Genomic DNA, 112944 nt, shown 5'->3' with positions numbered 1-112944 from the left:
ATATTAAAAGGACAATCAACCTAATTTATATATAGAATATATTCCTCATATTTTAAAGGAATACTTAATTAAAGGTTTAATTGTAAATACAAGTCAAAAAAATAATCGAACTCATTACTAATTAATCATCATATTGCAAAATAGTAAATACATATATTGCTAAATTTGAGACTAGTTACACAAAAGAGCAGAAACCTATGAGAAATTAATGGGATGAATAAATGATAAAAAAAAAGAAAAAAAGTTTATTAACCTTGCATGTTTTTCAACACAATTTTGATGTATTTCACAATTTTTTCATCCTAAAATCCTCAATACCACTACTTAAAATTTAAGGAATTATAATGATCTAAATTTGAAACATTAGGAGCCAAAAGTGTAAAGTCAAAATTGTTGACTAACAGCAATTTGATTTCAATCGCTAGTCATTGTTGAATTTTTGTCAATTGTCCTAAATATGCATAAAATCTAAAAATTGAGGACCAAATTTGTTTTAGTTGAAACATCAGGAGCCAGTTTTATACACAAGCCAAACATTGAGGAAAAAATACAAATTTTCCAAAAAAATAACAAACTATGGATTTAAGACAAAACAACTACATTTAGTCAATTATTTAATTTCTAAACAAACAGAGAAACTTTTTTTTTTTTATTGTTTAACAGGAGATGAATGAGATTTTACAAGCGGGGAGGAGGTAAGGGGGGTACAATTCAGGACCTCTAAATCCTAGAGCCACCAATAGAGCAACTTGTTCATTGCTTAGTAAAATGATTAACCTAATCCAGAAGGTGAACAACTTCTTTTAGAAAACCCCAAAGCATTTCTCATGTCCATTCGCCAACAAAAAGTGCTTCCGGCACCACAAAATTCATAACTATTCTCTCTTACCATTAGAAAATTACTGTGGCCACCTAACTAATATACTAGTTTTGTTGGTCATGTTCTTGTAAACTGACTCGTCCGTACGAACATAAAAATTAATCATTTGCAGATTATCAATATGGTTCGTATTTGCAGATTATTAGATGTGTAACTCATCATATTGTTTGTTAGATCCTCAAAAAATTAATTAGGTTACTTTGTCTAAAGCTGCTTTTAATTGGTTCGTATTCTTGAAGAGTTGTTAGTTATATGATCGTAGTGCCTTCTTACGGGAAAAAGTAAAGAACAAAAACTTTTACCCCAAAAAAGATAGTAAACTAAGGCAAATGGACAAAATATCCGTGAATTAGTATCACAAACAAAGAGAAAGGTGATTTACATCCACCTGGTGAGTTCATAAAAAGTCTTCCCTTGCAGCCCTGGAAAGAGATCAGAATGGACCATAGATTGATGATTTCGAATTGAATTCTTTCCAATCTCTCAGAAGTTTTTGGAAGGACAAAAGAAGTATAACAATTATTGAAAGCTGTCTCCATATGAATGCGAATGATTTGGACAGTTCTTACTGATCAAATGGAGGAGGGTCCATCCTCCAGCGCAATGGTCCAGAATCTTGATTTTTTTTTTCCTCTTCCACACTCACCATGGAAAATAACCTCGCTGTTGTCTTACCTTTCCTAGCTAGCTACATGAGATGAATCGTCTCTGGCCACTCTCACATGGGCCTTTCTTCAAATTGTCTCCACTGTACGAATCATCAGCCGGACAATAGGCTAAGATAGAGCTATCATAAGCCTTGCGACTGGCTGACATTGACTATCTACTGGTCCATGCACCATGCACGTCTCAAAGGATATCTTCAATTCATTTTCATTTTCTGTTTATTCTTTGCAGCTCTCATGCAAGAATCTGATGAAATTTGAGCTATGGCCCAATTTTTATCAAAAACAATGGGGGTGTTTGATTAGGAAAATATTTGAAAAAAAAATTATTTAGAATAACCCTGTATTGTTTTTTGAAATATGATATCTGCATAATAAAATGGTATTAAAAATATAAAAGCTTGACTAAAGGATGTATTTATAATGCAAGAAAAATAGTGTTTGAAAAAAAAATTCATATCCAAACATATCGGTTCTTATCTTTCTTTTTTTTTTTTATGGTAAGATATTGGGACTAAATGGTAGTTGCAGTCTTGTAGATGAGAATTGGACTAGGTGAAACTTCATTTTCCTCTATCCTTATGGCATCAAAAGCTTGTACTTTCTAACCGATTTAAAGCCTTTCTTATAGGCGATATGTCTCTCTATTTAGATGCAATGATTGAGTTGGGATGGTACTTGCTAAAACTATGTGTTTCTCTATGGTAAATTTGTTAAATTCTTGTGTGTTATTCTGGGCAGAGAGATTATCAGTTTACTGCATTAGTACATGTTTTTGCCTTTCTACCAACATCCCTCTATTTATTGAGAAGTAAAATTAACTGTACTCCCATATGGAAGACAGCTCAATGCATTTGTATTTGATCAATCATGCTGGTCCATATTCCTCAACCCAAAAATAGGGAGAAATAGAAATGAAAAAAAAAGGGTCGCTGGTCCAATGTCCTAGAGTTTTCTGCTTAAATTATTTTTGAATTTTGCAATGTCAAAGTTTAGCATTTTGTTTCGTATTTTGCCAATGACGTCTCAATTTAGTTGTTAAAGTTGAGATTCCAAAAGTCTCAAGTCCTGATTTTAAATCTCTTGTGTGTACATACATACATACATATAACAAGAAGAAAAAATAAATAAATTATTCACGTTTTAGCGGCCCAATGACTAGCAAAAATCTGGTTCTCATCTTAGATACAGTAAGTTAAAGTTCATACAAAGAGGGTGTTTGGATACCTTAGTGTTTGTACATAAAGAATAAATGCATGTGGCTCACCTGGTGTTTTTAAGCTAAAAAGTGGTTAGACACTTAGGTTGAGACGAAAATTTACTAACTTGAATATGTAAAGGACGTAAAATTAGCGTTTTAAAAGTGAAGGATGAAAAAATTTATTTGGAAAAATGCGAGAAGTGTTTTGAATGATTTTTCCTAAAATAATATAGTAGAATGTGAGGAGAAATGACTAAATGAGAAGGTAAATAATAATAATAATAATAATGATGATGATGATGATCATAAATCATGAGGTATCCAAACTTTTTTTTTTTTGGTTGGAAGGAGGCATCCGCCTAACTAAATAGAAGTCCATACTTAATGGAAAAAAAAAAAAAAAAGAAACGTGAAAAATGAGCTTTGGCCCGTACAAGGATCATAGTTCTTCCAAAACTTAAAACAGTGACCACGATTTGGATTTGTAGGAGCCCATGTGGGATTGGGCCGGATAAGGATCACAGATCCTCCACACATGCACATCTTGAGAATGAGCTTTGGTCGTACAAGTCCAGCTCATTGATTGAACTTGCAAAGAAAAGACTTTCTGTTTGGGACTTGTTTTTACGATTAAGCCACTCTTTTCCTCGGCGTTATGCTGTGCTTTCATCCTATTAGGCGATAGCTGCTTGTGTTTTGGTTGGATTCTCATAGTAGCTTAATGCCTGTTCTTTCTCTAGTGATTCTTGAGTCAAATAAGTTCAGTTGAACTGTAGATCACCAAAAGATTAGCATTTTAATTAGGATTGAAAGATGAATCAAAATATTCATCACTTCAATCGAGTTCAAATTGATAAGAGTTTGTTCGAGTTTGGTTCACCAACGAATCAAGTTTGTTCGAGTTTGATTTACCAACGAGTCAAGTCAAATTTGAACAGTATTTTATGATCGATAACTTTCAAATTCGATAAAAAAAAAACTTGTTCAATCTTGATTTAACAAATAAACAAACCAAACTCGTACAAAATCTCAAATTCGTTAAAGTAATGAAATAAATTTGAGCACTAGAATGTTCGTATTAATTAGATTCATTTAAATCTCTAATTTTGACGCAAAAGTGAATTATACGTACCCGTGATATACATATGATAACTTTGTATATTTTTAACTCGTCCAAACACAAGTGCCTTATCAAATGAAGATTTTTTTTTTATTCAAATTAGGATGTTTAACTTAATTAAAAACAAGCAAATTGTTAAGCTATATATGTTGTCCAGGCTTCTAACTTAACCATCAAGAGGGCTCAGCAGTTAGAGCCCACAAAATTGTACGTGGTGCTGTTACAAAGAATAGCTAGTGGCACTTATCTCAGTGGTCCAGCAGAAGCCGCAAATGTATGGTGGTCTGCGACTCTCTCTTTAAGACGTCCTCTGCAGGGCCGCTTTCTGTCTTGTGTTGACAATAAAAAGGAAAAACACGATCAATTTTTGTACGGAAAACGTGTTAAGGTACGTGGCGACTTCAACATCAACAAAAAGCTGCAGGACGAGGGCTGTGACCTTTGTATCACACTGCAAAGCTAGCCATCTGGCTCGTCATGGCTCATCCCCGGCCCCTAATGATGGGGAATTGCGTACTTAGTAGGACATGAGCCAGAGTGACTACCAATTAAGATTGAGATATAAGCAAGGGGTAATAAAACCAAGTGGAACCCTCTTGTATTCCAGCTGTTGAACCAATGCCCTAGTCTTGTCCAATGGTTTGTTCTAGGGGCATGCACCCCATGGGCTGCCACGACTAGTGTGTGCGGGCAAAGCATCCCAAACGATAGAAGCTTCAAAATCACCAGTTTTGGGTTGGTGCCCACCACCAATGAATTAAGACTTGGTGGGGTGGCTGGTAAGGATTCAAACTTTGTCACCATCAATTTAGCACAATTAAATGTGATCTTATTTAAAAAATTCACGCACCCATCTGGTTCGGTGGTGGTTCAGTTTTCTTCGGATTACTCCAAAATCTCTTCAGGCTCTCCCCTCCTCATAGTGTAGGAAGCTATCGTATCGACAAAAAAAAAAAAAAAAATTAGAAGCTTCAAATTTGTAACTCTAATATTATTAATATGTATAGAGCTCACATGAATGGACAATAACAGGATATTTTGTCATTACACTGAGTTCAATAATTAATAACTGTCATACTGTTCAAGATCAGCTGCGTTGTTGTCCCTTATTAATGGATGTTAGCCACTTATATATATATATATGGTTGTTTCGAAAGACTTCTTTGATGTGGTTTATGAAAGGTTAATCAAAGAGATGGCAATTCTAATTAGTAGTAATATGATAAAACAAGTAGCTAATTATTAGTCAAATCAGTAGATGTGTAAATTAATTTTTACACATAGTAACACAGGTATACGGTTTGTATAACTTGGCAACTTCCAGGTGCAGTAGAAAGGTACGGATTCAAAAAGGAAAGGAAAAAAGAGATGCCCTTTTTGCTATTGAAAAGATAAATCACCATGAGTTTCATTTCAAATATATTTATCATAGCCAATCTTTTAGGTCTCTTGACAAAAAGTGTTTTAGCACTTTAATAAGCAGGACAAAGGGAAAAAAAGATTATCATCACATCTCAACATCTTGAATTCATTAAACAAAAGATTGATCTTCCTTCTTTTGCTCATAGGATGCAAGATTCATTTGCAATTTGACACTGATAGGCTGGAAATCTCAATTATAAGGTTGGTGTTAAATTGACTTTGTACATTATCCAGCTTCCATTTCATCTTCATCTTACCTATGCCCTAGTGTCCCCTATAAGCAGATTACTTTGTATATCCTTCTTTTTGCTTATAATAAGCCTAATTGCCATTGTTTTTTGTTTCCTTTGATTTTGAAAAAAAAAAAAAAAAAAATTGGCTTAGTGGAAAGGGACATGTCTGTTTCACAATCCTCCAAATTTTATTAATAGATAATGGAGGTTGTCAAATTTGTCTTTGTGTTAAGAGAAGTTTTCCGTTTTAGCCTGCCAAAGCTAAACAAATATCCACCGTCCGGGGAAGAAATGATTGATTATAGCCATTCTCTACTACTAATTTGTCTTTCATAACAAAAATGGAAAAGTTTAACGCAGGAATAAAAATAATAGCTAGGATAAGGGAACCATTTATCCAAAAGAGAAGCCTATACAGAAAATCATCATTGCAGCCCGTAGAAGAGGAAAGATGAAAAGTTAGAATGCTCAAGCAAAGAAATTAAACTAGGAGTTAATTTGATTTGGAGCTAATGGATTTTAGCACGCCATTCATTATTTAGGACTAGTGGTGCATATAGCAGATCCTAGTTGATTGTGTTTTTAGGGGATGCAAATTTCAAACGATCTGTCTTGAGAAGGAATAGACTAGCTCTAGGTGCCTCTGGATTACTCCGACATGATGGTGTGCTTTTATCTGTAAACATCAAGCTGACCTTTTTTTTTTTTAAAAAAAAAAAAAAAAAAAAGTATGTCCAAATTACTGATTTGAGGATGCATCTCCATTATTGCTAGTAGATTTGTATGGTTACATCAATTATGAGTCCAGAATATGTCACAAATTTAAACTGATTGGACTGATTTTTCTTTCTGAGAAAATATGTAATCCGGGTTCGAATTGTTAAAAGAGTTTCCACACAATATAGCCATACAATCAGGGTTCAAAATAATTGGCCTCTTAAGGCGGTCTCAATCCCTGCTCGAATTGTCATTTTTCACCAAATTTTTTTTATATTTTTTGAGAACACATTTTATAATCACTTTTTTATTTCGTATGTATCAAATTGTTCAGTACATTTTTTTTTTTACAAAAAACTTTAGAAAACAGTAATCCAAACAAGCTAAATTATAATGGCTTTCCAGTATCGTGTATTGAACTTATTAATTGACCTTGATGTTAAAAAGGATGACATTAGAACCATTTGGCTCGCTCTCGTTCTCAAATTTCCTAGTGTCACTAGCACAATCATCAGAAGTAAGCATTATGCAATTATGTAGAGAACATTCTCCAATAAGACACTATAATCTAGATGCAAACATCTAAAGGAAAAATCGGAAAGAAGTTTCTAAAAAAAAAAAAAAAAGCCAACTGCTAACATATATTGCCACCATTAGGGTTGCATAATGGCGAAGCATAAAAGAATCAAAAGGAGTAACCCTACTCATTTCTTAATTCAACAATACACGTAAGCTTCTTTTTGTACTCGTTCCTCTTGCTGCATTTCTTTTCACAGTAAACCAACTGCAAGGACCTGATGTAGCACGATAATTCCATGCAACCAAGGGCCTCGTTTGACAAACGAGTTTTTTTGGGTATTTGTCTAAAATTTTACGGTAACTTACTGTAAAAATTATAGAAATTTTTTTGAAGTATGTAAATTTTTGGATAATTTGAAGTGTATAATTTAAAATTTTTGAGAAGTTTTTTTAAATTACTGTAGTTAAAGTTGTTAAAAAACCTGTAGTAGACAAACTTTGTCAAAAACTTATTTGCCAAACAGACCCGATTTTCTTATAATCTCCAAAATGCACAAAAAAATTTCCATTGAAACTAGTTTGTTACTTAAAATTAGAAATGTTATACTTCATGGTTTCTTCATGTAGGGGAGCACTATTTGAAGTCAGGTGATTATTTGCCCAAATATATTTGCTTGCACCACCATTACAATTTCTAATACACCTTTTTATCTCACATACATTATATCACAAAAAGTGCTACAGTAAAAATATCTCAAATAATTTACAATTCTAACACACTCGCATCATGTCCACTGTGGACCCAAAGATAAGCACTTCAGATTAATTAACCAATTTATTTGTAGGTGCTCATTAGTTTAATTCTTTAACTACAACTTGATGAATTGTTAATTATAATTTGACGTGTACAGTTTCTATTATTGGAAGCTGGAGCTTTGTCTCTGCTATATAAACTTGTCTCCAGATTCTTATGCTGGAATATAAGGTTAAACAAAGGCAATGATGTTCCAACATGATTAATCCTTAATGACTGTTGCTCAACCTAGATCATTCCCCAACATTAATTATAATTGAGGATCTTGGTGACAGTTACATGTAATCGTACAAAAATGGCAGTAGTTTTTATATTAAATAATCAAGGCTACGCTTTCGGATACGCGTCACTTTGTACACCATTCCTTATTTGTACAGTCCGCTAGAGAAACACAAAGCCCTTGACCTAATACTAGTTTAAAGACCTTTATATCCTAGCTAGAAATATACATGTTGGAGGACTTTTAAACCAATTTTATTTGCACATTAAGGTCCCGTTTGAATTGCTATTTTTATGAATTTTTATTAAAAAAAAGGGAAAATGACCTATTTCATCCCTCACATTTCACAAAAATATTCTTTTTGTCCCTTACTTTTAAAATGAAGCAATTTCGTCCCTGACATTTAAAAATTAAAGCTATTACATCCTTGAATCCAATTTTCAATCTGAATCAAACCACCTATCAACCCGATTACAAATTTTGAAGGTATAATTGGTAGATCACTTGGTTAACTCAACTTGAATATAACTCAACTTGAATTCCTACATTGTCATTGTATACATTGATGGTTTTATGTACTTACTATATCATTTCAATTTAAATTTAAACACCAAATTTTGTATTTATGATACACATCTAGACTCGCAAGCGAATATACTAACGATGCATGAAAAGATTTACCCAAAAGAAAAACCCGACTATTCCAAGACAAATAATGGCCTTTATGTTATAATGTTTATTTTTTTGGTTTGATAAATGTCATGTGAATATGATGAAATTGACCGAGTGACCTATCAATTTTATCTCCGAAATTTATTACTGGGTTATTGGATGGTTTGATTCAAATTGAAAATTAGGTTCAGGGATGTAATAGCTTTAATTTTTAAATGTCAGGGATGAAATTGCTTCATTTTAAAAGTGAGGGACGAAAAGAATATTTTTGTGAAATGTGAGGGATGAAACAGGTCATTTTCCCTAAAAAAAATGTATTGTAACGATCAGATATATGTTAGGTAAAAAGATAATTGAGAAATGCTTTCAAGAAAAATCTAAAAAATTTCTTTGGAAAGCTGCAATTCAAACGGGACTTAAGTCAACTATTTTTTTTTTTCACTTTAAACTTGCATTTGCGGTATTCAGTTACATACTATTGTTATTTATTCTACTAAACCAATGACAGGTTCATGCATATATTCTTTAAGAGCAATGGTACTATAATTTAGTACAAAGAACTAGTCAATTGTTAGTCTTAAAAACAAAGCATAGTCACCATATTTATCTTTTGTGAGAACCCGGGAGTGATTAAAATGAGTTATGGTTGAAGTTGGGAGTACTAGAAAATTAGAACAATGCTAATTTTTCAATTATGAATACACTAAATAGGGTACTACTTGCATGGGTGAAAGTATAAGAATAATCTAATTGATCATCTTATTCATTGTTCTGTAATTATGCTTCTTTCTTCTAAAAAACATGCAGATTATCAGAGCAAAAGAAAAAATGTATTTTTTTTTGCAGAAGGGTGATTACGAATGTGCTTATTCAATAATTAGCTCAAAGTTTTGCTGTCTGTATGAATTAGCAATTAATTAAACCGATTGTGAACTTTTAACCAATTTCTTTAAAAGCAAATAGTTCCCTCGCTAAATAACTACTGTCTTAGAAAGATTTTTTCTATTGAAACAATAGCCGTTGAATTACACATGCCTTGCAGAAACCATCTGTCTCAAGATTAGCTCTTGAGTAATAATAAAATTCATCACAAACCTTACAGAAAAGATCTGTCATTACAAGCAAAAATTGAGGATAAATTGATAAAAAAAACCATAGTAAAATTGTTCGAAAAGTGCTAATAACCTGAAAAACACTTCTTGCAAACATGAGAGCTAAGCGTACTTTAGTTTTATTACAAAATCTTTGAATTCAAGGTTGAAATTTTTTAGAGCAGAATGCCAGGTGCCTACACTTACAAATTTTTTGAAACTTGTGACACTTTTTGGGTATAAAAAGTCTTCTCCGACACAATGTTAATCTACTAGAACAAATTAGAAAATGAGGGTTGGATCGATGTATGCTGGAATTGCAATCCCTTTCATGAATTCTTAGATGAATCTTGTTGTGGTACCAAAAACTGCAGACACTTTTTTATTTGCTTTGCTTTTCAAAAGAAAGAGGAAAAACTGCCGACCTCAGTGCTGCAAAGTGAAATTACATGTCGGAGCGGTACCGAAAAACAGAAGCATGAATAAATCTTAAGAAGCCGCAAAAATTGAAAAGGACTGTCCTTTTAATACTACTGTGTCATCATCCTATGTGCACGATGGTGACAAATTTTTTCAACAATGTGGATATTGTTATCTACAGTGCGGTTATACTGATACTACATTGTATAACAATGTACTTTTATTGGGTGATTTTTTGTGGGGGAGGGGGGCGGAGGGGAAGGATGATTCAAATGTTCCTTGCCAACTAAATTCATCTGTAGTACCGACTTCTAGATTAGTGAGACAAGTGTCGAAAAGTAGCAGGCCATTTTACATCTTATAGTTTTAGTTATATTTAACTTGGAAAGTGACAATTGCTTTCAGATCTTGTGATGGATGTTAATTTGCAAGATGAAGCTCACGAATTGTTGTCTAGTTCAGGTGGCAGGATTATCGATCAATCTAGCAAAATAGACCAAGGGTCAATGTCTAAATCAATTTCCTCATAGTCCGCTCCACCTGTAATCTACAGTTTAATCTATATATTCAAATCAAATAAGAGTTATTCAGAGTTTGAACAAGAAATGAATGTCTCCAATCACCAATTGAAAATGTTTAATCTATATTTTCAAATCTTTGTTATGATGCTAAACTTTATTCTAAGTCATGTTTGAGCAATTTGTTAAAACTAGACCTGAACCGTGTAAAACTGCCTTGTTTGGATTGTAGTTTTCTTAAAATTGTCAATCATTTTTTTATTTCACATAAATTAAATTATTATAATATATATATATTTCTTTGACAAAAACTCTGATAAATAGCAATCCAAACGTGCTCGAAAATTGATTGCCAAAGTTGTTTGTTTTATTGCGATGAAAAAAAAAAAAATCTTCCACCCTCATTGCGAGGAATTAATTGTGTGATTGAGGCTTAAGTAGCCCTAAGTTTTACGTAGAGACAGAACCGAAATATCCATAAAAACAAAAATGCCCTCATACAACTAATATTCTTGTTTATCTTTCTACTATTAAAAGTCTGATTTCATTTTTCTTTTGACAAAAAAATATTTGATTTGTTGTATTAACGTATATTACTACTAGTATCTTTATATCATTTCAATGTCCTCTGGTCGGGACTACTTCAAATGGACACGTTGCAAGAAGTTAGAGTGCCGACAGTCGCTATCACATCATTATCTCATTAATACAACCTTATACTTTTAGTCGTTGAAATAAAATGAGTATACAATTCTGCTTTCTTGGAGTATTCTTTCAAAATTTTTCTTCTCCTTTTGCACTCTTTCCGACACCCGTTATTTTCTACGTTCTAAAAGGAGGAGAGGGACAAATTGACAGCGATGTATTATCTGCCATTATACCACATTGCTGCACCTTTCGCTGTTCATTAACATGTACTAGTCAAATTGATACTTGGACCATGTATAATTGCTATTTGTTCTTTCCAAAGGTGTAAACATCTGTTGCAATCTTGGTTTTATAGCCATTGAAGGGTTTCAAACTTTAGGGTTATCTTGTCACGAGTCAATATCCTAACCAAATTTTAGGGTTGTCTTGCAGGGAAAACTTTTTTAAAAGGGTTAATCATAATTAATCCCTTAAAGTGTACCTTATTTTTCACTTTATCCCGTAACCATTTTTTTGTCTCACTTTATCACCTATTGGACAAAATTATCCCTCTATTATTCTAAACTCTTATTTTTCTCTTTTTTTTTTCCCTTTACCCTTGTGTGCTCTTTTATTTTTTTTGCCTCTTTCTTCTTTCTTTAATTTTTCCTCTTTCCCACAAAAATCTTCATCTTAATGATTGAAATAAAAAAAGAGGAATTGCAGAGATCTATCTTCTCCTTAAATGATTAAAAAAAAATTCAAATGACTTTCCTAAAATACAATTTTTTTAGCCTTTTAATTCTTTTAATTTTGATTTTTCATCTTTCCTTTCTAGTTTCTCATTTTATTCTAAAAAATATATCATAAGATGAAATTGTGACCGAATTAATAATCATCAATTGAAATTTGTGACACGTGACATCATACAAAAAATCAAAATTAGTTTTTTATACCTTTCAAACCTTCACCTAAAATTGCAATTACAACTCAAAATAAAAATTTCTGTTGAGATAGAGTTTTCTATTGGGAAGGATGAAAGAGAGAAGAAAGAGAAAAAGAAATGAAGGAGAGGAAAAAAGGTAAATGAAAAGTTAAAATCATGGAAGGGTAATTTTGTCCTATAGGGCGTTAAATGAGCAAAATTAAAGGTTAGGGGGTAAAGTAAAAAATGAGATATATCTGAAGGGGATTAATTGTAATTAACTTGTACGACCTATTTACAAGAGGCATTTTTGACTCGGATGGTAGTTTTTCAAAGAAAATTATTTACAATTTCTTATTTTTTAATTATTTTTTTATTTCATGTACATAAAATCGTAACAATATATTTTTCTATGAAAACTCTTAAAAATAGTAATCCAAAGGAGGCCATAATACATATATGTTCCATGGGTAATGTATGTATATAAAACAGGAGTGTCTTAAATAGGTATGAGAAAATTATGTCACAATGCATCAATACATATATGTTCCATGGGTAATGTATGTATATAAAAGAGGAGTGTCATAAAAAAGTATGAGAAAATTAGGTACACACTGCATCAAGTGCTAGAGCGTAAACTTACCGACGAAAGTGTGAGACAAAAAAATTTTTTTTTTTTTTTTGACAAATTCATCAGTAACATGAATGTCTAAATCCTAACTATTCCTAGTTTTTCAATCTAGGATCTTTAATCAGGTCGGTCAACGATTTGTGCACTAAGAATCATATATTCTTTTGGAAAAGTGGTTTGACTTTCAAAAAGCGAAGCCACCCTTTGCAAGTGACATATCAGAGAAATTTAGGGTAGGCCAAGGATGCATCCTGTGAATCATTTTCTTATATGACCAGCAATTATAGAAGTCATACAACATAAGAAGCAAGAATACTTATTCTCATGGGATAAATATGAATAGATATTCATTTGCATTGACGGAACTCTATAGTCTATGCATCATGGTGCCAATTCACATAGGGTTTAATTTGTGGTTTGGATCTCATCTTCTCATTCTCTAGGGATACTTAAGAAAATAGATGGTTAAATGTTTGAATATCTTCAAAACGTAGATGATGGAGTTCTACCTTGAAGAACATTTGGAAATGATCTTTATTGATTTGGAAATATTTGTTATAGATCCAATCTACATGGATTGTATGTTACAAGAAAGTGAGGTTTAATTAATATGTAAACTTCGTTATAAGACCTGTAATTTATGTGAGATAGTTCGTTTCCATAGCATAACATCCCAACTGTGAATTCTTGCACCAAAATTCAACAAAGGAGGGGGGAAAAAAATCCCAACACAAGGTATGAAGCAACAATAAATTCGCTCTGCATAGGCTTCCAAGAAAAAGTTGATTGTAGAGTATAAGAACTCGGGCTTGAGTTCAAATTTTAAATTTCCAAATTAACACTAATTAGTTTACAAAGAATTTAGCAATTGCATCAATTAAGCCAGACGTATGAATTTGATTGGTTTCAGCTCCGATCTTTAATCATATGTTGTCCATAAATAATTGGTTTTGCTGAATTTTAGTCTCCTTTATCAACAAGGCAAATATTTGAGCTCTATTCATTTACTTTATATTTATATATATATAAGCCTACATCTAAATCCTTGAAGAGGCAGAAAGTTTAAATATCATTGATCAAATCAGGCTAATCTTGAATCTTGGCCTATGGAATTGTTGCTTTAACCAGCTGTTTCGTGTCCCTTATTCTTCTAAATCCATAAGAAAAATACAAAAAAAATCCAACATGATTTGGGCAACTGCCCATCACCCTAATCAACATCAAGACTCTGGTCGACTGATCTATGAGTCAAAGAAATCGAGTGTCCTGTGTACGCCTTCAAAGAAACATGTACATGTGTATCCAAAAAAAAGTACAGTTATCTGTTGCTACGTGATTCATTTTCAACCATGGATGTTATTAGGGGGGGAAAAAAGAAAAGAAGAAAGAATTTATACCATCAAATCCGTTAGGCTGGTAATTTGTCTGTGTCAAATCATGTAATAACTCCTCTAAATGATTTTACGTTCCTCCTTTCTTCGGTTTTTAGTCATCTTTTTTTTAAAAAAAAAAAAATGCTCTCCTGTGAAATATGATTATAAATTTATGAAACTGATATTAATGGGAAATAAAAACAGTAGGCATTAGGCGATGACTTCTCGACCTGAGTGGTGGGCAAGGCGGTGAGGAAAAGGCCTAAATCAAAAGGACCTGGAATTGTCCCATCACTCCAAACATGCATTATCCTGGATAGCCTTTGATAAATGGCAGTAGCCAGTCCCATAGCCTGATTTATTATGCAAAATTTATTCTTCTTCAATTTAAATTAGTTTATTTGTGCTACTACCGCAAATAAAACTATATATGACCCATCATTTTCATGTCAATTTTTTGGTTCATAGAAAATGTCCAAACAACCCCTATACAGGTTGCAGTGCATTAAAAGATGTTGGCTAGATTGAAATTGTTCTGTGTTCTGTACCTTTTGGGCTTACAATGTGCCCTCAAATCATATGATATATCTGGGCACTAAATATACGTTTAATTTTTTCTATATTAATACTGTATATACTCGTGGATCTGGATGCATGTCATATTACTGCAGTATACATCGTTAGCGTAGAAAAAATTAATCCTATGTTTCAAAAGCGTGTTTTTTTACTCCAATTGCATATGAGATTCTTTTAATGTCTTGATAAACAATAACAATCCACCATGAATAAGATAGAAGGAAATCATGTTTACAAACACCACCATGAATAAGATACCCAAGTTACATGTGAGGATTGCACTGTTACATGTTTGGTCTGTAAGCTCTACATGGTCGTTAAAGTAGTTGATCAAGTATGATTTGTTAAGATTCCATTATTATTCTCTTGCTTGGGAATCATTATATATGTTTCTTATATGATTCCCAAGCAAGAGAATTATATATTACTTGGGAACCATATATTGTGTCGTTTGATTTTGTAAATGTAAAGGAATCACTAGTTGATCAAATTAATGGCGAATTATTTGTGAAGATCCTATAGGTCATCAGGAAACAACCAATATGTCTTGTTAACCTTATCATGTCTTTCTTCATGCGGAAAAGAACCTGAAACTTTAGCTTGACATTGTCTCTTGTTTTCAGATATGAACCAGAAGGCACAAAATAACTTTTTTACGATAAGACTTATAAAACTACTAAGAAATTGTTTGATAATTCAATTCAGCACTTAAAATTAATAAATTCAGATAATAACATATTCAGACTGTTTGATAACCAAAAATTAAACATTTGAATTAATTAAGTGGCACTGAATTTTTTAGGCAAAACTTGCTTCCAAAATTAAGTGATAAACTATTCACTTATCACTGACTATGCTATGCACTCAAATGTATTAGATTTAGTGCTTAACAATTCAATAATTTAATGAATTCAAACTTCAGATTTCAGATTTCAATTTTATCAAACGCACCCTAAGTTCAATTTTACTAAACATGTTAAAGTTTATTATTATTGTTTTCCACAATAGTTAACAATATATATCTTATAAATAAAAAAAAGGTATTTAAATCTCAAAACTAACTTTGTCTACCTCCACTTTTCCAAATTCCAAGACTTCTTTTCTTGGTGTGATAAATCTTGAGAATTGTAGCTAGTTCTTAATACATTTACAATACCACCCAACCCTCTCAGAAACTAGGATGAGGAGACGATGGTCCGATGATTACCATCACCATTTGGTTATCTGAATACAGAAAAGAAAGAAAGTAAGAGCAACAATGCAACTCTTGTCTTATATATTACTTCAGCAAAGAAGTTGATGAAAGGCCTAAAACTCAGAAGGAAAAAATGCCATATTGACAATATATATGAGAAAATAGCACACGCCAAAATAATAAAAAAATGAATGAGATTATTTAGTTATTTTATTCGTCATTGCTTTTTATTTTTTAACTTCTACTTGACAAGTTGCACCTATATGACGCAACATTCACAAGCAGCAAATTTTATTAAAGATGCGTGCATGTGCATGTGCTTTGATTGATTAGCAATTAATAGTTCTTAATTATCCAAGTTGGGATAATTATGTTCTAATTAATTAATAAATTAAATAATTAACATAATTAATTATGCGTAAAATAATTGGTCGTGCTGCAGCGTATTTTTTTATATATATATATACAGACGTGAATGACAATAGATTTGCTTGACATGTTTCATGTTTTGGTGGATGAAAGTCATTAACAGGTTAAGAAATCGCTATCCTTAAAAATATTGTTGTTGCAAAAGAATGATTAGTTGATTGATTTGACCGAAAGGTGAAGTTTATGAATAGATTGAGGGTGCAATATCCGCTAAGTTATTCATGAACCCTAACTAAACATGTTTGTCTATGATTAACAGTATTAGTCACGTGGTTATTGTTATTCTTTTGCTAATAACAAGGTCGAACAAACATTATTGGTAAACATAACTGTTTTACGTACAAACATATTAATCAACCAACTCTGTTAGGGGAAAATAAAGTCAATAAATTAAATTTTATTTATTAAGGATATATAAAAGGGGTTCATAAAAGAGTCAGAACATTTAATGGTTAGGGTAAATAATAATTATTCAAAAGTACTGAAAATATGAGTTTAAATTATATGTGTCAAATTGTAATAAAATAAAATAAGTAGGTTTTTACCTTTTCATGGTCTACACCTTGGGAGTAAATACAAGGAGTTGGGTATCAAAATTGAATAAAATGTTCCAAATTTCATGAGTCTTTTCTTAGGAAACCAAAAGTTAGCTTTTTATGTTAACAATTTATGGAAATTGAAATTAATATACCATGTGTATGGATGATATAAAATCTATTGAACCAAATTAGATCCATCTTGTCTCTGAAAATTACCCTAACAAGCGATAAGAGTACTAAGAAATTAGCGTCCAATCTACAACTACCAAATTGAAGAAGAAGATATTGTACATATTCATCAAGATAAATGGGACAACACGATCAAGAAGGTTTGTTTGGTAGGATCGTAGTTTTCCAGATTGGTAGCTAAAATACAAAGAGGAAAAAAAATTTTAAAACATGGTTCCTCAGCAACATGGGTCCTTGAAAAACTAGTGGTTCCAAGAATTGGCTAGAGTTTTCGTCTTCACAGCTAAGTATGGGGTCCGGGTGATTTGATTTCTCGTACGAAAAATCTCTTGCGATTGAGAAACCATACTCTCTTTTAAGAGAGATGGGATGTGTCGCTTGGGGATTCAAGATTTTGGTGTCTTATGTGAGTGGAATGCATATATGAAACAAGGAGATCCATTGAAAAGCTGCCCTTTATCTTTGCTCAATTATTTGGGTTCCCAAAAGTTGAATTATGTGAGTGAAAATATATACAAAGGATGCTACAAGTGGAGGTGGCCTGGCGTTGAGAAAGAATATGGGTATGTGGAAAGCGCCAGCCGCCGTGACTACAGAAGTTCCTAGGCCTCGAATGGTAGACTTCTTGATATCATCCTTCTGAGATAAACATGCTATGCTTTTAGACAAAACAAAATAGAAAAATTCTGAAAAGGACTAAAGTTTGATATGCATTATGCGAAAACACTGTTAATTGTACTGAGACTTGGATGTCAAGGACAATTAAAGGTCTCTAGATAACTGTTACTTGTGCTACTTACTCAACAAACTCTATATTATTGTGAGGGACAAACTTTGAGAAGGTTAATTTTGACTTTTCGACCTTTATTTCTAATTTTGTGAGGATCTATTTGCAACTCTTACAAATATCATTGATTATTGATTTAAAAAATATTCTTCTACTCCATACCCTCAGAGCATAGCATAGGACATTAACTTTTGTTCACACAAATTTATCTGGGTGGATGATAATGGTTAAATTTTATTGGGAGCCCATCTTTTCAATGTTGTGCGCTTATCATGTACCCTTAAAGCACTGAATATATAGGAAAAGCCTTTTAAAAAGTAGGATTAATTTTTTATACACTGCGGGTCTAGAAGCACAACACATATATAAAATTTGATGTTTAAATTCAAATTCAGATGCTGTGATATTCATCCAATTCCGTTAATATATACACTGACAGTGTAGGAGAGATTAATCCTTTAAAAAATATATAGTTTTAGTGGAGACAGTTGCAATTTTTGCAATTGTGGGCAGGCTATTGCCTCCCAACCACCTTAGATCCTGCCCTTGTAACTTTCTGATTTTTCTTAAGTTTGTGACCGTGAATAACAGTTTAGCATATCATGGAAGATTTCGTGCTAACCAATCCCACACTTGATCATCCTCAGAATGCACAGTTTACATAAAACTAAAAATTGTACGTGTGTTGTTTGTTTGCCAAGTAAATCACGAAAATTCATTCACAGAGTTTTTCATATAAAATTTATGGAGCATTTACATCCCACAGCATAACCAGAAGTGAGACAACGGATCAGTTGATTAGTGTTTTGATTGGACTCGATGAGGTTAGCCATTTTTCCTTGTCGACTACAAGGTTTGCCTGAAAGAGAAACCAAAACGTACGTGGGCTAAAGTCATCGAGTGAAAAAGATTGCTGTTTGTCTTCAGTTCAGATCTAAAAATGTGCCAAGTAGTCTAGCTAAGGTTGCTTTAGTCATGCTACGGGTTCCATAATGAACCAATTGATTAGTCAAGATATTGGATACCCTTTCCTCCAACCATGATCATGACTTAGCTGCCGACCTCAAAATTCATTCTTTAATTCAAATTGCATTGAAAAAGTAGAGGACAAATCAATTCTTGAAGCCTCGTGAATAGATTAGAGAAAGTTCAAATTGCAGTTTTGGATTTTTAAATTCGTCTACTTGACAAATAAAATATCTCGTACATGTATTTCTATGTATAATTGCATTTTATGACTGATTAAGCATATGAAATAGAGCAGAAGATCGATCGTATCTAAGAATTCATGAATGTACTACGGACACGACTCATTTTTATTGGAATATTCAAACGTAGGAAATCATGTAAAACTGTATTGGATAACTTACGATTTGCATTAATAAACTTAAATGTCAAGAACCCAAATCAATTTTGCGACAAAAAAAAAGCTTAATTTTGATTCTTGATTCCCCTTTCCTTTCTATTTTCTTTTTCTTTCTTTTCTTGGAAAGTGCATTGAACGTTCAGTCCTGCATAGAGAAGAATCTACTCAAATTTTGTGTGGTTCTGACTTCATGGGTTGGGATGTGGTGCCTTTGATATTGTGACACATGTCTAGATGTTTTTTTTTTTAATTTATTTAGCCTTTGTCTTTTTATTGTAGCTTTGCTGCGAAGCCCTTTATGGAACAAAGCCCCAGAGGGACACAACCTATTGTTATGACCCCTCCACAACAAATTGATTTTGTATTGCTGACTTTTCCAATTAAAGAAATGGCAGGAAAAGTCATACACATCAAGATAATATATCAAACTCAATAAGTAGAAAAAGCAATAATAACATAATGTACTTGATACCTAAAAAATATTCTTACACGCATTTTCTGCAAAATATTAACTTTATAACAAAAGATTCTCACATTCATTTACTGTAAAATATTAAATTGAAGATATTAATTAGCTCAAGAACACCTTTTCTCTTGCCGTTTTACTCTATAGATACCTTCCATATTTACAAGTAACTGTTTAAAGATATATGATTTAAAGCTAAAATTGACAAGATTAAATTAGATCTATTTTATACCCGGAAACAGAAGGCTAAATTCAACTCATCTAACTAAAACAGGCAGAGAAAATGAAAAAGAAAAAACTAAAACAGGAAGAGAGTAATTGCATTTACAAAATTATTTTTCCAAGGTGCTAACAAAAGGTTGAGTCAGTCATGTTATATATGTGCTTACATAGGTGTTACTTCATAATAAACGGGAGTTTTTATTAATTCTTGATTTCAGAAGTGGAATACAAAATTAAGTTGAGTCTTTGACCAAATTACCACAAACTCATGGAAGACAATTTTTTTTTGGTAATATATTAGAATTGAATCCCTTTTAGAAGAATGTCAATTCAATTCCTCTTGGGTAGTGTAATTTGAGGTACTAGAGCCAAATATAGGTTTTTTTTTTTTTTTGGAGCCAAATAGAGCTTAAATGATTCTTTATAGCTGAACAAGAAGCCAGTAATTCAATATCTTGCTTTTTTGTTTTTCGTCTTCCTCCTTCTCCTATTAAAACATGTTTAAAGTTTTTGAATAACTGCCTTGAGTTATTGTTTTTCCAACAAACGTCATATTTCTTTATCTTTCACTCCACCTAGTCACCAAATATTATCCATAAAATGACTTTCTACTATTCTTGTGAAAAAATTATAAAATTTGAACACAAAATGTGGAGCGGGAATGAAGAGTATAAAATTCATCTTTTGGGTACTTTAAAGAAATGTCAATCAAGGGAAAAAAAAAAAGAGAAATGTCAATGCATAATGATTTGAAACTATATATAATGATGATCAAAGCTTTTGGGTCAACGTCCAGTATTGTAATAGAAATGAATACAAAAAAAAAAAAACAAACTTAACAATATCTATAATTGACTTATAAAAATGTAAAATTGTCGATTGATTTCACTTGATTTGATATGCGATTTTAATGTGGGTTAATCCAACTAAAATTAATTTTAGGAATGGATATGCCAATAGAGGGGCACATTATTAATCCTTCATTTTGTTACTTGTTAGTACTCGAGTATTACCTTGCAATTTACAAGATTAGCACGTAGCAATGGGTTTTATGGCTCTCGGCGATGTTTGATCATGAGCTCCACTTTCTGAAGTTATGTGTCCTGATTTTCCAAGTCAAACTCAAAACCGGGAATTATTTTAATTTTCACTTTGTCAACCCCAAAGAAGGAATTCAGATGTACATGGGCACGCCACTTCCTTAGACTTCCTATTAGATTTTTACGTTTACTTGGAAATTGATTTAATTTATAAAAGCGTGACTTTTTTTGGAAAGAGAATACCGGAGAACGAAGACTAACTACTCTCTCCGTCCCACTTTGATAGTCCTGGTTCATTTTTCACACAGTTTAATAAAAAGTAGTTAACTTTGTTGGAACAATCAATTTAGGTAACTATTTTCCTAAAATATCCTCACATTAATTAGAGTACAACTTTATGGGAACTTGAATTGATGTTAAAAAAAGAATCAACTCTCATTAAATGGAGTAGGTTTATAGTAACAACAACTTACATTGAATAAGGGTATTTTAAGAAAATTAAAATACAACTACATTCTTCAATTGGAAAGTGGACTACAATTTAGAACAGACGAAAAAGGAAAACATGACTATCAAAGTGGGACGGAGGGAGTATTATATTTCAGTCAAACACCTTACTGTTCATTTGTTTTGGCTAAAAGGTGCCTAATGGGCATTCACTAAAAAGGATATCAAGTGCTAGTTTTTCAAAAAAATATATAAAAAAGTGTAGTTAATTGGGAAAGGTGTTTAAATTTAGAGGTATAACAATTGTGATTTTGTGTATTTATGTTTGGATAGGAGATTATTTGGAATAATTACGTACTATACTTTTTCTAATGTGATGTAGCATGTGCGATAAAAAAAGGTGTTTAGAAAGATGAGCAAATGATTAAAAAAACGTATTTATGATACAAACAAATAATATTGAGAAAAAATTTCTATCCAAACATATACATTTGTATGCAGTATCTCAAGAAAACTCGATACTAGAAGAATGACTGAATTAGGCAATAATACGAAGAAAATTATAAATAAAAAGTTCTAGTTTCAAAACCTTCTACTTACACAGATACAAAATAAAATAAAATAAATACCACTGTATATCATTACCAAATATGGAATGCGGAGGTGACTTGGGAAAGCACTATTCTTAACTAATTTAAGAAAAACACTATAGGGAGAGCGGCATCAAATTCAGTTCACACTTGATAATCCAAACCTATGTAGGAGTGTTAAAGTCTCATTAATGTTGGCTCAAGAAAGTAAACTCGACAGCCCTACAAGGCGAAGCTGTACCCTATGCTATAGCTGTCAATTACTATCTTTCTTATCCTAAGCCTATCTTGGACTGAATTCCAGCCTGCAGCATTCAAAGTACGTATTTCCTCGGATCCTCCATTCATAATATCAGCACTCCAATCAATCATCTTCCAATTAGTGTATGCAAATGCAAGAACACCATAATTGCAATCTCTAGCCAACCATTTAAACCCCTTGTCTCGGACGGCATCTTGAAAGGATTCATCAAGTGAGGTAAAAGCCTCGAGGCGTTGTGGGTGCATATGCCTCGCAAGTTTATAAAATGTGAGTAAAAAAAAAAAAAAAGAAAGAAAAAGATTGATAATATTAAAAGTATATCTTTATAATATGCTATATAATTTAACTATATATCAAGTAAATTATTGTGTTAAATTAACGGTTATCTTGACGAGAAATATGAAATTAGTTGAAGAAATTATAGAAGTTTTATATAATTTAGGGCTCAATTATAGTTTTACAAAAGGTGAAATGACAATAAGCTATAACAAAATAGGGACAATTAAGTTTAGAAATTGAAAAGTTTGAGGGTGTATAGCCAAAATATGTTACACCCAACCCAATCTCTATCTTGTTGCCCTTCTTGCCACATTTGTCCCTTTCAAATTTTTATTTTTTTCTTCATCTTTTTTTTTTATCTCACATCAGAATGTGTAATTATCAAAGGCAATAATCGCTCATTGTGAGCCCTAAGTGTTTGGATAGCACAAATATCTCAAATAATATTTCGCTTACATCATAAACACATTTTCCAACTCACCTTTTCATATTCCCAATTATCTTTTTATCTCACATACATCACATCACAAAAAGTGCTATAGTAATTATTCCAAATAATATTTCAAATAATACTCTATCCAAACAATATTACATAATATTACGTATGTGTGCCTTGGGGGCTCTCCCCAATTTAGCATTTTAAAACATTAGTCTCAAAGCATGCACTACCTAGAAAATTATAAAAAAATTTTAGCTGAGGCTGTTTGTATAATATTCGAATGGGGTGAAAAGAATCATAAGTTATGGGTGTATAATGTTTAATCCTAAGAATTCATATGCTAATGCAGTATTTTAACAAGACGAAATGGTGGTAAAGAACTTGAAAAATCAGAGCCTAATGAGGAATTGGAATTTTTTGCCAATCGAACATTAATTTACACATAATTACTTTTTTAAAACACTTTAGAATGATATATTATAATTATATACAGTTAGAATTTGAGGAGCACAATTGGATTTGGAAGGCTAGCTTGCCTATCTAAAACAAAAGGCCAAAAGTAAATTTGAGCCCACCTGGGGAACTAGAAACAGGTATAGGTACACTTAAAAAAGATTTCTGAATTCATCAGTTATTTTAATCTCTTTAAATAAGCTCAAGAAGTACTCCTCTCCACGTAGGAATTGATTCACGAAGTGCACAAAAATTCAAAATCCGGTTTTAGAATATGTTGGGAGAAGAAACCATCAGATCTGATTCGAGCATTCCTCGAGAGTCAAGACAGATATTCTGTACAAACATACACATAAAGGCAAAGGTGAGACAAGAGAATTTGACCTTCAAGAGTGTACCTTGGCTGCTCTTTTTTCAATCCTTTTTTTTTTTTTTTTTCAATTTGCAATTATTGTACGTGATGGGTAAAATTTCTAACTCCTTTTTCTTGCGAGTAACTTTTTGATACACTATCAGTAAATAATTTTTTTACAATACAAATTTAGATCATGTTACGTACCATGATTCAAAATTGAAATTTAAATCATGCACATATGACATATATCCATAATGCATCCATAACTGCTAGCATTGAAAAAATTATTAGCATATGTTCATAACTGCTAGCGTTAAAAATGTTACTATACTGTCAATGTATAAAAAGTTAATCCTTTGCTTGCTTTATTGAGGGAAATATAATTACGTGCCTAAATCATCACCAATTTATACTAATCCAATCTAAATAAGTGGGCTGTCGACAATATTAGTCAGAAATCTTCCTTTTTCCTTCGAGGGGAGGGGATGTATTAATTAACATTACGAATAAAGGCAAACTGTTTCAATTAAAAAAAAAAAAAAAGCTCAAATGGCATATCCTCCTAAAAAAATCTTTTGGCAAAAAATCAAATCATTAACAGGGTTTGCAAATTCTGGGAACTATAAAGTGTTGAGGTTTTTGTGACATATTCCTCCTATTCGGAAACCGAAATGGTTTCAAAATATCCCTTAATGTATTGAAACTTTAAAATTCTAAGTATTCATCTTTGCCTCTGTCACACAATCAAACCGAACTTGAACTTCTTGTCATTTGTCTATTAATTCTGTTTTTCTCAGTTTATGTGAAAAGGAAGAAGGCTCGCCTTGGAGAAATTCATTTTTCATATATATACCAGGAATGAGGAAGAAAAGCATCGGAAATTGAGAAAACAACGGTCAAAATGACCTTTTTTTTTGGCCCATACTTTTGTACAAAAACAAATACGGAACATGTGGTGGCAGAAAAATGATGGTCCTATAGTCCTTGCTGGCTGCTGTTTTTATTTCAGCAGGTCATAAATGTTTTCTCTTTAAAAGAGAAATTATCCATAGCTTCTCCAAGCATAGGTTGAATAGTGAACAAGAAAATCCATGAACATGCAACTGTTACCATAAGTAGAAAAAGAGAATCAATATCACACAGTTCCATAATTGAACACGTTGCTATCTGCCAGATAGCAAATTGCTCAAGCTGAATAAAGAAACTAGGGTTTTGAGATGTTAAAAAAACCTATGCAAAAAATCGAAACTAGGAATGGCAAGGAGGAAAAACAAAGGTCAGTGGGGGATCCCTTCATAATCAGCTTCTTTTAGGATAATTTTCTAAAAGGCTTACTGAGTAAAGTTCCTCTTTCTGCTTTTTCATGATTGTGTTACTGTGCAATGTCTTGATGCTAGGACCAAGGGCCTCTATAATTGTAGCTCTAATTGTATCCTGCCATGAAATGTACATCTCAAAAGAAGTCTTAGCCAAATTTGGAGGGCAAAATCCCTAAACATAAATTAGAGATCACTTGGACTTTACCAAAAATGAGTCTGCATCCAGCACCTGCAAATTCTTTAGCGAAAGCAATCATCTCATCTACCCTCAGTTCCCCAGTCCCTTTGTCCCAAAAGAAAAAAAAGGCAAAAAAAAAAAAAAACGAAAGAAAGAGAGAAAGAGGGAGGTGTTAATGTGTGTGCAACAACCATTCAAAGGAATTTATGACATTTTCTCTTTGGCTTCTAACACTGTACAGTTAGATTCATTGAAGAGGTTACAGAAGCAAGCAGACAAGGACAGAGAGAGAGAGAGAGAGAGAGAGAGAGAGAGGGAGGGAGACAGAGAGATTATTTTCAGCCCTCCAAGAAAAAGTAGGAGGAGCTAAAATTCATCACACATGTACAAACAACACCAGCACACAACATAAATTAATCAACAAGAAGCCCACCCACATATGAAAAATTCACCAATATCCCATCCCATCCCATCACTAACTATCTAACTAATAATAATTCCACAACAAAGACTCAAAGCTGCTGGAAAATCCACCTTGATCATCTTGATCATCATGACCATTCCTGCTCATCATCCACAGCTGCTGATCAGGAGGAGGATACAGCCATCCATCTACCGAATCAGAATATGCAAAATCATCATTCCTCAGCTCCATTGATGTCTCGTTAAAACTCATCGTCCCTAGACTTGGCAACTCCACAATTTCGCTCAATTCCTCTGAGGTGGTTGACAAGTCTATAGCCGAGACTAGTGATGATAATGACGACGACGACGACGACGACAAGGTCAATGACGTGGCCGTTCTTCCATTCGACGACGATGGTGACGTGGACGACGAGGATGACGATGAAGATGATAGAGAATCAAACTTTTCCATGGCTGCAGCTTTCGCTGCTGCCGCCTGGACATCTCGTGGGCTGAGCGATGCTGGCCGCGGGAGCGACCCCGCCAGTTCTGGAAAATTCAATATTGCAGACGTGCCTTTAATGCTTAAGGCCGCCACGTCGTGTGCCCGGGCAGCCATTTCTGGCGAAGGAAAAGTCCCCAGCCAAATGCGGGATTTTTTCCGGGGCTCGCGAATTTCGGATACCCATTTGCCCCAGTTTCTCATTCTCACCCCGCGGTAGACTGGATGCTTGCTGCTATCTCTGATTCTCTTGATTTTCTTGGACTCTGCATCCTGATTGTTGTTGTTGTTTGATTGGTTTTGTGATGTTTTTAAGGCTGTGTTTGGCGATAATGGGGAGGTTGGGGATGATGAGAATGAAAATATTGAGTTAGAACTGCTCTCAGGCTCTAAACTCTGAAGTTGATCAGTAGTCATAGTCAAACAAATCATCAAAGTTTTTTATGCTTTTCTATAATTCTGTATAGCCAGAAGACAGTAGCAAGTGCATGTAAATATGCAAAATTAGGAAAGGGAGAGTGGAAGTAGTTGTAGTAGTAGTACTAAAGACAAAGAAAAATTGAGGAAATGATCAAGATGGATGTTTTCAGGATTGCGTGAAGACTTGTAGGAGAGAAAAGGGAAGGAACATATATAGAAATGCAATGAGGTAATGAAGACCTTTTTTTTCCATCATTTCCCAATGACTCATACCACACTTATAAGGGGAAAGAGATGGGGGTCAGAGAGTGAATAGAGGTTGGAGGAGAGAAAGGAGCATCTGGTGTTGGGTAGAGGGATAGGTGATGACGGGGACGGCAGCCGGGGGGGGGGGGGGGGGGGGGGTTGGGGTATGGGGTCCCAATGAAGAAATGGGTTACCTTGCTAGACCCTATGAAGTATGATGCACTGGGGTCCCTTCTCTGGTACCACGCTACCCTTACTGATTTTATCATCTATTTGATATCTTTCTGGTTTCACCTATATTTCACTGTACATTTATCCCCTTATGTATCATTTTCAAAACTGTAGTCATATGTGTAAGTGTCCTTATTTATAGTCCTCTCCTAGCATGTCCATCTGTACCCTTGTGTGTGAGTATGTGTATGGACGATTGATCAGTTGATGTTGCCTTTCTTCACATGTATGATTGCATGGATTTGGTTAGGAAGATAGGTTAGTTAAAAAAAATTACACAATCATGTTAGCTAGTATAATTAACTGTTAACAAGGAATGTTGTGCTACTAGGCAGGAAAAAAAAAAAGCTACAATTCTCAATCTAGGGAGTGTAAAAAATTGGAAGGGTAAAAAATCTCAACGGCCACTAAACTATTGATCAGATAATATTTTGACAATCAAATTATTTTTCGTCAATAATTGGCTACTAAACAACATGATCAGTAAACATGTGACCATTTGATCGATAATTGCTCTTAATTTATGAAATTAACAGTTAATTTATGAAATAGGATCGCGTAGTTGCTGGACAAAATTGCTCCCGCACTTTGCCATGTGTATTTCTAATTTCACATATTAAGAGCAATTATCGACTAAATGGTCACAGGTTTACTGATTAAATTGTTTAGTGGCCAATTACTGATGAAAATAGTTTGATAGCCAAAACATAATTCGACCAATAGTTTAATGGCCGCTGAGATTTTTGGCCCAAATTAGAATCACTACTGCAACACTAGTACAATGGAACATGGTTGGTTGAATTGAATGTCTTTTTCTTTGCTATATAATTGTAGTATAATAAAGAGATATATCTTGATACCCAAGATTTTGCTATCCCTTGTTATTAATATCTCTTTTGGATCTTTGTATAGGTCGACCGAGTAATAATCTATTTTACTTATCACAGCAGTACTGTCATCATGCTTACAACACTACCAATCCTCCATTATAATAGTATTGGAGCGCCTTAGGCTATTAGGTTCAATTGTTGGGGAAAATGCATGGAGAAAGTTACCCCAAGAGTTTAAACAATGGGAATATTTTTTTAATAACTTGTGGACAATGTTGAGTTGATCCCATTTGTAATCAAGAAGCAAAAGAAACAACTTGAAGATTTCAGCAAGGGGTCCATTCAAGAATTGTATATATATTTGTATGGGTCATTATGTTTTGGTACATATATCTTCATATTTGCAGGTGCCTCTTACACTATTTCTTTAATGAGTGCATACAAATATGTGACAAGATATCTTGTCATATTCACACCACAAAAGGAAAAACGGAAAAATATAAAAGTGTGATTTTTTTTTATTAAAGTGCATACAAATAGTTTTGTTTGGATAGATGATTATTTGCCAAAATTTATTTGTTTACATCATCATTACAATTTCCAACACACCTTTTTATCTTCCCAATTACCTTTTTATCTCACATACATCACATCATAAAAAGTGCTACAGTAAAAATATCTCAAATAATTTACAATCCAAACTGACGTGCCCAACACCCAAACAGGAAAAAACTTCAAAACCCCAAAAAAGAAAGCCAAAAAGGAAAATCTTAATTATGAGCTGCTGAAAATAACTACACAATATAAAGGGAAAATCGTCCAAAACATCCCTCACATTTTGTAAAATAACTTTTTTCGTCCCTCACTTTTAAAAGTGTAATTTTATATCCCTTACATATTCACATCGGACAAATTTAGTCCCTAACTAGGTTTCCGATCATTTTTTGGCCGGAATCCATCACGTGCAAGGCACGTGATCATTTTTGAAGGGTAAATTTGTCAAATTATATTTTACATAATCTGATTTATAGTCCTCCACATTTTATAAAATAAATTTTTTCGTCCCTCACATTTTATAATGATTTTTTTCATCCCTCACATTTCACAAAATGAATTTCTTCATCCCTCACATTTCAAAAAATGAATTTTTCATTTCTCACTAATTATGTGTGTGAATACATTTTTTAAAACACATGTATATGTCTATTTGATTTTGCTTAATAATAATAGCATAAACACATATATGTAATTGGATCCAACTTGTGGGCTATCTTCTCTTTTTGTATAATTATGACTAATATTTACCAATAGAACCTTAATTTGCATATTCTTATTGTATTTTGACCAAAAATAGCTTTATTGGGCAACTTGACAATGAATGCAAGATTATTTACTAGCTAATACCAGATGAAATCAAAAGATCACGTATAATATATGGTATTCGTATTGTTAAGTGAAATCAAATAGACACATACATATATTTATGCTATTCGTATTATTAAACAAAATTAAATAGACATATACATGTGTTTAAACAAAATGTATTCACACACATTTTTTTTTTAGGGTTTCCCTCACATACATAATTAGTGAGGGATGGAAATATTCATTTTTTGAAATGTGAGGGATGGAGAAATTCATTTTGTGAAATGTGAGAGATGAAAAAATCATTTTATAAAATGTGAGGGACGAAAAAATTTGTTTTATAAAATGTGGAGGACTATAGATCAGATTATGTAAAATATAATTTGACAAATTTACCCTTCAAAAATGATCACGTGCCTTGCACGTGATGGATTCCGGCCAAAAAATGATCAGAAACCTAGTTAGGGACTAAATTTGACCGATGTGAATATGTGAGGGACATAAAATTACACTTTTAAAAGTGAGGGACGAAAAAAGTCATTTTATAAAATGTGAGGGACGTTTTAGACGATTTTCCCCAATATAAACTACCATATACTATATATCTCCAGCTGTTGGGGCCTGATCAAGCATGAAATTATTGGTTTACGGTTCCCTCTGCCCTATTTCTGCCGCTTAATGCTGATTAACAAAACATGAACTAGAAAAAAAATATTAACTTGTCAATTTGGCTTCCCTCTAACCTTATTGTACATTTACTATTACCAATTACTTTTATTTCTGAACCAGTGAGCTCTAGCTCAGTGGCCACCGCCTCTCCTGGTGGGGTGGGAGGTCAGGGGTTCAACCCTTGCCTCCCACCAAATTGTCTGCCCCTCATAGGCAACTCGGTTGGTCTCAACAAGCTTCCTTAAGAGTTGGTGTCCAGTGCCACGCAAGGGTCCCGTGGATCAAGTTACTTGAGCAGTAAATTCACCCAGGTCAGGCAAACAAATGAGCTAAAATCATGCAAAAAAGAAAAATGAATGGTAGAGATTGACCTTAATAATTGGGAATGCCAATTATTTAGGGAGGGAAAACATTGTCCTGCTAGTATTTTATCTGTTGATTCGTACAATCTCAGAAATCAATCATTGTAGTCGTACGATTTCAAAGGGTTCATTAGAGATTTAAAGTCTTTCTTATTGAATCCCATAACAACTCCGTTTCCGAAAGCATCAATTCCCCTTGTCGTCATCGATTACACAGCATTTTCCACACAGTTAATGCTTCAGTCCAAAATATTAAGAAATTAACTTCATCACAGCAAGACATGCAAACACAAGAAATTAACAACAATTTGTTCTCTGATTAAGAGTGAAAAAAGAAAATAACCGGGTCCCAATTTGTGTGTTTTCAGAACTTGGGATTGTTCTTGGTTTGGTAGTAGTTTGCATTTATCCGTTGCCTCTTTAAGTTTTGAGTCCCCATGCAATAGTCACATCCAAGAAGGGGTCCCTAAATAACTTAAGTTTTTGTGTGGCTCAAATCCTCAACCCCTTGACCAATTCACTCTTGCCTTCTCCAAAAAGATATATGGTCACATATCACAAATCAGAAATTAATTTCTATAGTATGGTTTAATTGAAGTTCAGTTAATGTACTTACCCGCCGTTTCTTCTTTATCCATATTCATCATTCTGTGTAGTTTATCAGAGCAGTGTTGACGGACATATCAATGATGAAATTGAATGAAATTACTATAATGTCCTGAACTCCCGGGCTAGCCCAACAACCATTGAGCGAAATCATGGGTTTAAAATGGTTAATTCAAACTTTTAGTAGTCCATGTATGATCATATATAATTTCATTCCACCCCAAACTTTCCAAGTGTGGGACAATTGTGGGTGTTACAATTAATACATTACTGGCTCCTGTGAGGATGGATTGAATCTTATAGAGAAGAATTTAATGGTACTGCATAAATTTTCTAATGCATCCTTTTCCTGCATATGAATGTTCATTGCCCAAATGAGGATTAACTAGATTTATAGCATTCCATCTTCTTTTTGCTGCATAATCTGTTGATTTATGAGTTATGAAATTTTAGTTTTAAAAAGTAAATATGACCAGAAAATATTTCAGAATAAATAATGAAAGGGTAAATAAAACATTGGAAGAAGGGATGGCAAAGGAAAAGGAGTTCTTGAATGGGACAGATGTTAAGAGAGAATAAAAGCAAAATATCTTTTACACAGTATAGGGCACTTAACAGGGTAAAATGCTCTTTGTCCCTTTGAAGTTTAAGGTCTCTTAACTTCTTTAATTACATAAATGATATAAAATTTGTTTGAGTTATTCAACAGTATTGCACTCAAAGTCAAGGTAAAACCACCTGCCTATACCAAAATTAAGGTAAAATTCACTGAAACATTTGAAATCTGTTGGCACAATTTTGTTTCACTTGAGGGATTTGTGCCTGTATTTGCTTATACCCTTTGGCTGCAGTACTGTACAGATTGCTTGTTCACTTTATCTTGATTTTATGCTTAAAGCATGCTAGGAGATGTTGTGTGTTCCATAGTTGTTGAATCATTGGAGTACCTATTTTATTAATGTCTTTCTTATGGAGACAAGTCATCAAGTTTTTAAGTCTCCTATGCAGCGGATATCCAAATCCTTAAAAGATAAATTGTGTAAACTTGCTTTAGCAGTCACTAAGTGTGATGTTGGCAATTAAGGTTCTCTGTTAAAAGAGAAGAGAAAAAATGTAAGAAGGATCGAATTGGAGTTGAGCATTGGCTGAGAATTGAGTCTAGAGACTTACAATCTGCAGGATTTGGTATATCCAAGCATTAGTCTTTTTCCTTGTGTAGCCTGTTATTTTGAGGTTGTCGCATTATTCGTATTGAGTACTTTGGCCTCTTCAACTCATCTTCTTGCTCCATTGACACGAGACTTCAGAAAGTACGACATAGATGCTTAAAGTTTTAAACAATTTATCAAAAAAAAAAAAAAAAAGAAGAATAAGTAGGCATTATATGTGTTATCGTGTAGCATATGAAATATGTCAAAGTAACGTGTTACCCTCAAGGGACAAACTTGCATTCGAGTCTCGAGACTCTTAATATAGCTGCGCAATCCCAAGGGCAAAAGCAGGTGATGGTCAGACACAGATCATTCTATGGTCACTCAAACCCTTGCTCCGGCCTGGTCAATGCTATCTGCTGTAGATGCATTTAAGTTGTCTCTAATTTTACAGGTCCAAATCAGAAGTTAAGTTGTACCTCCTGTACCCAGATACCTTTTGAAAGGAAAAGGAATATCAGTAAGATCAGGTAATGGACACAGAATCCAGAAACGAATTTACAAAATCTGCACAGCACTTTGTAGTCTTGAAGCAAATTATTCACAGAACTGAGTCACATTGACTAGTTATTCCTGCGCGATCAGTAGATAAGTTGGCACTTCTGCTACATAAAAGAAAGGAAAAAAACATGACAGAAGGGAGTTGGCCTTATGTATAATACACTATTATTGATGGTTTTATTAATGAGAGTGAATTTTATTAATTGTATTTTCACCCTAACACGTCCAACCACTCTTAGGCTTCGCTAGAGTGCAGATTTTCCTGGGTTGTGTTCGATCGCAAAGAGTCAAACCAGCTGCAGAAAGTGAAATACTTGATCTGTTTTAACCAAATTTTATCGTAAGTTTATGCTTTTAGCAATGGTACACTAGTAACTTTGTCATTAAAATATACTACAAGCAAGAGCTTGGCCTTTGCACCTGTTTTCGTACTTCCACTGCATAATCGTACAAGAACAATATGAGTTGTTGATTGACACTAATTTGTACTTGTAAAGAGAACATCAATGGATCACTGTGCTCAAGCATGGAAGACACATTCACATCCATGTCCATAACAACATATATACTCCTACACATCATTACTAGCAGCGTACACTATTCGTGGTGAAATGAAATGATTTTCTGACCTTGATGTCTTGATAACTTAGAAGGTTGATCCTATTTATTAGTGGTAATTAATATCTTAAAACTTCTCATTTGAATAGCTGTTTTCCGGAGTTTTTGTAGAAAGATGTACTGTAACGATTTGATATATATAATGTAAAAGATGATTAGAAAATGTGTTTACGGAAAACGTAGAATTTTTTAGGAGAAAATGGCTTTCGAGACAAAAGTTTTGGATACAAGAATTATAATTGACATTCTGCAACATCTGCGGTCATGTTCATACCACTGTTGTAGATTTGTAATAGGATCCTTGTCTATGCTTAATATATTTAATCTGTCTGGCGGATGTAGAGGGAGGGCCGGCCCAGATTTTAGAAATTCTTCCATACATCCTTGAAAAAAATTGAAAGTCTTATATTTATATTCTCATAGAAATTCAGCTTGGCATTCCCAAAATTTTAGAAATCATTTTTCATCCCCTTAAAATGTTAAAACGGATTTGCTTGTATCCTTATTAATATTAGAACTTGCTTTCCATAAAATTATAAGAGTGCCCCTTTACATATATTTCTTTCTTAGTTTTGACCTGCCCTCGTTCCCCTCCCTCCTCTCTCTCCCAAAGAAAATCTTAACCTCTGGTTCTATCAGTATCTATAATTTTAATCCGGGGTTAACAATTTCTTCCATTGGGACCCGAAATGATTAAATGTTAAAGGAATAAGGAAAACTATATATATATATATGTATGTATGTATATATGTGTGTACTGTTCAAACACTGTGACTACTATTTTGGGGGGTTTTTAAGACATCTATTACACAATTCAAATATCTTAAATCTTAATCACCTTCAATATGGAATCAAGCTTCCCTAGCTTGTATAAAGTCAACACAAAGATGCCAAATTAATGTTTTTTTTTTTCCTTTATCATTTTCGTGCAACGGCAGTTTTATCACTAGGAAATTGTTTTAGCCAATTATGTCACCTTCATTTAAATTTTTGTTCCAGCTTTTATGTTGGGTAGGGCAGACCTGTCATAATCGAGTCATTTCTACAATAATTCGAGGTTTCATATGCAACCCGCCATCTCTATAGTTTCCTCATCTTCCTTGGTAGGATTTGCTGATTTTCATCACCTTAAGGCTTAAAGGGGCAAAGCAAGACAAAAACAGATAACGTTTGGAAGCAAAGAGACCGTCAGGCTATAACTTAGGGGAAAGTTCTGTAATTAATCCAATATAAGTTGAGTTATGCCCCAACAACATAATTTGGTGTATGACTTGAATTGGATTAGGGTCTCATAGTCCAGTTTAAATCGATTTGTGTAATTCTTGTTACTTTTAGTGTAAACACGTAGAGTTTTAATATAATTCCGAATTTTACATTCATTTAATTGTACGAATTGACAAATTTAAATTTACATTCAAATTGTACGAACTTACATCAAAAGTCGTAAAAATTACATTAATCAATATGAACAAGACAAAACTTGTGACGGCCTATTTCCTACTTGAAGCACTCCAGTTTCCCTTTATCAATAAAAAAAAAATCCCAAGTGTGTCCTCTAAGGATGGTGCTATTGCTTTACTTTAATACATCAAAAGGATTAATGGATTTAAACCTTGTTGTCCATTTGGGGTTGCGGTAGCTTATTAATTAAAATGCACTTCCTCAGTAGAGTTTGTAATAAAAATACTTATTAACTGTTTAAGCGTTTTTAAATATATTGTTTGGAGATATATTCAATTAGTACATGTTGCATTGGATAATGTGTAGTTTGAAAATTTTTAAAAGTGTTTAGCTCTTTATTTGGTTCATAATATAGGATAAAATGATTAAATTTAATATTTTATTTTTTAAAATCACAAAAGCTACTCTAAAAACACCAAATTTGAGTTTTTGGTAAGAGTGCTTTTAACACCAAAATCTCTACTCCTAATTTTATGGGATGATATTTACCAAACACTTTAAAAGTACTTTTATCACCTAAAAGTACTATTTTTACCAACCCCAAACAGGCCTTAAAGCTTAAAATTTCTGTTGTACACCTTTGTGCTAAGCTTCGTACAGAAAAGTTTTGTTTGATTGCTTCAACCCACTGTTGTCAAAATTGGATTAGATCCCAAGTGTCTAATCTCTCGTCTAATGGCCCAATCGGGATAGTTTAAGCTCTGATTCCAATTAATGCCAAAAACCCGAGAGTCAAGATTCAATTAATACCGACTAAGTAGCCAAATTGAGCTGGCTGTCAATCCATTCAGTCTCCATTCCAAGAATCTCTTTTTTCTTTTTTTTTTTCTGATGAGGAATCCATTCCAAGAATCAGGCTCATATATTGTTAGCTGTCACACAATAATAATCTTTGAAAGGCATGGCTGTCGCACGAAAAATCCATAGACAGATTAGTACTAAGGGGTTTCATGAATCTTAACAGAGAAACTGAACAATCAGTAGCTAGTGGGGTTGTTCCAATTAATGTACCGAAGCATTACAGATATTACAGACAACTCACAAGTTCTAGAAATCACTCTATATGGGGTAAGTTTCAGTTACTATTTGGTAGATTTTTATACGTATTATGAAAGGCTAATTCTTCAGCATCAAATCGCAGTGCATGTTTCAGTTACTATTTGGTAGATATTTTGTACATTATGAAAGGCTAATTGTTCAGCATCAAATCACATGTTCAGCATCAAATCACAATGCACATTTTTTGTGGGATAATTTCAAAAACCTCCCTTGAGGTTTTTGATAGGTTCACTTAGCACCTTTAAAGTTTTAAAAATATCACTTGCCACCCCTATTTTCAAATTTTTGTAACATTCTCAACCCAATTCAAATTATGTGATTAAAATATGATATGCTATGTTTAAGAAAGAGAAAACCATTTCATTCCAAAGTTGCCCTATTTGTTGTAGTCCCTTAGTTGTAATGACAAATTAATGTAAATTTTTTTTACGTTTGAAAACTTGATGGATGCGTTCTTTAATGAAAAGTTATTAATTTAGGGTTGAGCGATCCTTTAACAATTCTTATCTATAATTTGGAGACAAAATTTAAAATTTATGAATTATAAATAATTAACAATGCATGTAAAAACTATTTGAAATATCATAAAGATAAGAAAATAACTTTTTACACATTATAAACATCTCAAATAAGTTTAAATGTAATTTAAAAACTTTTTTCCTTTTCTAAATTTTCGAGACATCAATCTAGAGAAATAAAAATTTAAGATTCTAAACAATTCATAACATTTATTAAATTCAATCGAAACATTTTACATAAAAGAAAGATTTTTCTCATTGGTAGTCTAAGGGCACACGGTAAGCATTCGGATAAATGAAGGTGGACCCAATACTGAAGTTTTAAAATTGTAGCTAACTCCATTTTTGCGGAAGAAATTTACGCTTTTGCCAAAAAATAACAGTAATATCGGGTTTATTTCTTACTTTGTGACCTTAGGGTACTAAATAGGCAAAAATCTGAAAATAGGGGAGGCAAGTGATATTTTTAAAATAAGGTGCAAAGTGAAACTGACAAAAAACTTGGGAAATTTCCAAAAGTAGGGAGGGGTGTTTGAGCTAATCTTTTAATTGCCACAAAAGGTCAGTGACAGTATGATTTATGCCCTTTTCCATGAATCATTGTGGTAATCTAATAGAGATTCTGAAAAGTTTCTGACAAAATATTTATATCATTGGTAATAACTTCACCAGAGGCAATGTACCCCCATTACATTGCAATTTTTCCACATCTAGGCTGGACCATGAAGATGGATGTTTCATCATTGGTAGTAGAACCACATGATGCTTCTGACACTAAGGATGTACAAGCTATCAATTCTATAAGTTTGGTATCTAAGCACGGATAAATTAATCCATGCACATCATCATAAGTTTGCATATTCTGCAAGTTGTCTGAATGCGTAAAACCTTCAGATGAACCGTGTCATCTTGCCCCTGCAAGTTTGCAACAAAACAATGGTCCATCAGCATCAGGTTTCAGGTTTTGAAACACTTTTGCAACTGAAGACTCAAATGAGAGAGAATTCCACTTGAATTATTCAAACACAAGCGCACGTATGCACCAGATACATATATGTTTGTTCTGAGCAGATGCATCGAGAAGTGGCTTGCAATAGCATGTCAAATCCTTTGAATCTGTTCCACATGTGAATTATAAAAAGGATGGTTTGTCTTAGTCTGTCACATTATCATCAAATCGAGAACGTCCCCATTTACATTTAATGTCAAGTTGTTAATCATCCAATGTAGTTACTTGTGTTGTTGCTTTCAACTACTGCTCAATTTTGGCAGTATAAATGCGCTGCCAAATCTAATGCTCTTCACTAGTGATAATTAACCATTATTGTACGGTTAAAGTGAACTGCAACTTTAATACAACCATTTCCTTAACTGCCAAATCTGATGCTATTCTTTGACTTGTCACCATTTGGCTAGAAATATAAATGGCAAGCAAAAGGATTGTCATTACGCTGAGTACAAACTTTGAAGATTTAGCCGGTTATGACAGCAATTGTAACATTCAACTATGACTTGCCATAGTAGGCCTAATGGCCATCGCAATAGTCTGCCATAACAGGTGAAGCCATTTTGCCTCGACTACATGGAAGTAAGAATCTTGACCCCTCCTAAAGATGCCAAAAAATGGAAAGGGAAGATTATGCGAATCTTAACAATCAAATACTGTAGAACCATTTGTACCTTGGAGGGCAAATGGAGGGAATGGAGAGAGGTTATAAATTTTACCCTGGGGAACCATTCTACTAGCTAGGTGCAGATAGAAATTTTTTAGCATCTTCTGTTCCATTCATATGCAAATTCAGAGGCAAGCACGTCCTGTGTATTACATGTATTTGGAACTATAAGTTCTGGCCTGAATCATGAGCAGCTTTTTGTACATTCTGCCAATGTCAGTACTCAGATGTATATCCATTCATGTTTCTGTCACCAAGTTCTTGAACACTCAAGATGGAGCAAGTCCTGATCAATGCAGCATTTGTTGTATATCCTTGCGCACTTGGTCCCAAGTATTAAAGAAAGGCAGCAACTCCCCATGTAAACAGTTGACAAGTCACTGGTCAATATATAACTCTTTATTACAGGATCAAACTCTAATAATAACAGACCTTAAACATAATTTTTTTAGTCTTTTACAGCAAGGAAAATGAGCCACCTGAGGTCAGCCGGCATCATCCAAAACAAAGGCAATATGCTAGTTCCTTTCAATTAAAAAGAATGCTTGTAAAGTATCAAATACCAAAGTCCTTTGTTTATGGGATAGGAATAGAAACAAATGAGAGTTGAGTATAAGGTAAGAAAAATACACGGTTATGACATCCTAGTGTTGCCCTAGATGCTCATGTCTCTGTTCTGATTGCTGTTTAAGAGACCATGAGCAGAAGTATGCCTGGTGTTTTCTGAAATGTAAATTAACATGAATCCAATTCTTTCTTTTGTTTATTGATTTCATAAATAAGAATGTCTAGACAATGTCTATACACGCTATCTTCTTCCTCGAAAACTTGCTGATCCCTGTTATAGTCAAATGAGTCAACATCAGGTTGACAGTACTACAATGCATAGGAAGGGTTGGTCCTTCTTATCCCTTCCTCCTCTTATGGCTCAGTACAAAATCGTCGTCATCATCACTGTCATCTATGATCCGTTTCTTTGTTTTTACTTCACCATTCTTTGATGCCTGCTGTGGCTTTTTGGAGCTCTCAGGTTTACTTGGTGGTGGAGATTTAATAGGAGTTCCTGTCCGAAGTTGTTTTTGCTTTTTCTGCTTTTTCTCAAAAGCCTTCCTTGCCTTTTCAGGTGACAGCATGCCATGTTCCATCAACCTGCATATAGACAATCTTCATGTTTTAGTACAGCACAATCTATTAGGTCATGTTCATCTCAGGGAAATTAGAAATCAGAATAAAAGGCAACTATGCAGCAATGAGTTCTTTTTCCTTTTTTTTTTTATTTTTCGGAAAAATCCATCAAAACAAAGAATTCTATTATAAGCAAACAAAGCACAGCCAGGCGCTTCATGGTTGCGAGGGTCACATCATAAAGTTCTCCAGAATGAAAGGAGTAAAACTGTTTCGTGATAGAATGCGGATATCACACTATGATCTTAAATTTTCTTTGAGGAATTTAATATAGTCCCTCAATGATGATCATGAAGATGATTGCAATGTAGTGAGAGAATGAATCAATAGAGTCAAAATGATAAAGTCTCATAGCCAAGAAATAAATGTTTTTCTCTTCTAAGAGCAAGAGTTTGTAGTCATTTTGAAGCACCTTGATTTGTGAGGATCTTCTGCACTATCTGAAAATAACTCACCACACTATATTCCCAGTTCAATCACTACATGCACAGACTGTAATGTTAACTTTTGAACTTTGAGAAGTGAAACTAACACTCCGTTCAGTAGTGAAAAGTAGAAAAAGACAGGATGAATTGGTCTGTTAGGCTGAAATAATGGATCAAAGTTTTTGCAGTGCAATTCTACATGGCACAGCTAACACAAACAATCCTCAAAGCAATCCCTCTAAAGGAAGGCCTGGTAATCTGATTAATTTGATGAACAACATGTTTCCACAACACTATTTGCAGACAACAGACTATTTCTTTAGTTAGAGTAGTGTGAACTCTTGAGTACAGCATGTGGCACCAATGCAAGTCAAGATCCTCTTCTGGATGGCATTACTTTCAATAGCTTCTAATGCTGATTGGAAGAAAGGTTGGATGATGGAATTGGTGACTGTGACAGCTAGAAAAATAAGCATCTTGTCCATCTTATTCAAGAAAAAGTTCAACAAAATGGCAAGAAGAAATCAGAAGGCTAGCATAGCCCCTAACATGTGGCTTACTGCTTCATTACATGGTATGTCACTGCAGAAATTATATACCAGCTTTATGAAAAAATTAAAAACTCTAGGAAACCATTGAGTTTAATATTTGACCAAAGCCAGCTAAATGTGGCAGAGTCAATATCCTAACTAGAAAGCCTCTGACAAATGCTGCGAAATATTGGTTTATACGAGCCCAAAGAAAATGACAACTTTAGATATGAAATTTAGAAATATTAAATTGGTTTTACATCACTAGTTTATAAATTTGCCCCCACTGACCAAAGAAAAATATTTGTTCCAGGTAACGAATTTTATGCTTTTATCCTGACTAATTTGTAGAAAGTCAATATGACATGTTTCTAGAAGTATTTATATAAACAGTTATTAGTTATATGAACAAGTAAGATATACAATCCATCGGTTTAAGTATGACTACAAGTAAAAGCCATAGTTTCAAAGGGGTTCTAAGCCACTAATGGGTAACAAAAAATTTAGAGTTTTGATGAGTTCACAAGGCATCAGTGGATTCATTGTATTTTCTTATGTTATTTGTTACATGTCTCAACTATCTATTATATATGCCCCCTCTGAGAAATTTTTCTGGCTCCACCACTGTTCCAGAGTCTTTGCTGAGAAGTTTTAGCTGTCCCAACAATTGCATGGGAGGAATATTTGTACCCAAGATTCAGTTATTATGTAGATATTTATTTGTATTTTCTCTATTTCCAAGTTATAAATCTTAATAGCCAGGACTAAAACTAAATATCATCTTCCTGGAGATGGAATATGAAAAAGATTCAAAAAACCTCGATGAGATTAGACATGAGCCACTATGTGAAGAAGATGTTGGCTTACAACTTACCCTAGATATGTGAAGACGAGGTTGGCTTACAACTTACCCCAGATAAGGCTAAATCAAAATCTGGCAGTGTCATGGGCAAGAATGCCAAATATTTCAACAAGGAAGCATGCTCTGTTTTGAAAGAGCAGCACGAAACAGACATGATGGAAAATGTCTTTTCCCATTAGCATACAGAAAGAATCAAGGGTTTGAATCTGGTGTCATTTGTTCATATTTCTGACTTATTCTAGCCAACTTAAGAAATAATTCATGGATAATAAACAGCAACTGTAGATCCCAAGTATATAACACTGCTGAAAAGAAAATGCTAACAATCATGATCACATTTGCTTCCGAATCCCTCTCCAAGTCGGACAAATAAATTAAGACAAAATTACAGAAGCTACAGTCCAGTAAGAATGATGTAAACAACTCCAATAACTGACATTAACTTGTCATAAGATTTCTCATTCTTCTCAATTGTCTCGTTTGGCAGAGCTTCTTCTGCAGCCAATCATATTAAAATTTGATGAAAATTTTGACATTTAGTCTTTTCCTAAACTCAAAAAATCTGGTGCCCCCCAAAAAAAAAAGTTCACATTACTTGGACACAAATATCCCAACAGTTTTGACTATTCGTCAACCGTTTATTATTCGTAAATTCCATTTATAAGATATTTATAAGATAAGATGTATTCTGAGAGAGCAGGAAGGAAAGAGACTCGATGACTCTGTGTTCTCCCACAGCAAGAATCCCAATCCACCTCACCTCTTGCAAGTCAACCCCATTTTCAACCCGAGACAAAATGACCCAAACCACAAGCATAGCAAGATGTAATACCATGATCGTTCCCTAGTTTGTTCTGCCTACAGAAAATGTCCCTTGTTTCTTCCACAGAAAATGGGACAAAAAGATATCCAGAAAATACTATCCAAAGGATCTAAGTGCTCTGGTACCCTTTGATATTGTTCCAATGAAGCAAAACGGAAACAATTTCATGATAGCTCTCTGATCATCGGCCACATCTTGTTACAGGAAAAATTGTAGGAAAAGTTTACTGCTGGGACACTTTCCAACAGTTTACGTCAGCGAATTTTTAAGGTTATACAACATTTGTTTGGTCTCATCATATCTCATTGGCAAACTATTAACCACTTAATTTGAATCTCAATTTTCTCCAATTTAACTAAATCAACTTCTTTCCTATTTCTTTACCTTACTTACTCTTTTTTTCTGTCCATCAGAGCCTTATATATTCATGCACAATTTAGATGTACAACTATATGCTTTAACACCTTCATCAATACTATATTAGTTGGCACATATTAACAAAAATTACAGGCACAAAATGGATACTTCTTGTCTATCAAAACCACTACAATGTGGAAAATTCAAATTAACAAAGTGAGATCCATAATGCAGTTTGGGCACGTTTATCTATAAGACACTACAGTTCTTATGGGCTTGCTTGAATACCCAATTTCTTGGGAAAGGTAGGGGTACTGGCAACATAGGTCATCTCTTTCATAATGTATTGAAGTAAAATATGAGAAATAAACCAATCAAGAGCCATGATAACTGTAGTAACAAACCATTATCAACAGAAAAGATAGGGCAGCAAGAAGTGGAAAACACAGCTTGGAAAATCTATAAACCATGGCAATATCAAGATGCAAATTCTCCAGTACAAAAAAAAAATGGAAATACAAAGTTTGGTTTGGCGAACTGGGATGATCACAATACTGCATCACCAGAAAAGGTGAATATCCATTATACATTCTCATTGTATCCAACAAACTTTGAGAAGTAGGTTTGAAAAGAGGTAACCAAACACTGACCAAGTTGAAAATCAGAACAGGTAGATATGAAGTTCTTGCTGAGAAGAAGAACTGCCCAAATTTAGTTAAGATCAGGCTTAAAAATCATCAATGAGTCATGACACCAAAGTTCCAGATTTTCTTCTCTTTCTGTAACTTTTTCACTTGCCAATGTATGTTTTCCAGATGAGGAAGACTATTCTTTTTCTTTGTCACAAAAATGTGAGTTCAAAGAGTGACCAAATCCATATTGACACCATAAACTAGTTTCAGCTGGTCAACTGGGATTGTCCACCCAAACGGTGAAACCCATTTATTGTGATATTTATCATTGTTGCTTGCTTGGTATAGAATTTCATTATATATGATACTTCAGGAAAAAAAGTGTTCATCCTGGTTTGGAAATTTTTAATGCAGTTGTCCTTCTTACACCCCCCCCCCCCAACACAAACAAACCCTACTTCACAACAAACTGGTATAAAAGCTACTGGGTTGAACTGTTAGGCTGATAAAAAAAGGGACGAATTATCTAGTTGTTTTACAATTAACCTTGTCAAATTATTCAACTTGAAAACCTAGTCAAAGACAATCTTAGACTTCTTCATCAAAGTTTATGCAGGCAACTTTGGCACATGAGTGAGAAAAGGGCTTTAAATTCGTACTGAAATTTAATCATCGTAAAAGCCAATGGCAATGCCTCAAACACCCGCGCTTGTATATATGCAAGCAACACAAAGTTCGAATTGCAAATAATTCTCACCAGCTGGACAGTGAATCCTCAATTTTAATAGTTGTTACATCAAAGATAATTCTCTCGAGGTTGCTTTATACATTGTTACATCTTTTGATATTCTTATAAATCTGTGGATTTTTTTTTTATTCCGAAGACCAGGTCTTGCTGGCAAGAATAACTTCCTAAACGATGACTTGAAAGAGATCTACAATGCACAGTCTGGTGATTTCAATCTTAACTCTAAACAGCATCCTACAAGGGAGAAATAAAATGAAGGGGTCTAAAACAATAGATGTAGGTCATGTTGTTGGTGTGGTTAGTCAGTGTCTCAGCAATCCCGGTAGTGCACATGGGAATGCACTTCAATGGGCATATCTAGAGTATACTTCAAGCTGTGTATAGATTTTAACAAAGGAAGACTTATGGTTCTGGGCCAGTAAGAAAATTAGAGAAAGTAACAAAGGTCCAGACAGAGAGAGAGTAAGCAAAGGTGAAGAACATCTAAAACCTTGTAGAACATAAAATATTCATTTCAAGTCCAATCTTGATGAAATTTCAGGAACATGCTCCTTTCACCAAGCTTTAACGTAGCTGTTCTGATTTTCATGTGCTTCTCAGTTAATAACATCTCCTCAAAAACCACTTTGTCAGAGTTTTTAGGAGTGGAAGAGAATGAATTATGAATATTCTCATGTATGAGGAAGTGAAGATAGAATTTAGCTGACATCTTGATGTGCCAGATAGAACTTTCATACTCCCATTATTTTCCTGATGGAGAAACTTTCAGAATGGCTATGTCACATAATTATTTCCACTTGCATTTTGCACATTATAAAACTTGAATCTGAGCGTCATGATTTTTCAGTCTTCTACTATTGTTATCATCATTAACTGGTCTATTGATCTCAATTTACTTCATACTTAGGGAGAGATAAATAGTTCTATATGTTGATTGTGTTTGACATATTTTGTTTGTTGAAACCCCTACTTTATCCAATAGAATGAATTCACCAACAGATCAAACCATGTTTCCAGAATAACAAAAGAGTAAATGACTAACCAAAACTCTGCCATTTCACTGGAAGGTATCTGGTGTGACAGCGACTCATAAAATATCCTCAAAGGCTCTCTCTGTTGACCAAAACGCCGATACATTAATAAGCAAAATCAGTCAATACCCAGACTTCATACAAAGATTCAAACAAAATTCAAAAACTTCTGACCTCTTCAGGAACGTCAAACTTCTGGCCAGGTAAGGAGTAAACTTTCTTTTCTCTGGTTTTAGTTACTGTCTTTCTCTTCGTCACAGCCTTCGACGAACTAGATGTTCCTTTTGCTTTTGCCTTAACCTGATCATCACATACCAAAACAAATAATCAAAGCCAAAATCATGGAATCAAATAACATTTCCAACAATAAACTGGTTATGTCTCCATATGTGAATGCATCAATACACGATGGCATCAAATAGAGACCAGCGTCTGCTGGGTATCTGAGTTTCGAAATTTAATAGGAAGACAAAATTGGAAATCGAAATCCTATTTACTAGTCAATTTTCTGACTATTTGATTACCCAATGAAATTATCGAATTCATGACAATTTAATCAATCTCAAGCAGCAAGCAATTCAAATAAGTCTATTGCTTGAACTACAGATACAAAAGAAGAGCAAATTACACCAGGTGAAATGGTCAAAGAAAAGAAATCACAACTTGATTCCAAAATCTAGAATACAAAAAACAAATAACTACTAAAAATACATCCTTTCTCCATAATCAAACGCAATGATTTAAGCACACAAATTAAGCATTCATTATAGACATTGAAAGAGAAAAGGGGAAAGAACAGATTATAATCCAAGAAAACAAACAATAAAAATCATAACTTGGCTACTGAACAAGATCCGATAGAGACAAAAGGAGTGATCTTTACAACAGAGGTACCTCACTTTTGGAAATAGTGCTTGATAAAGATTTCTGTTTTGCATCAGCAGATTGTTTAGATGAAGAGCTCTCAGCAGCTTTTTTCTTGATCATAGATGATTCACCCTTTTCCTTTGCTAACGATGATGATGATGAAATTGATGAGGAACCCAATTGATTTCCCCCGCTGGGCTTCACTTTTACCACATTAGATTTGGTCTCTGTGGCCATATTTCCTTATTTCTTTCCCTACAGCTGCTTCTCCAAAGCCTTCACCCTGCTGCCTGAACTATCTTCTGGCCTTATTATTTTGCTGATTTCTGATGTTTCTTCTTTTTCCACACCTATCATTGAAGATTCATCAGCTAATCAATCTCTTTTGTCTGTTAGAAAGAGAGAAAAAAATATATAGTGATTGTAGATTGTGAGTTTCTGTGAAATTCTTGAAATTATTAATTAAATAAAACACGGTGATGAAAGGAAATACCACCATAAAAGGTAAACTTGGTTTGCAGGTTTTCAACTGTTCAACTGCTTTTATTATGTGGGGTTTTGACCTATGTGGCTCCTAACTTCATGTGTTTCTTTACCTGCTTTTCATTTTTGCCCATGTCATGAGAAAGGCAATAATAAATCTTTTTTACAAATTGTATCAACATAAAGATTTAGGGTTGCTTCTTAAAAAAAAATCTAAGGGTTTTAGTACAAGTGATGATGATCATTACATCAAGTGTTGTAGTTGTACTGAACAACTGCCCAGATAGTTTATTACTAGTATGCCCTTTTAATCTTCAATTCTCCTTTGCATGTCACTACAATTCCTACCTGATTTTCAAGTCATATGAGTTGAAGTTTGATCTACAATTGCAAACGAGTCGAGTCGAGTCGAATTTTTGATCTAATCGAGTTAAATTTTGACTTAGTTTTATCAAGTTTGAACTTGACGAACTCTCAATATAAAACTCGAGTTCAAATTTGACTTAAATTCGAATCAAGTTCGAATTTAAAAAAATAAAATAATAAATTTCTTAATAAATAATAAAATATTAAGTATTTATATATGTAATTTTACTATTAAAATAATATATATATATATAATCGAACCGATTCGTGAACTAATAAATTAAGTATCTTTGAACTCGAGTTTGATTTGATCAATTCGAACTCGACCCGAATTTAATATTGACCGAATTCGACTTGAGTTTTGACACGAGCAGCTGAATTGATTTGTAACCCTAGTTTCATCTCCTACTATATTTATGAGGATCGTAACTGGTAAAGCAATAAAGAGTACTTGTTCCTGTCAAATCTTGAGGATAGAGCTTGGAAATCGAAAATTATTTTCAGTTGCAATTCAGCAATTCCATGAGACACTTGTCTAGGAATTTTTGCAAGCAACTGCACAAGTTTGACCCCCAACTTAATTTTCAAAATTGAGTGATTGGATCCATAACATTTTCCTCAACCATCATTTGGGCCGTACCTGGTTGACTTGGAATTTTTGCGTCTTTCCTATGCCTTCAAATCGTACGGAAAACCATTTTACCAACCCCAAATATACTGTACGTTCATAGTTTTTTTTTTTTTTTTTTTTCAACAGTCACGATTAGTCTTGATATTTTTGTTTTTCAGTTGGGAAAGAGTGAAGAAGAAAAGGTGACTCGCCTCATTCCAAGATCAAAGCATGCCACTGATGGCCTAGTAGTCTTAGTATTTGATGATATTTTTTTTTTGGAATTTGATAATTTAAGACTTCTTCAATGCATTATCTGATAATTGAATACTTTCACAATGCATTTTTTTCGTTACGCGTGGACCCTTATTCTATTTATTGGAAGTATGCAAATTCTAGCTTTTTCCAGTATTTTATATACAAATATTTTATTAGAAATAGCTCATAGATTTTGTCACAATTCGAGTTTAGGAACTGATTCAAGTAACTTTTAGGCTGAAATTTATTCGCCCAAAATGATAAGCCCATATTATTTGGTAGCTGAAAGACCCAAATTTATCAATTCATTTCTTTTTTTTGCTTGATTCGATGTGGGATACGTCATTTTTCTCACCTTTGGGACTCTCAGAAACAAAATGTTCCAAAAGTGTTTCAAATTGTTCCTAGAAATTCTTTCCTCTTCTTGCTCTTTGTCACTGTTAAATCGTCCTTACTTCTTACCCTAACTTGAAATCTCCCTTCCTTTGGGATTTTGTGTTCTTGCAAAGGACGTCAGAATCCAAACTGTAAACTTAGTTGTGCTTAGATTCTAAAAGTAAATCTCATGCACTTAGATTATGTTTTGACTTTAGAGGTGACTCCCGTACATGGCACACAATTTCCTTCACGCTCTTGCGTATAAAGAATCATAATCCGTTGGTTCAGGCTCACTTCGCGCAAAAAACCACGTGAGGTTCAGTGTAATACCAACTATCACGAAAGAAATTCAAGGACTGGTCCAAATATTTTTTTGGCTGAAATTCACTTATCCAAAGTTATTAACCTAAGTTATTTGGTAGTCAAACGACCCAAACTTATCAATCCATTTCTTTCCTTTGCTTGCCAGGGTGAGATACCCCACGTTAGGTGGGCATACAAGAGAGATTCCCAATTGTATTGATTAGTGTCACGAGTTTCCATCTTTGAGAGACACCTCAGTTGGATAAAATGAAATTTGATGCTCTTAGGTATTCCCCCCCAAAAAAAAAATATCACATAGGTATCCCTTTGACAATTTAGACTCGCAAAAGTGTTACCTTGAAATTTGGTCCAAGATTGTGGTTTCCATAGTTTAACAATTCTTCTTATTCTAGATTTAAGAAAAAAAAGTTCAAAAAAAAAAAGATTTAAGAGAAAGAAAAAAGTATTAATAGAAAGTACTGGTACAAAAATTTATGGACGCAAGAAAAGTCCCCTCAATGACGGATGATGTGTCAGTCTGTCAATGGATTCAACGAATTTAACGTTAACTGATGGCCCTATAATTACTTTGTCAGAAAAAGTGCACCTGCCCAACCAACCAGCACGGAGCAATGAAACGACGCCGCACAAGATGTTGTACACATGCTTGCAGCTCATTGTTTTGTTCAGGGAAAATTGTTTAAGATTGTCAAATGAATTTTTCTATTTTATATTTTTAAAATATTAATTTTATATTTCTTACAAATTTAAGTCAACAAAAACTGGTTCCAATTTAGTATTCTGACTACTTTTCAGTTTGAAATCACCACATGATTCATATATGATCATTTTTAACATACAGAAAAAATTAGATTCCACTTGTTTTGAGTCAAAAATGAATATGAGTCAAATTTTAATTTTTTAAGAAAAAGAATATATTTTGGTTTAGATTATGCTTTTTAGAAGAAAAAAATAAATATAGATCAGACCATTTATTTAATTACAAATAGTACCTAATCTTTTTGCCCTTTAAAAAATGACCACATATGAGGGATCTAGGCAAAATGTGGTGAAAAACCTAGTTTGGGGGTTAAATTTTGCTGACTTAAATTTGTAAGAAACGTAAAATTAACATTTTAAAAGTGAGAGATAGAAAAATTTATTTATCAAAATGTGAGGGATGCTTTAAACAATTTTCCCTTTCGTTTGTATAAATTAGATGAGTATGTGTCTATTTCCTTTTTTAATTTCTTTTTCTTGATAAATAATTTTTTTTCTTATTTCACTAAACTTCATTACATCATTTACAATTTCTTTTTGGAATATCCATTGCATTCATGGTATGAAACTCCACACTAATTTAACTACTCTTGCCTAAATTGTCGGAAATCTTTTCTATTTTGAAACAATAATTTATATTCATTGCAAAAGAAGATAACCGTACGAGGTATTGAGCAAAGGCACACATAAGCTTTACAACCTGTCTAAGACAGGGGAACAAAGTTAATCTATTCTATATATTGGTGAATGCATAAAGCATATGGTTATTTCAGTATTGTTGAAAAGATTCAAGTTATTCCTTGCTAAAAGCCAATAATCCATTGCCTAAAAAGGGGCAAAAGGACAAAGAATGATTTTTTTTGGTCATCTCCATTGTACAAAGGCATATTTGCAGTTTTAAGATGTTAAACCAATTTTCTTGAAGTCCCAACCACGAAGCATTTCTTAGTGATGGATTGGAGAGTAATAATATCAGTCAAATTTTGAGTGTTGCAACTGTTACTAAGTCAACTGGCTCTTCACAAATATCAGGGAGATTGGATTCTAAAAACTCTGTTGTACCAAACAGAGTGCAGAATCATATGGAACATATCGTATTTTACAGGATCAGCATGCCAAAGAAAATGTTTCTGAACCTCTTTCACTCTCTTTTGCATTTCAAGGTACTTTTCCTCTGGGATGGAAAGGAGTATATCCTTCAACTTTGGTATGTCCTTCTCTAAAACGAAAACAGCAAAGGATTCCCAATTCAAAACCTCAAAGAAAGGAGGCACATAGTTATCAGATATTATAACTGGAACACATTCATAGAAGATAGATTCCACAACTCGTGGGCTATGGACTGCATAGCCTTTTGCACAGATGCAATATTTGCTGCTCTTCATATGCTCAATGTAGTTCTTATTACCTTTGACATGAGGCATTCGACCAAAGATTCTCATGTCAGGATCTTTACCCCAGTAATCCAGGAGTAATGGACGAACATTCCCGTGCATATAACCAGCAAAGAAAGCCAAGATTGGTCGTTGAGATGGAGGTTTACCTCCAATATCCTTGAGAGGGTTCTGAGCTGAGCGTACATAAACTGTCGGAAGGGCAACATCCTTGCCTATCTCAAAGCCCACATTGATGTCAGCATTGCATAGTGCTCTTAGGCAACTAAGCATAGGACCTCTTGTTTCAGCAGGAGCCTGGATAGCAGCAATTTCAAGAGAAAACATGTTCTTCAAATTTGACCAAATTCCGAGAAAGCATGTTGCAAGAAGTGAAACCTCAGTAACTCCCTTTTATGGTAACGGGCAAATAGGTAATACTTTTCAATGCGTCATAAGCCTTAGACAGACTTTATGTTAACACAACAGCTTCTAGCTAGGTTATTTACTTGGACGATCATTATTGCAAATATATGATGTTCAACTTGTTAAATATATACATAATATGAACTAATGCAGAAGTCAGTCCGAAGGATATAATGGTCTACTCTAAAACTTTCAAATCCCCTCTAGAAAATCAAACAAACAGAAAGAGTCAAACCCTATCTAGCATAAAAAGATCTTGTAGTAGTCAATACTCAATAACAGCAAGAATAACAGTGGCATACCCAATCATGACAAGCTGCAAGGAAATGGTCTTCTCCATTGGTTCTGTTCCAGAATGGATACTTTTGGCCGAGCATGCCTACATAGCGCTTCATGTACTCAATGAGGTTATTACGACTGTGTGAATGACGCACATAAAGTGTTAACTGAAGCAAACGCGAACTAAAAGGTAAGTAAAATAAATGGGCTTTGGCGGGATCATCAGTAGCATATTGCTTATTTGATTCCATTAACTTCAAAAACCATCCTTCAGAAGCATATATCCCTTCAACTATTGACTCATGGAAAATTGGTTTTTCTCCTTCCTTATAGATGTAAACTTTAAGCACCTTATCCATTAACTCATAGCTCCTGCAAATGCAATGAAATTGTTATTTATGTAAGTAGTCAGCACAAGAAAATGCCAGGAGAAAATTAGGGTAAGGCTTCTAAAGATAGGTATTACTACAGAAAGGCAACTTTATGTGTTTCATAAAATTGTAGGGGAAAGAGAGTATAGTTTTAATGACTGAATTTGTAATTTTTTTTTAATGTAAAGGACATAAAGCCATTAAGCCGCCAAATTCCTTTTCCACAACCAAGATTGAAGAAGTGAAGCAATTGTCAGAGACTAAAAAGTTCCACTTCTTTGCATATTTTATGTTCTGTGGGTTGGAGTTCAGAGCGTCTGCCCATTTCTCCTGACATAAAAAGCTACAATGCTCTAAAGGGTTTGAAAATTCATTTTTTATAAAACTTCAAATTGTCAAGAAAAAAGAAAAGGACAAAGATGAAGCTAACCGGTGACAATGTATACCTTTTAAACATCGACACATTTCTGTAAAGAGGAGCATAAAGTTCTGTGCTATTTCGATGAACTGGTGCATCCTGTATCTGTGACTTTGCATAATGCAGTTCCTGATCAGCAGTTGAATTCCATTTCACTATCTGTTAAAAAAAAAAGTTAATGAACTCAAATTCTTTTTCAAGCCAAATCACATAGACCTTATATCACATTGACGTACCACTGCACGAGGTAGGGACTGACTTTGCAGCAATAACTTGTTCATTGCAGATATTGAATATACAGCTGATGTTGGCAAACTAGACTTTCCATGCCCTACAGAAGAATTGTTATGTAGCAAGCTTACATTTCTCTGCATTAAGCTTCCTTTCTCATCTGTTTTCATTATATGTTTTTCATGATTCTGCACTGACATCGCAGGACTTACCAAGTCCATATTTATTTGAGATGTTGTAATAGGTGAAGAAACTGCAGGAGGAAAAGCAACTGTAAGCTGTTGGGGAACAGAACCTGAGCTTGCATGTGGCGCAATGGATGAAGAAAACTCTTCAATTTGCTTATTGCTGGCTGAACTATCAAAGATTTCTGGAACACTTGGAGATGAATTATTAAGCTTAGAATTTCTACTGTCCTCAAAAGTGGAACTAGATGCTGAATCTTTGACCAAGTAAGTGTTTTTAGGATTACCAGCAGTTCTAGAGGCTGACTGATTCTTGGCCTCAAAATCCCATCTCCCAAATAAGGTAAATTTTCCAGCAGAAAACAGAGACGATATGGTACTACTGTTTGGAAGTGCAGAAAACTGAATGGCAACAAATATACCAAATGTTATTCCCAATACCCAGAACGATCTCCTAGTCTTTAAATGACTTGCACATATAAATTGGGATCCTGGATCCATAACACACTTTTAACTATCTAAATGCGGAACACGTGAACTTTATATGTCAACCTTTGGACATTGCAAAATCAATCTGGAAGTCACAGATTGAAAATGGACTCTTGCCACATTCATAGTATCACATTGTCTTGCATTTCTGCACGATGACTTAACAGCAGCTGAAACGGCTTTGAAGTCCATTAATTAACTAAAAAGAGGAAACTTCTCCACTAGACATTCACAGGATACGCTTCTGAGTCATTAAAATTGCTGATTGATGGTGAAAAGACAAACATTCCAATCAAGTTTCCCCCGACTTCCTTCCTAAGCATATTCTGCACATTTTCCCCCGTCTATTCACTGCTTCATATTCAAGAATGAGCTGATGAATCATTGTCCTTTTTAGTCCTTCAAAAAGAACCTATAGTAATTTCCAGAGTCCTTTATTTGCAGTCTCTCGTAAGACCTTACCATCTGCAAGTTTCATTGGTATGTGAAAATATCTGAAAAAAGTCCTGAAGAGCAACCAAATGGTTCTCAAACTAAAGCACCTTGAACAAAGTCTTATGTACAGTCGTATCCTGTGAAGAAAGTGGCTTTCCAGGTATCCAGCAGCTTTTGAACCTTATTTTCTTCCAGGATTAGCAACGGATAACAGTCAACAGGGAAGATTTAATAGAAGAAAGAACCAAATAAAGACCATGTATCAGATATCCAACCAGCAAGATTCTGTAGTCAACTGGCATTTATCGTAGCCATCACATGATAGACGTGTTTTAATCACCAAAAAATTCGTTTGAGCACTACCTGAAGGCCAAAAGAAGAAGAGAAACACACTTTCAAACTGATTAAATGCGTGATAACATGTTCTCATAGATAAAAACAGATACATGTTGAGTAATAGGTAATTAATGATGGTATGTAATAGGTAATTAATGTTGGCATGTAATCTCCGAATAGGACATGCTAGATTATTTTCTGCAACTTTTTAGCTCAGGGTGAACACTGAAATTCAATGCTTCTTGAATGCAGTGAAAAAAGACAACTTGTATGCAACACTTGCATTGTGTTAAAAATCAGACCATTATGCTTTGTCACCAGATTTTCGTTATTTTGTTTAATTCTTCAAATTCTTCATTTTCATTATTGCACTTCGGACCTTAAAATGCACATAGACAAGCCACATAATGAAGCCAATTCATTTACATCAGGCAAACGATATTTGTCAAAACTGCATTTTTACCCTAAACCTTATGGAAAGAAACATATAGGTTGCTTTCACACAAACAAAAGAGGTCCAAACATAAGAAAGCATCACCTTTCTGGTACGAAAAAAACATTAGGCTTCATTGTTCTTTCTGCGTATAATTTCAGCTTTATACATCACAAAATTTGCTGCAGTTAATTTGGGTTGCTACAATTTCATGCCCTAGACAATTCCAAAAATTATTTTCTTTTTCTTTTTCTTTGTTCCTTCTACTAAAAATTTCTTCTTTTCCCTGTTCCCTTTTCTTACCCCAAATCCAGTAATCATTAGAGAAGAACTACAACGGAAAACCAGCATGATTATTGCATACACAGAGTCGCTATATAAGTTACCTGCAGACAGTTAATCCCATGAGCACAAATTCAGAACTTTTTTCAGTGACTTATATCTCATAAAATTAAACTTAATGATCAAGGAAACATTAGATTATCTATCATTACCTTGCTGGGGATCAGACAAGGAATGGAACTCCACTATCTGGGATAGCTGACGAGAAGAAATAAAGAGTACTACGGCTGCCTTCAAGAATGATTAGACGAGATCGCTCTTTCAACTCAACTCCACCAATTTATTTTTAATTTTTTTTAAGGCCAGCCTTACGGGTTTAACAACAGCATTTGCCTTCAAATGGGTTTTCAACCAAGAATAACATACAGCCATAATTTCAATTCCAAGCATAATTTAACCCAACCATGATTTTCGGAGTTAAAGGGAAATAATCACCATTTACCCTAACATAATTCTGGGTATTGAAGGGGAAAAGATGAACAAAAGTTGTCGGAGCACAACCCGGAGGCAGGATGAACCGGTGACTGATGCCACCCGATGAATGAAATTGCAGCGCCAGCAACGTTTGATTTTTTTTCTTTTTGTTTTTTTTTTTTTCGTGTTTGTGGGGGGAGGGTTTAACTGATGATGGTGGGTTGGGCGTGAGGGAGGACAAAGGGGAATGGAGGAGTGGACAGTAGAGAGGACTGGGGAGGAGACCGGCGCGATCCCAAGAAGAAACAAAGAAAGAAGTTGAGAGGCAACGGGGCCAAGTATAGAAGGGGTGGGTTTAACAACACAGCCGGGCAGAAATGTTCCTCTCAATTTTTTGAGAGTCCACCTCGAGATCACGTGATTAATGTTTCCTAATTCATGTTCAGACACAGCCACACACACACAGAAAGAGAAGAGAGGATACATTATTGCCCATATAATAACAGAAATAATTACTTTTAACAGTTATGTACAGCAAGAAATCAAACACCTGCACTACAGATCTAAATTTCTAGTACGTTTCTTTCAAATATCTGACATCTATCACTTGGAACTTATTTGGAAAACTCTGGTATACCAAATTGAATGGAGTATCATATGGAAAATGTCGTACTTTACAGGCCTAGGATGCCAAAGAAAATGTTGCTGTACCAGCTTAACCCTCTTCTGCATTTTTCGATACCTCTTCTCTGGGATTGACAGAAGTATGTTTTTCAAGTTTGGGATATCCTTTTCTGGGACAAAAATGGCGAAGGACTCCCATTTTAGTGTTTCAAAGAAAGGAGGCACAAAATTGTCAGATATAATGACAGGAACACACTCATAAAAGATGGCCTCAACTACACGTGGACTATTTACTTCGTAGCCTCTTGCACATATGCAATACTTGCTGCTCTGCATGTGCTGGATGTAGCTCATTTGGCCCTTCACCTTAGGCAATGGGCCAAAGATTTTCATGTCAGGATCTTTATTCTCCCAGTGCTCCAGCAGTATAGGACGGAGATATCCATGCATGTTTCCAGCAAAGAAAGCAAGAATTTTTCGCTTGGAGGGAGGTCGCCCGCCAACTTGTCTAAGAGGATGCTGAGGTAAGCGTACATATGTTTCTGCAAGAGATACATCTTTGCCAAATTGAAAGCCCTCTTTAATATCCGAATTGCATAGAGCTCTTATGCAATGTGCCATGATTTTTCTCGTCTCAGCTGGAGCCTGCCATACAATTACATGTATGTCAACAGATGTTTATTCAATATTTTATCTGCACAACTTTTTCCCAGCCTGTTTTCTTGGGAACTTGAAGCAAAAGATCTGTAAATTAGATTGGAAGCCACCACACAAATCTTTCAAGAAGTAGATAAATCTGTCCTAAAATATGAAAATAAACTATAGCACAGCGGTTCTAGTAAAAAAAGCTCATTTTGCAGCTCTACACAGAGATTGAAAATAACCTGTTTGACTAAGTAGTAGAGAAATTACGATGCATACCCAGTCATGGCAGGCTACAACAAAATGATCAGCTCCTCCAGTTCTATTCCAGAATGAATATCTACTTGTGATTAAGCTGAGGTAATTTCTCAAGCACTGAATTAAGTTCTTCCTACTGTGAGAATTAGGCACATATAATGTCTCCTCCAACATCCTTGTACTAAAAGGTAAGTAGAATAAGTGAGCTTTTTTCGGATTCTTGGTAACAAAATGTTTGCTTGATTTGAGCAGCTTCATAAACCATCCCTCAGAAGCATATATCCCTTGGAGCACTGGTTGATGGAATATTGGTCTTTCTCCTTCTTTGTAAATGTAAACCTTGAGAGTCTGTTCCATTAATTCGTAGCTCCTGCAGTAGAAATTTCAGTTGTCTTAATAAAAGCCTTGCATGTGGAAGCTGGAAGTCAACATCCTCAGGACTAAAACAGCTTAAGATTATCTTTTGCCATTATTGAGCAACAGTTCAGATAAATATTTTCAAGTCATTGTTGGTTGAATGCTTAGCTTCACAATTGTACATAGAATTAAGTGCAGAAAAAGCTTCTCTTACTAACAGATGTAATTCTGCATTTAAAATATTCATTTTCAACGCAGCAAACTAACTGCTTGAGATAGGGCCTTTGACGGAATATTACTGATCATAAAAGGCTTCAAGGCTCAACCTGAAGTTCACCAAACATCCATATGTACAAAAGCAAGGAAAAACTTGAGGTTCTCATTCTACATTCAACAGAATAAGCCATAAACATGAGCTGCTACGTGCTAGCTTGCAACTTTTTCCTCAGTATTACTACCTCCAACAAAATGCATATTTTGTAAAATCTCCAGCCATGGCTAAGCAAGCAACGTTCAAGCTATAGGAAGAAGGTGGGAATTTGGTGAATGCAATTACGTGTTTAGTAGCACAACTTCAATAGCAATACATGTCTCCGTGATAAACTAGGAAAAGGAATAAAGTAGTAACTAATAGTAAACAGTTGCCAACAAGATCTCCATAACTTGCCTTCTAAACATTGAAAAATTACGGTATAGAGGAGCAAATTGGTTGAGCTTAGGGTCATTCTGGACACTGGGGGCATTCTCTATGAGGGATCTTGCAAGTATTAACTCTTGATCAGTACCTTTACTCCACCATGGTCTCTACAGAGGAAATGCAAAGAAAATGGAAACAATTGAATTCAGACGAGCAACAACAAAGAAGACAGAAGATTAAGCTTCTGCTATGGAATTCAGATCTTACACGGTCAAACTAAATAATATTTTCACATACCATTGAATGATAGGAAGTGAGACTCTGAAGAAGCATATCATTCATCTTTGAAAGTGACGCCACTGCATCTTCAGGGCTATCTTTCACTTTGGGGATTGCATTCCTAGAAGAATAATTGACTGAAGGAGCAAGATCAGTTTTCAGAAATTCAGGAATGCTAGTTTTCTGAAGTGCATTGGTAGCGTCTTTGTCCATGGAAGATGGTGAATCTGATGGTTGCAATGCATCTGAAGTGTTTGAAAGGCTGCTATCCAAGATGTCATTTCCAACTGATACTGGTGCAATATTTCGTCCCTCAATTCTGTCCAGTGAAATGTTATTATTTGAAGTAGCATTTGAATCTGATGCTGGTACAGTTTGATTAGGCTCCACAGCCTTCTCTGGTGCTAGGCTAGGATTTCCTACTACCTCTGCCGCTGTTGAGTTGTGGTTCATATCAATGAAGTCCTTCGATGGAGATTCATCTTCAGGGTCACTATCAGCAACCACATCTAAGGAGTCATCATCAGAATGTTTTGCCTTTGCATCTGTTCCGTCGAAAAGCTCAGTTACATCACTACCCCCGTAAGAGGTGCTAGGGTCTGTGTAATTTAAGCTGTTAGAAAAATTCAAGCTTCCATCAACCAATGACTTCCCAACATAGAAGCCACTTGATGAATTTCCTATAGAGGAGTTTCCCACTGATGAAACTTCAGCATTGCCAGACAAAAATAAGGCCAAAAAAGCATTTCCATAAGGAAGCTCAAAATATTGCACACAGAAAACCAGAGCAAATAACACTGCAAGTAGCCATAGCAGCCTCCTGCTTTCGATCAGGCTTGTGAGTCGATATTTGTTCATATTAAATCAGCAACTCAATCAACATGAGCTCTTCCACCTCTGCACAGATCCCGAGTAACACTATTTGTTAGTCACTCTGACCTTGCTTTTCCACCGTTTTCAACTCAATTAATTCCACACTAGTATGCGAAACATCAAAGAAATACAACAATTCTGATCTCGAAGCAGTAACTAATCCACCATTAAAACAAATCAGATAAACAGGATCAGAATTAGACTGCCGGCAATGGTTACCTCCTTTGTAGTTATTCTTCAATAATTCCAGTTGCTTGGAATAAAGCAATTAGAATATACAGATTATAAAAGTTAAGCTGGCCAAACAAATGAGTGAGGTCTTATTAACCAATGAACCATCTTCAACGCTTAACTAATCCTTAAACAATTTTGCTATACTTGCATTTATTCTATACTTTCAAGATTTCCATTCCCTTTGAATTCAACAAATAGGAACACGGACTACAACAAATAAAATGGGCTACACCAACAAACCACTTCACCGTCAAGAATAATAATGATAACAATAGTGAATGGAAAGAAAGATTCCTTGACAACCCAGAACTGTTTTAGCATAAAAAAAGAACAGGCACATAACAAGAAAAAAATTCAAGAAAATTAAAACCCGTTAAAAATTCGAAAAACCCAGATGGAATAGAAGCTCAACTGACCTGTACAAGCTGGGAAAGACAAAAAATAGTGAAACCAGAAGAAATATGCTCCTATGCAAAGGCCAAAACTCAGTTATACCACAGAGAAAGTTTCAAGCCCCGAAAGAAGAAAGAAAAGAAGAGAAGAAATCTACAGGGCTGAGAATTGAGAAATATAAAACAGTCATGTACTAATTGAATATTATGAATAGGATGAGGTGACGGCTTACCAAGCTTCATTTTCCAATTAACAACTTTGGATGTTACTTTACACAATCATATGCCTACGTCACTGTTGCCTGCCTGTCCCACACGCGGGTGTCGGTGCGTGTACATCTTGTATGAGTTTCTTTGTTTTTTTTTTTTTTTTGGGGAGTGAATTAGAAGTTGAAGATAATTATGTACTCTTGAAATAATAAAAAAAAAAAATTCCCTAGTTTCTAATTGCTTTTAAAAGGAAAGGAAAGGAAAGAGAAGACACTGGAACTTTGTTAAGTAGAAAATTGATAGTTTTTGGCTTGATTTAATTTTTGTTTTGTTTTTTGTCCAAATAGTTTGATAAGTGATTGATGGATAATATTACACGTTTTAATTTTTTATTATTTTTTTCGAAAGATAGACATAACTTATTCCATAAAAGACCGAGTAAGATGGCAATCAAATCAGTGATTAATTCAAAGCTCTCAAATTCCTGAACTATCCAATTTTATTTGGTGCCCAACTCCTCGAAATATTTTTCCCAGAATCCTCTTTTTGAAAAAAAAAAGAATTAAGAAGAGCAAGTTATTAAAAAGTTAAATAAAATGTAGAAAACGAAGTTTGAAATCTTTTTTTTTAAATCATTTTTCCCTCAATTTCGTAGCCCTTGGGCCATGTTATTAAGCCTAAATTTGCTAAAACCTCCAAAGGATCGTTTTAATCAACAATAAAAACACACACATACACACGTTATGTCTGTCTTTTGATATATATATAAGGTAAAAAGGATTGAAATATGTGATTACAAAAAACGTAAAATTTTTTTAAAGAAAAAAATGCAATTCAACAAAATATATTTTTATGTGCTTATTTTCTCAATTTCGTAGCCCTTGGGCCATGTTATTAATCATTTTAAATCAAAAAACACACACACACCTCCATATATACACACACTGTGTCTGCCCTTTGGTAGATTATACTACAGTACTTTACACGAGTAGTAGTGGCCCAGTGGAGAAGGAAATCTTTTTTTTTTTTTTTTTGGCTGACGGAGTAGGTGTCCGGATCAATTTTTACGGGACCCGACTAATCCCACTCCGGTCCGGAAAAAGAAGCCTCATCCCCCGAACACACGTTAATTACGGGACTCAAACCCTTGTGGGTACTGAACACCAGTTCCTAAGGAGGTTTACTGAGACCAATCGAACTGTGCATGAGGGGCGGGGAAGGAAATCAGGAATGCAATTAATGTAGAAAGCCGAATCTGTGTGGCGGGGTTTGGTAAGTTATGGGTTCTGGGTTGGACTGTTAATATGCTATTTCAGACCCTCTTGGGACTTTCAGATATATTGGGAAAAGGCTCCCATCATTATTGGCTTTTTGCACCCATTATGAAATTGAAGTCACCAAAAGGCTGCTTGTTGGCTTATTGGCTTATTGCCTCTTGGGACAGTGACAACTGAATTTGCAAATAGTATCAATTATGTCTTATTCCACTACAAATACAAAAGCATATACTTTCAAAAAAACACAAAATGAAAAAGATAATCTATAGTTTCTAGGATAGAAGTCTTGCTTAATTTTTTTTTTTTTTTGGCTAAAGATGAAATGTCTTCGTTGATTTTCTTTTATTTTACTTGTTCGCTAAATATGAGTATCTTAATTATTGAAGGAGATAGGGCAAGGTTATTTTTTCTCATTATCTTTTATGTATGTATATACTATATTATTTCTCGCACATAACCACATTTTCTCTTATTTGCTCGTATATCATATAATGTATATCGAATAAGAAATTAAACTACAACCTTAGATTACTTTTTTTTTTATCTCAAAACTAATAATGTAAATAAAAAATGATAGAAAGCAAGTGATAAAGAGAGGTGCTTTCCTTTTCTTTTTTCAAATCAATGCTTTAAATGCAAAGTCGTAATAACAATAAATTCTGATGGTGCAAGTAAAATAGCGACAATTTTCATTACATTTCTGGTGTCGGAATTGGATACCATGCTTTCCTACAGTGTCTTAATAGATTCATGAACACTATGACCCCAATGTTCGTTCTGATTTAACATTTTTCCTGAAAAGAAGAGGCAAAAAAAAAGTGAAAAAGTGAAGTATTTAATCTTGTGATTGTCCACTTTTAACTTGTTTAGCTAATTATTTCCTTTCTTTCCTTGATCTTATCCTTCGAGATGAAGTAATATGAACCAAAAAAAATTTAACAAAATGCAATTCTTTCTTCTTTTTTGGTTCTTATGTCACACCAGGAAGGCCTTTTAGTACAGTAAAATTCCTTGGCGAATACACATTTCTTGTTGTCTTCCCTACTTCTGCATAGTCTGCCTGAAGTGACAGAAAAGGATGGAGGTGGAGGAGGGGATTATTATTGTAATAATGCCTTCTGCTCAGCTTGTAAATGTTATCAGGGCTTTGCTTCACAGGTAACTGATGCCACAGGAAATGGGTCTTACCTGCTTAACCCTGTGCTGCATTACAAGATACCTCCTGTGTGATATTGACATGAGTATAGTCTTCAAATTCGGTATATCCTTCTCGAGAACAAAAATGGCAAACTTTTCCCAGTTCAGAACTTCAAGGAATGGAGGCACATAATTGTCTGATATAATCACTGGAACACAGCCATACATGATTGCCTCGACTAACCTTGGACTGTTGACTTCATAACCTCTCGCACATATGCAGAACTTGCTGCTCTTCATCTGTTGGATGTAGCTATCCTTGCGCAACCGACCAACTATCTTCATGTCAGGATCTTTGTTTTCCCAGTGTTGTAGCAGAAGAGGTCGAACATAGCCATGCATATTACCGGCAAAGAAAGCAAGGATTTGCCTCTGAGAAGGAGGTTTACCTCCAAGACCTCTAGTTGAAAACTGCGCTGAGTGCACATTTGTTTCTGGAAGAGATACATCCTTGCCCAACTGGAAGCCTTCTTTCATATCAGCATTGCATAGAGCTCTTATGCAATAAGCCATCAGTGTTTTAGTTTCCTCTGGAGCCTATAAATATGAGTAAACATTTAAAGACTTATAAACTTAGAAACTAGCATTTGATCATAGAGGAAGAAGACAGTCCTGAATTTCTCGTTTTAATAAGCTAGAACAACATGTGAAAGGAATTAGTTAGAAATGCCTGGTAAAATTGCTCCAATTATCCAGCATTAGTTTAAAAGCGTACAAAAGTGCATGAATACTTACCCAGTCATGGCAAGCAACCAGAAAATGGTCAGCACCAGAAGTTCTATTCCAGAAAGAGTACCTTGCTTTGATCATATCAAGGTAGTTTCTCAGATACTGTTTTAAAGTGTCAAAACTGCGAGAATTGGGCACGTATACGATCTCTTCCAGAATTTGAGAACTAAAAGGGAAGTAAAACAGGAGGGCCTCTTCTGGATTAGTTGTAACATATTGTTTGCTTTCTTGCAGAAGACTCATGAACCAACCCTCTGAAGCATAAATTCCGGTGAGCCTAGGCTGATGGAATACGGGTCTTTTCCCCTCCTTGTAGATATAAATCTTCAGCGTTTGTTCCATTAACTCATAGCTCCTGCATTAATGGTTTGAAGTGGTCATACTATAGAAGTGTGACAATATAATTGGTCATATCATACTGCAAAATGCAGTTCAATATCGCTGAAGAAATAGGCCTTTCTCTTTTTTCTTCTTTGTAAAAGATAAAGTTGCCAAGAACATTTCAAAACTCTCAGAAGTTTGAATAACACTTCTATGACTGATAAAGTCTTTCACACCTAACAAATTAGATTTTTAAAACTTCTCTATCTCCCTTCTTGCCCAGAACTCCTACTCTGGACCATACAGAAGTTTCCAATCCCTGTTAAGTAGATAAATTAACTTCCATCTTTTAGATATGCCACTGAATCCACACAAAAATGCATTCTGAACTGCAAGGTTGCACACTTGCAGGTTGCAACTGAACTTCAGGTCTATTTCAATTAAGTTCAAATATTCTTGACATCAGGATTTAGAAGCACATGATCACCTTTTCCTATTAACAAGAGTTAAGAGCGAAACAGAAATTACTAAAATCAGCATTTGTAGATTGTAAGGCTATGCCATTTTTGACCAACCACATTGATGAAATCTCACTGGGACCATGTCTGAGATTCTTCATGGTCAGGTCAAGCAAACAGAACAGTTTTCATGAAATGAGCCAGTAGTACTATCAGAAAAAAGGATAAGTTCTCCAATAGTCTTTTCTACGTGAGAAACCTTGTATGCCACCACAGCATTCATAGAGGGAAACTGAAGCCAATAGCAGGATTTTTTTGATGAAAACATTTCAGTCTAAACACTGAAACAATGCTTAGATAAGAGAACTTCCAGAACCTATAACTTCACTTATCAGCTTCTTTCTATTTGTCTCTCTTGTATTTTTTTTGGCAGGCCTCATGCATGATCATGACTTTGAGCATACATATAGTAGTATACTGATTATTGCATTGGAAATAGTTATCATCGCAAAATTCCTACCTGAAGATACATGAAAGAAACAGGATTTCCTTTCAAACAACTTGAGCATTCTCTGAATTTGTCATCCATCTATTCAACTTAGGAACTCATTATCTTGCAATTTAAGTTAAGGAGAATTGCTATTGTAGCTGAAATTTTTATGCTATTGATTAGGCTCATAAATTTTCATTCAACTCTGTGGTCTCAACTCTGGACCATAAAATGAATGACCAAATTGTAATCTTTAAAGGAACAGTCAGGTCACTATACACCAAGATTGAGCAAAATGTTTATCGTACCTGAAAGAGGAGTAGATAAAGTTTACTCCATGAGATGCTAGACTCATGGTGTCTGTATCAGATTTTAGATTTTTTGAGAATCCAATCTGAATAAAATCTAGTGTGACCATCGAAATCATCTGAATCAGGAAAAATCAAGCTGCTATCGACTTACCTCTCAAACCTTGAAATGTTCCAGTAAATAGGAGCATATAAGCCAGATTTATCGTTGACAGTTTCCACTTTTTCCATCTCTAATCTTGCTTTGAGCAATTGTTTATCTCTAGCTGAAGACGGTAGTATCTAATGACATATTTAAAGAAGAGAAGAAAGCATTAACAAAGGTCTTTTTATGTCAACAACAGCTCGTTCCAAATAACATTGAGGTGAATGTACCGTTGAATTGGGAGGTGATGAAGTATGACTCTGAAACATGTAATTCAGCTCCCTTATTGTCACCACTGTTCTTTCTGTACTTTTGGTTGTTTTCTAGGTAGCGGGAACAGCTTTCTTCGAAGAAATTCCACCAATTAAGGCAAACTGACTCTGCTGCTGTCCAAGCACCACATCTTTGTCCAATGCAGTTGTGTTGGAGAGAATTGATATCGAAGGAGCTTTCTCGCGTCCCTCAGTATGTCTACCAGAATTGTCTTGATGCGCTGACATCGTCGGTGCTAATGTAACATTTCCTGACACAACGCTGTCATTTAGCTTTCTCATTTCATCGCTCAAGGCAATATCTTCTACCAGGATGCTACCAGAAGCAGAATTCATGTCAGTGTTAACGTGTTTTGCTGCAAATCTGTATTCATATTCCCTTCTCTGTCTCTACACTGTTGTTTCTTTTCCTTGTACTGAAAGTTAAATTGTGATACAAGTCCTCAAGTGACAATTCGACTTCAGAGGCTCTGTCATCGTTTATTTTATTGGAAGCAGCAGAACCTCCATTTTTTTCTGATGCTGATTGATTCATTGAATAGCTGCTGCTTTTATCCAGAGCGACAGAGAAATTAGCTACCCCATCAGCACGATCTTTTTCAGTAAAATGTGAGTAATTCTTGCCAGCAGAAAAGAAGTTTGATATAACATGTCCATAAGGAAGTTCAAAATACTGAAGCAGTAGAACTGATGCCAGCACCAGTCCAATGAACCAAAGAAGCATTCTATTTTCAAACGAAATTTCACGTTCCCTGCGGCCCATTATCCTGATTAATTCAGAGATATTCTAGACACAGATGATTCCTAACAACTTCAAAGTCGAGAAAGTCCAAATATGTCACTCTTGATGAAGCATGAATTCACACCAATGAGATCAAAGTCATACAGGAATACAACTAGCATGAATTCACACCATTGAGAACAAAAAAGCACTTCCATGGTATTAGCCCCTGCCTTTCCCTTTCTAATCTCACTTGAGCAAACAGATCCTGAGTGATTATGTTTCTTCCCTGTAAATTTGCCAGCCATATGGCACATAAAAAGCGGAATTACATGCTTTGAACTTCACACTAAAAGCTTAAATATCACACATCACAGATTCTTGACTAGTAAGACTCTCGAGCGAGTGCTGACATCCCATTAGTAAGATAGTACTAACATACATCTCAAGAAAGAAGAGAAACAGCAGACTGAGAGCTGTAAAACCTGCAAAGAATCAAATGTATTTACCTCAAAGATGCTTATATATGAAATTCCAAGTTGCTATTTGCCTTAGTTTATTGTTAGCAATGGAAGCAAAACAATCCATCATCCTACCATAAATGGCATATTTAGAAGAGATGTGCATGGTCTCCAAGTTTTTCACTTTTTCTGCTTTGGATTTGGTTTAGTTGTAGAGTTGCTGTCAGGTGCCTTGTTGGCAGCAATTTGGCTTTCCAAGAATCGGTTATGACTTGGAAGCCATAGAAGTACAAAAGAGTGCCCCTCCAGCTATGGTTTTTTCCCGTATGGTTGAAAATTTTCTCAGGCAATTTACTATGATTTACGGTTTGAAATGGCATACTGGGAAAGTCTAAATTTACGGTTTGAAATGTTAATTAATTTGAAACGCATAGAGGGTAGCCATTGCTGATTATTGACACAGAATCCGTTTTGTAACTTATATTACTGACCAATGACAATGGATTATTTTTGGTAACTGCCACCACTGTAGCAATAATTGATATTCTTTTAATTGCCATTTTGTGCTGTCCTAAGCAAACAGTTTGTTAAAAAGAAAAAAGGATTTTGTGGGATTGGTAGCAAAATTTGTTTGAGTTCTTGAAAATATCTTTTGTTATTGCATGTGATTAATTTAAATTCGTCATATGCATGTAATTAATTTAAGTGGGTAGAACCTGAACTTTACGAAAAAGGAAGAGAAATATGTGTTGAATGGCAATCAAGGAAGGAAAATATATACTTTACTGTAAAAATTACCCCTTTTTTTCCCATGACTCTTAACTGCTATACAGCACATATTTCACTTCTTTTTGTTCAAAGTTCAATATCTACCTACTTAAAGTAATTACATGCATGATGATTCTAAGCAAAAAACAAAAAAAGAAAAAGAATATTGGTATTTCAATTTATTTGATCCAAAAAATTTAAAAAATAATTATTCTATAGTAAAAATCAAACCTCATGCTTTGAATATCCAAGAAATCTTGTGGTAATCTTCCCTTATAATGCCCTCTAGGTTAACTCAAATATTTTAATGGTCAATTTGATGAGTTGGATTGAAATAGAGAGTAAAGTGAAAAGAAATAAATGTTAGGAAGTAAGCTACACTTTGACCAAATTTTAAGGGAAAATTTTGAGATTAACCCAAAAATAAGTGTTGGCCAAAGTTTTTAAATTAGGGACTTGAATGGAAAAGTCCCTAAAAAATTTTCAAAATTCACTCAAGCCCTTATTTTCAACGATTGACCTTGATCAACCGTTCTTGGGGTAGTGCTGTCACATGGGATGACTTTTTTTTTTTTTTTTTTCAACAAATTTCTTATTTTGGAGGACCAAATTGACATTTATCTTAAATATTTTAGAAAAGTATAAAATTCCTCCAATAGACTATCACAGTTTTGATCGTAGGTTTTAGACCATAGTTAACGTTAATTTTTTTTTTTTTTTTTGTCGAAATGATAGGATTGTCATAGTTAACGTTAATGGTGGAGATGTGTTTGATTTGCATTTGAGTAGATAATATTGATTTGAAGAGTACCAAAATTTTGTTGTAATTTTGTATGTTATTTTTTTTATTATCTACCTTTGTTATGTTAATATCTACATATATTATATTTATATTTATATTACAACATATAATTGTCACCTATGATCAAAAAAATCCAGTTCTTTTTCTTGCCATGATCAAATATTTAGAGATAAATTACTATTAACTTGTGTCTAATATTTGGAAATTTTTTTATTTTTGAGAAGATCATGATTTTTTAAAAAGTTAATAATGAATTTCAAGAATGCTCTTGAATTGCTATTTTCTCTAGTTTTTAAGCAATAAGGAAATTCGGACCAAATAGTTGGGCCTATTAGCCACATTCAACCTTTTGATGTCTGAATTGTGATTTCGCCCAACTTAAATTCCCTTCCAATTTCAAAAGTCCTAAACCCCAACAAAACCCCTTCTACAAACTCTCCCCAACTCTGGTACCTAAACCCAAGAATCCTCTCCTCTTCTACAAACAAGAATGGAGATTGACAGAGGGGATGGGCGCAAGCCAAATCAATTAAGACCAGTGGCTTGTTCTCGCGGCATTCTAAACCGTGCTCACGGCTCCGCCAGTTGGTCTCAAGGTGCCGTATTTCTCCTCCCCCTATAAACACCTCAACTCATTTCATGAGCAATTCGTTTCGCAGATGGTAAACATTTTTTTTTCCAGAAAGCCCTTTTCTTTGATGGTTTCTCCATCAATTGGGACTTTCTGGACTTAATTGTGTGTCAATTTTAATATTTTTCACATGGGTTTTTATCACTTTTTTCTGCCTTGCTTTTCTTGAAATATTTTTGTACCCTTTGTCCAAGTATGATTAAAGTTACGGTCTTTGGTTTCTTTAGAGAGTGAATTCAGGATTTTTTTTGGAATTTATGCTAGATTTTTCTTTATATTAAAGATAATTGTTTAATTTTTGCTCTGAAATTGAGGGATTAGGTTCATGTTGAATTCTTTACCCATTCATTTTAATTATTGGAAAATTTTCGTGTGTTGATGGTGTGCTTTCATCTCCCTGGTTTTGGCATTAGGAGAAACCAAAGTTCTTGCTGCAGTTTATGGACCTAAGGCTGGGACAAAGAAGAATGAAAACCCGGAAAAGGCTTGCTTTGAGGTCATATGGAAGCCTAAAACAGGGCAGATAGGTGAGATTCCTGTGTGTAGATAGATTGGTCTTCCTTATGTGTTGAAGAGTGGAGATATGTACACTCTTTTAATCTGTATAAATTTGATAAATGCTTAGGGAAACCCGAAAAAGAATGTGAGATGATATTGAAGCGGACTTTGCAAAGCATCTGCCTTTTGAATGTTCATCCAAATACCACCACATCGATCATAATTCAGGTGATTTTACTGAGCAGTTGAGTCAGTCATGACGTTTGATGATATAGACAACGAGAATAGTAGGAGTATTATAGTTGCTTTCAATATCCAACTAAAGTTCAGAATCACAATTAATAGGTTTTGGAGAATTGAAACTTTATCTTTCCAAAATTTGAATATGAAGTATGAATTTATGACTCTACTAGTTCTCTTGATTAATATAATTTTTATTACAACAATCACTGCTTACCAGAAACAGTAATAGTTTCCTGGCAAACCATTTTTGACCTAGGTTAGCTACTTACATCTGTACATTCTATTGGTAAACAGCAAAGAGGCTATAGTAGTTTAGCAATTTATAGAGTCATTAAAAGAATGCTCGAACAACAAAAATGTAAAGAAAATGAAGTTGGAAAACTAAATCATGTTAAGTTAGCTTGACTTAAATCTAAAGGAAGTATGACTTATCATAAAGCATAGCTGAAGGCTTAATTCCAGTTCATATTAATCCATAGTCTGCCGAATTTCCCTTAAAATCTCAATCAGCACGTGGATTGTTGTTTCTTCTATATTTGTGGTACACATATTTCTTTCAATTTGTGATTCTCAGGCTGTGGTGTTATCATTAATTGTCTTACTCTAAGATTTGTGCTTGCGGGTTCTGAGAGATGTCAAGCATGAATTTTATTTTATTTTGCAGGTTGTAAATGATGATGGTGGTGTATCCTTCATGATCATAGTTATCAATTTATGATACTGGCCTTAAACTTTTTATAGTAAGAATATTTTTCCTTCCACTAAACCATGTTGATTTGGTGGCGAATTTGCTTAGTCCCTCTTTGAGGCTATTATTTTCTATGATGGAATTTCCAGAGGAGGATTCCTCAGAGTTTTCAGAATCAGAAGAGGAGGTTGTCTCTGTTTCTTCTGATTCTTTTCTTGTGAGATTATCTTCAGAGACTTGTGAATATGTTGAAATGTATGGGATTGAGTCATCATGAAGATCTTTCATCATCGAGGAAAGAGGATTTCATTTTAATCAAAACGGTGAAGCTATTTATCATTTTCAGGATCCAATCTCTGGTCATATTTATTTTGATGTATGTACCGAGTGTAAAGGGAGCTTGCTGCTGATTAACTAGAAAAGTCAAAGCAAATAAAACCAGAAGAAACAAAGGGAAAAAGAGTGAAAATTAGGATTTTAGTCGACCTTGTTAAGAAACTATTCTCAGTTGGAATCACATGGACTCCTTTCCTTTTTTCTTTCTTTATTTTCTTTGGATCACATTCATTTGTAAGCGATATTATTGTGATTGTAACAATTATGACTGCTTCATATAAACTTTTTGCACCATTTTACTGGATTTTTCTACTCCTTTGGTCACATGTCCAGAAACTAAACACTTTGTAGGGGATTCAAATTTGAATATGCACTTCACTTTCGTCAGGTAGCATCCTTCTAAGGAGGGATACTTTATCTTTTAGTTGCTATGGACATTAAACAATTCTTGCAGTATTCATGCACCACTTCTTGCTAAATTGCAGTACTTGTTTAAAGTTTGTCTTCTCTCTCTCGCAACTTCCTTTATTTGTTGATGTACTCCTTGATTACAGTTTTTAAGCTTCTCCCATGTGCCATCAATGCAGCTTGTGCTGCCCTCGTGGATGCTGGCATTCCTTTGAAACATCTTGCTGGTAAATGATTTTTTTTTATTCTCCACCTTATTTCAAGGAGAAAGAACTAACTAATTGGTACTAATTGTTTTTGCTGGATACTTCAGCTGCAATATGCTGTTCTCTAGCAAAAAATGGACGGGTTCTTTTGGATCCTAACAAGTCAGAGGAACAGGTGAGTTTTGTTTTTCTTTGTATAATTCATTCTACTGCTTGACAAATTTGGATGTACTTGTTTTCAATTCTGTGTCTGTTTTCTGTTTCAAAAATATATATAGCTTATTTATGTCGTCATTTCTGAAGTATTGTACTCCTGGAGTAGTTCATTCCAATTTCTTCATGAAGCATTGTTCTTGTGCTTTTCTTTTTTATTATTATATTTTTATAGGAACACGATTATGAAACTTTTTTGGTGAAGATATGTCTTAAAATAGCTATTACTCAGTCATATGTACTAACCTGCATCTTTACAAGCATTGTTTAACGATGGCAGAACATGAAAGGATTTGTATATTTAGCTTTTCCCAACTCGATTCAGTCCGTGCTTCCTGAAGGATCATTACAAGTGGGAGGTGAACCAGTGGAACATGGGATTATTACATCTGTCACACATGGTGCAATGTCAGGTGCCTGCTATACATCTCTCTGAGTCTCCAGTTTAATAACTTGAGCTTCTAAACTTCTGTTTTGGGATATTTCGAATGATTGCTACCACACACTGAGTATTTAATCTAGGGCGTCTCTTGATGATAGCAACCTTCTATAATGTGACAGCTGTGCTGTAAGCTGTATAAATTAGAAGTATAGTTGCCATCTAACTTCTTTATCAATCTATGTGTTGTTAGCAGATTGCAGGCTTCAGTTCTTAAGTTGGAAAATGGTTAGTAATGAATTTTGTCTTCCAATGCTTAGTTATGGTATGATTCTGAGATCACACTTTATGGGGTAGTTTACATTTTGACCCTGAGGGATTGGCTAAATGACACAAGGATTCAATCAGGTTTGAGAGCTAAAGTACAACTTCGTCAATGAAGGGTCAGCAACAGTATTAGAAAGTAATAGTAATAGAATTATTGACAAGTATTTGAATTAACTTGGTTACTAAATAGAAAAAGATATAAAAAAAGTAGGACATTGATAGAAGGCAAGGTGGCAACAAGGTTACCAGCCCTTTGCATGTTACTGCTATCCTCAAGCTGCTTTTGCCTGTCCATTGCCTCTAGGCCAAGTCTTGCTCCCTGACCAGAAAATAAAGCGACCTGACCCTTTCGTCTTTACCCTCCCCAGCCATAACTGACATTATCACAATCCTTCCGAAATTCATCTCTTTACCAGACTAACTACCTGGTTTGGCCTAATTTCGCACTCCTGTTGCCGCTGCCAGCCCCTCACCTGCATCCCCTAATATACTTCCAATCAATTGACCTCTGATTCTCTCTCCTCCCCCAAGTGCTGCAATCAGCTTCAATCTCCACACTGCCAAGCTTGTTTTCCTTTCCCATCTAATCGGATTGTGTGTTTTTACACACCCACAGAAGTTACACATACTTAAATCACACACTATTCATGGTGCAGAGAAACCAATAGTAGTCTATGTTTCCTTATAGACATGCCAACTGGATATAGTGATTCACATAGACACCCCACCTTCATATGCACTAGCGGGAAAGTGAGGAGTGCTGCTTGGTGAGAATCTGTCAAGGATGTTGAGTGTTGATTGTTGGACTTTCTTCGTGGAATACTTGTATGCTGGTGGTTTTGGTTGGAGGTTTGGGGAGAAGAAGGCATTTGCGGTGGTCATTGTGTTTATGGCAAGGCATTTTGTGCGAGGACTGTCAGAAGCAAAGAAAAGTTTTTCTGTTGTAATTTATAGCGTTATTATGCTATCTTAGTGGGTGTAAGAGTCATATTGTAGATTTTATTTCCTTGTTCACTCTTTTCTTTGTATTGCCAAATATAACTCTGTGGCTATATTGTCTACAGTGGATGATTACCTTCTTTGTCTGCAACGAGGACGGGCTGCATGTGAGAAGTTATCTGTCTTTATCAGAAGCAGCTTAAAGTGACACATTCCAATTCACCTGTACAACTTTTGTGGGAGTTTAGGATGCTGGGAGGCGGCGAATCATCAGTTTTCTTCTACCTCGGCATCCTCGACTGCTAAATGTTTGATAAGCATTGTTTTCTTTTGGTTGAAATTCCATTTGAGCTTTTGTTATGGGGTGTGAATCGGCTTGCATGAGCCTGTGATGCCATGTACTGATAATCTTCTAGATTTAGCATGTTTCGTCTGTAATCAGCACTGGATGAATGATGATGTATATCTCACTGCAAAGTTCTTTTGCAAGACTACTTATTTTACCCATTTTGTCACTTTTTAAGTCGGTTGTTTTAATCCCTGAAAGTATAGCTGCGGAGTCTCTCATGCATGGAAGATGATAAAAATCAGTTTCAATCCAAACCAATTGAAGATAAGCCATTTTAATAGCAGTGCTTGGAACCTGATATTCTTTGTTTTCTAAATTGCAACAAGATACCGATTCAATTCTATAAATGCATCAAGAGAGAAGCTAAAAGTATAAACGAATTAGTCTATACATTAATAGGCAAATGTATAAACCCAGAGAAACTAAGAAGGATGCCCTAATAACAAAAAAAACTCTTTAAGATCTGCCAATTTTCAATAGTAGTTGTGCAGACTTGTTATCTAATTAGTTTCTAGGCACATTATTCAGACCTCATATACATATTTTTTGGGTTGGTGCCTACGCTGCTGATTAGGAGGGTGTAAAAATGGGTGTATGCCTATGGTTACTGTTTAATAGCAGTGACTGCAGGAAAATGAAGTTTCCTTGGGTGGACTCCATCAGAATTCATAGGGCTTCAAAGACTTTTGGAAACGATTGATTATTAATTTTAGTGGGAGTAAGACGAGGATTTTTTTTTTGTTTTATATATATACATATATATATATATATATAAAGGATAAAATCCTGAATTTTTTCTTGCCTAAAGTCCTAATTAATACCTATTCTTAAAGTTTTCGGTTGGCATGAAATGTTTCTAAATATTTTCATTTAGCATCTCATCCTACGTTAATTCTCATTTGGTGATTCTAAAATTCATTTGTTGCAAGTAGGGCTGTCAACGGGTCGGGTTCGGGCCGGAATTCATTATTTCGGACCCGGACCCGAATTACTATACCGACCCGGATCCGACCCATTTACCTGGCGGGTCTTTTATTCTATGTTCCGGATCCGGACCCGGCGGGTCTCGGATCCGGGTCAGGTCTACCCGAACAAATTTAGCAAAATTTATAATTTCTAATAAAAATGAGAAAAAAATATATTTGTAAACTAATTTCTAACTAATGCAAAGAAAAAACCAAATAAGAAAAGAAATCAAATTGACTTTACTCAAATACAGCACCCTAATCAAATTATATTGATAAATATATATTTTTTAAATTATTAATTCATTTATATCCGGATCCGGGTCTAATACGGATCGGAATACTATATTCCGTATCCGACCCGTTTTTTGTTTGACAAAACGGATCCGGATCCGGATCCGGGTAACGGAATTAAATCCCTACCCATACCCGCAATAATTTCACGGATCCGGTCCGAATCCGGGTCTAGACCCGACCCGTTGACAGGCCTAGTTGCAAGTGCTGTGAATATTTATGAATTGTCCCCCTCCCAACCCCACCCACCCCCCCAAAATTTAAAAAAAAAAGAAGAAGAAATCCAGGCTTTGCCATTGCTCCGAATATTCCACAATTTGATCCTAACATATGAGGTCAGTCTGCGCTAGTATTTTGGTATGACCTTTCTACCAATAGTGCAAACAATGGTCCCTTATCTTGTCTCAAATGAGGCATTACACTTTACTATAGGGATTCTCAATCATCTGTAATCAGCCAAACCAGTTGATGACAAAAACCAATTTAGTACGTTTTTAGGTGTTCATTGCAATTGACAATTACGTGCTCTTTCTTTTCTTCGTCTTCTTCTTTTTCAACATATGCTACTCTTGTCTGACTTGACAAAGTCTAATGGTTAAGGAATTTTCTTGGCAAAGGGGTGAGGAATCTTGAGAAGCAGACCGGGAAAATCATTTGATTCTCCATTCATAGAATCGTTTGGTTCCTTGATATTTTCTTGGTAAACTTTACAATGAAAATTTCAATTTAATAATGTCTTGTCTTTCATTTATAGGGCACTTTAGCCAGAGATTACTTTTCCTTAAAAACAAAACAAAATACTTTTAATTGCCCAAACAAAAAATGTTGTAACTAAATTTTTCCTCACCGGGGGTAAGATAAGACATTTTCTTTGTTCCCTTTTTTTTTTTGTTTTTTCAAACGAATATTATACATGAAATTATATATTGCATAAATTAGCTTTAAGAATGTGTTGTTAATTTGCTTACTACACAATAAACATTAAAACTAGAGCTTGAAAGTCGCCTTGTTGAAGTATCTACAACCTTGAAAAAACTATACTATATTATAATTAGCTCAATTTTAGACTATAGTTAGTTTGAAAAGTCATTGTTAATTCACTTGCATTGTCATGTGTTAAACAAAACAAACAAGAAATCCACGAGGTCTATAACAACAATGAGAGTGTTTTTGGCACAGGAAATAGATTTGGTAAGCTATCAAAATATGCCACTAAAACCCTGGAAGTGTTGAAAGTTCATAATCATGAACCAACAAGCAGCAGCTAATAAATTATCCTAGATCGACCTGTTTTTTTTTGCCTAAATATTACTCCTACTAAACAATAGGGATCACACTAATCACTCTCGAGTGATTTGACAAATTGTAAGAATTGATTCTATCATGGTCTTTTATCAGTATAATGTTGGTCGGATTTGGTGTGAAATAATGAAGTTGTAAATTTATTAAAGGACAAGCGGCCACTAATAAATTTGAATAGTAGGGGAACCACACAAATCATTCTTGAGTAATTCGACAGCCTCAAATAATTAATCCAACTGAGGTTCATCATTATTACTCCCTCCGTCCCACTCTGATAGTCCTGTTTTCCTTTTTCGTCTGTCCCAAATTGTAGTCCACTTTCCATTTGAAAAATGTAGTTGTATTTAAATTTCCTAAAATATCCTTATTTAATGTAAGTTGTTGTTACTATAAACCTACTCCATTTAATGAGAGTTTATTCTTTTTTTTACCATCAATTTAAGTTCCCATAAGGTTGTACTCTAATTAATGTGAGTGTATTTTAGAAAAATAGCTACCTAAATTAATTGTTCCAACAAAGTTAACTACTTTTTCTTAAACTGTGTGAAAAAGGAATCAGAACTATCAAAGTGGGACGGAGGGAGTATAAGTTTGGCTGGATTTGGAATATTGAGAAACGAAAATGGCTTGATTCCCTTTTGTAGGATTTTGCTTATTCGTCTTTTCTTGTTTTCATGAGAAAAAGGTGCGTGATTTCCTATGTTCTTTTAGTCTTAGTCTGTCACTTTCTGCTAACTAGCTATAACAAACACGTAATTCCACTATTGGTTGAAGTAATTAATGTGACATTAATGCATTACACTAGGGTCGATCTAGTGACCTTTCCATTATTAGGTTTAGAATTTGAATTCTGCACCAATAGTGAGAGGTACATAGAAAAGAGTGAGACGATACAAACAATAAAAAATGCATGCTTTATGCTCATTTTTGCGCAATCATTACAGATTGTTCTCTTCATATTCTCAATTATCTGGCATTTTGGAGAGAGAGACTATTGGCCATGATTTTATGGTCTGACAATTCCCTTAATTTTGTAATCGATAATGATCATTCGAATGGCCATACTCAGATTCACTGCACTTTTTAATTTTTAGACAGTTTCCTGGTAAAATTAACTCTGGGAAGCCTTTTAACAAGTATTCCCTGTTAGACAAACTCAAAATTTTCAAATATCTTCTGAATGCTTGAGGCGCTTACTAAATGCATCCAAGTGTTTAATAAGCCATATTGAAATGTAATCAATTTGGAATTGTTTAAAGACTTAAATTTTTTGTCTCTTTATACCGATTAATTTCAATTCAATTTATATATACTGTTTCACCGAACTCTTATGGGGTCATCTACAAGGCTTTTCATCAAGAGTTTAGCCGGGATTCAAGAACGGAGCTCTCCTCTTCCAAGGGCTTGAAATTGGCCTGTGAATTCTTTCTATTTTCTCAGTAATCATTATAGATTTTCCGATAACGATAGACCTCAATTGAGTTGCCAAAGAAGACCAGTCAGCACTTTCCATTTTTATTTTCTCAGTAATCAGCTGAAAACCATTTACTTTCGTTTTTGATGTTTCCTGACCGATCAGATTGATGATGTATGAAAGCAAAGGATATGCAAGGATTGGAGTAATGCCGCAATATGGTGATGCTGATTCGGTCAAGTGGTTCTAGGTTGAAAAGTGCAGTTCATTCCATGTTGACAATTGTTTTGAAGATGGAGAGGAGGTGACTAATTTGCCATAGACGCGTCGATATGAAACTAGCTAATTCCTTGTTGCGTACATCAATTGTTGAAGATGGAGACAGGTAACTAATTTTCACTTTTTTTTAAAATATATTTTTCAATTATTTTTTTTATCTTATGTACGTCAAATCGTTATACTATATTTAAAAAAAAAACTCGAGATAATACCAATCCAAACGGGTTATAAATGATTTGGGTTGGCTAAATTTTGAATATGAAAAAACCAGGTTGTAGTGATTAGATGTAGAGCTCGAACATAAGTTACACTGGGACCTGAATATGGCAGGGACATATTTGAGCGGTTTTGCAGAGGTTTCAAGCCCTAAATAGGGTTGAAGATACTGAAAACACTTCACAAGACGGATCTCTATTTACTCGCGTCCGCGAATGGAGGATGGACATGAAAACCGGTGAGGTGAAGAATATAATTAATTAAGAGGGATCGACTTCCATGGATTTCCCAATAATTAATGAAGGTTTTGTTGGTGTCAAGGGTGCATTATGCGGTAATTTGGTATGTATAACGTCGGATGAAGACACAAATATGTTGTTTTCGCATGCAGGTAAAATAGAAGTATCAAAATGGGTGATTTGGACGGATTTGGACGGGTTGAAATGGGTAATGGGTATAATTAAATTAATTCATTTATACCAATTCAATTAGATGTGTATAAATGGATAAATAAAAAAAAATGAGTTGGGTAACCCATTATCCATTTATAATCCATTTATTTTAACTTTTTGTAAACTCATTTAAATTTATTTTTACAAACTAAATTATCAATTTTTATCACCCTTTGCGCCCATCATTAGTTTTAAATATTTACTTGTAATGCTCAATAAGGCTAATTATCAATTTTTTTTTTCATCTGTGCTCTACGTCGCAAAATTACATACTATTTAATAATTAGACAATAAGACTATAAAAATTTGAACTAAGTACTACAAAAGTTAACATAAAAACTTTAATCACATACTTGGGTATGAAATTTCGTACGTACCAGTCATGTGAAATGAACAATACCATTAATTATGCGGTAATTTGATATGTATAACGTTGGACGAAGACAAAAATATGTTGTTTTCACGCATGCATGCTGACACGGTGCAAAATCATGATACAGGTTGGACGCTGCGTCAAGGAAATCTGCCATAACTATATATAAACACTGCCGTCAGTCCAAAGCGAAGAGACGTGCATTACTTTGATATCAACCAACAACGTGATGGTTAAGGAAACAACCTAGTCGAGGAACATGCAGAGACTATATCTGCAAGTTAACTCAGACTTTGTTACTACAAGGATGGATGGAGAAATGTGTGTTGCACGTTGTAACTGTTTATTCTCTTGATAATTACTAAAATAATTAGTCGTCCAAAATTAATTACAAGAATAGAAGTTTTAACAATTTACAGTATTGCAGTGCTATTAACTTCTTTTTTCTTTTTTGGTAAAAATTGACTTACTTCTCTAGCACAACATATAGAACACCTACAAATGTTTAGAAAACCTTATTCATTGTTTCACTTAGTAGGGAAGCATTATGAAGCAATAGAGAAGTGAATTTAAGAAAGAAAGGAAAATTAGAGAAGAAAGAGCAAATTTTAAAATAAGCAAATTCCAAAATAGTTATCATGGAATTTCAAATTCATGATCGAAGAACTGCTTTTATTAAGCTAAATTGTTAATTAGTTTAGGTGTACTTGTGTTTTGCATCGTATAACTTCTTGCTGTAACTGTTTATAGTTATATTTAATTAAAAACTATATGGTGAGTGAAAAAATAAATTATACTTTTTATGTGTTCCACAAGTTTAATTTTGAGCTTTGAAGGTTTCTTTATTTGAGATTTTTCTTCCAATTTTAGTAATTTATCTTTTTCAATACATTATTTATTTATTTATTCTTAGGTTTAAGGCATTTTCAATAAGCTTAACGGTCAAAGGCGTGTTTAATAAGCCATATTGAAATGTAATCAATTTGGAATTGTTTAAAGAGTTAAATTTTAAGTAAAGCACTTGTTCATGTTTAATATACATGTTAAATATCATTAACAATTCTTTGACAAGCATAGTATATCCTGTAGTGAATTTATAATTCATAAGGATTTAAATCAAACTCGTTTAGTAGGCACCTCACAGTCTTTGCTCAAACACTAATTTCTGGCCTATAAAACAAAGTCAACTTTAATCCACAAGCCTTTTTTAAAAAAAAAATTTTAGCTCTTTAGTTATATGTCCTAACATCTTGCTTTTATAAATGTTCACTATGTTCAAAATTCATTTACATTGATACTGAAAGTAAATTAAATAGTCACAATAACTATGCTCGATTATTTTACTTATTTGAATGCAACAATTCAATGATGAAAGCAATACTTTGATTAACTAATCTTGATGTCTTATTCTTTTGTGCTTCATCTTCTATTCTCTTTCCATTTTTTGAAACTATTATTTCTTTTTTTTTATTAGCAAAATATAGGACTTTTATTAATAAGAGAAGCTCATTACCTTACATTTAATAGCAGCCAAGGAATCATTGTCTTTAATGTGCACAGTTACTATTTATACAAAAGGAATTAATATGCACCAATTATTATGTGATACATTAAGTATCATATTCTATGTCAACAAAAAGAATACAATAATCTATACTAAGATTCTTTTGCTTACAGTTAACCCATAGTGGTAGGACAAATACTAATCTATTGTCAAATCATAACTCTGTAATATATTGGTTCAATTTCTTCTCACTTTTCTAGAGTTTTTCTTTTCCATGAATAACCACCAAGATCCATAAATTTTAGGCATTAAATTTTCAAAAAAAATATCGTAATTTTTAAAATTATTGCATGTATATATTTAGCAAAAAAAAAAACTAAATACTTCAAATTTATTGACTTTGATAGCTTTGCCTCTTAAATTATTAGGGAAATATGATATCACAATGAAATCAAACTAAGTCCCAAACTCAATATTTTTTATCCGAAGGAAAACCATGATAAATTGGCCATTACTGAGAGCAAAAATTAATCCAACTTCGTACAAAAATAAATGTTTCAAAAGTCTAACATTACATGTCCAAATAATAATAATTTTATCATAAAATACTGTTCACATAATTTGCAAGGCTTTCTTAAGAAATTACCTATAAAAGAAAGAACAGGATTGTTGAGAATAAGGCAAACCACTTACATCCAAATATTTTATGAAACAACTTCAAAAGCTTTGAGTATTTTCGAGGTGAAGTTAATGTAAGCAAAGTTAATTTTTAGAACAATTTGATGATCCATTTTATCCAAATTGATTAAGGAATCCATCTTGATCTTGAAACTATTAAAGAATGTTTAAAACTATTCATGTCCCAACGTAAATGCAATTTCTTGGAGACATTTTAGTAACTTTTTTTTTTTACTTCTCTGTAATCGTTGCTTATTTCTCCGTAATTTCTAAAACACATCTCCATTATTTTTGTGAGAAAATTTAGTTCAAAAAAAATTTCATAACATAAAAACTACAAAGTCTTTTAGAAACTTTAATATATAGCGGTTCAACATAGATGATAATATGCTAAAGATGGTTGGTCTTTTTTTTTTTTTTTTTAAATTGGCAGACCCCGTATATGAGGAAAGGATGCCAACTCTATTTTATTAACATCAAAATAAATAAACAAACGGAGGGGACCAAACCAAAACCTCCAATATATGAAAAAAATCCCCATAAATAAGCAGTACTTACTTCGTTACAAAAACAGATCTAAAGTTAAAAATTCTTCAACATCTAGCCTAACTGGCACTTTACATTGTCTAGGCAAATCCGCTATAGATGGTTGGTTCTTGCTATTTCCAAACTTAAACTTTTACACTTGCTATCATTTTATATCCTTTTACAAATTATCTATTCCCTAAAAGTAATTAATTTGCCCATAGTGAATCTCATTTGTAGCCACAATTAACAATTTTGTTCATCATGATGCGTGTAACTTTTCTTGCTTGAGTCTAATTAGTTAAAGTATATAATGATTATTCTCTTCAAAGTCTCCAAAACCCAATTTAATTTATAGGGACATTAACTAGGTAGCCTTCAAGTCCATTGTGCTCATTTGTTAGGAATTTATCTTTCCCTTGCTCTTTGTAAGGTTTAGAGTCTATCTTGTGTAATATAAAAAATTATTCTCCTCAAAAGCACCCCTTCTATTTGTATATAGTAAATTAATTCCTAAAACCCAAATGAAGAAACCTTCATTCTATTATTGAATTCTTTCAAAAGTTATCCAATAATAGTTTCATTCCAATAGAAAATAAATGAATTCAAGTTCGTTATCTATAAGGAACATTCCCCATGATATTTTTAATATTTTTGTTTGCTAATTCCACTTTTCATCCTTTTCCCATTCAGATTGAAGATAATATTTCACTTGGCGGTTAATAATTACTCACTAATTTTCTATTCCAATTTCCTCCTATAAGGCAATAAACCGATAAAACTGAAGAGAAAAAAATTTTCAATTGTTAAATGATGTAAGAGAATTTAGATGTGCCAATTTATGCATGAGGGGGTCTATGAGTTATATTAGTATTAAGTGTTAAGGTAATTTGAAGAGAAATTTCAAACTCATAAAGTTGATAATCACTAAATCTAACATAATATGCGTTCTTTGTACCCCTAAAAAAAAAAAAGAAAAACAAAGAAAATGAAAATGACACAATGTGTCTTCTAAACAGTTCTTATACTTCGATTATGCTAATTCTCAACTCTAGAACCAAAAACAAATAAATAGTACTAGAGTTAGAAGTACAAGTCAATAAACTTGGGCAAATGCTAACATCCAAGCGAGTGTATGACTTTATTTGTCATACTATTGATCAGTATTTTAGATCATCCTCATAAGTAGATGGCAGGTTCAAAATCTCTAAATTCCTTTTCTTTCACTTTTAGTGTTTGTATGACACAAAAAAAAAAAAAAAGAACAATGAAAGAAAGCAAGAAAGAAAAATGAAAGAAACACAATATAGAGATTTCCTAGCTAGTTGAAAGAACTGTCTTTTGTGTTTATGTTTAATTTAGAAATTTCATCGTTAAACAAATTTTAAATAGAACTCGATTTTATTTCTAAAGTAAAACCTAAAGCTTCCCTAAATCAAATTTATTCATAAAGTACAACCACAAAGCCGATATTACAAAAAAAATATCAACACAATAAAAATAAGACATTAGAATTACAAATACAACAAAGTCATTAGAGATTGAAAAGTAAAAACTAAATATTTACTTATATTGGATCTATTTACTTTGTTCGTTGGATGTATAGGAATTCTTTTCAATCAAGGAGGAGTAGGTTTAGAATGATATATAAGCAAACGCGGCCCGAGCTTCCCTTTTCTTTCATTACTTCTTTCTTCACAACTAGAGGAACCACGTCCGCATCAGTAGAAGTGGTGGAAGGCCCGCCTAAGCCAATGGGAGAGCTTCTGCACCTCTCTTCAAGAGATAAGAGTTTTTCCATCGGTCAACAACTAAATCACTAAATTATATTGGCACATTTTAATATAGTATAGATATAGATGACCACGGTATTATGCTTTTGCCCACCAGCGACTAAGTTTCTTTGAGGAACGTCAAGAACAAAATAGTGGATAAGCATTCAAAAACTCATGATTAGGATTGATTACAATTAGAAGTCACGTATGATATCTACCTATGAGGTCATTAAGTTAAAGACTAATTACTCACATGACTAGCATATGAGTAATTTAGTCATCTTTTATTACAGATTTTACTTAGTAATTTTTATTAATTTTTTTCAAAAATTTGCTGTCACATGATTAGATTCTATTAGTAATTGGTAAAAATCAGTCATTATGATTAAATGTACATAGAAACTAAAATAGTTAGGAATGCATTTGCTTTTATCCAAATTTTAGGAACTAAAAACACTCGTAACCCAAATATTTGAGACCAAAACTGCAATTATCTCTTAAAAATACCCTAATTGCACGTTATAAATAAGGAATCAGCAATAATTGGCCTTGATTAAATTTAGTATATGTTATAGTGTCCTAGTACTAATTCGAGGAAAACAAACCTCTACAGACAACGATATTAATGTTGTTTATTTTTTTGCTTAAAAAAAAAAGGCTATTCATGTCCTTTTCCCTCCAAGAATATTTTATCCTTAGTTAGCTTCAAAAAAAAAGGCCATTCATGTCCTTTTCCCTGCAAGAATATTTTATCCTTAGTTAGCTTCAAAAAAAAAGGGCCGTTCATGTCCTTTTCCCTCCAAGAATATTTTATCCTTAGTTAGCCTCTTATATGTTGAATTGAACGAATTTGCCGCTGTGGTATTGAATTTTGTTACAAAGGGTCGGCATAGTAGCGCCTCAATTTATCACCACGTTTCTCATGTAAAATTAAACAAAAGGATTTTTTAAATTTTTTGTGGTCGGTATTGGATTTTTTGTTACAGAGCGATTCCTAACAAAGGAACAATATAATATGCAAAAGAAAAAAGAATTAATGGACCGAATAGACCAAACCCAGTTTTCTAAAGTTCAGTTATTTCCAAAAAAAAAAAAAAATTGTTAAGGATAACGTCTATAAGAGAAAAAGATGAAAAAGTCCTTATGTATTTAGTCTTCCAATTTTTATTTTTTTTTTGTTAATTTTGCACTCAATAGTTGTATCTGCATTCTTATGTTAAAGTTCAATTCCTATATATCGATGTACAATGTTCAAGCAACTGAAAGCAGCTTAAGACAAACCCCACTCCAATGCTAAATTTCGAGTTTCATAATTTTTGGAAATTTTCCCATGGCTAGCACACAAAATGCTGCCTTATCTTTCTTGTCTTTTCTTTTCTTTTCACATTACAAGAAGGATTTCTTTTGGGGAGAGTTGAGGGGGAGTAGAAATGCCTGAATTATTGATTTGCTTGTGATTTGATCCATAACTAACAGTCTTTTTTTTGCAAGAACTAACAGTCAAAACTAACAGCCTATAACTTACAGTCATCATTTCAAGGTTGTTGCAAAATTAATCCAACAGTAAAAATTCCTTATTAATTTCATAGCCGCGTACTTTTCGACGTCTTCATATTTAACTCTCTCTCTATATATATATATATATATATATATCCACAATTTTAACATGTCAAATTTGTAGTACAGCGTTCCTATAAATACCACCACGCGGCATTGCTTCCCAATCGTCAAACTTAACATTTTCACGTCATCCCAAAACCAAAGGAATGGACCTTTCATATTCATATTCATCAGCCACAGTTCCCTTAAGCTCTTGCGCCAGGGGCTGGGTTGATCGAATCAGCAACATCTTCCGGAAAGAAATTGCCGTTGACATCGATCATCTCCCTCCCGTTTCTGTTTTTGAAGTCCCCAAAACGCTCAGCCTTAAAAAACCCGAAGCTTATACTCCTCAGCTCATAGCCATGGGGCCGTACCATCATTTACGCCCCGAGCTCTATCAGATGGAGAGGTACAAGCTCGCTGCCATCAAAGAGATCTCAACCCCAGAGCAGATTTCCAATTTCCAACACATCGTGATCAACAGGTTGAAGGAGATAGATCCTTCTATCCGGGCTTGTTACAATAAGTTCATGGACTATGATCAAGATACGTTGGCGTGGATCATAGCAATAGACGGTTGTTTCTTTCTCCACATCTTGCATTCTTATCTTGTGCACGATGAGACCACGGACAGGAGACTGTTCGGCAACACTATTGTCACGAGAGATATCATGATGCTTGAGAATCAACTCCCATTTGTTCTGTTGAAAGAGATTCGCAAGTCTCTTCAAGTCTCTCCTAATTCCAATGATCAGGGGGTAGAAGGTGATATTGAGTTGATCTCAATGTTATTTCAATTGTGTGAAGCACAATCTCCTGTTAAGTTCTCTATTGATAAGACCAACAAATGCCGTTACCGTAGACCTCTGCATTTGTTAGATATGATGTATCATATGATTGTTAATGTCCCAGGTCCTGCCGTGTCCGGATGCTTAGTAAATGGTCCCATTCAAGTCGTGCCAACTTATACAGAATTCAGGAACTCATCGACCTCTTCATCCTCGTCCTTCTCGACTGATAATGAAGATCCAGAAGTGGCTCACAATAATTTGGAAACACTCTTGGACTTGGTGGAGACCATTGGTCCTAAGCATACCCAGCGATTTCTTAGCCCTGTTAAGTTTGTATCGAGTATTCCATGGTCAACTATTTCTGGGCTGTACAGAAAAGGCAACCTGGGTACTGGAGAGCAAAATTCAGAACATGATGAAATCGAAATTCCGTCGGTATCTCATCTCTGGCGCTATGCTAAAGTGCAATGCAAACCCTTCATTGGGAGCATTCAAGAGATCAAGTTCGTGGAAGAGGAAGCCGCTTTGTACCTTCCTGTAATGAATTTGAACGTGAGCTCAGAAGTGATAATGAGGAATCTGGTGGCTTACGAGGCTGCTATGTGTAAGTCAACCCTTAAATTTGCTCGATACGTCAACCTCATGAATGGGATTATAGACACTGCAGAAGACGTGAAGCTGCTGAAGCAAAATGGGGTGATCAAGGGGGCTCTCACGGATGGGGAAATTGCTGATCAATTCAACGGTATGCAGAGATGTTATGCCGGCTCAGATCACAAGTCTAACATCGAGGTTGCCGTTGAGAAAGTTAACAAATTCTACGGCAAGAAGCTTTTGGTCAGGACGGTTAGAGGGTTGAAGAAGAATTTGTATGCTTCATGGAAATGTCTGGCCCTGGTTTCCACTGGCGCGCTGCTGGTCGTGCTTGGCCTGCAGACCTTTTGCGATTTCTATGAATGCAGCAAGCTCTGGAACTTCCACCAGGGATCGTCATGATTATCTCAATCAGCACCAGGAAGCAAAATGTCTGTTTTAATTGAACAGAGAAGCATATGATTCATTTATTTCTTCTTTTTTTCTTTATTAAATTATTGTTTCTCATGGAAGGTGCACTCGTATCTAGAATACCAAAAAAGGCCAAAAAAATGTTAAGAAAGATATACCTGTTTGCTAATGCTGTCTCGTTTAATTGTAGCTTATTACTCCAAAATGGCCAAAAAAAAAAAAAAAGGTGTATCTAAGTTGTGTAAGATTGAAAATAAAGAGGGTAATGTGAATCAATTTCATCGCAACAAAATGTGATATGCAATGCAAAAAATATGACTTAGGGAGCATTTGATAAAATTAAAATTTAAAACCTGAAAACTGAAACTTAAGTTTGAATTCGCACAATTTATAAAGTCAAATTTGTTTCATAATATGCTGAATTTGAGCACTGAATTGAAGTATTGTATTTTATGTGTATCATACAGTTTACTACAAATATTTTATTTTACTTTAGATGAAAGTAATTTTTTAACTATTACTTTTTAATTTTGATAAAATGAACTAACATGAAAATCGAATATTTTTGTCTAAGAGAGAGTATGTTTAAGTGTGTGTTTGGAAGAAAAAAAGATGCACGTTTTTGTTGTATGATAAACATATAATGTTAGAAAATGTGTGTACGTAGGTGACGAAAATGTGTGAATTTGTGTGTATGTGTTTGTGAGAGAGAGTGTCCGTATGCATATATGACAAAAGCACACATATATGAGAGAGCAAGAAAGGATGTGTATATGTGTAAAAGCGTGTTGGGCAGTGGTGGAAGAAAATGATTTTGGATGAGTATGATTACACTAATTTGAGCATACAGCAAATCAAGTGATTGCATTTTCACTTTAAATTTTGTAAAAAAAAAATTAAGTAGATTTTAATGTATTCAAATGTATGGAAATTTTGTTATTAAATAAGCTTAACAGAAAATTTTTTTCTTAATTCACTAATTTTAATGACTTTTATTAAAAGATTAATATTCGGCACTTAACGGGATTATGAAGCACTGCCTTCTAACTAAACACTAATATTGCCCTTAGGAAATATAAGTAGATTATCCCTCAGTGACCTTCCTACAAAACTATCACCTGCTATAATTGCCTCTGCCAAGTTATTGGACACATTTGCCTTCTTTTTTTTTAAGTAAAATGGTAAATTTTATTAATATCAGGAAATCAGGTTACACACAGATTCTCTTATCATCACTAATACACTCCTCCTTACAGCATATTCCTGAAAACTCTACAAACACACGCTATATCAAAATTTTGGTAGGGATCCCCAACTCCCTTACTGCTAAAGCTGTCCTCTTAATTTGATTGCAGAATGAATCCTTTGACTAGTGAGGAGCAAGTCAAGGAATTTCACAATCCCAAGAGAGTTTACTTTTAAGTACACCACACATGTTATGCGATCCATACTTTTCTCAACTGTTGCTTTGTTGATTACACTTTCAAGTCCCACTTCCTCGATTTGTCCACTATTGCCAATTTTCTTTTGCAAAGTAGCCATAGGGTAAATGAGCATCTTGGTATATGATTTTTACTCCAAGCCAATTTGTACCATTCCCCAGTTGGTTTTTTACATCTGATTGCCTTCAAAGCTGATTCAGTAGAAAAAACACCATTACCACTTGCAGTCCATCTAGTTTGATCTTTGTAATCTGGCGTTGGAACAAAACTTTCAAGTATTAATTACTTTGACATTTTCCAACCTTGAGGCCACTTCCATTTTCCATCTTCAATACACCTAGCCATTGTATCTTGAGAGTTGCACCCAAAGCAGCGTAGAAGATTTTCTGAAAACTGCAATAATAGTGATCCCATGGAATGCCATGCATCATACCAAAAATTTGTTTAATGACCATTCCCAATTAGTATATTCTTGACACATTTGTTGATTTGACGTATGAAATTACTGACCAACATTATTGATTCCATCTCCGGTACTAGGGTATGAAATTTGGTGCATGTAACATTGGTAAAAGACAAAGATATGTTGGTTTCATGCATGCTGATCCAGTGTAAACAAAGATGCACAAAGAGAGATTCTACTGATTAGATATCGAGCCAAATCATGATCCGCACACGAGTCCAGCGGCTTGCGAGTCGATCGCAATTAATTCTGAGTCAAAACTCAAGTTTGGTTAACATCGAATTCAAGTTGAACTCAATCTGATCAATTCGAATTCGAATTCCAAAACATTTGACTTATTAGTTCTTTAAGTAACTCAATTTTATATATTTTTTAAATTTTAATAGTAAAATTATATAAAAATTGACAGGGTGTCGAGTCTGTGCAATAATAATTATCTACTCAAGAAAAAAATACAAATTTTGTATATAGCAGTGAGCAGGGTCGAATCCACAGGGACTGGGGATAATTCGTTTCTTCTAGAGTTCAATGCGTGGGGGATTTTTGGAAAATATAAAACAACTAATTAACTAACTAATGAAACAACTAATAGAAATAAACAAGAATTAATCAATAACCAATACGACTCTAGTCAAAGGTGCAACTTTTCAGACACGGTCCATTCAACTGATCATCGATGCAAAGATAATTCAATTACTCATTAACAGATTGGTTATAGTTGTCATACACGCGATAAACAACCAGCCTTTCCTTACCTTTTCGATAGTCAAGGTATGACCATTAACTATTTCCCTAACCAAGAAATAACCCTAGGTACGACCATAGGATTTAATTCCTAAATTGCGTTAAGAATTAGAAAAACCCAATTCTAACCAACAAACACGCTACGAGGGTTTGTTTAAGTTAGATTATACGTTTCCCTAATATGAAACCAATCACGCTAGTCGCCACTAGTATTAACCAATTGAACAATTACAAATTCAATCAATTAATGACAGTAGATTATTAGATTAATTCGAATATCAGGCCTTTGACATTCAAATAACATAACAAGCATAAGAAATTAAATCAAGAAACGTACAAATACCAATAAATAAAAGAAATAAGTAAAATAATTAGATCTCACAGATGTTCAGAACCGAGTCCTCAAATTGACCTTCGACTAGAAAAAATGAATTAGTTCATTCTCATGGAGGAAATCCCATGCAAAATTGCAGAAGTTATTATAAAAAACAAGCTATGTTTCCCGTCGTTTTCTTAGAAGAGACGAAAAAAGGACCAATAAAGAAAACAAAGGAATCTTCATGGAGGAAATCCCATGCAAAATTGCAGAAGTTATTATCTAAAACAAGCTATGTTCCCCGTCGTTTTCTTAGAAGAGACGGAAAAAGGACCAATAAAGAAAACGAAGGAACTGGACCCTCCAAACCCGCAAAGGAACCGAAGCTCTCCTGCTGATAAGAAGAATTCCCTCTTAACAAGGAAACCTCCTACGTGGTCCCCTGCCGAATTGAGTGAAAGGTTACTAGAAGTCAAACTGTCCCAATTCCCTTATTTTCGTTTTCTAATGCTAATCAGCCTCCCACTATTTTCGTTTTGTCTCTGCCAAAGATAAGGAAAAGAAAAGACAAAAAGTTAAGTGCTCCTCTTTTTTCTTTTTTTTTTGTCGAAACGATAGATGTCCTATAAGTTAATCTAGCCTAGTCTAAGGGGAAGGGGAGGGGGTTCGATGTGAGTACAGACTCCATCGATGAAGGTCAATTAAAACCGCCACAAATTGTGGCAAATTTGTGGGAGACAGGGATTGAACCCCTGACCTCCAGCATCACCTTTAATGGTGATGACCACTGGACCAAATGGCCAGTGGCGTTAATTGCTCCTCAATGTCCTTCTTTTTCGTTTATTCTTCACAGTCAGACTCCTAGTCAGCAACCCTTCATCAGCAAAAAGAAGAGGAAGTCCGTTTCTCCTCTCCCTGTGGGCCAGGTTTGTTGAGCTTTTAGGAGTCTCAATTTTCTTTAGAAAGTCCCTCCTTTTTTTATACTTTTCTGTTTCATTTCCTGAAATTGAGTCCAGATATCAAATATGAGTAGATGTTAACAATTAACATAATATTTGGCAGGAACAAGGGAAAAATTAATAATAAAATTGCCAATAATTAATACCCTATCAAATATTCATAATCTTTTATTATTTGTTAAGAAAATATTATTTTATTCATTTTTAAAAATATAAAAATAATTATTTTTAAGCTCAAGCTTGAGTTTCACTTGACTCGAATATAAATCGAGCTCGAACTCAAACTTTATATTGAGAGTTTGTCGAGTTTGAACTCGATAAAATTAAATTGAGACTTCGCTTGATAAGATCAAAAATTCGACTTGACTCGTTTGCAAGCCAAGCCCCAACCCATGATATAGGTTTAGACGCTGTGTCAAAAAAATCTATGTCATAATATAAACCAATTGATATCAATCTGTAAGGCAGCAATAAGGCAGAAACGAATTTAGAGTGGGGCAAAGTGGTGCAATTGCCCCCATGAATCCACCAAAATCTTCAGTTTATATCCATAAACATACTATTTTGCCCTCACATTTATAAAAGATTGTTCAATTGTCTCCGCCACTCCAATCAAAATCTTTAATTTGTATGTGTAAGTCAATAATTATGCCATCACATTTATAGCTAGTTTGGGAGTTTAGGAAAGAAAAGAACAGAAACCTTAAGTTAGAAAAGAAAAGAAAAGATTATAATATCTTTTCATGTTATTTAGGAGTTTTGGAGAAGAAAGGAGATGAAATAACTTTCCTTTGTTTGGAAGGGAGAGAATTGAAAAGACAAGATTCAATTTTACGTAAAAACCCTTAAATCTTAAGATACCATGAGAATTTTATTAGGTTATATAGTTATATTTTAATCTTTTAAGGGTAAAAATGGCATATGGTATAATTCATTTAACTCACTCCACTTTCTCACGTTTTCCGCCGATTGTGGGCAGAAAGTTTTTCTGACGTGGAAGGGAGCTGACATCCTTCCGTTTCTTTTCAATTCTTTCCTATCCAAAGTCCCAAATGTGAGAAAGATTCAACTTTCCTTTGTAATCTTTTCTTTTCTCACCAAATCTGCTCTTCCAAACTAGCTATTAGAGAATATCACCCATCATTCGTCAACAAGATATTTACTTGACATTCTAAATCAACAACTTATAAATAAATGACTATACATTTCACTTCTCACACTTGATTAAAGGCACCAACAAACATTAAATTTTATCTTTACGCATTTTCTTCTTCATTCTCAATATGCTTTAAACATGCAAAACCATTTGAAAATTTTTGCTTATTTTTGAACTACGATTGAAACTCACGAAAATTGCTTTTACTTCATTTCACTTTTGCCAAAAAAAAAAAAATACATAGTGATTGTGTACGTAATTTTTTAGGTATATCGTTTATATTATATGTTAAACATATATATCTCAGTGCTTGCCTGGTTACATTTACACATTACATTTACCTCTACTGAATTACACTTCTGGCTCTGTCGCTGTTATAAAGTCATGCATGACCATTAACGAAACAAAATATTATCTCTTCCCATGCATGACTTTGCTAGCCTGAGCACTGTAATTATATTCCAAATACCTTAAAAGCAAATTCACATAATATTGCGCTGATATTCTGCTCGGTTGCTAGGAGTGAAATTTCATTTTCTCAATATGCTTTAAATTTATGGTTTAGAATCGGTTTTGGTGCTCATCGTGGGCAGAACCTATATGAGAAGGCCTGGTAGGGCCGGGTAGAGGAAGACACCCTAAAGCTGTGCTATGAACAGGAAAGGCCAGTTGCTTGTGGGACCAAACAATAAGAACGCAACTCATGTAAAAAAAAAATTTTTTTTTTTTGATATTATAGGGAAAGCCCTTTTACAAATTTGGTCATCATAAAATGGCCTGCTAATTGGAGATATTTTGGAAACTCTCCAAATATACAGGCCCCAACAAAAATGAAAATAAAAAAATATGAATGGCATCAAAGAAACAAGAAAGAAAAAGAGGATCGGGAATGAAGAAAATGGTGAACTTTTCAAATATAGTGTTACAAATTTGTGCTTGAAACAAAAAAAAAAAATAATGACTCATAAGTATTGTAGAAAGATAAGTTAATTAAGTGGAGTGTAAAGATAAATGGAAGAATTAGAAATTTAAATGTGATTACATTATATGGCAATTAATGAAAGCGGTAAATGTTAGTATTATGAACAAAAATGTAATTAGAAATTGGATGAAAATTAAAATTTTGGATATGTGCATGTAGTAGTTGAAGTCCCCCATATTGTTTGAACATGAGTAATAGTGTTTCATTGCAATAAAAAATAAAACATATTACATTAGTAAATAAATTTTTTATCTGAATAAAAAGAAAAAGAAAAGAACCAAAGAAAATTTGTACCATGATACAAATGATGATTGTGACAAGTGTCGACTAATGAAATATTACTAGATTTAAAAAAAGATTTAGGTATTAACTTGAGAATCAGTTAGGCAACAATTGAAAAGTTTGCTTGAATTTTCGGAATAAGGAGAAAGAAGGAGAGGGACAAAAAAAAAGAAAAAGAAAGTTAACGGATTCACTTAAGGATTAATATTCTATATATTGACAGTGTATGTATTATCAGTTTTAGATGAATGACAACTATGCAAATTTTAAATTTGAAATCTAATTACAACCATGAACTTAAATTATGTTAGTAATTAGCTAATTGAAATTAATTACCAAATAACTAATCACCACATCATATCTATCGTTTACAAAAACTAATTTTGATTACTTGCACACACCCAGAACATGTCTTATGCACTAAATATAATCTTAAGTACCAATCATTCATTGAATTTACTTTTTCCTTACTTACAGTTGATCATGGTTGGGGAGTTGCATCGCATATTTCATGAATTTTCACGAAAAAATTTATCTACCCAAATTGTGCCGTCAATCAAGTTTAGCATAGGTCAATTTGTTCCATGTACTTAGAAGGCATTAGGCAAATTGGTTCCTCAAGGAATGAGTTTCAAAATTATTCATTGCGATACTTATCGTTTGATTAAGGTTAATCGGAATGAGTTGATGGATATCATAAGCTCATTTTGTGATTGACTATTATTTTAATAGGGAATCAATATTTACTCACCAATGTAATTGATATTTTTAATTAAAAATAAAAATTTAAAAATACTAGAAGAAATTAAAAGAGTGAAAAAAATTTAGAAAATAGGGTCGGAAAAAAATATAAACCTATATCTATATTTTTAGTTATAAAACACTCTATGGGTTTCAACAAAAAAAAAAAAAATCCATTACTATTAACTGATAAATAATAATGACAGTGATAATGATCACAAAAGGCTAATTTAATTTGCATGGTTCAACAATCGATGATGATTAATTTATTAATTGAATCTATTGTATATCTACATTTATTGTTGTCCTTTAGAAAGTTCCATATTTTTTAAAAGAATTTTCGACTACATAATTCACTTAGTACAGCCGATTACCTTAACTTAGTTGGACCCACAAGGCTTCGATAATGGTCTCACATTGACTTGTTGTGATTGTCGCGGCTCTGCCCACGGTGGCCCAGCATAAGGTTGTGGTAAATTGGTAATATTCTTTTTGCCACCTATCCATTGCTTAAATTTCTTTGCGGAGAAAAAGCTTGACACATGTCAAGAAGTTATGCGTGAAACTGACTTCAAATTGCACATGCGAGCAATGAAACTGGGGTTTAGAATTTACTCGAGCATTTATCTTTCCTCTTGGTCTTTGTAAGGTTTAGACTCCCTCTCGTGTAATAAAAAAAAAAAAAATCTTCTCAAAAGCACCCCTCCTATTTGTATATAGTAAGTTAATTCCTAAAACCCAAATGAAGAAACCTTCATTCTATTATTGAATCCTTTCAAAAGTTATCCGATAATAGTTTCATTCCAATAGAAAATACATGAATTCAAGTTCGTTATCTATAAGGAACATTTCCCCGTGATATTTTTAATATTTTTGTATGTTAATTCCATTTTTCATCCTTTTCACATTCATGTCGAAGATAATCTTTCTCTTGGTGGTTAACAATTACTCACTAATTTTCTTTCCCAATTTCCTCCTATGTAGCAAGAAACCAATAAAACTAAAGGAAAAAAAAATCTCAATTATTAAATGATGCAAGAGAATTTAGATGTGCCAATTTATGCATGAGGGGGGTCTATGAGTTATTATTAGTATTAAGTGCTAAGGTCATTTGAAGGGAAATTCAAACTCATAAAGTTGATAACCACTAAATTTGACATAATTTGCCTTCTTTGTACTCCTAAAAAAAAGAAAAACAAAGAAAATGAAAATGACATAATGTGTTTTCTAAACAGTTCTTATACTTCAATTATGCTAATTCTCAACTCTAGAACCAAAAAACAAATATATAGTCCTAGAGTTACAATTCAATACATATGGGCAAATGCTACCATCCAAGTGAATGTATGACTTTATTTGTCATACTATTGATCAGTATTTTAGATCATCCTCATAAGTAGATGGCAGGTTCAAAATCTCTAAATTCCTTTTCTTTCACTTTTAGTGTTTGTATGACACAAAAAAAAAAGAAAAAAGAAAAAGAACAAAAAACGATGAAAGAAAGCAAGAAAGAAAAATGAAAGAAACACTGTACAATATAGAGATTTCCTAGTTGAAAGAACTATCTTTTGTGTTTATGTTTAATTTAGAAATTTCATCGTTAAACAAATTTTAAATAGAACTTGATTTTATTTCTAAAGTAAAACCTAAAGCTTCCCTAAATCAAATTTTATTCATAAAGTACAACCACAAAGTCGATATTACAAAAATAATATCAACACTGATTAGAGATTGAAAAGTAAAAACTATAAATCTTTACTTATATTGGATCTATTTACTCTATTCATTGGATCTATATGAATTCCTTTCAATCAAGGAGCAGTAGATTTAGATATATTAGCAAACGCGGCCCGGGCTTCCCTTCTCTTTCATTACTTCTTTGTCACAACAAGAGGAACCGCGTCGGCATCAGTCGAAGTGGTGGAAGGCCCGCCTGAGCCAAAGGGTAAGCTTCTGCACCTCTCTTCTAGAGATGACATTTTACTGCTTTCTTCACAACAAGAGGAACCGCGTCCGCAGCAGTCAAAGCGGTGGAAGGCTCACCTGAGTCAAAGGGAGAGCTTCTGCACCGCTCTTCAAGAGACAGGTTTCCTGCTGGAATTGAGCAGTGCTCGTGACCAGGCTCTTGACAATATTCTTCAAAGAGCTTCTTGCATTAGAGAACGACGGTTTAGGATTCGGTTGCCATGATTGCTGAAATCCTGGTAGAAGATTTGAGAATGAACTCTGTGGCCTGTTCCCATAGTTGAAGTTAGGGTGGTCTCTCCAATCCGGATTGTACGTGTTCGAGTATGGATCGTACTGCCTACGAGGTGCGGGCACGCCTCTAGACATTTTCACTTGTTCAGCCCCATCCTTTTGCAGAATAGGGCACGAGTTAGTGGGGTGGCCCACGTTTGTGCAAATTCCACAGACCTTTGCTTGAAACACATTCCCCACAGCTAATTGCCAAACAAAAGATATTAGCTCCGATAGCTGCTGCTGTATGGACGACGTTTCTACCTCATTAACCCTACGGGTAGGATTATTCTCGCGAAAATTGAATTGTTGAGAGTTTTCTGCCATTACTTCGATAAGCTCCTATGCTTCTCTCAGAGTCTTATTTGCCAGTGCTCCCCCACTCGCAGCATCAATGATACTCCTGTCAGATGACTGAAGTCCCTCATAGAAGTATTGGATCAATAGTTGTTCACTAATTTGATGTTGTGGGTTTCTAGTGCACAACTTATTGAACCTTTCCCAATAGTCATATAGGGATTCGCCGAGATACTGTTTAATGCTGTATATTTCTTTTCTTAGACTTGCAACTCGGGATGCAGGGAAAATTTTTTTCAAAAATTTCTTTTTCGGCTGAGCCCATGTTGTGATACTACCTGCAGGTAGGTAGCATAACCAATCCTTTGCTACATCCTTGAGGGAGAAAGAGAATGCTCTAAGTTTGATATGTTCTTCAATAATCCCTGGAGGTTTCATACTAGAACAGACCACATCGAACTCTTGGATGTGTTTATAGGGTTCCTCACTCGAGAGGCTATGGAACGTGGGTAAGAGGTGAATTAATCCGGATTTCAGTTCAAAAGAGGTATTTTCAACTAGAGTTGAAAATGTGATGCACAAAGGCTACTGGGCTAATTCCGGAGCAGCCAACTCTCTTAGCGTTCTTGCATTTGCCATAGGGATGTCCTCTTGACCTGGGTCACTTAAATTATCACCACTCGATTCTGTTGACTCAACCTCCAGGTCCAATCTCTGAGATGCAACGCTAGATTGTTCCTCTCTGAGTTGTCTAGTTTCTTTCCTAGTTTGGTGCTCAGTCTTCTCTATTTTTGGGTCGAAAATCAATTCACCTGTACGAGAAGAACGAGGCATAAACTAGAAAAATGCCAGACAAATCCCAAGAAAAACAACTTAGAAAGAAACAAAATTAACCAAAACACCGTTCCCCGGCAACGACGTAAAAAATTGACAGGTGTCGAGCCTGTGCAATAATAATTACTAAAAAGTCCTAGTTACCACCATAATTAATTATAGAACAAATTCAAGTACTGGAGCAAGGACCCTAAGTGTGCAATGAGTTACTTGATTCACCCTATTTTTGAAGAGTTTGCTTGATCCAATATACCAGAATTGTCTATAAAAGTATTAAATTTGCAAACAATGGCAAGTAGGGTCGATTCCACAGGGAACGGATAGGAAGTTCTTTCTTTCCAAATCAATAGAACAAAATTGGGGGATATTTAATGAAATGAAAATGAAAATAAAATAAACAAGATTCAAAAGTTAACTCACCAAGTACAATTTACTAAAAGTAGCAATTAATAAAATTCTACCCAAAGAATCAACTTTTCAGATACGGTCCAATTAAATAATCATCGATGCAAAGATATTTCATTCACTCATCACTAGGTTGGTTATAGCTATCAACAAACTCTAACAGCCAGTTTTTTCTTACTTTTTTGACTGTCAAGGTACGACCGTTGACTGCTTCTCTAGCCAGAAAATAACCCTAAGTACGACCGTAGGAATTTAATTATCCAATTGCATTAAAGTTAGAAAAACCCAACCCTAACCAATAAACACGCTAAGAGGATTTATTTAAACTAGATCTTACGTTTCCCCAACATAAATCCAATTATGGTGGTTGTCGCTAGTTATCAACTAAACGAACAATTACGGATTCAATTTAGTTAACGTGATAGTAGGCTATTAGATTAAATTAAATATCCGGTTGTTAATACTCAATTAATAAAATAACCATAAACAATTAATCCAGGAAACGCACGAATAGTAACGGATTAGAAAAAACAGTGAAAGTTCGATTAGATCTCACAGATGTTATGGACCGCGCCTTCGTGTCGACCTTTGGGTAGAGGAGAAATCTAGCCGCTCCTCATCGTATCAATCTCATGTGTTTTGATTGATTCCATCCACACAATTGCCAAAGAATTGGGAAAAATGAATTAACGAAGGAACAGACGAAAAATCCTGCTTCTCTTTGTGGGTTTCGTGTTCGTTTGGAAAAGTAAAGGCAAAAGTCTAAAAGAGAATCATACAAAACTAAAGCAGAGAGCCAAATCATCTAATAGGAAAAAACTGAAGCTAATCTCTAGATCCCACGTGAATCTGGCTTTTTTGCCAATTCTCTCAAAGTAGCCGCCGCAAGCCAAGAAAAATATCAGAGTTCAAAAGCTTTTTAGGATTAAAACTTCTTGGGCCCTACCTCCTTTTCGGCCCACCTGAGAGTAGCCGCATCCTAATTCTTTTGTTCCTTTACCAATCCCGCGGAGTCCGTCTTTTAGGTGTCTCTCTTCAGTTTCTGGCGTGGGCATGCCATGAAATAAAAGTCTTCTGAAAATTTGTCTCGGGAGATCACTTTTGACACCAACCGCCTACAATTTACACAAATATCAAATATGAGCAAAAACTCAATATTTAGCACAGTAAGTAGCCAAAATTATGACCAAATAACAGCGCAAAAGGTGCCCAATAATTGCTCTATCATGTAAGAGAATTTAGATGTGCCAATTTATGCATGAGGGGGTCTATGAGTTATATTAGTATTAAGTGTTAAGGTAATTTCAAGAAAAATTTCAAACTCATAAAGTTGATAATCACTAAATCTAACATAATATGCGTTCTTTGTACCCCTAAAAAAAAGAAAAACAAAGAAAATGAAAATGACATAATGTGTCTTCTAAACAGTTCTTATACTTCGATTATGCTAATTCTCAACTCTAGAACCAAAAACAAATATATAGTACTAGAGTTAGAAGTACAACTCAATAATAGAAGTACAACTCAATAAACTTGGGCAAATGCTAATATCCAAGTGAGTGTATAACTTTATTTGTCATATTATTGATCAGTACTTTAGATCATCCTCATAAGTAGATGGCAGGTTCAAAATCTCTACATTCCTTTTCTTTCACTTTTAGTGTTTGTATGACACAAAAAAAAAAGAACAAAAAAAATGAAAGAAAGCAAGAAAGAAAAATGAAAGAAACACAATATAGAGATTTCCTAGTTGAAAGAACTCTCTTTTGTGTTTATGTTTAATTTAGAAATTTCATTGTTAAACAAATTTTAAATAGAACTCGATTTTATTTCTAAAGTGAAACCTAAAGCTTCCCTAAATCAAATTTTATTCACCAAGTACAACCACAAAGCCGATATTACAAAAATAATATCAGCACAATAAAAATAAGACATTAGCATTACAAATACAACAAAGTCATTAGAGATTGAAAGTAAAAACTAAATCTTTACTTATATTGGATCAATTTACTTTGTTCGTTGGATCTATATTCTTTTCAATGAAGGAGGAGTAGGTTTAGAATGATATATAAGCAAACGCGGCCCGGGCTTCCCTTTTCTTTCATTACTTCTTTCTTCACAACTAGAGGAACCACGTCCGCATCAGTCGAAGTGGTGGAAGGCCTGCCTAAGCCAATGGGAGAGCTTCTGCACCTCTCTTCAACCATATAGATAAAGAGGGAACCGCCCCCTGCCACATTGGATGGTCGTCCGCCCATGTGCGTTGTAGGGATTGGCCGCTGGTTATGATGTCAGCTTCCCGTACCAGGTAGTCTTCTTCTTCTTTAAGACAGGTAGTTTTTGCATGGTTTTTATATATATATATTTTTCCCCAAAACAAATGAACTGATGTCATTAGTCATTAGTCATAGTCATCATTAGTCATTAGCGGCAGAACAGCCTCTTGGTTAGAGGTGAAATTACGTTTTGCTCCTTGAGAGTTTGTTTTTTTTACCTGTTTTTTTACTTCTGTATTTGTTGGTAATAATCTCTGCGGGTGTGCCCATCTGTGTCAAATGGCCTCTACCGCCAAATTTCCAATCTTCAACTTCCTTCGGCTTTTACGAACGAGGCATTTAATCCCTGTACGGCCATGCTAGGAAACCTCGTAACCGTTGGGTAATTCGGTCGGTTTCTGCTGGATATCTTTCTTTTTGGGTTCCATTTAGCTTGCTTTTGATTGCTCTGTCTTCTGTTCGCTGCTTTTTGCTATCGCTTGTTTGCTGTGCTTATGGTGAGTGTATTCTGTCTTCACCGTTGCTTTTGCTTTTAAAAATTTTGTGTTGTACTCTTTTAGCTCTGTTTGTCTTACATTCTTTTGTTTCCTGGTTGTTAGCTCTGGAGTTGGTTATTGTTGCATTGCCGTCTTCCATAAACGCAGCTGCAGGTTCTTAGTCTTTTTCCTTTTGCTTTTTTATGCTGCACTGATGCTGTGTATGGTGATGTTCCTTTTGTTTCCAGACATTTTCTGCATTTTCTCTATGTTTTAAATTTCCTCTGCATGTTCCCGGCCTTTTTCCTTTGCTTGTAGCTGGTTACTGTTGCATTGTTGTCTTCCACAACCACAGCTCTAGCTCCTTACTTTTCCTTCCTCGGGTTTTTTTAAATGCGGGTTTGTGCTGTTGCCTTCGTCGATGCTGTGCATATTCGCGTTTGTTTTCGTTGCAGCCATTTTTTTATCATTTTCCCTCGGCTTTTAACTCTCTTCGTTTGTTTGTTGGTCGCTTACATCCTCTCAACCTTGCCTTGTTCGCTACTCATTTTCTTTCATCCTTCTCCATTTTGCACTCTGTTTGTTCACTGTAATGCTTGTTTGTGCTTTTTTTTGTCTATTTTCTTTGCTCTTATCTTCTTTCTCCATGTTATTCATTGTTGCTTCTGCTGTTGTGTGCATGCTAAACCTTTCGTTGTTTTTCTGGAAGCTGTGGCAGTGTGTTACGCCAGTTCTGTTTCACCTGGTGCCCTTTTGGCTTTGGAGACGTGTGCTTCCAGTCAGTGCTTGTTTGAGCCAGTTCAGGTTTTTAAACTATTCTAATCTCCTGTTCCTTCCTTTAGGCATATTCGTTCTTCCTTGTGCTCTTTCATTGTACTCTACATATTTTTATTATTGTCCTCCTGTGTTCGAATTTCTTGCTACAAAAAAAATGTTTTGTCCTCTACTCTGTGCCTCTGTTGCATGCCTCTGTGTTTGTTGCTGTGTGATTGTATCTATTCCATTTCTTCTCTTGCCTGTTCTGCAATCTGGGTGTTGCTGTGTCATTTTTCCTTTGATTGTTGGGCTTAGTTTATCTTCTTCAGCCTTCCAGTCTAAGAACATGGATAGGAATTCAAGGCGTCGTAAACGCTATGCCGAAATGCCAGAGCAAGAAAAGGCCGAGCTTTTATGCCGTCGCCGTGATGCTAATGCTGCAAAGAAAAGAAGGCTTACTGTTCCTGACAATAGTCACGCAAATGGGTCGCCCCTTGGTCAGGGCGAGGGTAGCCAGCATAATTGTCAAACCTCTCTTGTTTGCGCCTTTCATAGTGCTCGTCAGCGAGCCGATAGTAGATGTTATGACGAGTCAGTTCCCCATTTGCCTACCTCTCTTAGTGATCTAAGTGTTAGTGCGGTTAATGGGCGCGACACTGGGGGTATTCAACACTCAGATTGCCGTCTTAATTCTGAATTTACTCCATTAGATCCTCACAATCAAACGTCTTTCTCTACTGGTCTTTGCCGTCTGCCTCTGTTTTCTTCTTCTAGCGGTACAGGTTCAATTGTTTCTGCTTCTTTGAAACCTCTGTTTTGTATTCTTTCCACTTCGCATTTGTTTATTGTCTACCTTGCTGTGTCGGTTGGTGATTCCTGCTGCAGAGCACCGCATGGAATCAGCGTCTGCCGCCAATGAAATAGTTCTGCCGTCTATTTGTAGGGGGGAAAATACGCACACATTTACTGAAATGCTTCATCCTTATCTGCAAACTGGTTGCCAAAATGAGCTTTATGGTACTGTGCAGGATACAAATAATGCTCAGCTGCGTTCTGACAGCCAACTCTCTCCTTCTATACGGCCGAAGGCTCTGCCTACGCCTTTTTTGTCCGGGGGTAATACTATTATTTGGCCACTTTTTCTGATCATAGTTTCTTCTTATCTATCCAGTGTAGCTGTTTACAAAATCAAACCTATTATTTAGCTTTTGATGCTACTGCTTCGTACCAGCTTATGCATCGATTTATATGGTCACAAACTCCTTTCTTTTTCAAAACTATTAGAATTAGTCTCGTTTCTCTAGCATGACGCCTTTTCGCTGCGGACTTACAGCTGTCTCTTGCCGACGTGGCCGCTCAAAACTTTCTAGACTTGAAAGAATCCCTGAGGAATCTCTTGTTCTTCCCAGTGTTCCGGATTGTGAACATTGTGGTACCAAGAGGTTTCACATGGAACCTCCTTCTTTCTGCTGCCGTGGAGGCGAGGTTAAAATTGTCTGTCCTCCCATGCCTTACAGTTTGAAGCGTTTATTTACTGGTTCTGATGAGGAGTGTGAGGATTTTCGAAGAAAGGCTCGCACTTATAATAACAATGTAGCTTTTACGTCATATGCTGCAAAATATGACAGGGAATTAACAAAGAATAAACTTGGAGTTTATACCTTTCGAGTTCAGGGTTAGGTTTATCACTTTTTGAACTCTTTGCTGGCAAACGGTGATCAGGCTAGTGGAATTCAATTATATTTTTATGATACTGATGAAGCATTAAAAAAGATAGCTCAGAACTCTGATAAGCTTCGTGAGGATACTTTGAAGCTGCTTATGAATCTCCTCCAAGATAATCCTTATGCAAAATTTTTTAAAAGTTTAAGGGATGTTCCAAACCTTGAAGATCATAGAATTATTCTCAATTGTAATCCTGGACTCGACCAGCGAGTATATAACCTTCCTACTACGTCCCAGGTTGCTGCTATTTGGACTGAAACTGACGATCATTCAGTTGATATGCGTCCTCACATTCAAGTTTATAGTCACTCTAGCACGAGTTATAGAGTCCAGCCTTATTATGGATGCTGTGATTCTTTACAGTATCCTCTTCTCTTTCCTAGAGGTGAATCTGGGTGGCATTATGGAATTAAGCGATTTCATAAAAAGGGAAAAAATGGAACTTTCTCTGAGGTAGACCCATCTGTTGATCTTTCTTCCATACATACTCCATCGCAATTGTTGGAGTTAGAGCAAAGAGGCAGGTTTTTCCCCCCTTGCTTTTTTTTTACTTCGTTTAGTCATCAGGTGTACATTTTTCCCTTATTATGTCTATATGTCTATCCTTTTTAGTTGCTGACAAGGCTTCGACTGAAGACTATTTTGTGTCTGCTAAAGAATATTATTGCTACAAGTTCCAAGTCAGAGATGATGATGTGTCTATGTTGCTGCACAGTCTTAGATTGTTTCAGCAGTTTGTCGTGGGTTCGTACATTAAGATTGAGATGTCCAGGCTTGACTTCCACAGAAGAAAACAGAATGAGATACGCACAGAGGTGCTCCAAGGAGTTCTAGATAGCATTGCTATTGGTCAGACACAGGGTTCTAGAGTTGGTCGAAGGACCATTTTACCAGCATCTTTTATTGGGGGTCCGAGGGATATGAAACGCAGATATTTGGATGCCATGTCTTTGGTTCAAAAATATGGGAAACCTGACATTTTTCTGACCATGACATGCAATCCTATGTGGAAGGAGATTCAGGAGGGTCTGAGATATACAGAGAAGCCACAGGATAGGCCAGATTTATTGTCTAGAGTTTTTAGAGCTAAATTTGAAGTCCTTAAGTCTGAACTTCTGCATAAACACATTTTTGGAGAGGTTACAGCGTGCGTCTATGCTATCGAATTCCAGAAACGCGGCTTTCCTCATGCTCATGTCTTATTAATTCTTAAGCCAGAGTTCAAATTGTTAAATGCTGAATCATATGATAAAATTGTTTGCGCTGAACTTCCTGACCCAAAAGAACACCAGCACTTATACTCTCTTGTAGTTAAGCATATGATTCACGGTCCCTGTGGAGATATGGATAAAAGTTGTCCTTGCATGAAAAATGGTTCTTGTAAAAGTCATTATCCAAAAAACTTTTCAGATCATACCATTCATGCTGAAGATTCATATCCATGTTATAGAAGGAGGAATGATGGTAGAAAAGTAAAAGTTCGGCGGCATGAGTTGGATAATAGATGGGTTATTCCTCATAACCGATACCTGCTTGCTTTGATCGATTGCCATATAAATGTGGAAATTTGTTCCACAGTGAAGCTTGTCAAATACCTTTACAAATATGTTTTCATAGGACCTGATCTTATCAGCTTTCAGGTCATTGATCAAGCTTCTTGTAGTGACGTCAACGAGATCAGTAACTTTCAGAAAGGCAGATGGATATCTCCGCCTGAAGCATTATGGCGAATCTATGAGTTCCGGCTAAGTGAAATGACTCTGTCCGTTTATACTCTTCAAGTCCATCTTCCTGATCAGCAATCCATTTCTTTTGACAGGAATTCAGATTTGAATTACTTGCTGAAAAAAATTGATTTCTCTAGGACCATGCTGACTGAATTTTTTAAGACAAACAAGTCAAATGCAAAAGCGCAGAACTTAAGGTGTTTATATAGGGAGTTCCCTGAACATTTTGTATGGACTCCTAAAACAAAAACTTGGTCTGAAAGGGAGCACCGACGAGTAATAGGGAGATTAGTTACAGCAAATCCAAAGGAGGGTGAACGATATTTTTTGAGGCTCTTGTTATGCCATGTTCGTGGTCCCACGTCATTTGATGATCTTTTGACTGTTAATGGTGAACTAATGAGCTCTTTTAGAGAAGCTGCTCTTAAGATGGGTTTGTTGGAATCTGATAACTATATAGAAGAAACTCTAGAAGAAGCTGTAGCTTTTCAAATGCCATCATTTCTGCGATTACTATTTGCTACTCTTCTATTCTACTGTTCTCCTACTGATCCTAAACTCTTGTGGACTAGATTTGAAAAGGATCTCTCATCAGATTATGTGCATGCTCAGAAGTTTACTCATTATTCTGATTGTGAGATTAAAAAATGAGTTTTGGAGGACATTAATAGGTCATTAGTACAAATGGGAAAGAGTATAGGTGAGTTTCACTTAGTTGCTAATTCCTTTGCTATGCCTGAACGGAGTACCAGAGAAATGGAGAGTGAGAGAAGCATTGTGGTTGATCCTGAGGATGAGTTGTTGCCTTTGAAGTTGAATCCCGAACAGCGATACGCTTTTGATTTAATTTTACAATCAGTCTTCTCTTCAAAAGGTAAAGCCTTTTTTATTGATGGTCCTGGCGGAACTGGAAAACTTTCCTATATAGGTCGCTTCTGTCTGCTTTGCGGTCTCAAGGTTACATTGCTATCGCTGTTGCTACTTCTGGTGTTGCAGCATCCATTCTTCCTGGAGGAAGAACTGCGCACTCTCGGTTTAAAATTCCTTTAGATTTCTCAAACAATAAAACTTGTCAGCTTAGCAAACAGAGCAGCATAGCTAAGTTAATTTGTGAGTCTAAATTGATTCTTTGGGATGAAGCGTCTATGGCTAAGAGGCAAGCAATTGAGGCTTTTAACAGTTTACTACAGGACTTGAAAGATTCTGATCTCCCTTTTGGTGGACATGTTGTTGTTTTTGGTGGAGATTTTCGACAGACCCTACCAGTTATTGAACATGCTTCTGAACAGGATTTAATTGAATCAAGCCTTCTTAGTTCCCCGTTGTGGTTGTGTATGCATAAGTTGACATTGAAGGCAAATATGCGAGCTCTTTTAAACCCAGGCTTTTCTGACTTTTTGTTGCGAATTGGTGAAGGACGAGAGCCTGTTGATGAAAATGGTGATGTAACACTCCCTTCTAACTTGGTAATTCCCTATCATGACAAACACGAGTCCTTGGACAGGTGATTTCAGTGTCTATCATTCATGTTATCCTTTGAATGGCTATTTAGCTCCTATGTTATACTTTTTTTGACTCCAAATTTATGAAAATTAAATGCAGATTAATACATTGTGTTTTCCCTGATCTGAATCTCTATTCAACCGATCCTTATCAAATGATCAATAGATGCATCCTTTCTCCTAGAAATAGCTCTGTTGATGAGCTTAAAGATATGATGATTGAGAAATTTTCAGGGAAGCTTTATACCTATATAAGTTTAGATAAAACTATTAACCAGAGGTTTCAAGGAGATTATCAGGACTTTCTAAATAGTCAGAATCCAAAAGGACTCCCTCCACATAAGCTGCTCCTCAAAGTAAACTGTCCTATCATGCTTCTCAGGAATTTGAACCCGGCTGAAGGCCTATGCAACGACACAAGGCTCATATGTAGAGAGTTACGACAGCATACCATCTGTGCTGAGATTGTATTTGGTCAGCACAGAGGCAAGCGAGTTTTCATTCCCAGAATTCCTCTGCAAACCCCTGAAAATGAAAAAAATGGTATTCCTTTCATAAGAACGCAGTTCCCCATCCGTCTATGTTTCGCTATGACGATTAACAAGTCTCAGGGATAGACTTTGGATTATGTTGGAGTTTATCTGCGCGAACCTGTGTTTTCTCATGGCCAACTTTACGTTGCACTGTCTAGAGCCAGGACTCCTGATACAGTTAAAATCTTGATTGTTCCTGGAACTTTCGACGATATCAAAATTGATAACAAAACAAGAAATGTTGTTTTTAGTGAAGTGTTTCATTTAGCTACAATGTAACAATGCTCTGTCAAGGTCAGTTTATATAAAATGCTTGCCATTTATAATTGTTATTCCCCTCAGTTTCATCTTCATTCCTTCACCTTCATTCTTGTTTTCTTACTTCAGGATGTCACAGATTCTTCCAATGAAAGAGATTCTTCCTGGCACAAAAAATTGGACATGTAAGGTCACAGTTCAGGAAAAACAACATGTTACATCGTCACTTGCTACTCCAACAAAAAAACAGAAATTCATTTTCTTGGACTCAGAGGTACATAGCTAGCCATTTTACTATCTCAATTCTATGCTCTAAACTGAATAACTAGAGCTTTAAAAGGCTTTAATGCTTATGTTTGAATTTATCGACTGCGGCTTTCAAAGACTTTCCCGTTCCGTTTTGTACTGCCTTAAAAAAGTTTATTGCTTCGAACTACATTGTCACCTCATTCTGTTTTTTTATAGGGATCTTTGGTTGAAGGAATCATTTTCAATAATGACATCCCTAAAATGAGTCCTCTTCTGCAAGTATATAAGAAATATCTTATCACAAATGCAGTTGTGAGACCAATTCCTCCAAAATTTCAGTCTAACGGTCTGCAAACACAGTGGGTTATATCTACTAGGACACTTGTTGAAGAGGTCAGTGATGATGAAGAAGTTGTACCTGTGAAGCTCACCTATACCAAGTTTACCGACCTAATCAAATACATGGATATTAAAGATCAATCTGTGGGTAAGGTTGTTTGATTAAAAATATATATATATTCGTTTTTTCTTTTCTCACAGGGACTTTGTTCACAATTTATTTCTTTTTGTATAGACATCTTAGCTGTTGTTATATCTGCACTGGACCGGAAACAAATTACCAAAGATGGTAAAAAATCCAGCGTGCAAAAGTTTGTCCTTGTTAATGAAGAGTATGAGTTTCTCTCGCTTATAATCATTTCTTACATTCACTTTTCACAGTTTCAACTATGATATTCATTCTTTTCTCTAAAAAACAGCTTTCAAACTGTCAAACTGTCCATGTGGGATGCTTTTGTCGATGATGAAGGCCAGAAAATTTTACAGAACATGCACAGGTTTCCGGTCGTTGTATGTAGAAGAGTCAGAGTTGGCTGTTATAATGGTTACCTGCAAACACTTTGTCAACAGTTAGCTGTTACATTTTTTTCCTCGTGGTGCTTTTTCCCCAAGTCATACATGCTATTTTCTTTTAGGTGTAGCTTTATCTACATGGTTTGACTCTATCATTCTTGTTGATCCACCTGTCCAAGAAGCGAGAGAACTGAAAAATTGGTAATCTCGCAAACATATACTGCTTAGTTTCGGTGCTCAGGCTTCATTTTTAGTTCCCTGTTTGAATGTAACCTGTTATTTTTTCCAACAGGGCAATGAGAAATGAAAAACTTCTTTTGGATATAGTTAACCACAAAGTATACGAGAACTATAATCCAGAGCTCTCGTTTCAGCCAAACCAGAAATTTACTCAGGTTTGCAATTTGACAGGAATGCAAAAGGTATAATACATGTATTTTCCTTGTATGATTATTTATCCGTATGGTTCTCGATGTAATAATAGCTCACCTGACTCTTTCAGGCAGCATGGGTCAAAGTTCGATTCTCTTTTGAAAACATTTTTCAACGATACTGGTACATGGCTTGTAGTGAGTGCTTTCGGTCTACATCAGCAATGCATGGAGTTACTTTCCTCTGTAATTCATGTAAAGAAAAACACTCAGCTCAACCAAGGTAACTTATTACACAATAACAAGCCTTTACCTCGATTTACCTGCAGCCTTTTATATATTTGAATCTGTTTTATCAATAACATCTATTTTTTTTCTGTTTGAGTTGCAACACTGGCTATATGACTGATGTTTCTATGTAGATGCCGCTTTGACGTTGATTTAACAGATGAAACTGGCACAGTGACAGCTTCCATATTTGGAGATCTGGCTGAAAAGCTACTTACCTTCAGCGCGGCTGAAGCAATGGATCATTTTAACCAGGTACCTCTATTATCTCTACGTTGCATTAGTGATGAATCAATGCAATTTTTTAAATTTTCTCCGCGTCACCTTCTTCCCTATTCCATTTATGCAATTTTTCAGAACATAGAGCTGCAGCTTGATCATGTCCATGAATCTCTAAAAACAAAATGGTTTGTTGCGCATATAAAACCTGTTCAGAGTCAAATTGTAGATGCAAAGCAACGATATACTATTATATATTGTTGTGAAGAGTCTCAATACCAAACCGAACAACATCTTATTACTCAGGAAAGTAGTATGGTTCCACTGACTTGCACGAACATTGAATCTGCTGAAACTATTGTTGAAGGTATGCTTTGATTCTTTATCATTATACTTTTTTCCCCCAAATTCTTACATTCTCCCATATTTAAATTTTAAGATTCCTTTCAAGATGCAGGAACTTCTTCATCAAAAAGAAAGCTTTGCCTCCTTAACAGATTTAATGATACTGCGACAGATGATTCGGCAGCCTCGCAATTGATTCAGCCAGAATGTACTGATAACGACCCAGCAAAGAAAGCAAGATTGGAATAAGCATTCCAATGTTCAACAGATAGCCTAGCTTTTTTGTTTTTTGTCAATCATGGCTGCTCATTTTTTATTCTGCTGGAACAGATGCTATTTCTGAATGAGCCAAGCTGTTATCTTTTGCTCACTTCATTGCAGAAATTACAACTGTCTCCTTGCACTTTCTTCTTTTGTTTGCACATGTAAATGAAACAGCCCTTTGAACCATTTCCATCTTCTATGTCAGATGATCCTCTTCACTACCTATGAATTGTCGTATTCTCTGTTATTATTCTTCCTCAATCAATTTACTTTTTTTCATTCCTAATTATACCATAATTTAATGCAACCTTCACTTTTGCATAGCAAATACATTATTCTTTTAATGCTACTGATACTAGCTACAGTTACTTCATGTGCCACTAAAACCTATAAATATTTACATTGTCTGGATTTCTTGTGGTCTCATGTCACTTCAGGCAAAAGTACCACATCTACTTTTTATTATTCTCCTTACTGGTGCGCCTCTGAACATTGTACTGGTTTGTTTTGTTCATGATTCGCTGTGTTTAACAAATACATGCTGGTTTATATACAAATCTTATTCAATTCTTCTTGTTCAGCTTTTTCCCTCTTTCAAAATTGCTCAATTCTGCGCCTTATAAATTATCACAAGTATGACATGCTAAAACTGATATCAATAAAATACTTGACCTAACAACACATCGACTCTTCATATATCATGCCTACTGTATTAACTGTGTCATGTACAACAGTTATGTAGCATACAACTCAAACAAAAAACTGCAACTCTATACAAACAAGTACTCTTCACTATTTATATTTTCAGCTCATTTATTCACTTGCTCGTTTTCTATCTATTCCTTCTCGCTGGTGTTTCTCTTGTCTAACCTTCTTCTGTTAGTTTAATGGCAGAAGGCCTTCCCGCTTCTCTGGCAGATTTTGAACTACCTAACGATTATTCCAGGCCCTACTGTTTTTTATTTAGATGTAGCCATAGAGGACAGGTACACCTTTTTTCCCTTTGCAAGAGTGCCTCTCAGTCTCTCTGTATGTAGATTGCTTAAATCGGCTTGCCTGACTTTATGTTCTGAATCTGCGAACTTCAGGTTTTACCTTCCAGGTTTACATCTCTACTTAATCATCACCAGAAAAATGTCATCGTTCTCAGATATGGAATACGAAGTTGGCCTGTCACAGTTAATAACAATTCGTTTCAGAATGGATGGGATGAATATTGTCGTGACAATATCGTTAAAACCCATGATATACTGATGGTTCGACATACCGGTGGCCTTATTTTCGATGTTCTTCATTTCTGTGAACTCCAGCAACAGGTTTACCTGCCTTGGACAGTTCCATTACCAAGTCTTTTGCAAAATGCTGCTTATCATCAACAAGGCCAGTACATATCTCAGTTTAATTTATATAGCACTTTACACTGTTTTACTTCTTACTCATTATATACTTAATGTCCTTAGATGATACATCCTCACTGATTAGCCAGCATAGAGTGACTTCATCATTGAAACCAGATTTCTGTCAATGCATGGCTGATTCACATTGTTTTTACCAGATTTTTAACGCATCAACTCCAAACAAACTGGTAAGCTATTTTTATGTTCGTTTTCTTTCGTTTGATTTCGCCCATTTTTACATGCTCAGCTTTCCATCTTAACTCTCACCGATCATTACCAGAAAATTCCAAAATTCACTGATTACTTCTTGAATGGTGTAAAGACTCCCAGTATTCTCATCAAGACAGGACATAACATTACAGAAATTGGAGTTAAGGGCAACAAGCTCAAACAAAATTGGAGATCCTTCGTTCTTCAACACCAATTGCAGCATAACGAAGTTCTTGTATTTGTTCCAGAATCACAGACTACATTTGCAGTTTTGATTTTTGATTACGATGGAGCTGAAAAAATATTTCCATGGTACCACACAATCGCTATATAATCAAATGATCAAACTTGCAGTTTCACTGCCTGGTGTATCGTTTCCAGTTGGCCTAATCTGTATGGACATTAGACTATTGCTATGCTCATTTACTGAAGTTTTTCATATTTAATCACAGCCTTGCACCTTGTAATAGACTTTAAAGAAATAAAATGTTTCTTCAGTCTATTGATCATCTTTAAAATTAAATTTATTACAATTTCAATTCCATCCTCCTGTGTTTGTTAGCTTCTTTCGACTTGTTCGCAACAATGAACTATTATAATTAAAATAGGCTTAACAGCTTCTACATCTTTCAAACGTCTTAGCAGTTTATAAACAAACAATTAGACATTACATTGAAACCTGCACCTCGTTCCAGACATATTTTCCAAGCTACTAAGTATTTCCTGCTCTTTGCAGGCCTCCACAAGTCATCCTCAGTACTTTTCTTTCAAACTTTAAAACTGAATCCATCAATTCAAAATTGCTTTTCACTATTGCATCTCTGGACAGAGGGACACACCCTTTTTGCAAATACTATACAATTATGTTCATCATGTAATATCAGCAACCGTAAGTAAAAAATGAACACAGACATCTATTCTATGTTCTTTACTTTCAAGCGTCTTTTCGATCTGATACTATGTATCAGCTTTAATTTATAGATTCAGTCCTACTTCTCTTGTAATTTATTGACAGCGCATCCTAAGCTCTGCAATTCATACTTCATCCCTAGTGGTGGATATGACATCTGCTTAACATGACTTTTTTACCGTACAAATAAAACCAAGTTCCTTTTACTTGCTCCTCTGCTTTTTCTTTCCCATTGCGTATTTATCTCGCGCCATTTTTTAATTTATTTCAGTTCCATTTGCATCTTCCATAAACACAGCTATAAGTTCTGCACCTTTAATGCTTCAGTCCTTTCTTTAAACTTGAGCCCCACTGCCTTTTATTTCATTACACAGGGTCTAACCATGGAACCCAATGACATTCCCTTATCTGCTATTGATCCGTCTCTACTGAATTGGAGTGTTTATCTCCGAGCGATTGAAGTCACTCATACCAAAAGTAATTCCTCCTCTCATCGAATACTCCGCACGTTTGTGTTAGCAGATGATCAGGTGACATTGATCTAGATATTTCTTTTCCATTATGCCTATTATATTTCATCGAAGCATAACTTTTTCCCTTATTCCAGAGTCTTCGAGTTACCGTCTATGCTGCTGAAGATATGCTTGAACAGCTTGCCAACTTGCTTGTCCCTTTCAAAAAATACTACATATCTAGAGCTGCTGTTTGCCAACCACGAACATGTGCCAATACTGATGAATATCCATTTTGTTGGCTCGTCACTCCAAACACCGTCATACATGAAATACAGGAACCTGTTCCTTCATTTCCTTTTTATTTTCACCTAAACCCTTTTTCTATGCTAGATATCTATGCTGATACCGATCATTTGCTGAGTAAGTAGCAGCTTTGACAATCCATTTCTTTCACTCCCGGCAAAGTTTACCAAGCGTATTCTAATATTTTCTTTTAAATAATATATATCAGATGTCATGGGAGTTGTTGTCCATATTTTACCTCCTAAAACAACACCCTGTCATGGATCACCTTCCATTTCTCGAGATTATGTTATTATTGATCAGAGGTAAACCCTTGCTGAGTCATCTCGTTCTTTTCCTATCATCATTTATAAAATCAGAATGCCTTTATCAGTAGACTTTATACTCTCTTTTTCTTCCCAGTATGAAACCAATGATTCTAACCCTTTGGAAAGAATTCGAAGAACTAGATGGTCCCATCATTAGAGCTCCTGGGCGCCATTTTCCCATCATTATTGCGACAAGAGTTAGGGTGACAACAAACAATTGTAGCCATATACTACTCTCTTTTTCTTCAAGAACGTTAAATGCATATGTTTCTTAGAAAGCTGTTGGTTTTAACACTTTTTTTATTTCAATACCAGACCTGAGCTTCTCAACTTCTTATTGTTCAGCCATTACGGTGGCTCCATTTTCGCAACAAGCAATGCATCTTGATTTCTGGTCAGAACTATTAAATATATGATACACTGCTTTCCCATTTACATTGAGCCACTTAAAGACCGTTTCTTCCATTTTATATATATCAGGTACCATAGTCATGCACTTGTAATAGACAAGCTAATTGATAATGGAAGTTACACTGATCCGCGAGTTCTTCTCCCTCCTGTTGCCAATAATAGAATTCTTCGTATTAGTGCTGCACTTCAATAGGTCACTGTCTTGTTGCTATTTATATTCTATAAATCATGTTTACCTCCCTTCTATCCTTATTATTATTATTTTACAGAGAACCACTACTGCATGGATTAGAGGAATCATTGAAATTTCCTTTAGGCCCCAAAAATTATTCTATATGGCATGCCCCCAATGTCATCAACCAAACAGCTTTACAGGCACATCGATAGTTCAATGCGAATACTGTCAGGCTAGCATTGAACTCTTACCAAGGTTTTTAAAGCTCTTCAGTGCATACAATCACTTTACTCAATGAATTCATGAAATCCATACTTTTTTATAACTGTTATACCATCTTCTCCCTTACAGAGCTTGTATTACCATTTTCATTGCTGATTCAAGCAGATCATTGGCTGCTACTGCTATGGGAACTGAAGCTGAAAATTTAATTAACTACTCAACTGCTGAACTCCATTATTTATACGAACAGGTGCCTATTCATCCCTATCCAGTCACGAGTGTTTTCTTCCCTTTATGTTTTCTTTACACTAATTTCTTCCTTTCGTTTTCTTGAACCAGAAAACTGATCTAGCTTCATACCTCATGCGTACTCTGCAAGGAAGGACAAAACTGTTCTACGTTAAACCTTCCTCTTCCAGATTCGCCGGCATCAAATGTGCAGCCTATGAAATAATTACTTCATACGCTATGGATGAACCCATGAACATCAATCACATCAACTTCAATGGCCTTAACATCAACAACTAAGCTTTTCTTCGCTTGCCTTTAATTTTTAAGCTATTTCTAGCCAGATGGCTGCTAGACTTTGAACTTTTTTTATTATTCCCCCATCCATCTGTTATGAGTTATTGCAACTATATTATAGCAATTTATATGCTCTATGCATTATTGTCTGATTTCATTCCACTTTCTTGCCTTTCTCGATTATCTCCGTTAATAGAATCTACCTGGGCATATACATTTTCAAATTTTCCCACCGCGCACTTGCGCGGTGAACCC

The 112944-nt window shown here is 34.7% G+C and overlaps 7 protein-coding genes and 1 pseudogene across 8 annotated transcripts; 3 read left to right on the top strand and 5 right to left on the bottom strand.

The window, feature by feature from the left end:
* Window positions 1-25372: 25372 nt before the first annotated feature.
* Window positions 25373-26837, bottom strand: LOC113779706 (ethylene-responsive transcription factor TINY-like). The gene has a single exon (XM_027325394.1). It carries the CDS (start codon window positions 26516-26518, stop codon window positions 25667-25669), a length of 852 nt encoding a protein of 283 aa, XP_027181195.1. The 5' UTR covers window positions 26519-26837; the 3' UTR covers window positions 25373-25666.
* An 11514-nt stretch (window positions 26838-38351) lies between these two features.
* On the bottom strand, window positions 38352-45928 carry LOC113779801. 2 transcript variants are annotated; one of them, XM_027325524.1, is made up of 5 exons: window positions 45913-45928; window positions 45344-45666; window positions 44624-44749; window positions 44461-44531; window positions 38352-39005 (listed from the first exon to the last, which is right to left on the bottom strand). In XM_027325524.1, exons 2-5 carry the CDS (start codon window positions 45551-45553, stop codon window positions 38762-38764), a joined length of 651 nt encoding a protein of 216 aa, XP_027181325.1. In that variant the 5' UTR covers window positions 45554-45666; window positions 45913-45928; the 3' UTR covers window positions 38352-38761. The 2 variants fall into 2 exon arrangements, with proteins under 2 accessions (XP_027181325.1, XP_027181326.1); XM_027325525.1 differs by lacking the exon at window positions 45913-45928 and having other exon boundaries at window positions 44624-44743; window positions 45344-45761.
* Window positions 45929-49510: 3582 nt separating this feature from the next.
* On the bottom strand, window positions 49511-54555 carry LOC113779118 (probable glycosyltransferase At5g03795). Its single transcript, XM_027324571.1, has 5 exons — window positions 53965-54555; window positions 51598-53064; window positions 51390-51520; window positions 50596-50944; window positions 49511-50185 (listed from the first exon to the last, which is right to left on the bottom strand). The coding sequence occupies exons 2-5, from the start codon at window positions 52276-52278 to the stop codon at window positions 49523-49525; spliced, it is 1824 nt and encodes a 607-aa protein (XP_027180372.1). The 5' UTR covers window positions 52279-53064; window positions 53965-54555; the 3' UTR covers window positions 49511-49522.
* A 136-nt stretch (window positions 54556-54691) lies between these two features.
* LOC113779776 (probable glycosyltransferase At5g03795) lies at window positions 54692-58717 on the bottom strand. Its single transcript, XM_027325490.1, has 5 exons — window positions 58547-58717; window positions 57042-57920; window positions 56775-56911; window positions 55772-56120; window positions 54692-55495 (listed from the first exon to the last, which is right to left on the bottom strand). Exons 2-5 carry the CDS (start codon window positions 57879-57881, stop codon window positions 54830-54832), a joined length of 1992 nt encoding a protein of 663 aa, XP_027181291.1. The 5' UTR covers window positions 57882-57920; window positions 58547-58717; the 3' UTR covers window positions 54692-54829.
* Window positions 58718-60979: 2262 nt separating this feature from the next.
* On the bottom strand, window positions 60980-63779 carry LOC113780763 (annotated as a pseudogene).
* Window positions 63780-67094: 3315 nt separating this feature from the next.
* LOC113780950 (exosome complex exonuclease RRP46 homolog) lies at window positions 67095-72064 on the top strand. Its single transcript, XM_027326740.1, has 8 exons — window positions 67095-67277; window positions 67726-67839; window positions 67938-68038; window positions 68718-68738; window positions 69640-69712; window positions 69799-69866; window positions 70185-70317; window positions 71675-72064. The coding sequence occupies exons 1-8, from the start codon at window positions 67172-67174 to the stop codon at window positions 71755-71757; spliced, it is 699 nt and encodes a 232-aa protein (XP_027182541.1). The 5' UTR covers window positions 67095-67171; the 3' UTR covers window positions 71758-72064.
* Window positions 72065-83441: 11377 nt separating this feature from the next.
* LOC113780762 (putative UPF0481 protein At3g02645) lies at window positions 83442-85064 on the top strand. The gene has a single exon (XM_027326536.1). It carries the CDS (start codon window positions 83442-83444, stop codon window positions 85062-85064), a length of 1623 nt encoding a protein of 540 aa, XP_027182337.1.
* A 14722-nt stretch (window positions 85065-99786) lies between these two features.
* On the top strand, window positions 99787-103543 carry LOC113780761. The gene is made up of 5 exons (XM_027326535.1): window positions 99787-100222; window positions 100326-100556; window positions 100774-101115; window positions 101203-101685; window positions 101778-103543. The coding sequence occupies exons 1-5, from the start codon at window positions 99787-99789 to the stop codon at window positions 103541-103543; spliced, it is 3258 nt and encodes a 1085-aa protein (XP_027182336.1).
* The last annotated feature ends 9401 nt before the right edge of the window (window positions 103544-112944 follow it).

The sequence above is a fragment of the Coffea eugenioides genome, chromosome 8, assembly GCF_003713205.1.
Source record: "Coffea eugenioides isolate CCC68of chromosome 8, Ceug_1.0, whole genome shotgun sequence".
NCBI classification, from domain to species: domain Eukaryota; kingdom Viridiplantae; phylum Streptophyta; class Magnoliopsida; order Gentianales; family Rubiaceae; genus Coffea; species Coffea eugenioides.
Note: the sequence above shows the minus strand (reverse complement) of the source record. Positions and strands in the feature narration are given on the sequence as shown.

Bases quoted from the DNA above. Each gene is read 5' to 3' on its own strand.
- LOC113779706 (XM_027325394.1), bottom strand. From the start codon at position 26,518: ATGATTTGTTTGACTATGACTACTGATCAACTTCAGAGTTTAGAGCCT.
- LOC113779118 (XM_027324571.1), bottom strand. From the start codon at position 52,278: ATGGATCCAGGATCCCAATTTATATGTGCAAGTCATTTAAAGACTAGG. The intron at 51,521-51,597 runs GTACGTCAATGT...TTTTTTTAACAG, and splicing joins AGTCCCTACCTCGTGCAGTG to ATAGTGAAATGGAATTCAAC. The intron at 50,186-50,595 runs GTATGCCACTGT...GCTGCTATCCAG, and splicing joins TTGCAGCTTGTCATGATTGG to GCTCCTGCTGAAACAAGAGG.
- LOC113780762 (XM_027326536.1), top strand. From the start codon at position 83,442: ATGGACCTTTCATATTCATATTCATCAGCCACAGTTCCCTTAAGCTCT.
- LOC113780761 (XM_027326535.1), top strand. From the start codon at position 99,787: ATGGATAGGAATTCAAGGCGTCGTAAACGCTATGCCGAAATGCCAGAG. The intron at 100,557-100,773 runs GTAATACTATTA...GCGGACTTACAG, and splicing joins TACGCCTTTTTTGTCCGGGG to CTGTCTCTTGCCGACGTGGC. The intron at 101,116-101,202 runs GTTAGGTTTATC...ATACTGATGAAG, and splicing joins TTATACCTTTCGAGTTCAGG to CATTAAAAAAGATAGCTCAG.
- LOC113780950 (XM_027326740.1), top strand. From the start codon at position 67,172: ATGGAGATTGACAGAGGGGATGGGCGCAAGCCAAATCAATTAAGACCA. The intron at 67,278-67,725 runs GTGCCGTATTTC...TTTTGGCATTAG, and splicing joins CTCCGCCAGTTGGTCTCAAG to GAGAAACCAAAGTTCTTGCT. The intron at 67,840-67,937 runs GTGAGATTCCTG...ATAAATGCTTAG, and splicing joins GCCTAAAACAGGGCAGATAG to GGAAACCCGAAAAAGAATGT.
- LOC113779801 (XM_027325524.1), bottom strand. From the start codon at position 45,553: ATGGCCACAGAGACCAAATCTAATGTGGTAAAAGTGAAGCCCAGCGGG. The intron at 44,750-45,343 runs GTACCTCTGTTG...TGTGATGATCAG, and splicing joins GCACTATTTCCAAAAGTGAG to GTTAAGGCAAAAGCAAAAGG. The intron at 44,532-44,623 runs GTCAGAAGTTTT...TTTGGTCAACAG, and splicing joins AGTTTGACGTTCCTGAAGAG to AGAGAGCCTTTGAGGATATT.
- LOC113779776 (XM_027325490.1), bottom strand. From the start codon at position 57,881: ATGAACAAATATCGACTCACAAGCCTGATCGAAAGCAGGAGGCTGCTA. The intron at 56,121-56,774 runs GCAAGTTATGGA...TTTCTACTGCAG, and splicing joins AATTTTTCAATGTTTAGAAG to GAGCTACGAATTAATGGAAC. The intron at 55,496-55,771 runs GTATGCATCGTA...ATTGTATGGCAG, and splicing joins TTGTAGCCTGCCATGACTGG to GCTCCAGCTGAGACGAGAAA.